The 131,448-nt window shown below is 45.4% G+C and overlaps 2 protein-coding genes, 1 long non-coding RNA gene and 2 pseudogenes across 25 annotated transcripts, besides 29 other annotated features; 2 read left to right on the top strand and 3 right to left on the bottom strand.

The window, feature by feature from the left end:
• Positions 34,091–34,180: an enhancer, noted in NCBI's record as "active region_7353". NCBI's record gives its function as "activates an Ori minimal core promoter by ATAC-STARR-seq in GM12878 lymphoblastoid cells {active_cell/tissue: GM12878}" and the evidence as "EXISTENCE:reporter gene assay evidence [ECO:0000049][PMID:35858748]".
• Positions 34,201–34,250: an enhancer, noted in NCBI's record as "active region_7352". NCBI's record gives its function as "activates an Ori minimal core promoter by ATAC-STARR-seq in GM12878 lymphoblastoid cells {active_cell/tissue: GM12878}" and the evidence as "EXISTENCE:reporter gene assay evidence [ECO:0000049][PMID:35858748]".
• Positions 35,131–35,400: an enhancer, noted in NCBI's record as "active region_7351". NCBI's record gives its function as "activates an Ori minimal core promoter by ATAC-STARR-seq in GM12878 lymphoblastoid cells {active_cell/tissue: GM12878}" and the evidence as "EXISTENCE:reporter gene assay evidence [ECO:0000049][PMID:35858748]".
• Positions 35,421–35,640: an enhancer, noted in NCBI's record as "active region_7350". NCBI's record gives its function as "activates an Ori minimal core promoter by ATAC-STARR-seq in GM12878 lymphoblastoid cells {active_cell/tissue: GM12878}" and the evidence as "EXISTENCE:reporter gene assay evidence [ECO:0000049][PMID:35858748]".
• Positions 36,153–36,447: a silencer, noted in NCBI's record as "tiled region #1775; HepG2 Repressive non-DNase unmatched - State 14:Gen5', and K562 Repressive DNase unmatched - State 5:Enh". NCBI's record gives its function as "represses a minimal TATA promoter and a strong SV40 promoter by Sharpr-MPRA in HepG2 and K562 cells {active_cell/tissue: HepG2 | K562}" and the evidence as "EXISTENCE:reporter gene assay evidence [ECO:0000049][PMID:27701403]".
• Positions 37,173–42,785, bottom strand: RAN (RAN, member RAS oncogene family). Of its 3 annotated transcripts, NM_006325.5 has the most exons (7): positions 42,725–42,785; positions 42,222–42,267; positions 41,931–42,015; positions 41,723–41,848; positions 40,118–40,305; positions 39,069–39,239; positions 37,173–38,969 (listed from the first exon to the last, which is right to left on the bottom strand). In NM_006325.5, exons 2-7 carry the CDS (start codon positions 42,255–42,257, stop codon positions 38,925–38,927), a joined length of 651 nt encoding a protein of 216 aa, NP_006316.1. In that variant the 5' UTR covers positions 42,258–42,267; positions 42,725–42,785; the 3' UTR covers positions 37,173–38,924. The 3 variants fall into 3 exon arrangements, with proteins under 3 accessions (NP_006316.1, NP_001287726.1, NP_001287725.1); NM_001300797.2 differs by lacking the exon at positions 42,222–42,267; NM_001300796.2 differs by lacking the exon at positions 42,222–42,267 and having other exon boundaries at positions 41,939–42,015.
• Positions 40,924–40,993: an enhancer, noted in NCBI's record as "active region_7349". NCBI's record gives its function as "activates an Ori minimal core promoter by ATAC-STARR-seq in GM12878 lymphoblastoid cells {active_cell/tissue: GM12878}" and the evidence as "EXISTENCE:reporter gene assay evidence [ECO:0000049][PMID:35858748]".
• Positions 42,222–42,983: an enhancer, noted in NCBI's record as "NANOG-H3K27ac-H3K4me1 hESC enhancer chr12:131356413-131357174 (GRCh37/hg19 assembly coordinates)". NCBI's record gives its function as "activates a minimal SCP1, AML or CMV promoter by ChIP-STARR-seq in naive H9 embryonic stem cells {active_cell/tissue: H9 hESC(naive)}" and the evidence as "EXISTENCE:reporter gene assay evidence [ECO:0000049][PMID:30033119]".
• Positions 42,222–43,745: a biological region, named in NCBI's record as "NANOG-H3K27ac-H3K4me1 hESC enhancers GRCh37_chr12:131355651-131356412 and GRCh37_chr12:131356413-131357174".
• Positions 42,271–42,480: a silencer, noted in NCBI's record as "silent region_5095". NCBI's record gives its function as "represses an Ori minimal core promoter by ATAC-STARR-seq in GM12878 lymphoblastoid cells {active_cell/tissue: GM12878}" and the evidence as "EXISTENCE:reporter gene assay evidence [ECO:0000049][PMID:35858748]".
• Positions 42,531–42,670: a silencer, noted in NCBI's record as "silent region_5094". NCBI's record gives its function as "represses an Ori minimal core promoter by ATAC-STARR-seq in GM12878 lymphoblastoid cells {active_cell/tissue: GM12878}" and the evidence as "EXISTENCE:reporter gene assay evidence [ECO:0000049][PMID:35858748]".
• Positions 42,741–43,200: a silencer, noted in NCBI's record as "silent region_5093". NCBI's record gives its function as "represses an Ori minimal core promoter by ATAC-STARR-seq in GM12878 lymphoblastoid cells {active_cell/tissue: GM12878}" and the evidence as "EXISTENCE:reporter gene assay evidence [ECO:0000049][PMID:35858748]".
• Positions 42,984–43,745: an enhancer, noted in NCBI's record as "NANOG-H3K27ac-H3K4me1 hESC enhancer chr12:131355651-131356412 (GRCh37/hg19 assembly coordinates)". NCBI's record gives its function as "activates a minimal SCP1, AML or CMV promoter by ChIP-STARR-seq in naive H9 embryonic stem cells {active_cell/tissue: H9 hESC(naive)}" and the evidence as "EXISTENCE:reporter gene assay evidence [ECO:0000049][PMID:30033119]".
• Positions 43,481–43,560: an enhancer, noted in NCBI's record as "active region_7348". NCBI's record gives its function as "activates an Ori minimal core promoter by ATAC-STARR-seq in GM12878 lymphoblastoid cells {active_cell/tissue: GM12878}" and the evidence as "EXISTENCE:reporter gene assay evidence [ECO:0000049][PMID:35858748]".
• Positions 45,014–45,091, top strand: RNU6-1077P (RNA, U6 small nuclear 1077, pseudogene; annotated as a pseudogene).
• Positions 58,250–61,899, bottom strand: LOC124903053 (uncharacterized). Its single transcript, XR_007063526.1, has 2 exons — positions 61,745–61,899; positions 58,250–58,481 (listed from the first exon to the last, which is right to left on the bottom strand). It is a non-coding gene; the product is annotated as an uncharacterized LOC124903053 (long non-coding RNA).
• Positions 59,204–59,953: an enhancer, noted in NCBI's record as "H3K27ac hESC enhancer chr12:131339443-131340192 (GRCh37/hg19 assembly coordinates)". NCBI's record gives its function as "activates a minimal SCP1, AML or CMV promoter by ChIP-STARR-seq in primed H9 embryonic stem cells {active_cell/tissue: H9 hESC(primed)}" and the evidence as "EXISTENCE:reporter gene assay evidence [ECO:0000049][PMID:30033119]".
• Positions 59,954–60,704: an enhancer, noted in NCBI's record as "H3K27ac hESC enhancer chr12:131338692-131339442 (GRCh37/hg19 assembly coordinates)". NCBI's record gives its function as "activates a minimal SCP1, AML or CMV promoter by ChIP-STARR-seq in primed H9 embryonic stem cells {active_cell/tissue: H9 hESC(primed)}" and the evidence as "EXISTENCE:reporter gene assay evidence [ECO:0000049][PMID:30033119]".
• Positions 60,705–61,455: an enhancer, noted in NCBI's record as "OCT4-NANOG-H3K27ac-H3K4me1 hESC enhancer chr12:131337941-131338691 (GRCh37/hg19 assembly coordinates)". NCBI's record gives its function as "activates a minimal SCP1, AML or CMV promoter by ChIP-STARR-seq in naive H9 embryonic stem cells {active_cell/tissue: H9 hESC(naive)}" and the evidence as "EXISTENCE:reporter gene assay evidence [ECO:0000049][PMID:30033119]".
• Positions 62,489–63,397: an enhancer, noted in NCBI's record as "H3K4me1 hESC enhancer chr12:131335999-131336907 (GRCh37/hg19 assembly coordinates)". NCBI's record gives its function as "activates a minimal SCP1, AML or CMV promoter by ChIP-STARR-seq in naive H9 embryonic stem cells {active_cell/tissue: H9 hESC(naive)}" and the evidence as "EXISTENCE:reporter gene assay evidence [ECO:0000049][PMID:30033119]".
• Positions 64,553–64,847: a silencer, noted in NCBI's record as "tiled region #8535; K562 Repressive non-DNase unmatched - State 8:EnhW". NCBI's record gives its function as "represses a minimal TATA promoter and a strong SV40 promoter by Sharpr-MPRA in K562 cells {active_cell/tissue: K562}" and the evidence as "EXISTENCE:reporter gene assay evidence [ECO:0000049][PMID:27701403]".
• Positions 75,398–75,907: a silencer, noted in NCBI's record as "silent region_5092". NCBI's record gives its function as "represses an Ori minimal core promoter by ATAC-STARR-seq in GM12878 lymphoblastoid cells {active_cell/tissue: GM12878}" and the evidence as "EXISTENCE:reporter gene assay evidence [ECO:0000049][PMID:35858748]".
• On the top strand, positions 75,601–125,251 carry STX2 (syntaxin 2). 21 transcript variants are annotated; one of them, NR_182217.1, is made up of 12 exons: positions 75,601–75,781; positions 87,584–87,658; positions 93,063–93,162; positions 101,820–101,894; positions 106,147–106,220; positions 107,761–107,869; positions 113,363–113,436; positions 113,561–113,698; positions 115,661–115,683; positions 116,216–116,326; positions 118,731–118,856; positions 122,874–125,251. NR_182217.1 is itself a non-coding variant. In NM_001413775.1 (11 exons), exons 1-10 carry the CDS (start codon positions 75,752–75,754, stop codon positions 118,809–118,811), a joined length of 867 nt encoding a protein of 288 aa, NP_001400704.1. In that variant the 5' UTR covers positions 75,601–75,751; the 3' UTR covers positions 118,812–118,856; positions 122,935–125,251. The 21 variants fall into 21 exon arrangements, 19 of the variants coding, with proteins under 19 accessions (NP_001400704.1, NP_919337.1, NP_001337980.1 ...); NR_182216.1 differs by lacking the exons at positions 115,661–115,683; positions 118,731–118,856 and adding an exon at positions 110,308–110,894 and having other exon boundaries at positions 122,935–125,251; NM_001413775.1 differs by lacking the exon at positions 115,661–115,683 and having other exon boundaries at positions 122,935–125,251.
• Positions 75,978–76,037: a silencer, noted in NCBI's record as "silent region_5091". NCBI's record gives its function as "represses an Ori minimal core promoter by ATAC-STARR-seq in GM12878 lymphoblastoid cells {active_cell/tissue: GM12878}" and the evidence as "EXISTENCE:reporter gene assay evidence [ECO:0000049][PMID:35858748]".
• Positions 95,561–95,800: a silencer, noted in NCBI's record as "silent region_5090". NCBI's record gives its function as "represses an Ori minimal core promoter by ATAC-STARR-seq in GM12878 lymphoblastoid cells {active_cell/tissue: GM12878}" and the evidence as "EXISTENCE:reporter gene assay evidence [ECO:0000049][PMID:35858748]".
• On the bottom strand, positions 99,401–99,498 carry LOC124903117 (uncharacterized; annotated as a pseudogene).
• Positions 100,743–100,982: an enhancer, noted in NCBI's record as "active region_7347". NCBI's record gives its function as "activates an Ori minimal core promoter by ATAC-STARR-seq in GM12878 lymphoblastoid cells {active_cell/tissue: GM12878}" and the evidence as "EXISTENCE:reporter gene assay evidence [ECO:0000049][PMID:35858748]".
• Positions 102,985–103,168: a silencer, noted in NCBI's record as "fragment chr12:131296228-131296411 (GRCh37/hg19 assembly coordinates)". NCBI's record gives its function as "represses an EF-1alpha promoter that drives an FKBP-Casp9 reporter gene in an ReSE screen in phorbol 12-myristate 13-acetate-treated (for megakaryocytic differentiation) K562 erythroleukemia cells {active_cell/tissue: K562(+PMA)}" and the evidence as "EXISTENCE:reporter gene assay evidence [ECO:0000049][PMID:32094911]".
• Positions 108,035–108,957: an enhancer, noted in NCBI's record as "H3K27ac-H3K4me1 hESC enhancer chr12:131290439-131291361 (GRCh37/hg19 assembly coordinates)". NCBI's record gives its function as "activates a minimal SCP1, AML or CMV promoter by ChIP-STARR-seq in primed H9 embryonic stem cells {active_cell/tissue: H9 hESC(primed)}" and the evidence as "EXISTENCE:reporter gene assay evidence [ECO:0000049][PMID:30033119]".
• Positions 117,534–117,703: an enhancer, noted in NCBI's record as "active region_7346". NCBI's record gives its function as "activates an Ori minimal core promoter by ATAC-STARR-seq in GM12878 lymphoblastoid cells {active_cell/tissue: GM12878}" and the evidence as "EXISTENCE:reporter gene assay evidence [ECO:0000049][PMID:35858748]".
• Positions 121,333–121,627: an enhancer, noted in NCBI's record as "tiled region #967; K562 Activating non-DNase unmatched - State 17:Gen3'". NCBI's record gives its function as "activates a minimal TATA promoter and a strong SV40 promoter by Sharpr-MPRA in K562 cells {active_cell/tissue: K562}" and the evidence as "EXISTENCE:reporter gene assay evidence [ECO:0000049][PMID:27701403]".
• Positions 126,304–127,025: an enhancer, noted in NCBI's record as "H3K27ac-H3K4me1 hESC enhancer chr12:131272371-131273092 (GRCh37/hg19 assembly coordinates)". NCBI's record gives its function as "activates a minimal SCP1, AML or CMV promoter by ChIP-STARR-seq in naive H9 embryonic stem cells {active_cell/tissue: H9 hESC(naive)}" and the evidence as "EXISTENCE:reporter gene assay evidence [ECO:0000049][PMID:30033119]".
• Positions 126,433–126,727: a silencer, noted in NCBI's record as "tiled region #786; K562 Repressive non-DNase unmatched - State 15:Elon". NCBI's record gives its function as "represses a minimal TATA promoter and a strong SV40 promoter by Sharpr-MPRA in K562 cells {active_cell/tissue: K562}" and the evidence as "EXISTENCE:reporter gene assay evidence [ECO:0000049][PMID:27701403]".
• Positions 127,026–127,747: an enhancer, noted in NCBI's record as "H3K27ac-H3K4me1 hESC enhancer chr12:131271649-131272370 (GRCh37/hg19 assembly coordinates)". NCBI's record gives its function as "activates a minimal SCP1, AML or CMV promoter by ChIP-STARR-seq in naive H9 embryonic stem cells {active_cell/tissue: H9 hESC(naive)}" and the evidence as "EXISTENCE:reporter gene assay evidence [ECO:0000049][PMID:30033119]".

Here is a 131,448-nt window from a genome sequence, read left to right as displayed (position 1 = left end):
GATAACTTTGTAGTAATTCTAAAGTCGGGTAATGTAAGTCTACCAACTGTACTGATCTTTTTCTAAGTTGTTTTGGTTCTTCTAGGTCCTTTGTACTACCATTTAAATTTTATAATCGCCATGTCAATTTCTTCAAAATCTGCTGAGATTTTTATTGGAATGGCATTGAATTGATAGATCAATTTGGGGAGAATTGACATCATAATAATACTGAAACTTTCAGACCAAGAGCACAGTCTATGGCCCATTCATTTAGACCTTCTTTCTCTTAGTAGTGGGTTGTAGTGCAGTGTCCTTTACATCTTTTGTGTCTACATCATTTTTATGCCTTTGTAAGTTATATTTCTATTTCAATTTCTGCTTGTTCATTATGATTACAGAAATTCAATACATGTTGTATATAGATTTTATATCCTTTTTTTTTTTTTTTTTTGAGACAGAGTCTTGCTCTGTCACCCAGGCTGGAATGCAGTGGTGCGATCTCAGCTCACTGCAACTTCTGCCTCCTGGGTTCCAATGATTCTCCTGCCTCAGCCTCCCCAGTATCTAGGATTACAGGTGCATGCCACCATACCCAGCTACTTTTTTGTATTTTAGCAGAGATAGGGTTTCACTGTGTTACCCAGGCTGGCCTTGAACTCCTGAGCTCAGGCAATCTGCCCACCTCGGCCTCCCAAAGTGCTGGGATTACAGGTGTGATCCACCGTGCCTGGCCCACTTTTCAATTATAGCAGCTTTTTTGTAGATCATATAGAATTTTCTACATATACAATATACCATCTGCAAATAAATAATGCCTTTACACTTTCCTTCCCAATCCAGTTCCCTTTTATTTCTTTTTCTTGCCTTATTGCAAGAGCAATTGCACATTGCACTGCACCTCCAGACAACATCGAGTAGACACAATGAGAACAGGCACTCACCCGTGCCTTGCCCTGATCATAGGAGAAAGTCTTTTTAGCTGCTTAAGTATAAATATATATTAACTGTAAATTTTCCATAGATTTCTTTCATTATGATGGGGAAGCTACCTTCTAATTATAGTTTGCAGACAGTTTTAATCAGAAATGGATGTTGAAGTCTGTCAAATGCTCACTAGGCTTCTATTGAGATGATCGTGTAATGTAGCTCCTGATATGTTTAATTATATTGATTAATTTTTAAATGTCAAGTTAATCTTACATTTCTGGGGTAATGCCTACTTGCTCATGATGTATTATCCTTTATATATATGTTAATTTGGATTTGCTAATATTTTAAGAATTTTACTCAAATATTGATGTTCAGTGCTATAACTTTCCCTCTAAGAATGTAATGCTATAAATTTCCCCCTAAAGCCACTTTAACTCATCTCATAAGTTTTGACATGCTGTGTTTTCATTCTCATTTACTTCAAAATGCTAATTTTTCTTTTGGTTCCTTTTTTGACTTATGGGTAGACATGTGTTATTGAGTTTCCAAATACTTAGAGATTTTGCTGAGTTTTTTTTATTGATTTCCAATTTTTCCAACTTTTTATTCCACATGACCAAAAAATATATTTTGTAAAAAAAAAAAAAAAAAAAAAAAAAAAAAAAAAAAAAAGGGGCCAGGTGCGGTGGCTCACAACTGTAATCCCAGCACTTTGGGAGGCCAAGGAGGGCGGATCACAAGGTCAGGAGTTTGAGACCCAGCCTGGCCGATATGGTGAAACCCTGTCTCTACTAAAAATACAAAAATTAGCCGGGCGTGGTTGCGGGCGCCTGTACTCCCAGCTACTTGGGATGCTGAGGCAAAATTGCTTGAACCCAGGAGGTGGGGGTTGCAGTGAGCCAAGAGCACACCACTGCTCTCCAGCCTGGGCAACGGAGAGAGACTCTGTCTCAAAAAAAAAAAAATATATATATATATATATATATATATATATATGTATATATATATGTATATATATATGTATATATATGTATATATATATGTATATATGTATATGTATATATATATGTATATATGTATGTGTATATATATATGTATATATGTATGTGTATATATATATGTATATATGTATGTGTATATATATGTGTATATGTATGTGTATATATATGTGTATATGTATGTGTATATATATATGTGTATATATATATGTATATATATATGTGTATGTATTTATGTATTTTGTGTGACTTGAAGTCTTTTAAATTTACTGGGACTTTTCTTATGGCCAGAATATGGTTTTCCTTGGTAAGCGTTCTGTGCGCACTTGAAAAGAACGTGTATTCTACCATTGTTGAGTAGATCGTTTTAAAAGTGTCAACTTGGATGATGATGTTCATGTTGTTCATGATGATGTTCATCTTTACTGAGTATTTGTCCACTTGGTCTATCAGTTGTTGAGTGAGGGTGTTAAAATCTCTGACAATATTTGTAGTTTTTCTACTTCTTGCACATCTATCAGTTTTTGCTGTGCATATTTTGATGCTCTTTTATTAGGTGCATGAATGTTTATGATAATTAAGATTTCTTGATGAATTTATCCCCTTTATAATTTTGTAATGATCCTCTTAATTCCTGGTTTTTCTGCTACAAAGTCTACTATCTCTAATGTTAATATAGTCAATAAGCTTCCTTGCTATTAGTATTAGCATACTGTAACTTTTTCTATTCTTTTACTTTTAACTTACTTGAGCCTTTAAATTTGAAGTGAGTTTCCTGTAGGCAGCATACTAGATTGTCCAATTTGGCATCTCTTTCTTTCAATTTGAGGTATTTATACCATTTACATTTAATGTGATTACTGGTATGGTTAGATCTAAATCTATTATCTTGCCATTTATTTTCTATTTATCCTATCTATTCTTTGTTCCTTCTTCTTTTTCTGCCTTCTATTAGATTAAATGTTTTAAATGATTCTATTGTATTTCCATGCTTTGCTTATTGGCTATAATTCTTTACTGTATTATTTTAGTAGCTGCATTAGAATGTACCACATTCATCTTACACCTACTGCACTCCACCTTGAGGTAACATTACATCACTTCATGTATGGTATAAAAGCCTTATAAAAATACACTTCCATTTCTCCCTTATTGGCCTTTGTACTATTACCATTATACATTTCACCTCTACATATGTCATAAACCTCATATGACATTGCTTTAAACAATCGATTATGATATGAAGAAATTTTAAAAGTAGGTAAAATGTTTATATACCCACAGAGTGACCATAACCAGTTTTTTTTCCCTTGTATAGATACAGGTTTCCATCTGTATCCTTTTGCATTTCTTGTAGTACAGGTCTCCTGGCAATTAATTCTTTCAGCATGTGTTGGTCTAAAACCTTCTTTCGCCTTTGTTTATGAAAGATATTTTTTCTGGCTGTAGAATTCTAAATTGGCATTTGGGGGGTTTATTTCATGATCAGTGCCTTAAAGATGCTGCTCCACTGTCTTTTCCATTAACATTGTTTCTGATGCAAAATCTGCTGTCTTCCTTATATTTTTTCCTCTCAACAAAATGTATCTTTCTTTCTCCCTTTCCTGCCATTCCTTGGCTGCTTTGCAGATTTTCTCTTGATTACTAGTTTTAAGCATTTTAATTATAATACACATTGCTGTGGTTTTATTCAGGTCTTTTATGTTTGGGGTTTATTGAGCTTCTTGGACCTGTGAGTTCATAGCTCTCATAAAATATAGAACTTTTTCAGCAATTATCTTCTCAAATGTTTTGTCTGTCTACCCCGCTCCTTTTATATCTACAGATGGTCCCTGACTTACAATGGTGGACTTAACATTTTTCAACTTTATGATGGGCTTGTTGGGACATAACCACATCATATATTGAGGTTATCTGGATTTAACAGTGGTTCAACTTATGACTTTTTGACTTTAAGATGGGTTTATTGTGATATTGAATGAATTTTCAACTTACAATATTTTTTACTTATGATGGGTTTATCAGGACGTGGCCCTATTGTAATTTGAGAAGCATCTGGACACTTGCAGTAATTCCACAGATTACCAATGCTATGATTATTTTTATTTTGTCCTTTTTATTTATTTCATTTTGAATATTTTGTATTGCTATGTCATCAAGTTCACTAATATTTTTTTCTGCCATTAATCCTATCAAATGTGTGTGTGTGTTTCTTTTAGAGACAAGGTCTCCCTCCATCACCCAGGTGGAGAACAGTGGCACAAACCCAGCTCACTGCAGCCTTGACCTCCTGGACTCAAGTGATTCTCCTGATTTAGCCTTTTAAGTAGCTGGGACCACAGGCATGTGCCAGCATACCCAGATAATTTTTTTTATCTTTTGAAGAGACAGGGTTTTACTATGTTTCCCAGGCTGGTATTGAACTCCTGGGCTCAAGGGATCCTGCAACCTTGGCCTCCCAAAGTTCTGGGATTACATGCATGAGCCACTACACCTGGCCTGTATTTTTTTAATTGAATTATAGTTTTCATCTTGAGACATTGTATGGGTCTTTATAATATTCTCTATATCACTGCTTACCACGATCAGTCTTTCCCCTAGCCTCTTGAACATGTAGAACATATTTACAATAACTGAATGTCCTTTACTACCAGTTCTATCATCTCTTGTCATTTCTGGACTCTTTTTTTTTTTTTTTGGTTGATTGATGTTTCTCCTTAACATGCATCACATGGCCAGGCATGGTGTCTCACGCCTGTAATCCCAGCACTTTGGGAGGTCAAGGAGGCGGATCACAAGGTCAGGAGATCGAGACCATCCTGGCCAACATGGTGAAACCCCATCTCTACTAAAAATACAAAAAATTAGCCAGGCGTGGTGGCACACATCTGTAGTCCCAGCTATTTGGGAGGCTGAGGCAGGAGAATTCCTTAAACCCAGGAGGTGGAGGTTGCAGTGAGCTGAGATTGCGCCAGTGCACTCCGGCTTGGGCGACAGAGCAAGACTCTGTCTCAAACAAACAAACAAATAAACAAAACAAAAACACAAAACAACAACAACAAAAAGCATCACATTTCCCATCTTCTTTGCATTCCTTGTATTGTTTTCATTGGTTGTCAAGCAGTGTAAATTTTACGTTGTTGGTGGCTGGATATTTGTGTATCCCTATAAATATTCTTGAGCTTTGTACTGGGATGTTATTTTGCCCTGGGATACAAGTTACTTGGAAACAATTTAATCCCTTTAGGTCTTGATTTTAAGGTTTGAGGCAAGGTGAGGGCAGCTTTTAGGTCTAAAGTCCAATTTTACAGCATTTCTAAGGTTTCAAAAAAAGCCTTCTGAGGACTTTACCTAATGCCCATAAATAGGAAGTTTTTCATGCTGGCAAGAACAGAAACTCTTCCCAGCCCTGTGTGTGCTCTAAGATTTGTCCTCCTTAATCCATTTGGGTGGTTCTTTCCCTGGCCTCAGATAATTTCCTCACATGCACTTATCAGTACTCCGGTAAAAAACACAAGGAGGGCCCTCTGCAGGTCTATGAAGTTCTCTCTGTGCAACTCCCTCCCTGTACCCTCCCTGAAAACTCAATTACCTCTCTTGACCCCCAAGTCTCAATTTGGGACGGCCGGGCTCCACCTGGGCCACCCACGCTGGGCCATGGCCTGAAAACCCTCTCCAGGCAGTAAGCTGGAGTATTTGAAGGGCTCATCCATGAGTTTTCCATCCCTCAGGGATCACTACTTTCATTGCTTAAAGTCCAGTCTTTGAAAACCATTGTTTTACCTATTCTGTCCATTTTTCACTTGTATCAGGTGAGAAAGTAAATCCAATCCCTTTTGCTCCCTTGTGGCTAGAAGCAAGTCTAGACTTTTCACTCTATGTAAATAAATACTCTTTTTTGTCTTTATGTGTGTATTTCTTTATTTCTATTGACTTGGTAGAGATGGGGTCCCACTATATTTCCCACACCGGTCTCAAACTCCTGGGCTCAAGTGATCTTTTACTTCAGCCTCCCAAAGTGCTTGGATTACAGGCATGAGCCACCACATCTGTCTAAAATACTTTTTTGTATTTAAGCCACATTAATTTAGATTTTCTGTCATGTGTAATTTAAAAAAAAAACCTGAAAAATACAGCCATCCAATCTGAACTATTTCATTTCACTTTATTAAAGTGTCATAAATTATGTCAATTAAACATGAATATAGGGGTGCCAAGAATCTTTCTTAAATGCCAATATTTCCATAGGAAATAGGAGCTAAGTGCTATCAATAGTTTCACCTACTCAGATGAATTTGTTTCTGGTTGCTTTCCTCATCATAGCTAGCTGAGATTGACCAAACTAAAAATGATAAGTTTAGCTGAGGGGAAAAAAAGAAAAATTCAAAAATTGGGGGAGGAGGTAGAGTAAGCTTTGGTAGAATCATATACTTGGGTGGGAAGTGGGAAGAGCTGTGTTCCAAGTGAGACTATTAGTGAGAGACATTTTGGCAAAGATCCAGGAAGATGCCAGATCATCAGGATCAAACATGGGAAACCGCCATGCTACAGCCTGAATATTGGCATTCCCCCCAAAATTCATCTGTTGAAATCCTGACCCCCAAGATGATGGTATCAGGAGGTGGAGTGTTTAGGAAGTGAGTAGGTCATAAGGGTGGAACTGTCACGAATGGAATTAGTGCCCTCATGAAAGGGACCCCACAGAGCTGCCTCACTCTGCCACCACCTGAGGACACAGCAAGAAGGCATCATCTATGAAGCAGGAAGTGGCCCCTCCCCAGACACTGAATCTGCCAGTGCCTTGTTCTTGAACTTCCCAGCCTCTAGAACTACGAGAAATAAATTTCTGTTGCTTATAAGCCACCCAGTTTAATGGTACTTATACCATTAAATTTATAGTAGCTCAGATAGACTAAGACATGCTATTTTGTAGATCAAAATATTAAAATATTGGTAATTTCATATAGTTTCATGAAATGCTGTTTTCACCATTTTGCAATGAGCTGGCTAACCCACTCAAAGCACCTTGCTTCCAGGGTGTACAACACTGGCTGGTATGCACCAGCCATCCTGTGAGTGGATTTGTTTATTCAACCATGATCCTGACATTAGGGATAAGGCAGTCAACAAGCCCAAAGGATTCTGGTGGAGCCCATGGCAATACTAAAGGGAGGGTGGCCAGTAAAAGGCATCTGAACAGAGAGCCGAACATTCAGCAGGAACCAGCCACTCAAAAACCTGGAGCAAAACCCTTCTAGGCAGATGGATTAAAAAATGTTAAGATACCAAGAAGGGTATGAGCCGGGCATATTTAAGAAATAGAATGGGCCGGGTGCGGTGGCTCACACCTGTAATCCCAGTGCTTTGGGAGGCCGAGGCGGGTGGATCACGAGGTCAGGAGATGGAGACCATCCTGGCTAACACAGTGAAACCCCGTCTCTACTAAAAATACAAAAAATTAGCCGGGCATGGTGGAGGGTGCCTGTAGTCACAGCTACTCAGGAAGCTGAGGCAGGAGAATCGCTTGAACCCGGGAGGCGAAGGTTGCAGTGAGCCAAGATCGTGCCACTGCACTCCAGCCTGGGTGACAGAACGAGACTCCGTCTCAAAAAAAAAAAAAAAAAAGGTAGACAGAATGAGGATGTGGCTGGAGCAATGTGGAGTCTGACAGGAAGAATCTGAAATGTTGAGATGGGTTTCTGTTTTATTCTAAGTGCTCTCAGATGCCATTAGGAGTGAAGAAGTGACATGATTTGGCCTACCTCTTTAAAAACTAACTCTACCCCCTGCTTCAATAATATATTCATGGACTCATCTAGGAACTTAATCCCCCACTTTTCACTTTCCTATTTAAACACACCCTTACATTTTAGGTTGTCTTAGGCCAGGCCTGGTGGCTCATGCTTGTAATCCTGGCACCTTAGAAGGCCCAGGCAGAAGGATTACTTGAAGTCAGGTCTTTTTTAAAATATATATATATTTAATATATTTTTAAGACTAGTCAAGTGCAGTAGTGAGAAGGAGGGAAGGGAAGAACGAGGACTTTGATCTGTAACTGACCTTGAACAATCAATTGAGATAACGCACTACTTTTGGACCAACCAAGGCCAGCAATTCAAGACCAGCTTGGGCAACATAGTGAGACCCTGTCTCTACCAAAAATTAATTTTTAAAAAATTAGCTAGGTCCAGTGGCCTGCACCTGTAGTCCCAGCTACTCAGGAGGCTGAGGCAGGAGGATTGTTTGAGCCCAGGAAGTTGAGGCTACAGTGAGCCAAGATCATGCCACTGCACTCCAGCCTGGATGACAGAGTGAGACCCTGTCTCAAAAAAAAAAGGAAAAAAAAAACTGTCTTAGTGTGAGACATTTTCAAAGCACAACTCTGCTCCCAAGGAGTTTATCTTTCTTCTCTTTCTTCACTAAAGAAAGAAATTTCTGGCATAAATTGTTATTTAACAACCCATCATTAAAAGGCCCACATTGAGAATGGGGTTTTCAAAGATGAGAGATATGGTGTGTCCAACGTTTTTGGGGAGAAGCTGAGAGCTTCAGAGAGGAACATGCAGCTACGTTACCACATTGAACCCTCACGCTCCTTGCTGACTTTTTCCGAGAGAAGGAAACAGCATTATTTTTCCTCCCCAACAAACTTCAGAACCTTGGAGATTTGCCCATCTGCTTAGAGAACATCAAAGACCAGACACTGATGACTTTTCTTCTGTGGGAACACTGAGTACAGACCTTTCTTTCCCATCATCTGCTGTTCTCATCATTTCAAGCCCACTTGATACAAATAGTTTATGCCTCAGGTACAAGGTTGAAGTCAGTAGATAAATTCCTTAAATAATTCCAGACTATAGAAAATACAGAATACAGACAGATCCTCATTTACTTTTTTTTTTTTTTGAGACAGTCTCGCTCTGTTGCCCAGGCTGGAGTGCAGTGACGCCATCTCAGCTCACTGCAACCTCTGTCTCCCGGGTTCAAGTGATTCTCCTGCCTCAGCCTCCTGAGTAACTGGGATTACAGGCCTGCACCACCACATCTGGCTAATTTTTGTATTTTTAGTAGAGACGGGGTATCACCATGTTGGCCAGACAGCTCTCAAACTCCTGACCTCAGGTAATCTGCCCACCTCGGCCTCCCACTGTGCTGGGCCCTCATTTCCTTTTAAAATGACAGGGCCACCAGGCCTGGTGACTCACACCTGTAATCTCAGCACTTTGGGAGGCCAAAGCAGGTGGATCGCTTGAGTCCAGGAGTTTGAGACTAACCTGGGCAACACAGTGAGACCCCATCTGTATTTTTGAAAACAGAAAAATTAGCCAGGCATGGTGGCACACGCCTGTGGCCCCAGCTACTCAGGAGGCTGAGGTGGAGGATCCCTTGAGCCCCTGAGTTCAAGTCTGCAATGAGCTATGATCACGACACTGCACTCCAGCCTGGGCGACAGAGCAAGACCCTGTCTCACACACACAAAAAAAAGGGCAAATTTTTCTAACATGTACTAGTGTTCTACACACCAGTCTTCTAACTTCCTTAATCCTCACAGAAGTCATGTGGAGGAAATGTTACCATATTCTCATTTTACAGGCAAAACAATCAAAGGAAGAGAGCAAGTGTCCTGGGCACACAGCTGGTAAGAGGCAGGGGGTGGGGCCGAACCCAAGCGGCCGGCTCCCAGAGCCCACGTGGATCAGCCCGTGCCCAGGCGGCCGGCTCCCAGAGCCCACGTGGATCAGCCCGTGCCCAGGCGGCCGGCTCCCAGATCCCGTGTGGTTCAGCCCGTGCCCAGGCGGCCGGCTCCCAGAGCCCATGTGGATCAGCCCGTGCCCAGGCGGCCGGCTCCCAGATCCCGGGTGGTTCAGCCCGTGCCCAGGCGGCCGGCTCCCAGAGCCCATGTGGATCAGCCCGTGCCCAGGCGGCCGGCTCCCAGATCCCGGGTGGTTCAGCCCGTGCCCAGGCGGCCGGCTCCCAGAGCCCGGGTGGTTCAGCCCGTGCCCAGGCGGCCGGCTCCCAGATCCCGGGTGGTTCAGCCCGTGCCCAGGCGGCCGGCTCCCAGATCCCGGGTGGTTCAGCCCGTGCCCAGGCGGCCGGCTCCCAGAGCCCGGGTGGTTCAGCCCGTGCCCAGGCGGCCGGCTCCCAGAGCCCATGTGGATCAGCCCGTGCCCAGGCGGCCGGCTCCCAGATCCCGTGTGGTTCAGCCCGTGCCCAGGTGGCCGGCTCCCAAAGCCTCTGTGGCTCAGCCTGTGTGATGCCACCGCGCCTGGGCTTTACACCAGAACCTGACAATGGTCATTGAAAACTAGAAAAGTGTGGATCAATCACCCATAGAAATACAGGCACAAAAATGAACAAAGAGAACAGAAATAAATCAGATAAACACTGTGACCAAGCATGAAACTGAAGCAGGGCTTTTTCTCAGAAATTCAAGAATGACTGATGTTCAGGAATCTGTCAACATTTAAAAGTTACATCAAATAACTAAGGAAGGGAGAACAAATTTCATAGGAAGAGATGCTGAAAAGGCAGTTGATAAAGTTGAGTAACTATTTCTAACAAAGTCTTTCTAAATAAATTTCTTAAAGGTTAAAAATTACCTGTCAAACCCCAAGAATACAGATAATTTAAAACAGCGAATACTGGCCAGGCACAGTGGCTCACATCTGTAATCCCAGCAGTTCAGGAGGCTGAGGCAGGAGGATCGTTTGAGCCTAGGAGTTTGACCCCAGCCTGGGCAACATAGTGAGACCCTATCTCTATCAAATAATTTTTTTAAAAAACAGTAAATACTAATACCTTTTCATTTATTATCAATTAGCAATTTCAGCATACTTAAGAATATGAGAAAATAAAATAATCAGTATAAACATTAGAAATGTGATAATATAATCTCTTTTGCTCTCTATGATTACATACCTTGAAAAAGCAAAATACCTGAAAAATAAACTAATGAACAAAAGAAACAAGAGTGTGTGAAGACACTTGGATTAAAGATAAATACAGTCTTTAAATTTTTTTCTGTAAGTTAGCAATAACCAGATAACACTTAAAAATGAAGAAAAATTGGCCAGGCACGGTGGCTCATGCCTGTAATCTCAGCACTTTGGGAGGCTGAGGCAGGCAGATCACGAGGTCACAAGATCGAGACCAGCCTGACCAACATGGCGAAACCTCATCTCTACTAAAAATACAAAAATTAGCTGGCATGGTGGCGTGTGCCTGTAGTCCCAGCTACTCGGGAGGCTGAGGCAGAAGAATTGCTTGAGCCCGGGAAGAGGAGGTTGCAGCGAGCCGAGATCGCGCCACTGCACTCCAGCCTGGTAACGAAGTGAGGCTCTGTCTCAAAAAAAAAAAAAGTTTCATTTGTCAAAATACAGTTTTTTAAGTTAAAATAACAGAATAAGATGAATTTTAAAACATAGTATCTTATTGGAGTATTGGAGGATGTGAAACAAGATCTACACAAATGGAAAAAGATACTGTATCCCTGGATGAAAAAACTAACTGTAGAAGACTGATTCTCCTCTCATTATTCTAAATATTTTTTAAGATTGTAATTGAATCACATTTTCAATTGGATAAAATGGTTTTAATACATACAGTATAAGAAATGTTCCACAGGTGCGATGGCTCATGCCTGTAATCCCAGAACTTTGGGAGGCCAGGGCAGGTGGATCACTTGAAGTCAGGAGTTTGAGACCAGCCTGGTCAACATGGTGAAACCCTGTCTCTACTAAAAATACAGAAAATGTTAGCCGGGCATGGTGGTGGTGCATGCCTGTAGTCCCAGCTACTTGAGTGGCTGGGGCAGGAGAATCTCTTGAACCCTGGAGGTAGAGGCTGCAGTGAGCCAAGACCACACCGCTGCACTCCAGCCTGAGCAACAGAGCAAGACTTGTCTAAAAAAAAAAAAAAAAAAAAAAAAAAAAAAAAAAAAAAAAAAAAAAAAAAAAAATTCAAGAATAGCCAAGGAAATGGTGGGAAATAAAGGGGGATTACACACCAGAGAGGACAACGGAGTCAAAATCCACTCAGAATCCTGGGGATCTAGGGCTGGAGAAGTTGAAGGTAGCACAGACGCTCAGAATGGAGCCCTGCTGCCTGAGGATTAGCACAGGGCACGGTTGTCACTGCCACGGGGGAGGTGGGCGGAGGGGCTACTTAATAAATGCCACTGCAGCAAACACGTCATCAGTATGGGAGAAGGAAAGACAAACCGGACCTGGATCTCTAGACACAGAATAATTTCCAGAAAGAGTAACACTTTCATGCAAACAAATAAAATTAAAATGCCAAAATCATTTACAAGACTATCCATACAACTTAGATTAGAGGAACCTATTCAGGGCCAACAGAAATCCAGAAACCATGATAGAAAGATAAAAAATATTCAGCCATAATTGTAATTGCATGACCAAAAAAATGTCAAAAATATCAGTAGACAAATGAAAAATTAAGAAAATATTAGACCAGGTGCAATGGCTCATGCCTGTAATCCCAGCACTTTGGGAGGCTGAGGCGGGTGGATCACCTGAGGTCAGGAGTTCGAGACCAGCCTGGCCAACATGGCGAAACCCCACCTCTACTAAAAAATACAAAAATTAGCCGGGCGTGGTGGTGGGTGCCTGTAATCCCAGCTACTTGGGAGGCTGAGGCAGGAGAATCGCTTGAACCCAGGAGGCGGAGGTTGCAGTGAGCTGAGATCATGCCACTGCACTCCAGCCTGGGTGACAGAACAAGACTCCGTCTCAAAAAAAAAAAAGGAAGAAAGAAAGAAAGAAAATATTTGCACAGCATACGAAATGCCAAACATTATCTTACAAATCAATACCAAATAATGACCAAAAGACAAACAACCTAATTTTTTTTTCTTTTTTCTCCTTTCAATTTTAGAGACGGGGTTTCGCCATGTTGCCCAGACTGGTCTCAAACTCCTGGGCTCAAGCTATCCTCCAACCTCAGCCTTCCAAAGTGCTGGGATTATAGGCATGAGCCACCATGCCCGGCCAAAAACCTACTTTTTTAAAGAATCAAAAAATACAAAGAAGAAACATACAAAGTAAAATGGTCTTTATACAAATGAAGGATGCTCCCACTTCCTTGGAGTCAGGGAAGGGCAAATTCAAATAATAATGAAATATCATTTTATACCCAGTAAATCTTCAAAATGTAAAAGAGTGATATTAGCTGGAAGGATGCAAGGAAGAAAGAAGGTGTTCTTAAACAAGCCTAGAAATGTGAGTTATCCATTTGGGAGAGCAACCTGGCAATATCTATTAAATTATTTCCATTCCATCTGGGAATCTATCTTACAGAAATAAAAGCATCAACACATAAGTAAGAATATATATTGCAGAAATATTTGTAGTTAGGAGGAAAGACTAGAAATGGAGTAACAAACTATCAGTTTAACAAACTGTAGTATTTTATAAAGGGCAAATATTATGCTCCCATTAAAAAGAATGGGTTTATGGAAATAGAAAGGAATAGATAGATATAGATAGAAAGATAGATAGATAGATGATAGATAGGTAGATAGATAGATAGATAGACAGACAGACAGATAGGGCCAGGCACGGTGGCTCACATCTGTAATCCCAGCACTTTGGGAGGCCAAGGTGGGTGAATCACCTGAGGTCAAGAGTTGAACACCAGCCTGGCCAACACGGTGAAACCCTGCCTCTACTAAAAATACAAAAATTAGCCCAACATAGTGGCGGGTGCCTGTAATCCCAGCTACTTGGGAGGCTGAGGCAGGAGAATCGCTTGAACCAGGGAGGCAGAGGTTGCAATGAGCAGAGACTGTGCCAGCCTGGGCAACAAGAATGAAACTCTGTCTCAAAAAAAAAAAAGATAGACAGACAGACAGACAGATAAATGAGTGACAAAACAAGCATAGTAAAATGTGAATGGTAGGTTCTAGGTGGTGGGTATATGAGAGTTGGGGGGAATTTGTTGACTTGAACAAATTGAAGGTAGTTCCACTATGTATTGCTAAGTAAAAAAAGTTCAGTGTGGGTGAGTAGATAAGTCCCATTTTTTGTAAAACAAACAATGGAAAGACACTACAAAGGCAAATTTAATGAACTTTCATATATACAAAGAAGTATCGCTTAAAAGGTATAAGAAAAAATGACTCTATATACTTAAAAAAGCATCCCACCAAAAAAAATTTAAAATACCTCAAAATAAGCTTAAGAACTCTACAAGAACTGAGTGAAGAAAACCCTTAATGTATTAATTTTTTAGTATGAAGAAATAGAAAGAAATATTATATTCTTGGAGAGAGGACTGAATTAGTTAGCTAGGACTGCCATAATAAAGTTCCCCAGACCTTTTGCCTTAAACAACAAAATGTGTAAAATGTATTCTCTCACAGTTCCGGAGCTTGCAGGTTCAAGGCCAAGGAGTCAGCAGGGCGAGTTTCTCCTGGGGGCTCTCTCCTTGGCTTGCAGACGGCTGCCTTCTTGCCCGTGTCCTCATAGGGTATTTTTCTCGGTGTTCGTCCATCCCTGGTATCTCCTTGCATGTCTGACTCTCCTCTTCTTACAAGGACATAAGTCAGATTAGAACAGGATCCACCCTAAGGGCCTCGTTTTAATTTAATCACCTTTTTAAAGACTATCTCCAAACACAATCACATTCTGAGGACCAGGGGTTAAGGCTTCAACACATGAGTTTCAGGGTGTGAAGGCACATAATTCAGCCCTGAACAAGGACTCAATATAATAAAGTGTCCTTGTCTCTATGTTAATTTATAAATATGAAGTGTTGCTAACACAAATACTATAACTAGATTCTTTGCTTGCATTGGGTTCTGTTTTGTTGGAACTAGGTTAAGAGGAAAAATAAACAAGCAAGAGTAACCAGAAAAAAAGTGTATATATATATAAAGTGTATATATATATATATATGTATATATATATATAAAGTGTATATATATATATAAAGTGTATATATATATAAAGTGTATATATATATATAAAGTGTATATATATATATATTTTCATATATATATGAAGAGGATGGATTATGAAGTTACAATAATTAACCCTGGTGGCCTTGGCACAAAAATAGATCATTGTAATGCTATCAAAAGCACAGGAACACGCCTCAGTACAAATGAGAATATAACATATGATAAGTTTGACATCTCAGAGAAATTATGGGTAACTCTTCAGTAATGGTGTTGAAACATAGGCATAACTATCTTGAAAAAGAAAATAAGGCCGGGCACAGTGGCTCAGGCCTGTCATCCCAGCACTTTGGGAGGCCAAGGCGGGTGGATCAGTTGAGGTCAGGAGTTTGAGACCAGCCTGGCCAACATGATGAAACCCCATCTCTACTAAAAATACAAAAATTAGCTGGGCATGGTGGAGTGCGCCTGTAACCCCAGCTACTCGGGAGGCTGAAGCACAAGAACCGGGAGGCGGAGATTGCAGTGAGCCGAGATCACGACACTGCACTCCAGCCTGGGGGACAGTGCAAGATTCTGTCTCAAAAAAAATTAAAATAAATAAAAATGCAAAAGCAAAAGGCAAATGATGAACTGGGAAAAAATGTTTGCATCTCATTACAAGGGATGTTCTTCATAATAAAGAGCTCCTAGAAATGCATTTTCAAAAAGGAGAGGCAACTAACAAAGAAAATAGAGAAAGGAAGGCTATGAGCATGCAATTTACAAAGAACTAGGAATAGCTGTTACACAAGTGAAGAGGTTAAATCTCACCTGTGATAAGATAAATGCAAATTAAAGCCACGCGGAATTACATTTTTCACTTATCAGAATGGCAGAGTTCCAAAAGTTTAATAACACAGGCTGGTATCAAAGCTACGGGAGAACGAGAGCGCTCCCACTCTGCTAATGGGAATGTGAGCAGCACAATAGTGCAGGCCGTTAAGCAGCAGCTAGCGACATTCATCTGTGACCCAACAATTCCACTTCTAGGGGTTGATCCTGCAGATGTATTTGCACATATGCAAAATAACAAGTGTGCAAGAATATATTCACAGTAGTGTTTGTAATAATATGATAACCAACCCAAATGTCCTCAATAGGGGGCTGGTTATTCAATTTTGATGCATCCATCCAGCCTCGATGGTATACAGCTACTTAGAGGGATCTCAATACTCACTGTGAAATTATCTCCAAGATATGCTCTTCTGTGAAAAAGCCAAACGCATATTGTCTAAACAAACTAGCTTTTGTTTGCTTTTATAACTGGTGGAAGAATAAAAGTCTATATTCTTATGTGTTTGAGCATAAACAAATTATGACAGGACATACAGGAAGCCAATACCAGCCAGTGTCTATCGGGGTGAGACAAAGATTGCATGGATGGGGAGAGACTTCCCACCAGTGTGCCTGTCAGCACTTCGTGGGCTGTGGATCATGTGAGTGTCTGCGTGTTCCCTGTTCAAATAATCAAAAGTATTGAAATTCATCTGTGATGGTAAATATTAGACGTCAACTTGTTTGGACTGAAGAGGCCTAGATGGCTGGTGAAGTATGGTTCTTGGGTGTGAGGATGTTGCCAGAGGAGATGGACATTTGAGTTGGTGGACTGGGAGAGGAAACATACCCTCGATGTGGGTGGGCACCATCCAGTGGGCTGCCAGCGCGGCTGGGACAAGGCAGGAGGAAGATGGGATGACCTGGCTTGCTGGGTCTCCCGGCTTCCTTCTTTCTCCTGTGCTGGATGCTTCCTCCCTCTCCTTCTGCCCTTGGACATCAGCCTCCAGGTTCTCCTGCCTTTGGACTCTGGGACTTGCATCTGTGGCTTCTGGAAGGTCTCAAGCCTTCTGCCACAGAGAGAAGGTGGCACTGTCGACTTTCTTGGTTTGAGGCTTTTGGACACGGACTGAGCCACTACCGGCTTCTCTCTTGCCCAGCTTGCAGACGGCCTATCCTGGGACCTCGTCTTGTGATCGTGTGAGCCAATTTTCCCTAATAAGATCCTTTCATGTATACATACATCCTGTTGGTTCTGTCCCTCTGGAGAACCCTAAGACACCATCAAATCTGTGCACACACACACACAACACACACAAGCACACACACACACTGTGACAACGGAGAAAGCATGGAAGGATAGACCACCAGGCTGTTACCTGGTGAGAGAAGATGGAAGGAAAATGAAACGACCGTGCTTTTTAAAAGTCTATGAGAAACCGGTCACAAACAATGACTTGTGCCATAACACACAGAAGCTTGTCTCAAAGTGCAGGACTGTGGATGGCTGTGCTATTTCTATATAGTGTCTGAATATTTTTATAATTAACATCCACTCGTGTAATAAAACAAAATGGTAATTTTCTTTTCCTAGCTGGGCGCAGTGGCTCACGCCTGTAATGCCAGCACTTTGGGAGGCCGAGGCAGGCAGATCACCTGAGGTCAGGAGTTTAACAACAGCCAGTATCATGAAACCCTGTCTCTACAAAAATACAAAAAGAAAGTGGCCAGACATGGTGGATCTCAGCCTCTCTAGTAGCTGGGATTACAGGTGCCCGCCACCACACCCGGCTAATTTTGTGTGTGTGTGTGTGTGTGTGTGTGTGTGTGTGTCTTTAGTGGAGACGGGGTTTCGCCATGTTGGCCAGGCTGGTCTTGAACTCCTGACCTCAGGTGATCTACCCGCCTTGGCCTCCCAAAGTGCTGGGATTATAGGCGGGAGCCACCGTGCCCGGCAAATAATAATAATTTAAGACTTTTTAAATATATGCATATGTTAACATTGTTGATTGACCTAAAAATATCCCTCTTTTCACAGTACCTACAGCAGCGCTGGGCCTAATGGTGTCACAGAGGCTCATAGGTACGGGGTGGATGACATCCTGTGTGTCCTGGCTGTGGGACCTTGGCTGGTTATCAGGATTATCATAAGAATCCAATGAAACACAACAGCTTCTCATTATCCAAATATCCTCATCGAGGTTGCAAGAGGAGGCGAAAGTCATCAACACCCGACGTTATTCACTATTGATCACTTACAAAATGGCTCCTCGACAACTCCCCCTGCCTCATGTTGGCACCTATCATCCAAGTCAGGGAGTCAAAATCCCTGGCCTTGGTCGTCCTGGCCCTCTCTGATGAACGGAATTGGAGTTAAACCAGTTAAAAGAGACATTGCAAATCCTGCAACAGAAGATCACCCGGGGCCAGGTGCGGTGGCACATGCCTGTAATCCCAGCATTTTGGGAGGCCAAGGCAGGTGGATTCCTTCAGCTCAGGAGTTCAAGACCAGCCTGGGCCACATGGCGAAATCCCACTTCTACAAAAACTACAGAAATTAGCCAGGTGTGGTGGCGAGCCCCTGTAATCCCAGCTACTTGGGAGGCTGAGGTGGGAGGATGGCTTGAGCCCAGGAGGCGGAGGTTGCAGTGAGGTGAGATTGCGCCACTGCACTCCAGCCTGGGCCTCAGAGTGAGACCCTGCCTCAAAAAAAGGAAAGAAAAAAACAGAAGGTCCCTTGGGAGAACTGTCCAAATGTCCCGAGGACAATCGATGTCCATAAGAGAATATTCTGAGGACAGAAGACAAAGGAAGGGCCTCCGGGAAGCTGATGAAGCCCTGAAGTATTTTCATAGAAATCTGTTCTTATGATTATGCTGTGAAAACCAAGTGCGAATTGAAGAATAAACTATAATTCTACCATACAAATGACGTTCCTCCCAAATGAACGCAGCTCGTTTTTTGCTTTGTTCCAAGAATCAGCATACAATTTCAATTATGAAATCCATAGCATCAAATCCAAAACTTGTCACACTGTCACTGTAAGATTCCTGTCCTTGTGTTAAGTAGACTCTTTTCAAGTGGTTACTTTTAATACCAATTATCTTCGGATAACAAGGCCTTCCTATGACATATATTAAAGAGTTTTATTAAACTAGAGCACTGTGAGGATTTAATAGGATTAAATATTGGGTGATTTAATCATAGGAGAATCCCAAGCCAGCACAATTTCCATCTTTCTCAACATCTCAGCAGTGATGTTGCCTCCGATGAGCACCGTCGGCCCTGCCCTCCTCAGCCCCTGCAGTAATCCTCGGTTGTTAGACACAAAATTCCAGGTGCCCTCAGCCTTCGAGGCCAGGCTGTAGACTCCACACACTCCCGCCTTTCCTTCTGTGCTGGCCTCATTAAGATGAAGGGCAAGTACTCCCACTATTTCAAATTCAACCCAATTTCTCTGCAATGAAAATAATTTATAAAATTCTGAGGAAGGCATTACAAATTTAACCATAGGTTGATTTCTTTTTTTTTTTTCTTTTTGAGACAGAGTCTCACTCTGTTGCCCAGGCCAAACTGCAGTGGTGCCATCACGGCTCACTGCAGCCTCGACCTCCAGGGCTCAAGCAATCCTCCCACCTCAGCCTCCTAAGTAGCTGGGATTACAGGTGAGTGCCACCATACCTGGCTAATTTTTGTATTTTTAGTAGAGACGTGGTTTCACCATGTTGCCCAGGCTGACAATTTCTATGTTATATAAACATGTTATAAAGCATGCTGAGCCCCCTCTATATTCACACATGTGGACACACATGCATGTACACACACACACATGCATGCACACACACACACACGTAAGCACCATTAGAGCAGAGACATGTGTGTCTCATTCACAGGTAAATGGCAAAGTCCAGCTTATAACAAGAACTCTGAAATTCAAATGCCTGTAAACTAGCACCTACACCAAGTGTGAGCAAGCAGGCCTGCATTTTCCAGAAGCCGGAGTCCTGGTGATCTGCTGAACTCTGTCCCTCCACACAGGAACGGGCATGGCCAGATCATCTCGTTTCTCGAGAGAAAATGGAAATCCATGCTTTCATGATAATTTTGTTTTGATTTTAGAGACGAGGCCTTGCTTTGTTGCCCAGGCCAGCCTGGAACTCCTGGCCTCAAGAGATTTTCCCAGCTCTGTCTCCCAAAGTGCTGGAATTATAGGCGTGAGTCATTCCATCTGGTCCTGAAAAGTTTTAAGTTGTATAAATTTTTTAAAATGACCTTGGCTAAAACAGAATACATTGCTGGTGGGAATGAAAATGGTTATGACCCCTAAAGGGAAGAAGTTGGCAGTATTTAGCCAAATTGAATATGCCTTTACCCTTTGACCCCAGTCTCACTTCTGCTACAAAGATGTTCTGGCACAACTATATGAAATTATAAGTACGCAAGACTTTGTATTCATCCGTTCTCATGCTGCTATGAAGAAATACCCAAGACCGGGTAATTTATAAAGAAACGAGGTTTAATTGACTCACAGTTCTGCATGGCTGGGAAGGCCTCAGGAAACTTACAATCATGACAGAAGACACCTCTTCACAGGGCGGCAGGAGAGAGAATGAGTGCCGAGCAAAGGAGGAAATGCCAGACACTTAGAAAACCATCAGATCTTGTGAGACTCACTCATTATCACGAGTACAGCATGGGGGAAACTGCCCTTGTGATTCAATTACGTCTACCTGGTCCGGCCCTTGACCCATAGGAATTATTATAAGTCAAGGTGAGATTTGGGTGGGGACACAGAGCTACACCATATCAACTTTCATTACAAAAGACTGGAAATCACCTACATGTTTTTCAAGAGGGTCTAATTGAACATATCCTGGAATACAATATGATGTGATGTAATACCTATGCTGTTGTAAAAGTGAATTCAAAAGATCCAGGGATTTATTAATATTTTTCCCTTTCAAAAAAAATTGTTTCCTAGTTGTGTCCCCAAAATAGTCGAGTAGCAATGACAAACTGGTAACAGCAAACATCTTGAGCCCCTAGACCCAGGTCTCTGCAGAGCATTTCTCGTTAACAAGACTCAGGGCTTGCTGGGGAAACTCTGATACTTAGTCTGGAGCCAGAAATATGTACGATCATCCCAGGACATTTTGTCATGACTGAAAGCAAAAACGTTATTAAACGGGAAAAGTGTCATACTGCAGTGATGCCAAAGATAGTGTAATTTGACCATCAAAAGAGAAAATAATGACCAGGCGTGGTGGCTCATGCCTGTAATCCCAGCACTTTGGGAGGCCAAGGAGGCAGGCGGATCACTTGAGGTCAGGAGTTCAAGACCAGCCTGGCCAACATGGTGAAACCCCATCTCCACTAAAAATACAAAAAAATTAGCTGGGTATGGTGGTGCAAGCCTGTAATTCCAGCTATTCGGGAAGCTGAGGCATGAGAATCACTTGAGCCCGGGAAATGGAAGTTGCAGTGAGCCGAGACCTTGCCACTGCACTCCAGCCTAGGCAAGAGAGTGAGACTCCATCTCAAAAAAAAAAGAAAGAAAGAAAGAAAAGAAAAAGAAAATAATGACTGCAATATGTGGAACCACACCAAATACATAAAAATCTACGCCCACGTGAGACTGCAAAGGGAAATACTATCAGCTACTTCTGCAAGTGACCAGGGCACCAAATCAGTATCCAGAAAATTGATAAGGAAAAAAATCAAGTATTAATTCTGTGTGTTCTACATGAACTGTATTTTAGGATAACCAAATTGTTGATGAAGAAAAGCCATTCTTTTTTCTTTTTTTTTTTTTTTTTTTGAGACAGAGTCTCGCTCTGTCACCCAGGCTGGAGTGCAGTGGCGCAATCTCGGCTCACTGCAAGCTCCGCCTCCTGGGTTCACGCCATTCTCCTGCCTCAGCCTCCCGAGTAGCTGGGACTACAGGCGCCCACCACCACGCCCAGCTAATTTTTTGTATTTTTAGTAGAGACGGGGTTTCACTGTGTTAGCCAGGATGGTCTCGATCTCCTGACCTCGTGATCCGCCTGCCTTTGCCTCCCAAAGTGCTGGGATTACAGGCGTGAGCCACCGCGCCCGGCCGAAGAAAAACCATTCTGCACAAGACAGTCACACCTGACAAATGCAGGTGTAATAGGATAAGCAAAGTAACGCATCACAATCATTGATTAATAGATGAAATAGTGGATCTATTAATCATCAATGATTGCAGTCATTGATAGATAAAAAGGTGGATAAAATAGATAAAAGTTTCAATGCTGTGAAACTTTTTCAATGAGTTTTTGTTGCTGTTTGTTTGTTTTGAGACAGGGTCTCACTCTGTCACTCAGGCTGGAGTGCAGTGGTGCAACTATAGCTCACTGCAACCTCTGCCTCCTGGGCTCAGGTGATCCTCCCACCTCAGCCTCCCAAGTAGCTGGGACTATAGGCACACACAACCACACCAAGCTAACTTTTGTATTTTTTGTAGAGACTGGGTCTCACCATGCTGCCCAGGCTGGTCAATGAGTTTTTTTATTACAGACGTTTTCTTACATACACCAAAGTAGACCTTTTAAAAACTTATTATCACACAAAAAATTAACAATTCCTTAGAATCATCAAATATAGAGTCCTCAAATTTATTTATCTAGCAAATATTTTTTTTCACTGTTAAAATCAAGATCCAAACTAGATCCAGAGATGGCCTTCAATTCACGAGGCTCTTAAGTCTCTTTTAAACTACAATTTTACAATTCCATCCCTTGGTCTTTGTTGTAGTTTTTCTAGGAAAATCACTGTTCTGTTGAGTTCCACACATTCTGGATTTTGCTGATTTTGTGTAGTGTAATTTAACCTAATCTTTTGCATCCTGTATTCCTATGAAACTGTAGTTTAAAAGCTGGATTCAACGTTTTGGAATGAAATTTTGCAGGTGGCATTTTCAGCACCAGCATCTTGGTAAGAAAGGCATAAAAAGGCAACAGGGCATCTGCAGTTCCTGAAAGCAGAATCCCAACAAGTCAACAAGCTTCTCCGCGGAGGCTAAGAGCAAAGTGGGAGGCTGCTGTGAGGAGTCCAGGGAGCGCTGCAGGTGCCGGGGCGTCTGTACCTCCGAGCAGCTGCTACGCACTGAATGTCTCTGTCACCAAGATTCCTATGCTGGAGCCTGAACTCCCAGTGTGGTTGTATTTGGAGTAAGGCAGGAATTAAGGTTCCATAAGGTCTAGGGGCGGGACTCAAATCCCTCATTTATTTTTATTTATTTATTTATTTTTCAAGACAAGGTCTGGCTCTATTGCCCAGGCTGGAGTGCGATGGCGCGATCTCGACTCACTGCAACCTCCGCCCTCCCAGGCTCATGCCATCCTCCCACCTCAGCCTCCCAAGTAGCTGGGACTACAGGCACCCACTACCATGCCTGGTTAATTTTTGTATTTTTTTGTAGAGACAGGCTTTTGCCATGTCACCCAGGCTGGTCTGGAACTTGTGAGCTCAAGTGATCCGCCCACATTGGCCTCCCAAAGTGATGGGATTACAGGCGTGAGCCACCACCCCCGACCATATTTTTATTTTTAGTAGAGGTGGGGTCTCCCTATGTTACCCAAGCTGGTCTCAAACTCCTGGCCTCAAGTGATCCTCCCACCTCAGCCTCCTGAGTTGCTGGGGTTACAGGTATTATCCACCGTGCCCAACTAAAATCAATCATTAAAAAAAAAAAACTGAAATACTTAACCTACCTAACTTCAAGGCTTAAAATTACATAAATCAAGGCCAAGTGTGGTGGCTCACACCTGTAATCCTAGCACTTTGGGAGGCCAAAAAATACAAAAATTAGCCAGGTGGGGTGGTACACGCCTGTAGTCCCAGCTACTTGGGAGGCTGATGTGGGACGATCATGTGAGCCTGGAAGATCAAGGCTGCAGTGAGCCAAGATTGCGCCACTGCACTCCAGCCTGGGAGACAAAGTGAGGCCCTATCTCAAACAAACAAACAAACAAACAACAATAACAAAACTACATAAATCAAAATACCTTGTCAGAAAAATAGTCACAGAGATCAATGACACAGAATCTGCAAGTTTAGGAACAGACCCACACATCTTTTGTCAATTGATTCAACAAGATGTCCAGGTAATTTAACACAGAAAGGAAATTCTTTTCAATGAATGGTGCTGTATCAACTGGATACTCACGCGGGGAAGAAAAATAACTCTTAACACCTCACGCCATATGCAAGTTTAATCCAAAATATGTCACAGAGGTATATGTAAAATTCCAAACGATGAGTCTCTAGAACAGGAAGAAAATCTTAGTGATATGGCATAGACCACAAGAGAAAAAAATTAACTAGACTTCATCAAAAGTAAAATATCTTGCTCTGGCTGGGCACAGTGGCTCACGCCTGTCATCCCAGCCCTTTGGGAGGCCAAGGCAGGAGGATCACTTGAGGTCGGGGGTTCGAGACCAGCCTGGCCAACATGGTGAAACCCTGTCTCTACTAAACATACAAAAATTAGCTGGACATGGTGGTGCTTGCCTGTGGTCCCAGCTACTCGGGAGGCTGAGGCACAAGAATTGCTTGAACCTGGATGGCAGAGATTGCAGTGAGCCGAGATCGTGCCACTGCACCCAGCCTAGGCAACAGAGCAAGACTCGGTCTCAAAAAATAAACAATAAAAATGAAATAGAATAAAATATCTTGCTCTTTGAAATAACCCATTTTTAAAAACAGAAAGGCAAGCCATCCATTGAAGAAAACATTTGCACCACACATGCCAGACAAAGGACTTACATCCAGAACTTACTCTTAAAAGCCAATAACCAGAAAACAAATAACCCACTTTTAAAAAAATAGGCAACAGACATTTCATAGAATAATATTTAAAATAACCAATAAGCACATGAAAAAATGTGCCCCATGCCAGGCGTGGTGGCTCACACCTGTAATCCCAGCACTTTGGGAGGCCAAGGCAGGCAGATCACCTGAGGTCAGGAGTTTGAGACCAGCCTGGCCAACATGGCGAAACCCCAGCTCTACTAAAAATACAAAAATTAGCCAGGCGTTGTGGTGTGCGCCAGTAATCCAGCTACTCGGGAGGTTGAGGCAGCAGAATCACTTGAACCCGGGAGGCGGAGGTTGCAGTGAGCCGAGATCCTACCACTGAACTCTAGCCCAGGTGACAGAGCAAGACTCGTCTCAAACAAAAAAAAAAAAAAGAAAAAAAGAAAAAAGAAAAAAAAGAAGAAAAAGAAGAAGGAAGAAGAAGAAATGTTCCCCTCCATCATCAGGGAAACACAAATGAAAACCACAAGGAGACACTGCCACACACTTGTAAACAACAGGCATTGTCTCACGCACTGCTGGTGGCGGTATAAGATGGGATAAATCCTAGAAAAAATAGGACTTTCTTTCTTGAAACAGTAAACATACACCACCATATGACCCAACCATTTCAGACTTGCTCCAGGGGAAAAAAAGTACATGCCCACATAAGCACTGGTATACAGATATCCTTCACAGCTGTATTTCCAATAGCCAAAAGCTGGAAACAACTGAAATACCCATGAAATGAAGTGGGCGGGCACTTCATGGACAAAGGAAGGGTGATGTATCCATACGGTGGGATGTTATTCAGCAATTAAAAAAGGAAGCTACTGACACAAGTGATAGCACAGTTGAACCTCAGAAGTACACAGCGTAAAAGAAGCCAAACAGAATCACGGCTGGGCGCGGCGGCTCACGCCTGTAATCCCAGCACTTTGGGAGGCCGAGGCGGGCGGATCGCCTGAGGTCGGGAGTTCAAGACCAGTCTGGGCAACATGGCAAAACCCTGTCTGTACTAAAAATAAAAAATTTAGCCGGTTGTGGTGGTGGGCACCTGTAATCCCAGCTACTCTGGAGGCTGAGGCAGGAGAATGGCTTGAACCTGGGAGGCAGAGGTTGCAGTGAGCCAAGATCATGCCACTGCATTTCAGCCTGGGTGACAGTGAGACTTCGTCTCAAAAAAAATAAATAAAAATAAAAAAGAAAGAAAAGAAAAGAAAAATAGAATATACTGTATAATTCTATTTGTCTGAATTTCTGGAACATGAAAACTAGCATATAATGACAGAAACCACATCCTGGGGATGGGGTGGAGGTAGGGATGGATATAGATGGGCACTAGAAACTTTTGGGGGTCATAGAAATAGCTGCTACCTTGAGTGTAATGGATGTGAAACTCCACATGCACCTCAAAAACAAAGGTTACACCATCAATATCTGTGTTTTAGTGTACTTCAATTATACCTCCATAAAGTTGAAATTAAAAATAAATGACAAGATGAAACCAATTCAAAATGAGGAATAAGTATAGAAGATCAGAAAAAAAGATCTAATATAAATTTAATAGGAGTTGCTGAAGAGGAAAACCAAGGCAGTAATACAAAATAATATTAAAACGTATATTTGGGCCTGGCGTGGTGGCTCACACCCGTAATCCCAGCACTTTGAGGGGCCAAGGCAGGTGGATCCCTTGAGGTCAGGAGTTCGAAACCAGACTGGCCAACATAGTGAAACCCCGTCTCTACTGAAACACACACACACAAATTAGCCAGGTGTGGTGGTGCGTGCCTGTAATCCCAGCTACTCGGGAGGCCGAGGCAGGAGAATCGCTTGAATCTGGGAGGCGGAGTTTGCAGTGAGCTGAGATCACCCCATTGCACTCCAGCCTGGGGACAGAGTGAGACTCTGTCTCAAAAAAAAAAGTATATTTTGAGAACTGTTTCCTGAAATCAAAAAAACCTTGAAATTAGGTATTGGAAGGGCACAATATCCAGGAAAATTAATCCCAAATGGCTAAGCCCATGTTGCTTCAGACCATCTAAATGACTGGAGAGACACCAGGGACTGCTGGTTAGCATGGAATATACATCTCCTTGCAGAATTAGGACGAATGCCTGTAGGGGAGAGAGTGATACCATGTCACAGCTATGTGTTCTGACAATGTTAATACCGTACATGTACATGTGCTGGGCACTGTGCTGTCAGGTGGGGGCAGGGAAAACAGAATGGCATGGTTCCAATGTGCACTAAGAGAAACATTAGCCAAACATGCTCTACAGATGTTCCCGTGGAAACAGACGGTACAACTTTCTCCTGTAACCCTCACGGTCAACTATTACATCAGACATATGTCATTGTCACGGTCATCTATTACCATCACGGTCACCTGTTACACCAGACCACATCACTGTCACCATCACCTATCACCATCATGGTCGACTATTACACCAGACACACATCACTCATAGTCACCCGTCACCCTCACGGTCACCTACTACGCCAGACACACGTCACTGTCACGGTCACCCGTCACCCTCACGGTCACCTACTACGCCAGACACACGTCACTGTCACGGTCACCCGTCACCCTCACGGTCACCTACTACGCCAGACACACGTCACTGTCACGGTCACCCGTCACCCTCACGGTCACCTACTACGCCAGACACACGTCACTGTCACGGTCACCCGTCACCCTCACGGTCACCTACTACGCCAGACACACGTCACTGTCACGGTCACCCGTCACCCTCACGGTCACCTACTACGCCAGACACACGTCACTGTCACGGTCACCCGTCACCCTCACGGTCACCTACTACGCCAGACACACGTCACTGTCACGGTCACCCGTCACCCTCACGGTCACCTACTACGCCAGACACACGTCACTGTCACGGTCACCCGTCACCCTCACGGTCACCTACTACGCCAGACACACGTCACTGTCACGGTCACACCAGATAGCAATACATTTTTTTTCTGATCCTCTGCTATAAATAGGACCAGTAAACTCAGAATAAAGGTTGCAGAGGCTTCTATTATAGTTCAGTAGTTTAATGCAGCAATTTCAATGTGCCTGAATTAGTGGCAGATATTTCAAGATGCAGCTGTATTTAAAGACATTACTTCCCTGGTTCTGTGCACAGAAATGCTGAAGTTATTAACGGTTTGCTCTCTACCCACGTGGCTTATTTCGGAGACTGGCAACTCCATTACTTGTTGCTGAGATGGCTTTAACCTGACCTCAAAAAAAAAGTTTTGTAAGTCACTTCACTTATAAATTGATCAACATAAAAATCTTGACTTTTATCCATTGATGGGTGTTCTCTATTTTATAACAGACTTATTTATACTAAAATCTTATTCTGTTGTTGCTTTACTTTAAATAGACTTTTTTAGAGCAGTTTTAGGTTCACAGCAAAATTGGGTGCAAAGTATAGAGGATTCTAGCACACCCCCTACTCCCCACATATGCACAGCCTCCCCCATATCAGCATCCCCCTAGAGTGGTCCATTTGTTACAACGGATGAACCTACAGTGACACACCATTATCGCCCACAGTTCACACTGGGGTTCAGTCTGCTGGTGCACATTTCGTGGGTTTTGACAAATGTGAAAGGACATGTATCCCTGTGATAACGTTATACACTGCCCTAAAAACCCTCCGCATGAAACCCACTCATCCTACCCACACCCTCACTACTGATCTTTATAGTGTCTCCGTGGTTTGGCTTTTCTGGAATGTCATATAGTTGGTATTGCGGCCTTTTCAGGTTATTTCACTTAGTAAAGTGCATTTTTCTCCCATGTCTTTCCATGGCTTGATGGTCGAGTTCTTTTCAGTGCTGAATAATATTCCATTTCTGGATGCACCACAGCTTATCCTTTCACCTGCTGGAGGACATCATGGGTGCTTCCAAGCTTTTTCTACACGGCCTCTAGTAGAATTTTGAAAAGTGTAACTACTTTTTATCATGAATATCTCTAAACATAACCAGCAGAAAACAGCACCTTCTATTGGAATGGTGAAAATTCAGGACACGGACAACACCAAAGGCTGGCGAGGTTGTGGAGCAACAGGAACGTTCCTTCATCGCTGGTGGGAATGCAAACGGTACAGCCACTTTGGAAGACAGTTTGGCAGTTTCTTACAAAACTAAACAGTATCTTACCATATGATTCCTCCATCCTGTTCCTTGGTATTTACCCAAATGAGCTGAAAGCTTAGGTCCTGACAAAACCTCCACCTGGATGTTTATAGCTGCTTTCTTCATAAATGCCAAAGCTTGGAAGCATTTTGGGAGGTCAAGGTGAGAGAATCACCTGAGGTCAGGAGTTCGAGACCAGCCTGACCAACAGAGTGAAACCCGTCTCTACTAAAAATACAAAAATTAGCTGGGCGTGGTGGTGCCCACCTGTAATCCCAGCTACTCAGGAGGCTGAGGCAGGAGAATCGCTTGAACCTGGGAGGTGGAGGTTGTAGTGAGCTGAGATCGCACCACTGCACTCCAGCCTGGGCGACAGAGCGGGACTCCATCTCAAAAAAATAAAAATAAAAATAAGAAATAAAACAAAATTATACTGGAGAAGTTGGGGTGCAGCTGGCATAAGAGACATTGCTGGTTTGATAAGTGTTTCAGGCACTGAGCTAGGAGCTCAAGACATAAAGGTGAGCCGGCCAAGTTCTTGCCTATATGTAGCTTAGTACAGCCAGTGAAAAGCAACTGGATGATGTTTGTCAAAAGTCTCTGTGTTCATACAGTCTTTGACCTGCAATTCAGCTCCTCAAAATTCATCCTAGGAAATATGTACACTTCCCAAAAATAGCTGTATATTCAGTGTGATTTCAATCAAAATTCCCAGTGTTTTTTGTGGAATTTTCATGGAAGCATCGAACATAGCCAAAACTCTTCTTAAGAACAGAGAGATAGGACTTGGTTTATCAAATATAAGCACTTACCAAACTACAGTAAATTTTTTTTTTTTTTTGAGACAGAGTTTCTTTCTTGTTGCCTAGCCTGGAGTGCAATGGCACAGTATTGGCTCACTGCAACCTCCGTCTCCCGGGTTCAAGTGATTCTTCTGCCTCAGCCTCCCAAGTAGCTGGGATTACAGGCATGTGCCACCATGCCCGGCTTGTTTTTGTATTTTTAGTAGAGACAGGGTTTCACCACATTGGCCAGGCTGGTCTCAAACTCCTGACCTCAAGTGATTCACCTACCTTGGCCTCCCAAAGTGCCGGGATTACAGGCGTGAGCCACTGAGCCCAGCCTATAGTAATTATTTAAGACAGTGTGATACTGGCCCAGGAAAAGGCATGCTGACCAATGGAAGAGAACAGGGAGGCCAGCAACACAGTCATATTATGGATGTGAGCATGGGATGGACGGCATGTCAGATCAGCACAGAAGGAACCATTCATTAGCTGGAACTGGAAAAACTGGTCATCCACAAAAAAAAAGACAAAATCAAACCCCTATCTACAGCTGGGCATGGTGGCTCACACCTGTAATCCCAGTACTTTGGGAGGCCGGGGTGAGCAGATCACTTGAGCCCAGCCTGACAACATGGTGAAACCCCATCTCTACCAAAAAAAAAAAAAAAAAAAAAAAAAAAAATTAGCCAGGCATGGTGGTGCACACCTGTAGTCCCAGCTACTTGGGAGACTGAGGCAGGAAGATTGCTTGAGACTGCAGGGGCAAGGCTGCAGTGAGCCTTGATCGTGCCACTGCACTCCAGCCTGGGTGACAGAGTGAAATTCTGTCTCAAAAAAAAAAAAAAAAAAAAGAAAGAAAGAAAAAGAAAAGAAAAGAAAAAGAAAATCCCTATCTTACACTATATGCAAAAAGCAACTCCTGATGGATCAAGGTTCATCTGTCAAAAACAAAACTTAAAAATTCCTAGTATAAAGTGTAAGTGAAAGGCTGGGCTCAGTGGCCCAGCCTATAATCCCAGCACTTTGGGAGGCCAAGGTGGGCGGATCACCTGAGTTTGGGAGTTCGAGACCAGCCTTGGCCAACATGGAGAAACCTCGTCTCTTCTAAAAATACAAAATTAGCCGGGTGTGGTAGTGCATGCCTGTAATCCCAGCTACTCGGGAGGCTGAGGCAGGAGAATTGCTTGAACCCAGGAGGCGGAGGTTGTGGTGAGCAGAGATCGGGCCATTGCACTCCAGCCTGAGCAACAGAGCGAAACTCCACCACAAAAAATAAAATAAAATAAAATGTAAGTGAATATCTTTTCAACTATGGGATAGGAAAGGATATTTTAAACATGAACTGAAAGAAGTATCAATAAGTTGAACCATATTAAAATTAACAACTTTTGTGAATCAGGAAGACTTTAAGTGAAAAGAGACGTTACAAACTGGGGAACATTTTGCAACATTCCTTTGGTGAGCATGTGTTGTAAATGTCTTTTTGATCCAGCCATTCAATTCTGTGTATGCGTGTGTGTGTCCAGCCAAGAGAAACTCTTGCACATGTACAACACGAGATGGAAAGGAGAATGTAGTAACACGCTTCTGGAGATCAAAAGCCTGGAGACACTTACTCACCACAGCTGTAGGTTCAACTGTGTCCCCCAAAAGGACATGTTCAAGTCCCAACCCCTTTAATCTCAAAATGTGACTTTATTTGGAAAGACGGTCATTGTAGATATAATTGGTTAAGACGAGGCCATACTGGAGTAGTGTGGTTCAGTTTTTTTGTTTTGTTTTGTTTTGTTTGAGACAGGGTCTTGCTTTGTCACCCAGGCGGGAGTGCAGTGGTGCAATCATGGCTCACTGAAGCCTTGACCTCCAGGGCTCAAGCGATCCTCCCACCTCAGCCTCCTGAGTAGCTGGGACTACAGGTGCAAGTCACCACACCTGGCTAATTTTTTTGTTTTTTGTAGAGAGGAGGTGTTGCCAGGTTGCCTAGGCTGGTCTCAAACTTCTGGCCTCAAGTGATCTGCCTGCCTTGGCCTCCCAAAGAGCTAGGATTACAGGCATGGAGCACCGTGCCGGCATGTGGGTGGGTATTCCTGGTGTTCTTATTAGAAGAGGAGAGGCGACACAGAGACAGACACGCAACATAGGGAGAGGGCCCTGTGATGACGGAGGCAGAGGTGGGAGTGATGCCTCTGCCAGCCGAGGGTCAGCAAGGGTTGTCGGCAACACCAGGACCTAAGAGAACACCATGGAACAGTTTCTCGCTGGATCCTTCACAGGGAGCACTGCCCTGCTGACACCCTGATTTCAGACGTGTGGCCTCCAGGAGGCTGAGGAATAAAATTGTTCTAAGCCACCCACTGTGTAGTAATTTATTACAGTGGCCCTAGGAAGCTATTCGCGGGGGTGAAAGGCAGTGGATTGATGCAATTTCTATACTTCAGCCAAAGCAACGCACAACAGGAAGACAGAAATGACGCGACACATCTCAGTGATGCAGACTACGTGGATCCACAGTGATGGAGGAGACGTTCTCAGGAGTACCTAGAGGTGACATCAGTGATGCGGGCTACGCAGATCCACAGTGACGGAGGAGGCGCTCTCTCTCGGGAATACCTAGAGGTAAGATCAGTGATGGAGACCACGCAGATCCACAGACGGAGGAGGAGTTCTCAGGAGTACCTAGAGGTGACATCAGTGATGCCGGCTACGCAGATCCACAGTGACGGAGGAGGCGCTCTCTCTCGGAAATACCTAGAGGTGAGATCAGTGATGGAGACCACGCAGATCCACAGACAGAGGAGGAGTTCTCAGGAGTACCTAGAGGTGAGATCAGTGATGCAGGCTACGCGGATCTGTGGTGATGGAGGAGGCACTCTCGGGAGTACCTAGAGGTGAGATCAGTGATGGAGACCACGCAGATCCACAGACGGAGGAGGAGTTCTCAGGAGTACCTAGAGGTGAGATCAGTGATGCAGGCTACGCGGATCTGTGGTGATGGAGGAGGCACTCTCGGGAGTACCTAGAGGTGAGATCAGTGATGGAGACCACGCAGATCCACAGACGGAGGAGGAGTTCTCAGGAGTACCTAGAGGTGAGATCAGTGATGCAGGCTACGCGGATCTGTGGTGATGGAGGAGGCACTCTCGGGAGTACCTAGAGGTGAGATCAGTGATGGAGACCACGCAGATCCACAGACGGAGGAGGAGTTCTCAGGAGTACCTAGAGGTGAGATCAGTGATGCAGGCTACGCGGATCTGTGGTGATAGAGGAGGCGCTCTCGGGAGTACCTAGAGGTGAGAAATCCGTATAAAAAGGAAAGCAAGAAAGACAGGTGTGGCAGTGCACACCTGTAGTCCCAGCTACTCGGGAGGCTGGAGGATGGCTTGAGCCCAGGAGGTCGAGGCTGCAGTGAGCTACGATCACGACGCCATGGCTCTCCAGCCTGGACGACGGAGTCAGACCCCATCTCTAATCAACTGATCTCTAATGTATTCTCATATTTGGGCCTCCTGGGATCTGGACCATTATGTGCTTTTTATTTTTGCAATTTAAGCTTTCAGTTTCCTCCTGTTATGACATTTTCCTTTGGTTAACACTATTTTTCCCCAGATTTTGTTCTTATAAGTCCAAATCCAACACCATCAATCAATATTTTCTGAGCTCCAAATTGGAGCATCACAGAATATGAATATGTGAGAAGGGATAAGAGCATATGCTGACCTTGCACATCTCTGAAAAATTAAGTGTGAATTTTTTTAATAAAAATATATATTTTTTACTTCTAAAAAATTAGAGATGGGGGGTCTCACTATGTTGCCCAGGCTGGTCTCAAACTCCTGGGTTTAAGTAATCCTCCTGCCTCAGCCTCCCAAAGTGCTGCTGGGAATACAGGCGTGAGCCACTGGGCATGGCCATAAATGTGAATTTATAGAATAAATCGCATGAAGGGAACCATGTAATAAAATGTGTGTAATTCAGTATGTGTTAGGACTTCCACCTCTCGCCCATGTCCAGTGCTGGGGATGCAAAGTGGAAGCTCACATGGCGAAAATCAACAAACACACACACACACTGACACGCACAGACACACACACACAGAGACACACAGACACACACAGAGACACACATGCAGACACACACACCCAGAGACGCACACACATTCACACACACACACCCAGAGACACACACACACACACACAGACATACCCAGAGACACACACACACACACCCAGAGACACAGACACACAGAGAGAGAGACACACACAGAGACAGATACACAAAGACACATGCACAAAGACACACACACAGACACACACACACACACACACCCAGAGAGTTTATTTTAAAAGTAAGTTTGGTTTTCCATCTATTCGGAGTTTATAAAGCAGGACACACCCTCATAAGTTTAAAGTAACAAACATGTGGCCAGCACAGTGGCTCACGTCTGTAATCCCAGCACTTTGGGAGACTGAGGTGGGAGGATTGCTTGAGCCCAGGAGTTCAAGACCAGCATGGGCAACGTGGTGAAACCCTGTCTCTACAAAAAAAATTTAAAATTAGCTGGGTGTGGTGGCACACACCTGTAGTCCCAGCTACTCCAGAGGCTGAGGTGGGAGGATGGCTTGAGGCTGGGAGGTTGAGGCTGCAGTGAGCCGAGATCCCACCACTGCACTCCAGCCTGGGTGACAGAGTGTGACTCTGACTCAAAAGAGAAAAAGAAAGTAACAAACACAACAGCCTGAGAAGCACGTGGAAGAAAGAGACCACGGATGGTCTACACAGCTGGAAATCAACTTCCCTGCAAGAGTTAAACCCACTCTGCCAAGCGGCATGCAGAGGAGTGGGACTACACAGCAACACAATCCGACAGGAACCACAGAGGCTGTCACACTAAATGACGACCTGGCTGCGCTCCGCATCACTAGATAATTATGAACAGGGCTGTAAAACTCACTGACAGAAAAGGCCGTCACACAAAGTGAAAAATGGTTAGGAAACTGCACGATAGTATAATCCCCTCTTTTTAGAAAACATTTGAAAGGATAGATGACAAAATGTCAGCAAGTTACCTCTAGTCGGGGGAACTGTGCCGACTGTGTCTGTTTTAACTGCTCCAATCCCCACACTGTCAATACCCAGCATGTATGACTTCTTCCCTTGGTAGGGGAAAAGGAGGTCAGACATGAGGGGAGGGAGGAAGCAAAAAGCAAATGCTTCTCCCCAAGACCTGCAGCTCTGCCCCACCCGGCTCCCCTGCCCGCCGGCTTCCAGCTGCCATTCCCTGCAATTTGGTTCCCATCCTTCATGCCTGGGGGGTGGTCACAGTGCTACCACCTTGTCACAGCCACTCGACCACCTGCCTGACCCATAGTTTTGTCACCGGAAACTGACCTTGACCGCGGGTATTGGTGGCTTTAGGCACTGCAGCTCACACCTCACACTTACTAACTACTGGAGAAGCCCCGAATCCTTTTCTCCTGCCTCATTAAGAAGCCCACTGCGTGGGTGGGGCTGGCACCTGGCATTCGCAGTGGCTACTCACTCAAGGGATGAGTCCGCTGAGGGGTTGGACGACGAGGCTTTGTGGTGGCCACGGTGCGACCCTCCCTTTCCTGGAGCACAGGCTTTGGGGGGGAAAGGCTGGGTGCCCCTGGACTCTGGGCACCCACTCCTGTTGCCAAAATCTTATGACGCTTGAGCCTTCTGTGGCTTCCCACTGTGTTCTAAATACCAAACCTGTAAAGCGGCTTATAAAAAACCCACACACCTGCTTGAGAGCCTCCACCTGCGCACTCCACCGTCCCTCCTGCTCTCCAGGGGCGCTTCCCCCTGAGGGTCTTTCCTGGACTCCACTGCCCTCCTTCTCAGGCCTCAGACCAGGCCCCTGCGATGCTCCCAAAGCCTCAGCTGTCCGTCCTCACACTCACTGTGGCGCTCAGCCTCATCCCAGGAACCTGACTGCCTGTCTCCCCAGGCGAAGGCTTCATGAGCAAAGCCACTGCAGCATCGCACGGTGTATCTCTGAGCACAGCTGACTTGACAGAAGGACTCAACTGTCCACATTACCGAAGACTGAGGTATACGGAATGGTTTCTGTTTTGCTTCTTCAAGGAGGGGAACTGAAACCCAACTAAATCCAAGGTGCCTCTTCCAACGCCTGTAACTAAACTTCAAGCATCACAGCCCCAACACCTGCTGATGGCACCATTTTAACTGAGGTCCATCCCGCAAGCTTCCCGACTGTCCACACTGGCTCTCTCTACTCCTGTGCACCAAAGAAACAAGCCAGAATAAATGGATAAAAGACAGTGTATGCGCATGCCTGTCCCAGCTACCCAGGAGGCTGAGGCATGAGAACCGCTTGAACCCGGGAGGCAGAGGTTGCAGTGAGCCGAGACGGCGCCACTGCACTCCAGCCTGGGAGACAGAGCGAGACTCTAAAAAATAAATAAATAAATTAAATAAATAAATAAATAAAATTAAAAAGATAGTGTAGGCTACAAACCTCAGGAAGAAAATACCAGCATGACTTCAGAATAGTCAGACCTAATGGTGTATAAAGTTCTCCCGGCTCCTCTCCACCCACCTCCATCAATCCCACCCTATCTCTAACCCCCAAGTTCTCTGTTCCTCGAGGTTCCCATAGAACATTTAATAAACACTAGGGACATGAGAGAGCAGCGACATGGCCCTCGCCCTCGTGGCAATTAGTCTAGGAAGGGAAAGTCGCTATCGCAAATTTGCCATGCTGACTAGGGCTGAAGGCAATCTTGTAATGTCTGTAGTCGGACATCCAACTCAAGGTAAAAAGCAGAGTGAACTCTAAAGGAACTAAAGCATTAACTGGTAGGACCGACTTCAGGAGAGGGAAGGGGGAGTTCTGGAAAGCAGCATGCACACAGATCTCAAGATGCACGTGTGACCAGAGCCTGCAAGACCTTGTAGGAAATGTGGAGCAGGCGAGATGCATCAGATGTTTTTTGAATAGGACTCTGACCCCTTAACTAAAGATAAGGTTTCCATGGTTAGGTGCCGTTTCTCCCCACCATGCCCTCGGCTTCAAGGGTAAAAGGTGCTGCAAGGAGTTAGGATAGGTGCTGTCCTAGTACAGGGTCTGCCTCATACAGGGAAAGCTTAGTCTCACGTAATCTTGCTGGGCAGGATAGCCCTGTACAGCCCGAGTGGCAGAAAACATCATACACGATGTCCGTCAGTTTGCTGGCAAGAAAAGCTGAATCCAACCCTCATCCCATTTGCTCAGCAGGTAATTTTTTGTGTTTCTGATCTGTTTTTGCAAAAGAAACCAGAAATTCTCTGTACTTGAGTTCCTTCAGGTGAACAGTTAGCCAGGAAACCAGTCCTCTTTGGAGGCTATTTTGGAGTCTCATCTTTTCTAGACATTTTATGATTGATACAATTTTTTAAAAAATCCCATTCTATGTGGTTTTTTAAAAAAACTGGCTCTCACACAAATTGAAACTACTAATTTACCAGTTTCACATTATATCCACACAAGACCTATGCACTAACTATGCTTTTTCTTAATGACTTTGCTCTAATAAGCTATTACTGGTTTGCAGTAACTTCATATAAAGCTTTCAAGGCTTCCCCCATTAGACACGAGATTTCAAAAAATGGAGAGCAGACTTTTCCCATTTGTACAATCTGGAGAGAACTGACCCCTTCCCCGCCGCCCCCCCAAAAGATAATAATCTCTGCTAACTCTTCAGCATTTCCTAAAGCAAATACTAGAGATGATTCAAAAAATCCAGGCAAAGTAGAAGCAATATATTTTGCAACAATTATTCTTTCAATAAAGGACTTGTAAATTCTCTCCCACACCACGTTAGACAGGTAAGTGACGTCACTTCCAAATTTCAACTGTTACATAGAAGATCCAGAATGTCAACACCACTTGCAATCTCCACAAGGTTACAAACAACACATACACCTTCAATTCAAAATACCTGAATGAAAGGTTTCATCCCAATTATGGGGAAAAAACTTCCCATCTCACAGGCTGGTTAGAAACTGGTTCTGAATACAGCGTAACATACACAGCAATTCAGATCTTAAGAAACTCAACTGTTGCCAGTTAATACAGTAAGTAGAACTTTATTCAGCTTCACCCTTATTTCATTTTTCCATATATTTAAGTGATCCTTTCTATACCTTTTAAGGTAAGCAATCATCTCAAGATTATCAGACATCTAAAGAAAACTTTGGTAAACTGGACTATAGTAATCGTATGAGAAAAAAATAGCTCAAGATTCCTAACTGCTACAAGAATAGTGTTGATGGGATCAAACTCCTAATTATCCTAATAGACCTAATTCATTTTTAAATGTGGAAAATATGCAAGATAAATTAAATGCTTAGTTAAAAAAAAAAAAAAGTTTCACCAACTGTTCTCCATTACTGAGAAGCCCCCACACTGCCCCACTGTGCATATTCCTAGTATTTCATCCATGTCCTGCTCTGCTGTGCTGCCCTACAAAAAAACCCTCCCGGGGGGGAAAAAAAAACAAAAAAACGGTGTAGTGTGAACTGCTGAAGAACTTAAATGTTCAAGACATCTTTAAAGTCTAGGAGTACCTGAAAACTGTGGGTAAACATGGACCATTTTCCTTGCGTATCAACTTCACACTAAGCATCTAACATTCAAACAAAAAAGTGCAAAATTTGTAATTATTTTTAACAGCAAGAATTCCCAACCTCCTGCCATCCACTGATGTTCCATCCTGTTTGAGGTTCTACATTAAAACATGATTACTTTTGCCATAAAAGAAAATATTACCCTTAAAATATCTATTTGATATGTACAAACCACATTTTTATTCTGACAGGTCACAGATTTTGAGCAAGTGCTTCCCTAGGTGACCCTACCTAGCCAATATGAAGGTGGAGCAAACACTGCTTTAGCTTAACTGCACTAATATTTACACCATGTAACCCTTCTAACCAAATAGAATACTGCTGACCTGTCATCATCAGTTTGTGTGACATGGCTCAAATGTACAAAAATAAACATAGGGAGAAATTAACCCAATAGATTTCAAATTAAGTGATAAAAGCAAGGCAATTCAAATATTAACATGGCATAAAACTTCCCTACTTTAGTGGTTTCCAAATGCTATTTATAAACAAGGGATGAGTTCACTTGCTTAGATATTTGAAATACAACTTTATTCTGATTCTAAACGAAAAGGAATGGGAATGACAGTAACAAACAAGATTTCACCACTGAATATTGTGATGTGACTGCAGCAGTCTTATATATGAAACTCAAGGAATCAACTGCGTTCCAAAACAGCTAAATATGCAGGTCCAAACAATGAAGTTATTTTTTAAACTGCCACATTCACTCCGAAGCCCACTCATCTCCTTCAGCATCCCACAGATGAAGCACATGTTCCGCTTAGCTAGATAATAATGAGGTGGCACACACGCTGCACCGCTGACATCACAGGACAGCTGCCTATAAAACTAGACTTCTGACGCTGGGCTCCAGCTTCATTCTCACAGGTCATCATCCTCATCCGGGAGAGCAGTTGTCTGAGCAACCTAGACGAAGAGATGGAAAAACGTTAACACTCCAGATCAAAACTGCCAGGAATAAACAAGCCAAACCGAACAATCTGAACAGCAAAGTGGCCACAATACCTCTAAGTCGTGCTCATACTGTGCTGCCAAAGCTGGGTCCATGACAACTTCTGGTGGGGCGAGAGCAGGCATGGCAACAAATTCCAAGTTAGGGTCTCCAATGAGCTTCCTAGCAAGCCAGAGGAAGGGCTTTTCAAAGTTGTAGTTACTTTTGGCAGAAATGTCGTAGTACTGTTTAAAAGAAAGGTAAAATTACTTTTTAAAATTCATTATTAAGATGACGATTTTTCTAGGACATTGCAAGATAAGAAAATGTTAAGATTCTTGGCAAGGCATGGTGGCTCATGCCTGTAATCCCAGCACTTTCGGGGGCTGAGGTGGGATTGCCTGAGGCCAATAGTACACGATCAGGCCTGGGCAACAGAGCAAGACCCCAACTCCACAAAAAAACAAATTAGGTGGGCATGGTGGTGAGTGCCTGTGAGCCCAGCTACTCAGAAGGCTGAGGTGGGAGGATTGCTTGAGCCCAGGAGTTCAGGGCTACAGTGAGCTATGTTCATGCCACTGCACTCCTGCCTGGGCAACAGAGCAAGACCCTGTCTCGAACAACAAATATATAAATACACAAACATTTCAGCTGACCAACCGGGCCAACAGTGAAACCCAATCTCTATCATTCTTTAAAAACAGTAGTATAAAAAAGACAAAATTATTTCCGGCCGGGCACAGTGGCTCATGCCTGTAATCCCAGCCCTTTAGGAGGCCAAGGCAAGTGGATCACTTGAGGTCAGGAGTTGGAGATCAGCCTGACCAACATGGTGGAAACCCCGTCTCTACTAGAAAAAAAAGTACAAAAATTAGCCAGGCGTGGTGGTACACACCTGTAATCCAGCTACTAGGGGAGCTGAGACAAAACTGCTTGAACCCGGGAGGCGGAGGTCGCAGTGAGCCAAGATTGCGACACTGCACTCCAGCATGGGGGACAGAGGAAGACTCCGTCTTGGGGAAAAAAAAATCATTTCCATATATAATAGACACTGGTTAATTTCATGGTCTTACATATAATCTCCGCTAAGAGAAATAACTCAGGAAGTTTTAATTTTACACACCTGAAGATTCTTCTTTCGGTGGAAGACAATGGATTTCGCCTTCACTTTCCTGTCCTTAATATCCACTTTGTTGCCACACAACACAATGGGGATGTTTTCACACACTCGTACCAGATCTCTATGCCAGTTAGGCACATTCTTGTAAGTAACTCTCGATGTTACATCAAACATTATGATGGCACACTGGGCTGAAGAAACATTTGTGGGAATTAGTACACTCAGTTTACTGCACAAGTGAAGAATGCTAAGAACCAGAGACTAGGATTCAACTAGTTATAGTCTTAGACCTCAACGAGTCACCTGTATCTCTCCCCTCACTTTCAAGGTCTCTGTCAATTCTAAAAATGTTAATACACAATTCCTCCTAAGAGAGATGAGCTGACCCTATCAAATCTCCCTGATATACTTCACCATTAATACTCCCCTCATCCCAAAAAAGTATCTGAAGTAATTAATGCTAAATGAGATTCTGGATAACCAAGCTGCCATATTCTGAGGGTAGGGCCTGGAAACACATTCTTCAGAAGGTCTTTAAATGGCTGGCTATACTGGAAAACATTATTCCTGTCTTAAAAAATCCAGATAGGCCAAGCAATGTGGCTCACGTCTGTAATCCCAGCACTTTGAGAGGCTGAGGTGGGTGGATCACCTGAGCTCATGAGTTCCAGACCAGCATGGGCAACATGGTGAATCCCCATCTCTACAAAAAAATACAAAAATTAGTCAGGCATAGTGGCACGTGCCTATAGTCCAAGCTACTCAGGATGCTGAGGTAAGAGGATGGCTTGAGCTTAGGAGGCGGAAGCTGCACTCCAGGTTGGGCAACAGAGCGAAACCCTGTCTCAAAAAAAAATTAAATAAATAAATAACCCAGATAAAGCCTATATATTCACCTGCAGGAATAACTATGGTACAGTTAGCAAGGCAAGAAACCACAACTTTTTGGTTAAAGGATTCTTTTGGGGGAAATTCTTGTGTTTATTTGTACATGCTCAAGGAAAGCAAAAGGCATGGAATGATTCCAGATAATGTGTTATCGGCAACGTGAGGTTCCAAGAGAGATGAGTATTTTCTTGATTCCTCTTTTTGGTACAATGAACATTTTCCTTGCAATTTTTAAATCAAACTATTTGAGAAAAATACTCTGCACAACTTAGTACAAACAATTTAACAAGAAATCAGCTAGTCTTGTATAACACTTGTTAAGATCTCCTATCTCCTCTGGTCTAGTATCTGGTGTTTATTGTTTTCTAATACAGTAAAAACATTCATTGATCACCACACCAAAATACATACATGAACCTAAGTTTCCAAATACTGAAACTGCTGTTAACAGCCTATTATTGTTTTAAATATGACTTATAAGTCCCAGTGTAAGTCATAGTTTTTTCTAAAGCATGCCTAGCATGACACAGCATGCAAATGACACAACTTTAATAAAATTTTCTCTGCCACCAAAATGGTGGTCAACTCCCCGAAGTCCACTTGTCTTTTTTTAACCCAAAAATGACACTATTTGTTGGAACAGACCTGATTTTCTATAACCTTGAAGACTGAAGTACACAAAACCTCTCAAAAACCGTTCAGCAAGTTACAAATGCCTACCTTGGATATAATAGCCATCTCTCAGTCCACCGAATTTCTCCTGGCCGGCTGTGTCCCATACATTGAACTTAATAGGTCCTCTGTTGGTGTGGAACACTAGGGGATGAACCTCAACACCCAAGGTGGCTGAAACGGAAACGATGCGATTGAGTGGATGAACTTACCCATTTCTCACATATTTCCACAAGCAAGGTTTTCCAGCACATACCTACATACTTCTTCTCAAATTCACCAGTCAAATGACGTTTCACGAAGGTCGTTTTTCCAGTACCACCATCACCAACCAATACAAGCTGTTGAAAAACACATTTTGGAAGTAAACCCTAAACACTTCACCTCTCAAGATCCCAGAGTCACGGAACTTTAACCACCACAGGCTCACTTAAAACAAAGAATGTGGATGCGGGGCCCCATTACAGCCATCGTGGCCCCAGGAGGAGGGACCCGCGAGTCGCACGCGGTCGGGCTCGGCCGCCTCCCGCCCCGCAGGGTTACCTACTTTGAACTGGACCTGGGGCTCTCCCTGCGCAGCCATCGCGGCGTTCCTGCGGAGGCAGAGGACGGAGGCGAGCGCTCGCGCGGCCCCGCAGCCCATGGCGGCCCCGCTCCCGCGCCCCCAGCGCCCCACGTGCCCGCCCCACAAAGGCCTCCCGCCCGCGGCGCCATGGCGGCCAGGCCTGGGAGCGGGAAGGCGGCGGGCGGGGCCGGCATCCGGGGCGGCGGGGCCCGGGGAACGGCGGCCGGAGGTGTAGGGATGGGAACGGGACTGGGACCGGGACGGGGATGAGAGCGGAGGATGAAACGGGGGTTCGCGGGGGCTAGCGCCGACCCCACGCCCGTCTCCTGCCCCGGCCCGGCCGGGCCCGCACCACCCACCTACTCAGCCGCCCGCTGCCCCTGGGTCCGCCACCCGCCCCGGCCCTGGCCCCGGCTCCGACCCCTATCCCGCCGCCGCCACCCCTGTCCCCGCCCGGCCGTGCCGGGCCCGCCGGGTCGCGATACCTTCCAGAAGCGTCTCCGCGCCCGTCCGACTGAGGCTGGAAAGATGGCGGAAGCGCAATTCAAACGCCGGAGACGCAGCCGACGCCGGCGCGAGAGCAGGGGCGGGGCCGGCGCGGGGCGGGGTTGCAAGGGGCGGGGCAACGGCGCGGCGCCCGCCCACGTGGCCCGCGCGTGCGCGCACGCACGCAACGCGGTTCGGTCGGCCGCTCGGGCGGTCGCTGCGCTTAGGGTGGGGCGGGAGGCGCGGTGGACCGCGTGGGAGGGCGAGCCGGGAGCGCGTACGCAAGCCGGCCGGTGGGGACCGCGTGCGCCGACGCCCCGGGCGGGCTCCCGGGCGCGCATGCGCTGAAAGCGAGGCGGCGCGCCCCTGAGCGGGAGACGTTGGGCGCGGCCCGACGGTCGCGGCTCTCCTGCCTCCCGGGTGGGAGGCGGTACTCGCTCGGGCAGACGTGGTCAGGCACGCGGCTTCCAGGCGCTGGCCAGCCTGTCCTTGTCTGTGCCCCGTGGGGTGGGGGTTCTTGAGGTCCTGGGGCTTAGGGTGGCTCGCGTGCGCGCAGGACGGGTGGGTGACAGAACGAATGAATGAATGAATGGGGTCTAGGCCCGTCCTCCAGAGGCAGCCCGCTGTTCTGTCTCTCCAGATCGTAGCCTTCACGCCCCCAGGACCAGGGCCAGTTGGAGAGCGAGGAACCAGAGAGGGATGCACCCACCCAGAAAAACGGCTACTTATTTTTTTTAAGAGACGGAGTCTCGCTACGTTGCCCAGGCTGGTCTCGAACTCTCAGGCTCGGGCGATCCTCCCGCCTCAGCCTCCCGAGTAGCTGGGACTACAGGCGCGCACCACATCAGGGGTAATTTTTTAAAAATTTTTTTGAGAGACAGAATCTAACTATGTCTCCCAGGCTGGCCTCAGGGGATCCACCCGCCTCGGCCTCCCAAAGCGTCCGGCTTCTCAAAGCGTTTCATAGGTTGGCAGCTTTGGCCGCTGCATGCTACAGACAAAATGATGAAATACTGTTTGCAGTCTGGACGCGTCTACCAGCCCTAGTTACCAACGGGGACGGAATGAGTAAGTGCTCAGCTTCCCAGCCCCCTGTTGGCCTGAAGCTGTAAGAGCCCAAACAAGCTTGAGCTAGAGGGACCCGACTTCCTGGGCGCCCCTGCCGACATGCAGACAGATAAAGGCCCAAATCAGCGCAGTCAAGCGCCTCAGAAGAGTCCACCATGGGGAGAGAGCCGCAGTGACCGAAGAGTCCTCCCTGCAGTCCTGAGCACACTTGCAGGCGAGTCCGCTAGGAACCCCAGTGACGCAAATTAGGCACAAAGCAGGCGACAACCGGCCTGCTGGGAACGCAAGTCCGAGCTCCCCCAGAACCCTCAGGGGAACCCCAAGCACCTCTCAGACGCTGCTGGCGGGAGAGCAGAATCTAACAGTAAAACGGGAATGCCCATTGCTTGTGACCCCGGATTTCCATTTCTAGGGAGAGGCCCCAGAGTTAAACTCATGCCTCACGCATGTGCACAACATTTAATACTGTATAACATTTAAAAGGAATGACGGTCATCTGTTTCAACAGGGTTAGATAGATGTCAAAAGGATAGTGTTGAGAAAAGAAGAAAGAGGTGATAACAGCTTTATAAAGTCTAGGCCACCTGTAATCCCAGCACTTTGGGAGTCCGAGGTAGGAGGATCCCTTAAACCCAGGAGTTACAGGCTGCAATGGGCAATGATCTCACCATTGCACTCCAGCCTGGGAGACAGAGCAAGACCCTGTTTTCAAAAATTAATACATAAAACCTAACACTATATGTAACTTTATCTAGAGGGATTATATATATAGTATAATGTCATTTATGTATATTTTTTACAAATACACATAAAACAAAAGCATATTGGCTATTGGATATATGTATTTTGTTGTTTTTTTTAATTGACTGCAAGGATCTATATACCATATCCTGATGGTTATTGCTTCAAGAAAGGGTAGAAAGGAGTGTGATGGAACTGAGAAGAGGAGTCAAAGAAGACTTTAACTTTACCTGCAATGTTCTATTTCCTTTTTTTTTTTTTTTTGAGACAGCCTCACTCTCGCTCAGGCTGGAGTGCAGTGGTGCGATCTCGGCTCATTGCAACTTCCGCCTCCCAGGTTCAAGTGATTCTCCTGCCTCAGCCTCCTGAGTAGCTGGGATTACAGGCATGCGCCACAACACCCAGCTATTTTTTTTATTTTTATCTTATTTTTATTTTTAGTAGAAACAGGGTTTCATTATATTGGAATAGGTAATCGAGTGGTCACTTTGGCAGCACGTATACCAAAATTGGAATGATACGGAGAAGATTAGCATGGCCCCTGCGCAAGGATGACAATTTTTTTTCTTCTTCTTTTTTTTTTTTTTTTTTTTTTGAGACAGATTCTCGCTCTTGTCACCCAGGAACTGCGGAGAGAGGTCATAGAAGAGTTTAACCTTACCTGCAATGTTCCATTTCTTTTTTAAAAAATGGTAATCAGGGCCGGGCACGGTGGCTCACGCCTGTAATCCCAGCACTTTGGGAGGCCAAGGCGGGCAGATCACGAGGTCAGGAGATCGAGACCATCCTGGCTAAACCGGTGAAACCCCGTCTCTACTAAAAATACAAAAAATTAGCTGGGCGTGGTGGCGGGTGCCTGTAGTCCCAGCTACTCGGGAGGCTGAGGCAGGAGAATGGCGTGAACCCGGGAGGTGGAGCTTACAGTGAGCAGAGATCGCACCACTGCACTCCAGCGTGGGCGACAGAGCAAAACTCCATCTAATCAGGCTGGGTGCAGTGACTCACGCCTGTAATCCGAGCACTTTGGGAGGCCAAGGCAGATGGATCACTTGAGCTCAGGAGTTTAGGACCAGCCTGGGCAACATGGTGAAACCCATGTCTCTAAAAAAAAAACAAGAAAGAAAATTAATTTTAAAAATGGTAATCAAAGCAAGGTGACAATATATTAACCATTTGTATAATTCTGGGTGATGAGAACATCAGTGTTTATACCTTTTGGCGTTTTTTCCCCTACAAGAATCCAGTCGAGGATTGCATGTTACGCTTTTAACTTGTTTCTCAGGCCTCCTTAGTCTCTAGTTTTTTTTTTAGAGACAGGGTCTCTGTCACACAGGCTGGAGCATAGTGGCTTACTGCAGCCTGGAACTCCTGGGCTCAAGTGATCCTCCCACCTCAGCCTGCTTAGTAGCTGGGACTACAGGCATGTGCCACCAGGCCCAGCTAATTTTTTATTTATTTTATTGTAGCAATGGGGTCTCACTATGTTGCCCCAGCTGATCTCACCTATATACCTATATGTGATTTTATAAAGACGTAATTAGGTGTGTGTGTATATATATGACTTTTTTTCTCTGAAATGTTTGAGGTAAGTGGCAAACAGGATGCCCTTTGATGTGCAGTTCTTAAAACCAAGGACATTCTGTTACATAACCACTGTACACTTATCAAAATCAGGCAGTTAACATTGCTCTAATTTGATTATCTAATCTCGACCCTTAACTGTCAGATGTCTCACTAACACCATTTGCCTGGTTTAGGATCCAGTCCGGGATTGCATGGAACGTTTGCTTGTCAGCCTCCTTAGTCTATTTCCATCTACAAGTCCTTCAGCCTTTCTTTATCTTTCATGACCTTGACACTTTTTGCAGAGTTTTTTTTTGGTTTTTTTGAGACAGAATCTCTCTCTGTTGCCAGGCTGGAGTGCACTGGCATGATCTTGGCTCACTGCAATCTCCACCTCCCGAGTTCTGGCATTCTCCTGCTTCAGCCTCCTGAGTAGCTGGGACTACAGGCGCACGCCACCATACCCACCTAATTTTTGAATTTTTAGTAGAGGCGGGGTTTCACGATGTACCATGTTGGTCAGGATGGTCTCGGTCTCTTGACCTCGTGATCTGCCTGCCTCGGCCTCCCAAAGCGCTGGGATTATAGGCATGAGCCACCGCGCCCGGCTGAGTATTTTTTTTCCCCCAAGACAGAGTCTTGCTCTGTCGCCCAGGTTGGAGTGCAGTGGTGCGATCTCAGCTCACTGCAACCTCTGCCTCCCGGGTTCAAGTGATTCTCCTGCTTCAGCCTCCTGTGTAGCTGGGATTACAGGTGCCTGCTACCACACCTGGCTAATTTTTGTATTTTTTGTAGAGATGGGTTTTCACCATGTTAGCCAGGCTGGTCTCAAACTCCTGACCTCAGGGGATCCACCCACCTGGGCCCCCTAAAGTGCTGGGATTACAGGCGTGAGCCACCACGCCTGGCCTTGCAGAGTATTTTAGAGGCCAGGTATTTTGTAGACTGTCCTTTCATTTGGATTTCTCTGATACTAGCTCATGATTAGATACAGGTTATGCAGTTTGGGTAGGAAAACCACAAAAGTGATGTTGTGTCCTTCTTAGTGTCTCAGATCAGGAGGCACAGGGTGGATTTTGTTTTGTAGTGACAGGGTATTTCTCTGTCACCAGGGTTGGAGTGCAGTGGCGAGATCATGACTCACTGCAACCTTGAGCTCCTGGGGTCAAATGATCCACTCACCTCAGCCCCCCGAGTAGCTGGGAATACAGGCAGGCACCACCACACCCAGCAATTTATTTTCTTTTTTGTAGAGATGGGGTCTTGCTACATTGCCCAGGCTTATCTCAAACTTCTGGCCACAAACAATTTTCCTGCCTTAACTTCTCAAAGTATTGAGATAACAGGCATGAGCCACTGCATGTGACCCAGAGTGATCTTTTAAAACCATATCAGAGGCAGGGTGTGGTGGCTCACACCTGTAATCCCAGCACTTTGGGAGGCCGAGGTTGGCGGATCATGAGGTCAGGAGATCAAGACCATCCTGGCTAACATGGTGAAACCCCGTCTCTACTAAAAATACAAAAAATTAGCCGGGCATGGTGGTGGGTGACTGTAGTCCCAGTTACTCGGGAGGCTGAGGCAGGAGAATGGCGTGAACCCGGGAGGCGAAGCTTGCAGTGAGCCGAGATTGCGCCACTACACTCCAGCCTGGGTGACAGAGCGAGACTCTGTCAAAAAAAAAAAAAATCAGATCATCCTCCTCCACTGGTAAAACCTGCAGTAGTTTTCTATCTGTCTCACTTAGATCCATGAAATCTGTAGCCAGGGAGGTACTATGGGCTCTAGCTCATGCCTACCTCTCCCACCTCGTCTCCTGCCTCTCTCCCTGTAACCTCACAAGACTTTCTGTATCTTACCCCAGCCAAATTTATTCCTGCCACAGGGCCTTTGCACTTACTGGTCCCTCTGTTTAAAAGTATCTTCCCTTGGCTGGGCACGGTGGCTCATGCCTGTAATGCCAGCACTTTGGGAGGCCAAGGCGGGCAGATCACTTGAGGTTAGGAGTTCAAACCAGCCTGGCCAATATGGTGAAACCCCGTCTCTACTAAAAATACAAAAATTAGCCACGTGTAGTGGCACATGCCTGTAATCCCAGCTACTTGGGAGGCTGAGGCAGGAGAATCATTTCAGCCTGAGAGTTGGAGGCTGCAGTGAGCCATAATCGAGCCACTGCCCTCCAGCCTGGGCAACAAAGCAAGACCCTGTCTCAAATAAACAAATAAACAAGATGCTCTTCTCCACATATCTTAGCCTGGCTGGCTCCTTCTCACCTTTCAGTCCCCTGACCACCCCTAGGCTTTCTCCACTTCAGCACCCACTTTCTTTTCTTCAGAGCACATTATTGAGAACATATTGCTTAATTATTTACGTGCTCGTTTTTCAATCTTTCTTTTCTTCACTAAAATAAGTGGCATACCATGTCATGACATTCAAAGTATCTAGCGCAGAGCCTGTCACATAACGTATGCTTAAACAATATTTATTGAAATATTGAATAAATTACTCTTTTTTTGTTTTGTTTTTTAGAGACACAGTCTTGCTCTGTTGCCCGGGCTGGAGTACAGTGGCATGATCATAGCTCACTGCAGCCTCGAACTCCTGGGCTCAAATGAACCTCTTCTCTTAGCTTCCCAAGTAGCTTGGATTACAGGTGTGTGCCTTCTAGGTGAATGAATGACTCTTGACCCCTTCTGAATACAGAAAGAGGAATGAGACACAGCAGCATTATATTCTAATGAAAATAATAGGCCAGGCATGGTGGCTCACGCCTGTAATCCTAGCACTTTGGGAGGCTGAGGCAGGTGGACTACCTGAGGCCAGAGGTTCGAGACCAGCCTGGCCAACAAGGCGAAACCCCATCTCTACCAAAAATACAAAAAATTAGCCAGGCATGGTGGCGGGTGCCTGTAATCCCAGTTACTCGGGAGGCTGAGGCAGGAGAATTGCTTGAACCCATGAGACACCCGGGAGGCGGAGGTTGCAGTGAGCTGAGATTGAGCCACTGCACTCCAGCCTCGCAACAGAGCAAGACTCTTATCAAAAAAAAATAATAATAATAATAAATATGCAGGCCTATTGAATGTTAATAATGGTACTTCATGGCAAAGACTAATCTTTGCATACACTGCACTCCAGCCTGGGTGACAGAGCGTGACCCTGACTCAAAATTTTTTTTTAATTTAAAAATAAAGGCTGGACACAGTGGCTTATGCCTGTAATCCCAGCACTTTGGGAGGCTGAGGTGGGAGGATCACTTGAATCCAGGAGGTCAAGACCAGCTTGGGCAACATAGTGAGACCTCGTCTCTATAATTTTTTAAGGTTTTTTTTTGAGATGGAGTCTCGTTCTGTTGCCCAGGCTGGAGTGCAATAGTGCGATCTGGGCTCACTGCAAGCCCTGCCTCCCAGGTTCACGCCATTCTCCTGCCTCAGCCTCCCGTGTAGCTGGGACTACAGGTGCCCACCACCACACCCGGCTAATTTTTTTGTATTTTTAGTAGAGACAGGGTTTCACCGTGTTAGCCAGGATGGTCTCGATCTCCTGACCTCATGATCCGCCCGCCTCAGCCTCCCAAAGTGCTGGGATTACGGGTGTGAGCCACCTTGCCCGGCCCTTAAGGTTTTAATAAAATGTTTAAATAGAATTGTTTAAAATCTTTTAAAATTTTATTTTATCTTTTTTTTTTTTAGACAGAGTCTCACTCTGTCACCCAGGCTGGTGTATAGTGGCATGATCTCAGCTCAGCTCACTGCAACCTCTGCCTCCTGGGTTCAAGCGATTCTCCTGCCTCAGCCTCTGGAATAGTTAGGACTACAGGCATGTGCCACCATGCCTGGCTAATTTTTGTATTTTTAGTAGAGACGGGGTTTCACCATGTTGGCCAGGCTGGTCTTGAACTCCTGACCTCAGGTGATCCACCCACCTCAGCCTCCCAAAGTGCTGGGATTACAGGCATGAGTCACCGTGTCCAGCCTGTATTTTTTTTTTTAATTTAAAAAATAAAAAAAAAATTTAAATAAATATTTAAAAAATAAAAAATAAATAAAGATGAAAATAGTGCTGAGTGTACTCTTTGGTGGCCCATACGAAACAGAACCTTCAAGGGCGTCATCTGACCTGTGCTGGGGTGAGTAACAACATGCTTTCCATCTGAACTCATTGACAGCGTTTTAAGATTGGATGGTTTTATGTCTGGAAATTCTTTGATCCCCCTCCATTGAAAAGGTTGATTCTAATTAATGTCTCCTTGAGTGTGGGCTGGACTTAGCAACTTATTTATAACAAGTGGAATATGTCATAATTGACAGTGTGTTACTTTGGAAAGTAGGTCACAGGGGCTCTGTGGCTAGAATCACTCACTCTGTGTGGACCTGGTCACCGTATTGTGAGGACAAACACAGCCCTATGGACAGGTTCTTGTGACAAAAATCTGAAGTCCACTGCAAAGAGCCCATATAAACCCGCCAGCCAGCCAGGTGCGGTGGCTCATCCCTGTAACCCCAGCACTTTGGGAGGCCAAAGCAGGAGAATTACTTGAACCCAGGAGTTTGAGTCCAGCCAGGGCAACATAGTGAGACCCTGTCTCTACAAAAAATAAAAATAAAAAAATTTAGCTAAGCGTGATGGTCTGCGCCTGTAGTCCCAGCTACTCAGGAGGCTGAGGCCAGAGTATTGCTTGGGCCCAGGACATCAAGGCTGCAGTGAGCTATGATCCTGCCACTGCCCTCCAGCCTGAGCAACAGAGAGAGACCTGGTCTCAAAAAAACAAAGCAAAACACTGGAAAACCTGCCAGCCACATGAGCGCGCCATCCTGAAATAAAATCTTCCAGCGCTGGTCCAGCCTTCAGGTGACTGTAGCCTTAGCTGACATTTTACCTGCAAATTTCATGAGACCTGGATCCAGTTAAGTCACATAGAAACTGTGTGAGATAAAAAGGGTTGATTGTTGTTTCAAGCCATTAACTTTGTTAATGTACTTTGTTAATGTACTGAGTACTTTGTTACACAGTAATAGATAACTAATATGAAAGAAAAGGATATTTCACATAAAATCCAGGTATCTGGATTCCTTTGAAAATCATAATAAGATTGGAAGGCATTGAGCCTCCTTTCTTGTGTGGCTACAACCTTCTGGAGGTATATAGCCACTGCCCCCTACAGACGGGGCAAATGCTGCCAGCTGCCATTGCCCCTAGCCCGCCATTCCCTGTTAAATCTCAGACGCAGGCCTCAAGCCATTTGCCCCTTGTCATCTGGTGCTCAGCCTGTTCTGCATGTTTGCTTACCTGCCTGAGCCCTGAACTGTTTGAGTTGCGAAACTCTACTGAGTCTAAGAGGGATGAAAAATGCACAGATGTATTAGTTCACCCACCTAATATTTATTGAGCATCTGCTGTGTACCAGGCACTCTCCAGGGACTGGGACATTCAGTAAAACAGACAGAAAACGAACCTGAGAATTAAGTAACATCTATGAAATAGTGATAATTACTAAGGTGAAAAATAAAGTAGTTAAAGAAAATACAGGCCGGTCTCACAACTGTAATCCCAGCACTTTGGGAAGCTCAGGTGGGTGGATCACTTGAGGCCAGGAGTTTATGACCAGCCTGGGCTGGTGACACTCCATCTTTACAGTATATACAAAAATTAGCTGGGCATGGTGGTGTGTACCTGTAGTCCTGATTACTCGGGAGGCTGAGACAGGAAAGCTGCTTGAGCCTGCAAGGCAGAGGTTGCAGTGAACTGAGATCCCGCCACTGCACTCTAGCCTGGGTGACAGAGAGTGAGACTCTGTGTAAAAAAGAACATACAGGCCGGGCGCCGTGGCTCACCCCTGTAATCCAGCACTTTGGGAGGCCGAGGCGGGTGGATAATCTGAGGTCAGGAGTTCAAGACCAGCCTGGCCAACATGGTGGAACCCCATCTCTACTAAAAATACAAAAATTACCCAGGTGTGGTGGCGAGCACCTGTAATCCCAGCTACTCAGGAGGCTGAGGCAGGAGAATTGCTTGAATCCAGGAGGCGGAGGTTGCAGTGAGCCGAGATTGCACCACTGCACTCCAGCCTGGGCAACAGAGGGAGACTCCATCTCAAAACAAACAAACAAACAAACAAAAAACATACAGACGGTCGAAGGAAGGAGGTGGTTGTGCAGGTCGGGTGCCCAAGAGACCTTCCCTAAGATGGTAATGTTTGAGCAGAGACCCACAGAAGGTGAAGGAAGGAGCCATGCAGATATTTGGAGGAAGAGAATTCCAGCAAAAGGGAGGGGCAAGTGCAAAGGCCCCAAGGCGGGAGACTGCCTGGAGCTGTCCTGGGACAGCAAGGAACCCAGCTGGCTGAGGCAGGTGAGCACAGGAGAGAAGGAGGAGGGCTCAGCCAGGTGCAGAGAGGCGAACATGCTGGCTTTGTTATTGTGGAAGCTCGGGGTTAGGGTGAGGGCAAGGAGCCTCTGCTGTGGTCTGAATGTTTCCTCCCCCAAAACTCATCTGTTCTGATCCTAACCCTGAAGGTGATGGTATTAGGAGGTGGGGCCTTTGAAAGGTGATTAGGTCAAGAGGGTGGGGCCCTCACGAATAGGATTAGTGCCTTTAACAAAGGGACACCAGGGAGCTCCCTCACCCATTCCACCACCTGAGTTCAAGACCAGCCTGGGCAATATGGCAAAACGCTGCCAATGAATGAATGTTAAAAATTCTTAATTTTGGCTGGGCACAGTGGCTCACGCCTGTAATCCCAGCACTTTGGGAGGCTGCGGTGGGCAGATCACAAGGTCAAGAGATCGAGACCATCTTGGCCAACATGGTAAAAACCCGTCTCTACTAAAAATACAAAAATTAGCTGGGTGAGGTGGTGCATGGCTGTAGTCCTAGCTACTTGGGAGGCTGAGGCAGGGGAATCACTTGAACCCGGGAGGTGAAGGTTGTAGTTAGCCGAGATTACACCACTGCACTCCAGCCTGGGTGACAGAGCAAGACTCTGTCTCAAAAAAAAAAAAAAAAAAATTCTTAATTTTGTGCATGGCACAATATAATTTACAACTTTGTGTGTTTTCATTGCTAGTACTTTTATTTCTGTATATGTTGTTGTTAAATGAACTCTATTATTAATTCACTTATTGGGTGTATTTTTCTGGGTTCTTTGACTATTTCCACATATCGCTGTTTTTGGTAATCTTTTAAAGTATATTTAACAATACATTTATGAATTATATAATCTATAATTCACTTTTTTCAATTTATCAAATCCAATGGAGACTATAGCAGTGAAAAGTCTATGAACCAGAAGGCACCATCTTTGAACAAGACAGTGGGTCCTCAGCAGACACCCTATGTGCTGGTGCCTTGATCTTGGACTTCCCAGCCTCCAGAACTATGAGAAAGGAGTTTCTATTGTTTATAAGCCACTCAATGTATGGTATTCTGTTATAACAGCCTAAATGGAATAAGACAACTGCCCCCGTTAGGGCCAACAGTAATGTGTTTTTTATTTTTTATTTTGAGATGGAGTATCGCTTTGTTACCCAGGCTGGAGTGCAGTGGCACAATCTCAGTTCACTGCAACCTCCCCATCCTGGGTTCAAGCGATTTACTTGCCTCAGCCTCCTGAGTAGCTGGGATTACAGGTATCCTACCATGCTTGGCTAATTTTTGTATTTTTAGTAGAGATGGGGTTTCACCATGTTGGCCAGGCTGATCTCGAACTCCTAACCTCAGGTAATTCGACCTCCTCAGCCTCCCAAAGTGCTGGGATTACAGGCGTGAGCCATGGCACCCAGCCAGTAACATCTTTCATTCAGTGTTACCTGTCACTTTAGGAGAATCTAGTCTAATTAAGGAGGACAGAAAAAAATGTAGGAAAGCATAAGAATATAACAGAACTTCTCAAAGGTTGAGAGATGCCTGGGGCACTTCACAGACATAGAGTTTCAAAATGTACCTATTACATCTTCCACTATATAGTTAAATTTTCAGTATTATTTTTAGGGTTTCAAAAATTGTGGACCATTTTGAATTCTTGCTTTTACTGACTCTTCTAAGACATACCAACACCCAGTGCCACATAACTGTGCTATTCATAAGATAATTATAGGGTACCATCAGCTTCCCAGGGCTGCCATAACAAAACACCACACACCAGTAACTTACAATAACAGAAATTTATTCTTTCACAGTTCAGGAGGGTAGAAGCCTGAAATTGAGGTGTGGGCAGGGCCGTGGCCCTCTGGCGTCTCGAGGGGAGACTCCGTCCTGTGCCTTTCTCTTAGCCTCTGGCATTGCGGGCAACCCTTGGTTCTCCTTGGCTTGTAGACATATCACTCCAGTCACGTGGCAGTCTTTTCCCTGAGTGTCTCCCTGTCGCCTGTGAATGTGAGGCGTCTCTGTCTCTGTGTATCTCCGTCTCTGTCTTTCCTTAGAAGGACTCCAGTCACCAGATTAGGGCCCACCCTGATGACCTCATCTTAACTCCATTACCTCTGTAAAGACCCTATTTCCAAAACAGGCCACATTCATGGGTACAGGGGAGAAGAACTTCAACACATCTTTGAGAGACACAATTCAACCCACAGCACAGGTTTTAGAAATATGTGTATACTGGCCAGGCACATGGTGGCTCACGCCTGTAATCCCAGCACTTTGGGAGGCCGAGGCGGGTGGATCACTTGAGGTCAGGAGTTCGAGACCATCCTGGCCAACATGGCGAAACCCCGTCTGTACTAAAATATAAAAATTAGCTGGGTGTGATGGTGCGCGCCTGTAATCCCAGCTACTCGCGAGGCTGAGTCAGGAGAATTGCTTGAGAATGGGAAGCAGAGGTTGCAGTGACCCAAGGTTGCACCACTGCACTCCAGCCTGGGCAACAGAGCGAGACCCCACCTCAAAAAAATAAAAATAAATAAATAAACACTTGTATATTGGTCGGGCACAGTGGATCACACTTGTAATCACAGCAGTTTGGGAGGCCTAGGTGGGCAGACCACCTGAGGTCAGGAGTTTGAGACCAGCCTGGCCAACATGGTGAAACTCCATCTCTACTAAAAATACAAAAATTAGCCAGATGTTGTGGCATGTTCCTGTAGTCCCAGCTACTCAGGAGGCTGAGGCAAGAGAATCGTTTGAACCCAGGAGGAGGAGGTTGCAGTGAGCCGAGATTGTGCCACTGCACTCTGGCCTGGGTGATAGAGGGAGACTCCACCTCAAAAAACAAAACAAAATGAAATACATATATGTGTATTTACATACACATGTAAATATATTATATTTGCTTATATATAAATTCAGAATATACTTTGGTAGAATAGTTCAGAACCAGGGCACGAGTTGAAGGCTAGCCGGGTGGCCGCTTTCCCCTGTGGGTCCCCACAGTGTGTTTCAGGAGCCTGGTACATGACCTCACCTGGGTGGAGGTGGGGCAGCCGCAGCACTGCTGGCTCATCTGATATGACTCTCTGCTGTACACAAGAGTCACTGCATTGCTGAAGCCCAAGTTATTCAGACCTTCCACTACCAATAGACCTTCAGGCTTTTCTAGCTCGCTTTCCCACGAAAACAATGCAGCAGTTAATAGCCTTAAACATATGTGCTTGCACACTGGGGCTTTTATTTTATGGATCTTTAGATTCCTAAAAGGGAATTGCTAGGCCAAAGAGGTGTGTATTTTTTTTTTTTTTTTGTAAGATGTAGTCTAGCTCTGTCACCCAGGCTAGAGTGCAGTGGTGCAATCTTGGCTCACTGCAACCTCTGCCTCCTGGGTTCAAGCAATTCTCCTGCCTCAGCCTCCCAAGTAGCTGGGATTACAGGCACCCACCACCATGCCTGGCTAATCTTTTTGTATTTTTAATAGAGACAGGGTTTTGCCATGTTGGCCAGGCTGGTCTTGAACTCCTGACCTCAAGTGATCCTCTTGCCTTGGCCTCCCAAAGTGCTGGGATTACAGGCGTGAGCCACAGTGCCTGGCCTTTTTTTCTTTTTTTTTAATAGAGATCGGGTCTCACTATGTTGCCCAGGTGTCCCTGAAACTACTGGGACCAGGGGACCCTCCCACCTCAGACTCCTGAGTAGCTGGAATTACAGGCATGAGTCACCATGCCCAACTGAAAGTGTGTGTTTTCTATTTCTGTTTTCACTAGAAGTTGGGAAAATGGTGTCACACCGTGGTTTCAATTTTTAAATTCTATTTAAAATAAATAGAAAATATTTGATTGGTTAATGTGGAAAGTCCCTGGGTGTGGTGGCTCACGCGTGTAATCCCAGTACTTTGGGAGGCCAAGGTGGGAGGATCACTTGAGCCCAGGAGTTCGAGACCAGCCTCTATAAATAAGTAAGTAAATAAATAAACAAGTTAAACAAAAGTCAAGATGTGTGAAGAAGTTCATGCTGTTTCCTTCTCATTCACATAAACTGATACATGAAATAATTCTCTGAAAACTGTGGTAGCCAATAATGGCCACAAGGAGGTCCCTGCCCTGGTCGCTGGAAAGTGTCAATGTCCCCTTCCATGGCGAGAGAGAATTTGTATTTGCATGAAAGGTACAGATTTTCAGATGGGGAGATGATCCTGGATTGTGCAACTCTACTCTGTCTAATCAGTTGACTCCTCAAAAGTGGAGCCTATTTCTGATGGTGGTCAGAGAAAAAGATGCATGGAGAAGGGTCAGAGCGGTGCCACGTTGCTGGCACTGAAGATGGAGGATGGGTCAGGAGCTAGGACATGTGGGTACCTCTGGAGGCCAGGAAAGGCGAGGAAATGGATTCTTCTTGGGAGCTGGCAGAAAGCAGCCCCCGTCACTCCACGGATGCCTGCACCTGATGTCTGATCCCCACAACTGCAAGATGGCAAATCTGTGTTGCTTTAGGCCACTAACTTTACAGCAATTTCTGACAGCAGGCATATGAACCTGATACAGCAAGTGACATCGTATTTTGAAAGCTATTTCCAGATAACATATTCGGCCTCATCTTTAAAAAGGATAGCTTATTTCTTTTTTTGAGATGGAGTCTTACTTTGTTGCCCAGGCTGGAGTGCAATGGTGCAATCTCTGCTCACTGCAACCTCTGCCACTTGGGTTCAAGCAATTCTCCTGCCTCAGCCTCCCGAGTAGCTGGGATTACAGGCACCTGCCACCGCACCCGGCTAATTTTTGTATTTTTAGTAGAGACGGGGTTTCACCATCTTGGCCAGGCTGGTCTTGAACTCCTGACCTCGTGATCCACCCGACTTGGCCTCCCAAAGTGCTGGGATTACAGGTGTGAGCCACTGCGCCCAGCCTAGGATAGCTTATTTCTAAACTTAAACTTTGCATAATTGTTAGAAATAAATTTTTGGTGCTGCAAAAGAAATAGCACTCGAGCATAAATTTTCTCAGCAAGGCAATTTACTACTATAGAAGGGTGTGTCTCACGGATGGAGCAATGGTGAAAGCACACCTGGACAAGGGAGGGGAAGGAGTTCTTATCCCTGACACAGGTAGCCCCTACTGCTGTGTGGTTCTCCTGTTGGCTAGGGTTGGACTGCACAGTCTAAGCTAATTCTGATTGGCTATTTTAAAGACAGCAGGGGTACGAGTCGGAGTGGCAGGGGAGTAGTTTGGTGAGAAGGATGGTTACAGAACAGGTGACTCAGGATGACTAAGAACAGAGCAGGTCACCAAGGATGACTAAGGTCAGAGCAGGGGACAAGGGTGACTAAGGTCAGAGCAGGTGATAGAGGCTAGGAGGGGGTTGTTTATTGAAACTAGGGGCAAGCAGATGAAGAGAACGAGGAAGTTAAACTTTAAAATGAAGAACAAAGAACGAGGGAGCTGAACATACGGATACATTGGTTCTTTGGAGAGGATCTCAGAACTCATTGTACTAAACAATGTACAGGCTAAAACCTTTAAAGAGGAATTTATTATATTCTACAATAATGATAAGCAAGGCGATTGGATTTTCAGATATCATTAAAGCTTCATACCCACTTAAATTTACATTCTGTATCCAGGATGAGGAGAAGACACAATGAATTCTAAGCCAGCCTTGAACTTACAAGCAGAAGAAACACTGCTATGGTTGACTGATATTGTCAATTCTTTAGGACTGTAAATGGGGGAATGGGGATGAATTTTAAATTTTCCCTATTATTTCATAAGTCCAGAAAAATGCAATACTTTGAAATCACAGAATTTTATTTATTTATTTTTAACTAAAAACATTTTTGTAGACACAGGGGTTTCTCCATGTTGCCCAGGCTGGTCTTGAACTCCTGTCCTCAAGAGATCCTTCCAATTCAGACTCCAAAGTGCTGGGATTGCAGGCACGAGCCGCTACTCTCAGCCAGGATTTTAAAATAGGAACCTTGCTGGGTTTGTATCCAAATTGCTGCTGAACAGAAGCCTCCTCCTAGGGGTGACAGGAGATTGAATGGGTTAGAATGCTGTATAGAGAAACTGCCTTTGCAGAATTATAAACAACAAGAGAAACCTAACATGACGGACTCCATCTTGCTTCTAACCTCACAGGCTAAATATTTTTTATTTCTTATTCTAGCACAGAGGCCATGATAACTATGAAAGGGATTTAGTTTATGAAACTTGGAGGCAAGGGAAACTGACACCCTCTTGTCCGGAGATTGAAGCCTCATTCATGAGGCAAAGTTAAAAATTATGGTAGTGGCTTGGACTTTGCTAAAGAATAGGCACAGTTGGCTGGGTGTGGTGGCTCATGCCTGTAATCCCAGCACTTTGGGAGGCCGAGGCGGGTAGATCACGAGGTCAGGAGCTCGAGACCATCCTGGCTAACACGGTGAAACCCCGTCTCTACTAAAAATACAAAACATTAGCTGGGTGTGGTGGCAGTCGCCTGTAGTCCCAGCTACTTGGGAGGCTGAGGCAGGAGAATGGTGTGAACCTGGGAGGCGGAGCTTGCAGTGAGCTGAGATCACACCACTGCACTCCAGACTGGGAGAGAGAGCAAGACTTTGTCTCAAAAAAAAAAAAAAAAAAAGAATAGGCAGAGTTAAAGGATGACCTCCGACTGCTTGACGTCTTTTCCTAGAAGTTGCTGACTGCCCTGGTCACATAACTGGGGGTGGGGTGTCACAAAATTTGTAACTTCCCCAACTGCTCCTATAGATAACAGCACTATTGTGAATCCTAAAGAACTGGTCTTTGAGGCCGGATGCGGTGGCTCATGCCTGTAATTCCAGCACTTTGGGAGGCTGAGGCAGAAGGATCTCTTGAGCTCAGGAGTTTGAGACCAGCCTGGGCAACAGAGTGAGATCCCCATCTCTATAAACAACAAAATTAGCCAGGTGTAGTGGCATGCGCCTGTAGTCCCAGCTACTTGGGAGGCTGATGGGGGAGGACCACTTGAGCCCAGGAGGTAGAGACTGCAGTGAGCCATGATTGCACCACTCCACTCCAGCCTGGGTAACAGAGTGAGAACATATCTTTAAAAAAAAAGAAAAGAAAAGAAAAAGAAAAAAGACAGCCAGGTGCAGTGGCTCACGCCTGTAATCCCAGCACTTTGGGAGGCTGAGGTGGGCGGATCACCTGAGGTCAGGAGTTTGAGACTAGCCTGGCCAACACGGTGAAACCCCATCTCTACTAAAAATACAAAAAATTAGCTGGGCGTGATGGTGGGTGCCTATAATTCCAGCTACTTGGGAGGCTGAGACAGGAGAATTGTTTGAACCCAGGAGGCAGAGGTTGCAGTGAGCCGAGATCATGCCACTGCACTCCAGCCTGGGCCACAGACCAAGACTCTGTCTCAAAAAAAAAAAAAAAAAAAAAAGAGAATTGGTCTTCGAGATCGTTTTCAGATTTTGCATTTTGGTAGACCAAGAGATGCCACCTAGTCCTGAGAATCCCCTTCCCCTCCTGGGAACGGACTCACCTGTGCAAACACACTCCTGGGATTTCATACCCAGCCAGTCAGTTGTTCCAGTTCCCCAGACCCCTGCCTGTCAAAGTATCTTTTAAAAATCTGAGCCTCCAAGTCGCAGGGAGAGGAGCTTGAGAAGTTTCTCCCAGTTCCCCTTGTGTGGCTGGCCCTCTGATGATTAACTCGTTCTTTGCTGTGGCACCTGCTGTTCTCATTGGCTCCTCCAGGACAGCAGGCAAGAAGAATCCGCAGCCTGTGATACCCACACAGGGTGAGCGCTTATTAAATTAAGCCACGAATGTGATCGGAACCAAAGTATTCACTCTGCAAATGAAGGCTGTGAAGTTCACAAACTTGTAATTTGCCATAACTCACCCACCACATTTACTCACCCATTTACTTTTGAATGGATAAACGTACTAAGCAAATTTTGCAGTGTAACCTTTTTCTTTATTCATTCACTCAGCAAATATTAAAAACCTCATGTGTGTCGGGTATGGTGGCTCACACCTGTAATCTCAGCACTTTGGGAGGCTGTGTGTGGCTCACCTGAAGTCAGGAGTTCAAGACCAGCCTGGGCAACATGGCGGAACCGTGTCTCTACTAAAAATACAAAAATCAGCCTGTGTGGTGGCGGGCGCCTGTAATCCTAGCTACTCAGGAGGCTGAAGCAGGAGAAACACTTGAACTTGGGAGGCAGAGGTTGCAGTGAGCCAAGATCGTGCACCACCGCACTCCAGTCTGGGTGACAGAGTGATACTTTGTCAAAAACAAACAAACAAAAAACAAACAAACAAAAAACCAGAAAACAAAAAACAGACAAACAAAAAACCTTAAGTGTGCCAGGCACCATTCTAGGTATGGAAGATAATTTGTGAACAAAGCAGACAAAAATCCCTGCCCGTAGGTTTTTGAGGAGGAAGGCAGGTAAGAAACAGCAGACGTCCATGTGTTGAGCAGAGCCTGAGGAGGCTGCAGGTGCAGCGGGAAAAGCGCACAGGGGAGGGGATGGTGAGGGTCTCCCAGGTGGGCAATAACGTGCCTTCGGTCTTCCTCTGGGTTCCCAAAACAGGGCTTCTGAAATCCTTGGAATTTCCAAGTGATGGGGCAATAGCGGCTTTTGTTATTCAGAACAGGCCCTTTCACCCGTTCTAGTGTTTATGCTAATGAGGTGACTCCTGGAGGGTCCCAGGTTGCCCCTAGATGGGGACTGGTTGCCAGGGGAACCAACCTTGGGATTAGAGGGTTGGGACTTTCAGCTCCACCCTCGATCTCTGGTGGTTGCAGATTGCATTAATCACCACTGGCCAATGACAGCAATCATGTCTCCCGAATGGGCTCTCCATAAAACCCTGAATGACGGGGCTCTGCGAGCTTCTGGGTTGGTGAACGCCAGGAGGCAGTGAGAGGAGCAGCTGGTAGGGAGAAGGCCTGGACAATGCATTGTTGCCTGGGCAACACAGTGAGACCCCATCTCTACAGAAAAACAAAATTAGCTAGGGCTGGTGGCATGAGCCTGTAGTCCCAGCTACCTGGGAGGCTGAGGTGGGAGGATCGCTTGAGCCCAGGAGGTTGAGGCTGCAGTGAACCACGATTGCACCACTGCACTCCAGCCTGGGTGACAGAATGAGACCTTGTCACACACACACACACACACACACACACACACACACACACAAGGATTCATCTTCAAGATCATTTTCAGATTTAGCATTTCAGTAGGCCAAGAGGTGCTGCCTAGTCTGGTCCTGAGACCCCCTGCACGCCCCTCCCATCCTTACCTGGCCCTGTGCACCTCTTCTTTGTGGCTGTTCCTGAGTTGAAGCCTTTGTAATAAAGTAGTAATAGTAAGTAAAGCACTTCCCTGTGTTCTGTGACGCATTCTAGCAAATTATCAAACTTGAGGAGGGAGGGGCTGTAGGAGCCTTCTATTAATGGCCAGTCAGTCAGACGCACTGGAGGCCCCGATCTGTGATTGGCATCTGAAGTGCGGGGCCGTCTTGTGGGCTGAGTCCCTGACCTGTGGGGTCTGGACCAATTCCAGGTAGTTCAGGGCAGAATGGAATGGAACCGTTGGACACTCTGCTGGGGTCTGGAGAGCTGGAGACTGGGTTGCTGGGGTAGAAAAGCCTGCGAGTCTCTTGTCTGAAGTGCTGTGCATAGAGCAGTTCAAAGGGGGTGGCAATTTTTAACCGGATGGGTCTGAAGAAGCCTCACAGAAACGTCATGGAACCAAAACCCCGAAGAAGGCACGGGACAGAGCTGGTCCCTGTGGGGACAGAGCAATTCCTGCAGAGGATGCCAGGGTAGCAGGGATGAGGCCTGAGAGGCGCTGGCTGAGCTCGGAGTGCGCAGGCCCCGCTGCTGCTGTCAGGGTTTTGTTGTTTTTTGTTTTTTTTGTTTTGTTTTTTTTTTGAGACGGAGTCTCGCTATGTCGCCCAGGCTGGAGTGCAGGGGCGCGATCTCGGCTCACTGCAAGCTCCGCCTCCCGGGTTCACGCCATTCTCCTGCCTCGGCCTCCCGAGTAGCTGGGACTACAGGCGGCCGCCACCACGCCCGGCTAATTTTTTGTATTTTTGCTAGAGACGGGGTTTCACCGTGTTAGCCAGGATGGTCTCGATCTCCTGACCTCGTGATCCACCCGCCTCGGCCTCCCAAAGTGCTGGGATTACAGGTGTGAGCCACCGCGCCCGGCCGCTGTCAGGGTTTTGCTTGGAGGTTGGCGCGGAGGAGCCACCTAACCCTCTGCGGGCTCCCTGAGCCCTCTGCTCCGCCCTTGCCCTTCTCCGTTCTCCCTGCGTGGAAAGCATGGCTAGTCTCCTTCCCCCATTCCCATCTGTCTTGGGTCCAGTTCCTGGGAAACAGGAAGTTATTGGGAGGGTTGACACTCAGGGAGGAGAGAAGAAAGTGGGATTGGGAAGTGGGTTTGACCACCAAGGCCTCACTGAGGTGCTCCTGCCCTGAGCTCTGACATCCGCGCTGCCGCTGGAGTTCTCCCACTTCACAGCAGTGGGCATCGCGGCATGCAGCCACCCCCAGGAAGCAGTGCTTAGCCAGGGACTCAGGTGAACGCCGTGGCTCCGGCAACACGCGGAGCAGTGAGCAGGGAGTCCCTGAGGCCCCAGAAGGATCTGGGAGGCCCACAGTGGCATCTCCATGGCATCATCTCAGTGATGCTTTTCCCAGTCGACCTGCCTGAAACTGCACCTGCCCCGACACCCTCTGTCCCCTTTTCCTGCGTCATTTTTCTCTGGAGCACTTCACACCCAGAACTTATTATATGTTTTGTTTTTTTGTTTGTTTGTTTTGTTTTGTTTTGTTTTGTTTTTTTGGGAGATGGGTCCTTGCTCTGTTGTCCAGGCTGGAGTGCAGTGATGTGATCAGATCTCAGTACAGCCTCCTGGACTCCTGGGCTTAAGCAATACTCCTGCCTCAGCCTCCTGAGTAGCTGGGACTACAGGCACATGCCACCGCACCTGGCTAATTTAAAAAGTTTTTTTTGTTTTTTTTTTTTTTTTTGGACAGAGTCTTGCTCTGTCGCCCAGGCTGGAGTGCAGTGGCGCGATCTTGGCTCACTGAAAGCTCCGCCTCCCGGGTTCACGCCATTCTCCTGCCTCAGCCTCCCAAGTAGCTGGGACTGCAGGTGCCCGCCACCACGCCAGGCTAATTTTTTGTATTTTTGGTAGAGACGGGGTTTCACCGTGTTAGCCAGGATGGTCTCGATCTCCTGACCTCGTGATCCGCCGGCCTCGGCCTCCCAAAGTGCTGGGATTACGGGCGTGAGCCACCGCGCCCAGCCTAAAAAGATTTTTTGTAGATCCCAGCTATGTTGCTCAGGCTGGCCTGGAACACCTGGCCTCAAGTGATCCTCCCACCTTGGCCTCCCAAAACACAGCAGTTACAGGTGTAGCCACAGTGCCTGGCCTTTCTCTTTTATCTTGTTTGTTTCTTACACACACACACACACACATGCGTGCACACACATATGCACACACACAAATGCACACACATGCTCACACACACGCACATGAATACACGCACACTTCCACCCTTGAATAGAAGCACACACACACGTGCACACACACGTGTGCACACGCAAATGCACACACATTCTCACACACACGCACATGAATACACACACACTTCCACCCTTGAATAGAAGCTCTGTGAAGGCACGGATTTTATATTCTATATGCTATACAATTCTATATTCCTAGAGCATAGAACGGTATATGGCACATACTGATGTGAACCCAAAAGTCTCTGAGACACAGATCTCAATCAGTTTAGAAAGTTTATTTTGCTGAGCTTAAGAATGCACCCATGACAGCCTCAGGAGGTCCTGATGACTTATGCCCAAGGTGGTTGTGGCACAGCTTGCTTTTATACATTTTTGGGAGACATAAGGCATCAATCAATACATGTAAGAGTTACGTCGCTTCGATCTGGAAGGGTGGGACAACTTGAAGTGGTGGAGGGGGAGGCTTCTAGGTCCTATGTAGATTTAAGACTTTTTTGATTGGCAATTGGTTGAAAGAGTTACTGTCCATAGAAAGAAATGTCTGTGTTACAATAAGCGGTTGTGGAGACCAAAGTTTATTATGCAGATGAAGCCTCCAAGTAGCAGACTTCAGAGAGAATAGATTGTAAATGTTTCAACAGACCTAAGGTCTGTGTTGATGTTAATGCTGTTCCGCTTTTCCTGAATTCCAAAGGGAGGAGGGCATCATGAGGCATGTCCAACCCCACTTCCCATCATGGCCTGAACTGGTTTTTCAGGTTACTTTGGAATGCCCTTGGCTGAGAAGAGGGGTCCATTCAGATGGTTGGGGGGCTTAGAATTTTATTTTTGGTTTACAGTGGGTACTAAATACACATTTCTACATAAATGAACAAGATTCTCTTTAATTATTTGCTCCAGTTATCTACTGCATAATCGACTACCCCAAAACTTAATGGCATAATACAACAATGATTTATAATTTCTCATGATTCTGTGAAGGAAAAATAAATACTCGGACCCCAATTCACTCTGCCAAAAGAAAAACATTAAGCTGAAAGCTGAGTCATGAATGAAACTGTCTTTCCTTTTGTTCTGAAGCAGACAGCTACAGATCAAAGGTTAAACACCTCCTCAGGTTGCTACTCTGCATTCACCTTATCTACATAAAGTGCAGTGGCTCACACCTGTAATCCTAACACCTTGGGAGGCCAAGGTGGGCAGATGCCTTGAGCTCAGGAGTTCGAGACCAGCCCGGGCAACATGGCAAAAACCCCGTCTCTCCTAAAAATACAAAAATTAGCTGGGTGTGGTGGTGGGTGCCTATGATTCCAGCTACTTGGGAGGCTGAGGCAAGAGAATCACTTGAACCTGGAGGGCGGAGGTTGCAGTGAGCTGAGTTCACACCACTGCACTCTAGCCTGGGTGATGGAGTGAGACCCTGCCTAAAATATATATACAAAAATAAAAAATAAAGTGCTGATTTACTGGGCACTAGATGAATACATAATTGATGATTCCCCTACCTGCTCCTTTTCTCTCGCAGCATGTGGATGACCACACCCTCCCTTTTCGCCTGAAGCCTGCTTTTCCCCTTTAAACACTGAAGCCCTCAAAATCATCTTTGGAGAAAGGCAGAGGCCACAGATGATTGCTTCTGTGAGTCTGTGTTTATTTTTTCCAGGCATGTCCTTAACCTACATTGATTGAGACCTGTCTCAGATACTTTTTGGTTTACAATTCTGAGGGTCACGAATATGGGCAGGGCTCAGCTTGTTGGTTCTTCTGCTCCAGGTGGTGTTGGTTGGGGTCCACTCACTTGCTACATTAAGCTGGCAGCTGGGTTGCAGTAGAATGCCCAAAATGGCTTCACTCACCAGTGCTTTTGTTTTTTATTTTAATTTTATTTATTTATTTATTTATTTATTTATTTATTTATTTTTTGAGATGGAGTCTTGCTCTGTCACCCAGGCTGGAGTGCAGTAGCATGATCTCAGCTCACTGCAACCTCTGCCTCACCAGTTCAAGCAATTCTCCTGCCTCAGCCTCCTGAGTAGCTGGAAGTACAGGTACCCACCACCATACCTGGCTGATTTTTTTTTATTTTATTTAGTAGAGATGGGGTTTCACCATGTTGGCCAGGCTGGTCTTGAACTCCTAACCTCAAGTGATTTGCCTGCCTTAGCCTCCCAAAGTGCTGGGATTACAGGCATGAGCCACCATGCCCAGCCTGTTTTTCTTTTTGAGATGGAGTCTCACTCTGTCACCCAGGCTGGAGTGCAGTAGTGCGGTCTCAGCTCACTGCAACCTCTGCCTCCTGCGTTCAAACAATTCTCCTCCCTCAGTCTCCTGAGTAGCTGGGACTACAGGCTCGTTTTTTTGTATTTTTAGTAGAGATGGGGATTTACCGTGTTAGCCAGGACGGTCTCAAGCTCCTGACCTCATGATCCACCCGCCTCAGCCTCCCAAAGTGCTGGGATTATAGGTGTGAGCCTCTGTGCCTGGCCCTGTTTTTTGTTTTTAATAGAGACAGGGCCTCACTCTGTTGCCCAGGGTGGAATGCAGTGTCACAATCACAGCTCACTGCAGCCTTGACCTCTTGGGCTCAAGCGATCCTCCCACTTCAGTCTCCCAAGTACCTGGGCCCACAGGTCTGCACCACCACGCCTTGCTAATTTTTTATTTTTTATAGAGACAGGGTCTTGCTATGTTGCTCAGGCTGGTCTTGAACTCCTGGACTTAAGCGATCCTCCCACCTCTGCCTCCCAAAGTGCTGGGATTACAGGTGTAAGCCACCATGCTGGCCTCCCTTGCTCAGTGTTTATTAACTTTCTCAGATTTCCTGTAGGAAGCAGTAAAGAGTATTTTTAAATCTTTTCTTCATTTTATGAAGCAAATTTGTCATCATCTTTTATAAGGCAACATCATTCCTTATAATGAAGGGCTTATGTTCTTAAGGTTTCAGTGCTTTTAAAACAACAGGCCAGGGGTCACGCATGGTGGCTCATGCCTGTAATCCCAGCACTTTGGGAGGCTGAGGAGGGTGGATCACTTCAGCCCAGGAATTCAGGACCAGCCTAGGCAACATAGGGAGACCCTGTCTGCAGAAAAAATAAACAAAATTAGTGGGTCGTGGTGACACACAACCGTAGTCCCAGCTACCTGGGAGGCTGAGATGGGAGGATTGCTTGAGCCAGGGAGGTAGAGGCTACAGTGAGGTGAGATGGGGCCACTGCATCCAGCCTGGGCCACAGAGTGAGACCCTGCCTCAAAACAAAAACAAAAACAAAAACACGATGCTAAGCCCCCCTGTTCCCCCATCTCCCTTTCTGCCGGCTTCTCTGCCTATTTGCTGGAAACCTTATTCTGTATAGTCGAGGTGTTCAGCCAGGCTTGTACACCGAGGAACACAAACACTACGAATATGAATCTAAGAATCCCATACATCTGCAGGCCATGTTGCCAATGTGCTCTAATCTTTAGAGTGTGGGCTCAAACTTCAGTGTGCTTATGAATCACGGCTATAAAAAAAGAACGAGATCATGTCCTTTGCAGCAACGTGGGTGGAACTGGAGGCCACTGTCCTTAGCAAAGGAACGCAGGAACAGACACCAAATAACCACGTGTTCTCTCTTAGAAGTAGGAGCTAAATGGTGAGAACACATGGACACATAGAGGGAAACAACACACACTGTGGCCTTTTGGAGGGTAGAGGGTAGGAGGAGGGAGAGGATCAGGAAAAATAACTAATGGCTACTAGGCTTAGTACCTTGGTAATGTACTAATCTGTACAACAACCCCCCATGACACAAGTTTACCTATATAACAAACTGGCACGTGCACCCCTGAACTTAAAAGTAAAAAAAAAAAAATTTCATTTCTTTTCTTTTCTTTTTTTCTTTGAAACAGAGTCTTGCTCTGTCCAGGTTGGAGTGCAGTGGTGTGATCCCAGCTCACCACAACCTCCAAGTCCTGGGTTCAAGCTATTCTCCTGTCTCAGACTCCCAAGTCGCTGGGATTACAGGCACCCGCCACCATGCCCGGCTAATTTTTGTATTTTTAGTAGAGACGGGGTTTCATCATGTTGCTCAGGCTGGTCTCGAACTCCTGACCTCAACTGATCAGCTGGCCTCCCAAAGTACTGGCATTACAGGCATGAACCACTGGCCAACAACCATTTCTGATGGGTGAGTCAAGTAGGAGAAATAAAACCAATGGTGCAGAGGAAAACCCTAGACTGTACAGAGAAAAGCTGGGGTATGTTAGACTGAATAGAAGATGTGTATATTGCCCATGAGTCTGCAGCCTGTAAACTCTCACATCTGTTTCCTATTGTGATTTCAGAATGCATTCAGCTCTGTTCTAACTCTATATATGCCCTTCTCATTCCCTGGGGACTAACTGAATATTTGATTTATTCAGTTCATGTCCACCAGAAACATAGCTGTGTGGGGTAGGGAAGGCTACCAAGATCAATAAATCACCTTCCTTGCCCTGTTCATTCATTCACTTGTAACATTTCTTGACAAGGGGTACATAATATATTATCTATCCTCCAGCCTATATTCCCTATTCTTCAGGAGCTAAATACCTAATTTTACTAAATGACTGCTAGTTTTCTGTTGCTGCTGTAACAATGATAAAGATGTAGCAACTCTAGGGCCAGGCACAATGGCTCATGTCTGTAATCTCAGCACTTTGGGAGGCCAGGCAGGCGGGTCACTTGAAGTCAGGAGCTCGAGGTCAGCGTGGCCAACATGGTGAAACCCCATCTTTACTTAAAATACAAAAATTAGCCGGGCATGATGGTGGGCGCCTGTAATCCCAGCTACTCAGGAGGCTGAGGCAGGAGAATCAGAGAATCGCTTGAACCTGGGAGACAGAGGTTGCAGTGAGCAAAGATCATGCCACTGCACTCCAGCCTGGGCAACAAAGCCAGACTCTGTCTCATACAAAATGAAACAAAACAAAAAAAGACGTAGCAACTTTAAATAAGGCACATTTGTTAGCTCCCAATTCAGTAGGTCAGAAGCCTGAGTGGGCTCCACTGGCTCTCTACTCTGGGTTTCACAAGGCTGAAATCAAGGTGCAGCCCCTGGGCTCTTGTTGGGAGGCACAAGGGAGAATTCACTTCCAAGCCCACTCCTATTGCTGGCAGAATGCAGTTCTTCACAGCTCAAGAACTGAGGTTCCCATTTCTTTGCTGGCTGTGTACTGAGGTCCATCCATAGCTCCTAGAGGTCTCTCTTGGGCCCTTGCATGGGGCCCCTACATTTCAGAGCTAGCAAGAGTACATCAAATCCTTACACTTGGGGTCTGACTTCCCCCTCTGCTACATCTTTTATTCCAGCTGGGGAAAGTGCTCTGCTTTTGAGGGCTTGTGTGATTAGACTGAGCTAACTCCCAATACTCCAGGAAAGTCTATGACCTGTGATTATAGACTTTGCCATCTAAGGTGACATAGTACAAATTCTGAGGATTAGGGTGTACTTCTGTTGGGGTCCATTCTTCAGCCTGTTACAGGTAGACAGGCATGAGTGGGGCAGGAGAGGGCTCTCCCCTGACCCACCAGGAATGTCAGGAGACCATCAGGTGCTGGTTCAACAATGATCACACTGCCTCTCTCAAAATGATAATTCAGCAGCTGGCGCCAGCGAGAGACAATCTCCTGATGGTCTGCAGCGGTTATATTAGAGTGTTAATTGAAGGCAAGTGCCAGGAGAAGCAGAAAGGGATTCTAATAAAATCTCAGGTATTGGGCAAGGGAGTCTGAGCATTTGCATTAAGAGACAAAATGGCGGAGTATGACCTCCTGTGGGGCTCTCTGCTAGGAAAGGGAAGAAAGTCTCAGATGGGCATGCGTACAGCTTGCTAAACATACTGCACATGCTCACTTCCCCAGCATGAAGAAAGCACTACACATGCGGGCAGGCCACCCTAAGGGAAGAATCATGGGAAAGTGGTGCAAGATGCCAGAGTTGGGCCAGCATAGAAAGTCCTAGAATCACAGTTAAACGGAGCACTTGACCCGTTATACATACATATATAGTATATACATATTATACATACAGAATATACATACTATATGTATATGCTGGGCATGGTGGCATGTGCCTGTAAGCTACTCAGGAGGCTGAGGCAGGAGGATTGCTTGAGCCCAGGAGGTCAAGGCTGAAGTGAGCTGTGATTGTGCCACTGCACTCCAGCCTAGGCAACAGAGACCCTGGCTAAAAAAAACATACATATATACACACACACATGCACACACACATGCACACTATACATATATAGTATATACATACTATACACACATATAGTATATACATACTATACACACATATAGTATATACATACTATACACACATATAGTATATACATACTATACACAAATATAGTATATACATATGATAAATAGCATGTATATACTGTATTATAGTATATACATACAATAAATAGCATGTATACACTGTATTATAGTATATACATACGATAAATAGCATGTATACACTGTATTATAGTATATACATACGATAAATAGCATGTACATACTGTATTATAGAATATACAGTATATAGTATATACAGTATATATACATATATAGTATATACTGTATATATACATATACAGTACATACTGTGTGTATATATATACATATACAGTATATACTGTGTATATACATATAAAATATATGCTGTGTATACACATATATGTATATATTGTGTATATACATATATGTATATATTCTGTATATACATATATAGTATATATTGTATATGTACTATATACAGTAGTATATACACAACATATACCATATATACAGTAGTATATACACAATATATACTATATATACGTAGCATATATAAGATATATACGTAGCATATATACGATATATACTATATATACATAGTATATATATGATATATACGATATATACTATATATACATAGTATATATATGATATATACGACATATACTATATATACGTAGTATACATACAATATATACTATATATACGTAGTATACATACAATATATACTATATATACGTAGTATACATACAATATATACTATATATACGTAGTATATATACAATATATACTATATATACATATATACATACATACATATGTGTATATATACTACATGTATATACTATATACATATGTGTGTATATACTATATACTATGTAGCATATACATACTATATAGTATATACTATATATGTGTATATGTAGCACGTACTATATGAGTATATATAGCATGTATATCCTATATGTGTGTGTATACCACTTGTATGTACTATATGGGTGTATATAGCTTATATGTACTATATGTGTGTATATAGCATGTATATACTATATGTGTGCATATAGTATGTATATACTATATATTTACAGTGGATGTGTGTGTATATATATATTATATATATTATATATATAATGTATATATAATATATAATATATATATATAAATTATATATATTATATATATAATGTATATATAATATATATAATATATATATAAATTATATATATATGTAATATATATTATATATATATTTAGACAGGGTCTCATTCTGTTGCCCAGGCTGGAGTGCAGTGGCACAATCACAGCTCACTTCAGCCTTGACCTCCTGGGCTCAAGCAATCCTCCTGCGTCAGCCTCCTGAGTAACCTACAGGCACATGCCACCATGCCCAGCTAATTTTTAAAAATTTTTTGCAGAGACAGTGTTTTGCTATGTTGCCCAGGCTCCAGTCAGATTTTCTCGGGAATGTAACTTAGCCCTTTGTTTCTCTTTTCTTTCTTTCTTTCTTTCTTTCTTTCTTTCTTTCTTTCTTTCTTTCTTTCTTTCTTTCTTTCTTCCTTCCTTCCTTCCTTCCTTCTTCTTTCTTTCTTTCTTCCATATTTCCTTTCTCCTTCCTTCCTTCCTTTCTTTTTCCTTTTTTCTCCTTCCTTCCTTTTTTCTTTCTTCCTTCTTTTTTCCTTCTTCCTCTCTTTTTTCCTTCTTCCTCTTCCTCTGCCTCTTTCGCGTTTTCTTCTTTAAGTTTTTTAAACATTTATTTATTTATTTATTTATTTTTTAGAAACAGGGTCTTGCTCTGTGGACCCGGCTGGAGAGCAGTTGCATGATCACAGCTTACTGCAGCCTCCAACTCCTGGGCTCAAGCAATCCTCCCACCTCAGCCTCCATGTAGATTTCATTCAATTTTAGTGTTTGGCTGTTATGATGGTGTTTTGAACGCACTGTTGTGATCTGGTTGATGTTTTGACCCCAAAAACACCTTGACTGCATATGTATGTATGTAATATGAACAAAAATGATAAATTACACATTATTATTTATCAGGGGAAATTCAGCCAGATATTGGGCAAAATTCATCCCCAATATTTCACGTAGGTTATTTTCTATTTCCCCTAAGTGTTGGCCGGTCTGAGAAATAAAGGGACAGAGTACAAAAGAGAGAAATTTTAAAGCTGGGTGTCTGGGGGAGACATCACATGTCGGCAGGTTCCGTGATGCCCCCTGAGCCATAAAACTAGCAAGTTTTTATAAGCGATTTTCAAAAGGGGAGGGAGTGTACAAATAGGGTGTGGGTCACAGAGATCACATGCTTCACAAGGTAATAGAATATCACAAGGTAAATGGAGGCAGGGCGAGATCACAGGACCACAGGACCGGGGAGAAATTAGAATTGCTAATGAAGTTTCGGGCAGGCACTGTCATTGATAACATCTTATCAGGAAACAGGGTTTGAGAGCAGACAACTGGTCTGACCAAAATTTATTAGGCGGGAATTTCCTCGTCCTAATAAGCCTGGGAGGGCTACAGGAGACTGGGGCTTATTTCATCCCTACAGCTGCGATCTGTATATACATATAGCTTGTATGTACTATATGTGTGTATATAGCATGTATACACTATATGTGTGTGTATAGTATGTATATACTATATATTTATAGTGCATGTGTGTATGTGTATATATATATTTTTTTAGACAGGGTCTCACTCTGTTGCCCAGGCTGGAGTGCAGTGGCACAGTCACAGCTCACTTCAGCCTTAACCTCCTGGGCTCAAGCAATCCTCCTGCCTCAGCCTCCTGAGTAGTCTACAGGCACATGCCACCATGCCCAGCCACCCCCAAAGCGGCCATTTCAGAGGCCTACCCTCAGGGATGCTTTCTCTTTCTCAGGGATGTTCCTTGCTGAGAAAAAGAATTCAGCAATATTTCTCCCATTTGCTTTTGAAAGAAGAGAAATACGGCTCTGTTCCGCCTGGCTCACCGGCAGTCAGAGTTTAAGGTTATCTCTCTTGTTCCCTGAACATTGCTGTTATCCTGTTCTTTTTTCTAGGTGCCCAGATTTCATATTGTTCAAACACACATGCTCTACAAACAATTTGTGCAGTTAACAAAATCATCACAGGGTCCTGAGGCGACATACATCCTCCTCAGCTTACGAAGATGATGGGATTAAGAGATTAAAGTAAAGACAGGCCTAGGAAATCACAAGGGTATTGACTGGGGAAGTGATAAGTGTCCATGAAATCTTCACAATTTATGTTCAGAGATTACAGTAAAGACAGGCATAAGAAATTATAAAAGTATTAATTTGGGGAACTAATAAATGTCCATGAAATCTTCATAATTTATGTTCTTCTTCCATGGCTTCAGCCGGTCCCTCCATTCAGGGTCCCTGAATTCCCACAACGATTATTCACAACTTCATTTTTTTTCTCTGGCAGGATAAGGAAAGTTTTGAGGTTGGGCATGGTGGGCTCATGTCTGTGGTCCCTGTGCTTTTGGAGGCTGAGGTGGGAGGATTACTTGAGCCCAGGAGTTCAAGGCGGCAGTGGACTATGACCATGCCACTGCACTCCAGTCTGGGAGACAGAATAAGACTCTGTCTCAAACAAACAAACAAACAAACAAAAAGTTTTGGTTGCCAATTCAACACCATCCAGCTGCTGCCAATATTATCATATGTTTTTGAAAAATCCACTGGGAGAGAGGGAGAAACGAGGGAGGGCCCAGTATTTACCAGAGAGGGAGAATTAAAATGGTGGTGGCAGAGGCAAGAAGGCCGAAAGAAAAGCACTTGCCTGTTGCGGGGTCCAGGAGGCATTCTGGTGGGGAAGTTCAGGATATGGAGAGAAAAAACATATCTTTTTTTTTTTTTTGGAGACGGAGTCTCGCTTTACTGTCCAGGCTGGAGTGCAGTGGTGCGATCTTGGCTCACTGCAAGCTCCACCTCCCGGGTTCAAGCAATTCTCATGCATCAGCCTCCTGAGTAGCTGGGATTACAGGTGCCCGCCACCACACTCACCTGGACAACTGGCTGTCAAGACCTTCCATCGGGTAACAGAACCACATCACACCTAGAACCAAGTCCAAAACGTCCTGTTTTTTAATGTGTAGCCTGTTGCTCTCAAGCAGATTTCTTAGCGCTGCCTTCTGGTCAGACCAAAGCCACCTCCTCCAGGAGGCAGTAAAGACTTTAACCTTGTTTAAAAACAAATCTGGCCTTGCCTTCTCCTCCTGGAAGGCAATCTTTGTTTGCCTGGGAGTCTTCGGCTAGCCAGAGAGTAACAGTGTGATTTATGGTGGGGGCTTAGGGTTACATGGATATCACTTAACCAAGAGGCTGAGATCAAGCATGAAAGCAATCAAACAATCAATCAATCATGCACATGCAATGGAGCCCAGTAAACGTTCTGCACACTGTGGCTCAAGTGAGCTTCCCTGGCTGGCAGTACTTCGTGTGTAAGGCCACACATCAGTGCAGGGCAAGTAATGAGGCCTGACTACACAGGGAGAGGACCACGGGAGGACCTTGAAGCTGCACGCCGTAATCCCCAGACTCCCCCTCTGCCCTTCTTCCTTGGCTGATGTTAATCCGTATCATTTTCCTGCTAAGAAACCATAGTTGTGAGTACAGTAGTTTTTAGTGTATTCTGTGATTCCTTCTAGCAAATTATGGAACTTGAAGGTGGTTTTGGAAACCGCCAGAATTTGCCGTTGGTGTCAGAGGTGATAATGGTCTTGGGGACTGTTCCCCCAACCTGGGTAGTTCACCTAAGCTCCTGCACCTTCATGACGACCTCTCTGCCAGTTCCGTGCCCATGCCCTTACTTTCTTTTCTCATCTATCATTTATTTGTCTGTGTCTGTATTGCCTGTTTCTCCTGCCAGAATGGTATCCCAGGGCTGGGCCTGCGGACGCTCTTCCCGTTACCGCCCCCTGCCGTGTTATGCTCCGTAAGCATCATGTGTGGTACACGATCTCTTCTCCTTCATTCACACCCGAGGCTGCGCGTGGACCCTTAAAGAGAAGGTTCGGCATATGTATTACCCAAAGCTGCACCCAGCACATTCCGGGAGCTTTGCTCTTTTGTCACTATTCGTTGAATGCTCTATATTTTGATAAATAAAACAATGAGTGTGAAAGCATAAAAGCAGATCAAGGGACAAACAGCACGTGTAGCGGAACTGCCAGCCTGGGGCTCGGCCGGACCCCGCCCCTCCCCGCCTAGGCCCCGCCCCCAGGCCCCGCCCCTCCGGGCTCCCGCTGGAAAGCGCTGCCGCCGTGTGGGTGGGTGCGGGGCGCGGCGCGGGCCGGGCATGCGCAGAGCGCGCGGGGCGCGGTTGCCGTGGCAGCGCCGGCTCCAGGGAGGGCTGCTGGCGCCGGGCCGGGACCGCGGGGCCTGAGGCGGAGACCGGAGAGCCCGAGGCCCGGCCGGAGGCAGCTCGGGACAGGCTTGAGCGGCGGGGCGCGCTGCCCGGCCGGCGGGGATGCGGGACCGGCTGCCAGACCTGACGGCGGTGAGCGGCAGCCGCGGGTAGCGGTTCAGGCCCGGCCGGGGCGGCGTCTGGAGGGCGGGCGGGGGCTCGGGGCGTCTTGGGCGGGGCTCCGGGAGGGTCCCCAGGGCGGGGATCTCCGGCGTTCTGGGGCGGGGGCTGCGGGCAGGGTCTCAGGGAGTCCTGAGCGGGGACTGCTGGTGGGGTCCCCAGGGCGGGGGTCCCGGGAGTCCTAGGGTGGGGGCTCCGGGCGGGGTCCCCAGGGCTTCCTGGGCGGAGTCCTCAGGGCGGGTTGGGGCAGGAGGAGGGAGCGGGGAAGGTCCCGGCCTCGACCCCCTCTTCGAGCGTGGCTCCCTGTCCGTCACTCCGCTTGGCGGATTGTATCTGGCGCTTACCCAGCCGGAGCCCACTGGCCTAACTGTGGTCCGCCCCACGGGGTCCCCGCAGCTGGCGTCAGCCCCGGGGAGCAGGCCGGGTCCTCTTGGTCGCTGCTTTATCCCTGGGGCTTCACAAAGGACTGTGCACCAAGCGGGAGGCAACAGATGGGTGTGAAATGTGGGCACCTTAGAGTGCTGGGTGCTTGGGGTGGGGCGAGCGCGAACAGCAGCTTGTGTCTGATCTCCCAGTAGTTTGCTTTGGAAACTGGGACCGTGTGTTGACTCTGAACGCACCTTACGCGCCCAGCAGCCGGGCACACAGCAAGTTACTGTTTACTTTAGCAAGGGAAAAGCAGGTCACTAAAAATTTTGGAAGGATTTCGATGCATTCTACACGTGTAAAGGTGACAGGACTGTGCATGGTGCAGTGACAGCGGAATGATAGTGATGGTCGTGCACTTTCCAAGCTTGTCTAACCCAGGACGGCTTAGGCCAGCAGAAGTAGTTATGACTTTTTCCCTTTACAATACAGGTACTAATTCATGCTACGTGTGTGCACAGATAGAGCCTCTGGTCTCTAAATTGTTGGCAGCCTCAGAACAGGGGTGCTAAGGCCCACAGCCCTACGACACCCACTGCATGTAATGAATTATTCTCTCTCCTCTGCTGCTAGAATGGAGCTGTTATGTACCCCCGAGTGGGAGAATAGAGAAAAGAGCCACTTAAATCATTATCTGTGTTCTGTGGTTCAGATGAGGAGCTCTGGTTGAGAAAGGCAATGATTTCATCCTTAGGATCATGGAAATTATGCTTTATATTCATTCCAAGGAAGTTTCTTCACGGTGATTTTTCCTTTTTTATTAATGGACAAATATTCCCTGTGTTCCGCAGATCAATATCATCTTAAACACAGCAAATTATAGTTGTGTTGTCTTGCCCGATGGATTATCTTTCAGTGCCGTGTAGTAGGAGCTCAGGTATTTATTTAATGAAGAAAAGCTGTGGCTCACTCCTGTAATCCCAGCAGTCTGGGAGATCAGGGTGGGGGCATCACTTGAGCCCAGGTATTGGAGACCAGCTTGGGCAACACAGGGAGACACTGTTTCTCGAAAAAAATTAAAAAATTAGCAGGAGGCCAGTCGCAGTGGCTCATGCCTGTAATCCCAGCACTTTGGGAGGCCGAGTTGGGTGGACCACTTGAGGTCAGGAGTTGGAGACTAGCCTGGCCAACATGGCAAAACCCCGTTTCTACTAAAATAGCCGGATGTCATGGCGCACACCTGTAGTCCCAGCTACTCTGGAGGCTGCGGCAGGAGCATCGCTTGAATCCAGGAGGCGGAGGTTGCAGAAAGCCGAGATTGTGCCACTGTACTCCAGTCTGGGCAACAGAAAGAGACTCTGTTTCAGAAAAACCAACAAAACAAAGCACGCACAAAAAAACTATCCAGGTGTGACTCGCACCTGTAGTCCTTGGTACTCAGGAGGCTAAGCTAGGAGGATTCCTTGAGCCCAGGAGATAGAGGCTGCAGTGAGCCATGATTGTGCCATGCCACTGCACTCCCGCCTGGGTGACAGAGTGAGACATTGTCTCATAAAAAAAAAAAAAAAAAGCTCAATGTCATTGAACGTGAGAGCTGTGACTATTTTGGCAAAATACAGCCAAATTTATATGTTGGGGAATCGTGAGAAAGTACGTTTTCTTGGCTTGAATAGCAAAAAGCAAATAAGGCAATTATTTGTCACTCAGTTTCTATATATCCAAACCCTTCCTGAAACAGTAGAACATGTCAATCAGTTTTGTTCTAGAACGGCAGAGCTAGAAGTCAGCTCATCTACTTCAATACCATCCTGCTTTAGACACAGCAGCTGAGCAGTCAGAGAGTATATCCGTGGAAGTTTCCACTCATGGAGTTTCTCATCTTGGGCAAATAATTTTTAAATCTCTCAAAACTTTTTCTTGTACGTGAAATGGGGACAGTGGTATCTCTCTTGTCCACCTCATAGAGGGAGTTATGAAGCATAAAATTATCTAATGTGTGAAGCTCTGGGAGAAGGTGGGAGGGAGCAAGTGCTATGTAATTATAAGTGTGATTAATGTTTACCAGATTTTTTGTTTTTAGGGAGTTATAAAAAGCAGCCTTCTGGCTGGGCACAGTGGCTTTCACTTGTAGTCCCAGCACTTTGGGAGGCTGAGGTGGGCAGATCATTTGAGCTCAGGAGTTCAAGACCAGCCTGGGCAACATGGCAAAACCCTGTCTTTACAAAAAACATACAAAAACTCAGCCAGGTGTAGTGGTGCATGCCTGTGGTTCCAGCTACTCAGGAGGCTGAGGTGGGAAGATTGCTTGAGTCCAGGAGGCGGAGGTTGCAGTGAGCCAAGATTTTGCCACTGCCCTCCAGCCTGGGCAACAGACAGATTGAGACCCTGTCTCAAAAAAAGAGAAAAGAACAACCTTCTCCCTAGTATAAAATAGTAAGTTAAAACTGAATTTGAAGTTTAATAACTTTTAATATTTAAAAACCCATCTTAAAGTTACCAGATACAAGTTTAATTCCCCTCCCCCGCCCCGCCCCAGGAAATGTGTCCTTTCCCAGTAGTTCTTAGAGTAGTTGAATGTGTACTCACAACCGTGCTTGTAAATGGCTGGTGTTTTTTTCTAGGTAAAGTTGAATATTTTGTTGGTTAAAATGCCTCATCAACAATGTCTGATTAACAAAGTATTTGTGATGCTTCCATGAAGTTTCTTTTCTTAGCTGCTGATGCTTGTTCCTGTGAAGAACGTGCCTCTGACAGTTACGTGGACAGGGCTTAAAGAGTAATCTGCTCAATACAATCTGTACTGACAGATGTAGTTTCTAACCAGTGATGCTGTTTTTGAGCAACCAGTCATTTGGGCATAGAAAGTTTGCGTGACTTGGTCCAGATCTCTGACACTCTAAATCCAGAAAGATATTTCTGATTTACAGAAAGTAAAAGACTCGCCCATCCAGCAGGTACTTGAATGTCAGGCCTCTAGCAGATCATGTGCTGGGTGCAGAGAGACACAGCAGTGAACTGAGCGTGGGTGGGGATGCATGCAGCCTGGGAAGGAAGAGTGACCGAGGTGTAATGAAATTCACTGTAGGACGTAAGCAAAATGGAATAGCTATTCTATAAGATAACCACCCCAAACGTATTTTGATTACTTTTTAAAAAAAGTTTATGAACATTGATGTATTTATATTTGATACATATATATGATATATCTATTTATTATAGTGAAGAATAGAGAAACCACACATTTCATCTGTGGGAATTGTTTGCATGATAATAAACAATAAATACACAGTAGCTGTGTGGTGTTCTTAGTAGACCTAAAAGAAATGAGAACGTTATTTTTCATCCTGGTTTCAAGGTGATGAATTGCAAATCTCTTTTTTTTTTCTTTGAGACAGGATCTCACTGTGTCGCCCAGGCTGGAGTGCAGGGGCACGATCATTACTCATTGCACCCTTGACCTCCCAGGCGCAAGCCATCCTCCCGCCTCAGCTTCCTGAGTAGCTAGGACCACAGGCGCGTGCCGCTGCACCCAGCAAACTTCTGTATTTTTTATAGAGATGGGGTTGCGCTGTGTTGCCCAGGCTGGTCTTCAACTCTTGAGCTCAAGCAATCTGCCCACCTTAGGCTCCCAAAGTGCTGGGATTTCAGGCGTGAGCCACCGTGCCTGGCCTGCAAATATAATTTCTTAAAGGGCGGAAAACACTGCTCAGATATTTTTAAAAGTTATTTTTTGACAGCTCATGTTTGTCCACGTAGTGCAGAATGTTGTATAGTGAAGATGCAGGTTCCAATTCATAAAATAAGAAGATTAAAAAACTTCACTGGAACTTAAAATACTAAGAGTTTAATATATGAACATAATTTTATATATGCATATATTTATAGTTTAGAATGTCATAACTTATGCAATCCTGCCAAATTTTTATATTTTGTGTGTTCTCATACAAACAGTTCCTACAGTTGGAGTCTATAGTTTCTCTATTCTTAATTATAATAGGTTTACTCATTTGTATATCTAAACATGTCCTTTAGTTTGAAGAGCAAAATCTATATGTTTTTACAGATTAATCACTTCTTGTTTTTAACTTGAGGTCTATTCTGAATTTAAGGAGTAGCAACTGTAAGAAATAACTGATCCATAGAAGAGCTCCCTAGGAGCCCAGATCTATCGCCTTGTGGTGGCAGGATTTGCTCCTGCCTCCGGACTGATACGCCCCTCCTCCCTGCCCTTGCAGGTGCTGCTCCCTTTGTCTGAACCACTGGACTTCTCCCTCTGCGCCTTCTCTCTTGCCTTGTACCTTTTTTTTTTTTTTTTTTTTTGAGACAGAGTGTCGCTTTCTTGCCCAGGGTGGAGTGCAATGGTGCAATCTCAGTTCACTGCATCCTCCGCCTCTAGGGTTCAAGGAATTCTCCCGCCTCAGCCTCCCATGACACCCAGCTGATTTTTGTATTTTTAGTAGAAGTGGAGTTTCACCACATTGGCCAGGCTGGTCTCGAACTCCCGACCTCAGGTGATCCACCCGCCTCGGCCTCCCAAAGTGCTGGGATTACAGGCGTGAGCCACCACATGTAGCCTTGCACCTTTTTTAGTCTCAGGTTAGGCATCACTGGGAAGCCTTCCTGCCTCCCTTTCCTCGCATGTTCCCACAGATGGCCCATCTTGTCTTGGGGCATTCTGGACACAGATGCAGTCCTGTTTTTTCCTGCACCCTTCCCCCAGTGCTTCAGCCTTTTCAGGACAGATGCATACTGTCATTTGTGCTCTGAAGCCTCAGTATTCTGCATGGTGCCTGATCCAGAGCACCTGCCAGGTATTTATTGAATCAGTCTGTTTCCATTTGAAAATGCCCATGGTAAGAAAAATGTAGATGCCACTGGAATCTGTTGTCTTCAAGGCCTTTTGGTTAAAAGGGACAGAAACCCATCAGCTAAAGCAGAAAAGGGAGATTTATTAAAAGGCAGAATGGGCTGGGTGGGGTGGCTCACGCCTGTAATCCCACTACTTTGGGAGTCCAAGGTGGAAGGATCACTTGAGGTCAGGAGTTCTAGATCAGCCTGGCCAACAGGGGGAAACCTCGTCTCTACTAAAGATGCAAAAATTAATTGGGGGTGGTGGTAGGTGCCTGTAATCTCTGCTATTTGGGAAGCTGAGGTGAGAGAATAGCTGGAACCTGGGAAGTGGAGGTTGCAGTAAGCCAAGATCCTGCCACTGCACTCTAGCCTGGCTAACAGAGTGGGAATCCATCTCAAAAAAAAAAAAAAAAAAGGTAGAGTGATTTCTCCCAGGCTTTGAGGGCACGTAGTACCATCAGCCCTCATGAGGGATGGAGTTAGGACGGAGCGAGCCACTGAGGTCCTTCCTGTCCTTGTGTCGTGGCCGTTTTGTGCTTGCGGGGTCTTAGTCTGTGTGTGTGTCTCTGTTTCCGTTTGTTGACGTTTGTCATTTGTGTGTACTTTCCCACTCTCCTCCCCCTTGTCTGTGTCTGCCCTTCTCTTGCTCTTCATTCATTCATTCACTCGTTTGTTGACCTGGTCATCACTGACTGGCGGCTGGGTGCCAGGCACTGCTGTGGGCAGAATGCCTGGGTTGTGAAAAGACAGAAGTCCTTGCTCTTGTGGAACCTGCAGCTGGGAGATAGACAGCAGCTGAGCAGATGAATCAAGTGTCTTTCGCAATCCTTGCTGTGAAGGAATAAGCAGGGCGAGGGTGTGGGTGTGGCTGCCTTGGCCGGGTGGGTCAGGGGGCCACCCCGTGAGCTGAGCTGTGGATAAGAAAGCGGCTGTGGACAGGGCTGGGGGAGGGTGCCCTGGGTAGAAGGCACAGCAAGTCCAGAGGCCCAGAGTTGGGAACGAAGTCATGCAAGGGACAGAAAGATGCTGTCGGTAGTGAGTGGATGGTCAGCAGTGGGCGGAGGTGAGACGTGAGTGAGCTGAGGAGGTTGGCTGGAGCGAGATCCTGAGGGTTTCTCTTCGTCTCCACGGCCTGGTGTAAGGGGCTGCCCCCGCCCCCAAGTTTAAATGCTCTCTAGTTCACGCTCTCTAGGCTTCATCATGTCAGTTCTGATCCTCATTCCTGGGGCGAGATCATGTGGTGGGCCCTTGGTAGCTCAAGATTAGCCTGGCAGTGTCTCATGTCCATGTGCCATGCTGGGGGCATCCAATTTATTGCAAGTGCTTTGGAGAGCAATTTGGCATTGTTTAGTGAAGCTGAAGACGCTTAAACCCCATGGCTCGGTGGTCCTCTCTCTGCATGTGTGTGTATGTTCCAGAAAACCATCCTGACATGCATGTGCAGCCTTGTAACTGTGGTTCGTTATATTGTTGGTAATGGAAAAATATTAGGCACAATAGGAGCCTGGATGGCTACCTCATGGCTGTTTATATAATGGAGTGTATGCAGCAGTAAGATGAATGTATGAGGTTGAACCATATGGTGTGGTTTCACCTAACACTAGAGCAATATATGCTGAGTGGAGAAATATGAATGTATAGCTGAGAGGAAAAAAAAAAATGATTAAATTGCAGAGGCAGGCCGGGTGTAGTCGCTCATGCCTGTAATACCAGCACGTGGGGAGACCAAGGTGGGAGGATTGGTTGGGCCAAGAAGTTCAAGGCCAGCCTGGGCCACATGGCCAGACCTCATCTCTAAAAAAATATGTGTGCCTGTAGTCCCAGTTACTCAGGAGGCTGAGGCAAAGGGATCACCTGAGCCCAGGAGGTTGAAGCTGTTGTGAACTGTGATCACGCTACTGCACTCCAGCCTGGGTGACAGAGCAAGACCCTGATTCCAAAAAAAAAAAAAAAAAAAAATTGCAGAAGTGTAATACTATTTACATAAAGTCTAAATGCCTGTTAAAAAGTATTTATATAATAATAATGGAAACAAGTGTTAGTAAAAATACAAAAAAATAAAAAAGTATAACATTTTATTATAGGTATAAAAGTGTAATTCACCATACAAAATATGAGAAAGTAGGTTACGTTTAGCACCATATTTACAAACTGGCCCAGAGTCAGCATTTACATATTTATTTATTTGTTTTTTGAGACAAAGTCCCTCTCTATCGCCAGGCTGGAGTGGCACCATCACTGCTCACTACAGCCTCAGTCTCCTGGCTCAAGGGATCCTCACAAGTGTGAGCCACCACGCCTGGCTAATTTTTGTATTTTTTGTACCAAAAATGGGGTATCACCATGTTGCCCAGGCTGGTCTCAAACTCTGGAGCTTAAGTGATCCTCCCAGTTAAGCCTCCCAAAGTGCTGGGATTACAGGCATGAGCTGCCGCACCCGGCCAGCTTTTACCTATGTTTAATTACAAGTATTCTTTTCTTTTTTTACCCAAGTGATTTAATTGTGAAAAGTAAGTCAAAGTATTCTAGCAACAAAGTACTAAAACCACTGTGTATATGTCAAGGTTTATAATTTATTTGCCCACAATTATTATTTGTATGGAAGGTCCTTAGCATGTGTGTGTGAACAACAGGCAGAAGAAAGCCAGGATTCTGTCCAGCTTTGGATTCTGCCATTTGTGGTAGTTCAGCTTCTATTGAATTATAAATGATGATCGTTCCAATGGCAAATTACTCTTCTCTGTTAAATAGTCTCTAAACCAGGAAGCTACCTGCTACCTGTTTCTGACAATAGTATTCACACAGGGAGAGTTGTGATTTTACTATAATGCTACTTTTAAGGAGACTTCTGTTAACATTTAACCGAAATGGAATGTTGATATTTAAATGTTTATCCTGTACTTCGACACTTGGGAAATCAAGTATGTCATATAGAGAGTATTCCCTGGCTTTTAGTAAATGTTTGCCACTAGCAGTTTGGTTATTTACAATAAATACCCTCTCATAATCATGGCTGTTGTACAGCTGTTGCACTATCTCAGCCTGAAAGACTGAACATGGACATTCATTGAAGACAAGAATAATGTAGCTTAGGGATAAAGCCAAAAAGATTGCTTTGGTCATTTTGTTTTGTTTTGTTTTTTTGAATGGAAAAGCAAAGACAGTATTATTGGGTCTGTTTCCTGTTATCTAATCAGTTTTGAGACTTCCAGGTAGAAATAAGACATATAAGTCAAGGCTTAAGAATAAGAAATAAGACAATAGAGGAAACATATTCCAGTCATGTGGATCTTTCCTGGTCTACAGGGAGAGAAACAAATTGTTTACCAGCAAGCGAATGACTTGGAACAAAAATCCGCCCGTGCCGTGGGTTCAGAGTGGAGGAGGATTGACGCCACGCCACTGTGGGGGGTGCATCGCGCAGCATGGGACGGTCACCATGGGAGAGGAGGGTTGAGCCTCTGGTTGTTTACGCCACGCCACTGTGGGGGGTGCATCACACAGCATGGGACGGTCACCATGGGAAAGCAGCTTGCTTTCACAGGGAAGCGTGGCGCTGGGGAGCATTGAGATGGGTGCAGCCTCTTTCCTGGAGCTGCAGGTGCAGCCTCCACAGTAGCATCTGCCTCATGGGATTTGCCTCACGATGGTCTTGTGGTGTGGGGGGTAGGAAGTAGTGGGAAGTGGTGGGTGTCCACCTGAAACAAGACAGGCTGTGGCTTGACCATTGTTGAGCCTGGGTGATGGCGACACTGAGGGCTCACCATAGTATTCCTTCTACTTTTGTATATGTTTACAGTTTCCCAAACAAACAAAAATGAGGTGACTTTGAATCTAGAACCTAAAGTTCCTGGCAGAGCAGGGAGGTGTGAGATGCCCTGAGAGCCATGTGGCACCTCCAGGGTGGGGTGAAGCACTTTTATGGCCCGGGGCTCAGGGCCACAAGGGCCGTCTGCAGCTCACTTTCAGCTCTCCACCCCTCCTCCCCACCCCCTCCATGGGTATTTGGGTGAATGCACAGTCAGTCAATGACTTAAAGCGGTGATGCTTCACTCCATCATTCCTGGCCCTGCGCCTCTGAGACCGCACAGCTGAGAAGACAAGGCAGATAGCCATAGGGAAGCAGTGAGACCCCGTGCCCAGCTAGTGGGATTTAATGCCCAAGTGAGCACTTGGAGACAGGGAGGGAGCAGGCTGTGGGCCCGAGAGGCGGGGCTGGCACGCACAGGGGAGTAGATCCTCTTTCTAAGAGAGGGGGTCCCCCGCAAGGGGAGTCTGTGGGACCTGGCCACCTGGCCTGCATGGCTGGTGGGGCTCCGCAGCACAGCTCCTCCCCGCATCCCATCTTCCCCCAGGGTAGAGTGTGCTTGTTAGAGCAGGGTGTGTGGAATCACAGTCACAGGCCGTTTTCTGCTCTGCCGTCCCTGCGAGTGATCCCTGCACTGTGTTTCAGCCTCCTCACTGGCAACATGGGGACCATAAAATTAATGAGAACATGTGTGTAGAGTATTTCAAATTGCCAACTCTTGTGAGCTGGAAGTAAAGGACGGCTCTTACTCTTTTTAAGAGGGTCAACATGGTAATAGTACAGTTGTTAAGATGGGAAGTTTTGTAAAGTCAGACCTGGCGTCAGCTACTGGTTCGGCACCGCTTAGCTCTGAGACCATAACCATTGAGCATGTGTTCTACTCTGAAATAGCGATGCCAGCACCTGCCTCATGGTGGGGACTAGGGGGTGTGGTACCAGGAAGATTGACAGATAACGCACCTGGTCTGACTCCTGCAGACCCTGGGAACCGACACTCAATATCCTTCAGCCATTCTGTTTTGGTTTTTGGAGTGGTGTGGGATCCTGGAGAAGAGTGTTAAACTATGTGGGTCTATCTTAATGTTAGTTTCTGCTGCTTGTCGGTTGATTGCCATTTTGTCTTTTCTTTTCTTTTCTTTTTTTTTTTTTTGAGACAGAGTCTTGCTCTGTCACCCAGGCTGGAGTGCAGTGGCGCGATCTCGGCTCACTGCAAGCTCCACCTCCCGGGTTCATGCCATTTTCCTGCCTCAGCCTCCCGAGTAGCTGGGACTACAGGTGCCCACTACTGCGCCCGGCTAATTTTTTTTGTATTTTTAGTAGAGACAGGGTTTCACCGTGTTAGCCAGGATGGTCTCAATCTCCTGATCTCGTGATCCACCCGCCTCGGCCTCCCAAAGTTCTGGGATTACAGGTGTGAGCCACCGCGCCCGGCCCATTTTGTCTTGAAGTGCTGCTTTGCTTAGAATTACGAGTGTACAGGCTGGGCGAAGTGGCTCATGCCTGTAATCCCAGCAATTTGGGAGGGTGAGGCGGGCGGATTGCATGAGCTCAGGAGTTCGAAACCAGCCTGGCCAACATGGTGAAATCCTGTCTCTACTAAAAATACAAAAAAAAAAAAAAAAAAAAGCCGGGTGTGGTGGCAGGTGCATGTAATCCTAGCTATTCAGGAGGTTGGGGCATAAGCATTACTTGAACCCAGAAGGCGGAGGTTGCAGTGAGCCGAGATCCTGCCACTGCACACTCCACACTCCAGCCTGGGCGACAGAGTGAGACTTTGTTTCCAAAAAAAAAGAGTAGGGACTAGAAATAATTTTATTAATAGAAGCCTTTATTGGTTTATATATTAATATTACCCATGAAAGTAGTGTTACCTTATAAAACACTGATAAATATCTTATCCTTAGGGTCTTCTGATGGAGATGGGACAATACTATCTCTATTTCATGGACAAGAGGCAGAGACTGAGACAAGCTAATGGGCTGCTGGGGAGGAGGCTGGAGCCCAGGTCTTCAGCTCCTGATCAATGGTCGTTCTTCTGGGTGGTGCTGGGGTTTGCTTTGTTTTGTTTTGTTTTTAGAGACAGGGTCACTGCAGCCCCAACCTGCCAGGTTCAGGTAGTCCTCCCACCTCAGCCTCCTAAGTAGCTGGGACCACAGGCATGGGCCACTAGGCCCAGCTAAACCTGCCAGGTTCAGGTAGTCCTCCCACCTCAGCCTCCTAAGTAGCTGGGACCACAGGCATGGGCCACTAGGCCCAGCTAATTTTTTGTAGAGACAGGTTTTCACCATGTTGCCCAGGCCGGTCTTGAATTCCTGGACTTAAGCATTCTGCCCCCCTCAGCCTCCTAAAGTGCTGGGATTACAGGCGTGAGCCACTGCGGCTGGCCAGTGTTTTTACTGTTTATGGAAAATATGCAACACCAGCAGTTTCACTTCTTGAGGGTAAAACTGGCCTGTGTTATATTGACTTACATAGTGAGAACTAAATGATTCTAAGCAGCTTAGTTCTGAGAAAGCCACCCCTTGTTTCTCTCCAGGTCTTCCACCTTCTGGCTGCTTCAGCCAGGATCTGTTGTGTTGAAAATGTTGCGGAGTTCAGTTGGAGTAGATAGTGGTGGCTGCTAGTCTGTTACAATTTGGTGCTGTAGTGAGTTGAGATCTTGTGGGTATTGAACTGTTTTTGTATTTCAGTTCGCTATTTGTGCCTACATAAAAATTTTAAAAAACTGAATTTTCCATTTTTCATTGTAGTGTAGGAAGAATGATGATGGAGACACAGTTGTTGTGGTTGAGAAAGATCATTTCATGGATGATTTCTTCCATCAGGTAAGAGCGTTTAATGAAACCCAATCATAGCCTGCCTACCTGTCCTCCCTCCCTCCCCCCACCCCTCCCTCCTTTCTTCCCTCCCTCTCCCTTTCCTCCCCTCCCCTCCCCACCCCTCCCTCCCTCCCTTCCTTTCTTCCTCCCTTCTTTCTTTTTCTTTTTCCTTTTCTTTTTCTTGTTTTTGGAGACAGAGTCTTGCTCTGTTGCCCAGGCTGGAGTGCAGTGGCACAATCTCGGCTCACTGCAACCTCTGCCTCCCAGGTTCAAGTGATTCTCTTGCGTCAGCCTCCCAAGTAGCTGGGACCACAGGTGTGTGCCACCACACCCAGCTAATTCTTTTTTTTTTGCACTTTTAGTAGAGACGGGGTTTCACCATGTTGCCTAGGCTGGTTTCAAACTCCTGAGCTCAGGCAATCCGCCCGCCTCAGCTTCCCAAAGTGCTAGGATGACAGGTGTGAGCCCTTGTGCCTGGTGGCTTTCTTCTTTAAAGATTTATATCAATATGATTGTGCATTTATCATATTTGAAATAATACTTAAGCTAATATTTTTAAAAGTTGTTGTTTGAATTACGTAAGTTCTCTGGAATTTTTAGTATGATCACAATGTTAATAATGAGAAAAATGCAAATCATCGTTCTAATGCAGTCCGGGAGGGAACTGGGTGTGGATGGTGGAGCTGTGCACGTGGCCTCCGCGTGGGTTGGGGCCGGGCCTGCAGCGCCCTCTGCTGGTGGGCGGCCACTTCTCCCACCCGGTGCTGGCTGCTGCAGGAGCACCGCCTCCTTGCAGGCTGCCTTTTGGAGGTCCTGCGGCGCCCCTTAAGAGAGTTTTACAAAGGCCTTCCTGCAAGACTGGCAGTGTCTCAGAACGAGGCCTCCTTGGTTCTTCAGGAAGTGGTGGTTCCGGCAGCAGAGGTGGCGCCTGGCTGTGGGGGCAGGGGTCAGGTGTGCGTGGCTCCCACCAGCACTGCCATCCGTCCACTGGTGGGTGTGAGTCCTGAGGCAAGTGCCTAGAGCAGAGGGCTCAGGGTCTGAAATCGGTGACAGATCAGCTGTATATGAGCTCAGGTAGAAGACTCAGAGGAAAGTCACAGGTGACCCAGTGGCTGATATTTTAAAATGTGGCGGCCTGGCGGTGCTGGGATCCTATCTGAGGTGTGAGGCCTCCCCCTCCTGCTTATCTCCCCAGCTCAGCTCTTGGGCTTAGGCCCTGCTGAAATTCTCAAACCTAAGAATTATCTGATCTAATGTTGCTTAATTTCAAATTTTTGAAATTGAGTCACAGAACAAATATATTGACCTTGTAAAACATGAAGAAACGAAAACACACGTCCAGTGGGTTTTTTAATGACGGAACCTTCATTGCAGGACTCGTCTTGATTATGCTGAGTCTCATGGGATAGTTTCACTCAGCAGCCTCATCTGGCCTAGCAGTGCCTGGATTTGAACATTTTAATAGGTTTATAAAAGCATATGGAAAGTTACTAGTTTTTCAGATTCAGCCAGAATTTCTTGAATATCTCACGTAAGCCTAGTCACTGGTTTTCTAGTATTTGTTAGTTGCTACTGTTATTTAAAGGAAAAAACCATGAGATTAAATTGTTAGCTACAAGGAACTTCCTTTAAGGTATGAAGGAGTTAAGATGCTGGGATTTCCTGATTTCACTTCTTGGAAATGAGACTTTTTAAATTGTCTTTAGCCTTCCTGCCCCCTTTGTCAAATTACTATTTTTCTGATTTTATTCCTTTTACTTGGTTGCTTAACTCTTCCATGTAAGTTCTTTGTAAAAATGTATTTATTTTAAAGAATCTCCTGCCATTAAGTGTTGCATTTAATAGAAAAGTCACATAGTGCAGGCCGGGCCCAGTGGCTCATGCCTGTGCTCCCAGCACTTTGGGAGTCCGAGGTGGGTGGATCACCTGAGGTCAGGAGTTCCAGACCAGCCAGGCCAATGTGCCAAAACCCTGTCTCTACTAAAAATACAAAAATTAGCCAGGCATGATGGCAAGTGCCTGTAATCCCAGCTGCTTGGGAGGCTGTGGTGGGAGAATCGCTGGAACCTGGGAGGCGGAGGTTGCAGTGAGCTGAGATTGTGCCACTGCACCCCGGCTTGGGGCAACAGCTTGGGCGACAAAAAAAAAAAAAAAAAAGAACAGAAAAGTTACATTGTGCAATTCACTGAGTGCCATTAAGCTGTGGTCTTTGTCTATCTGGTGCCAGTCTGTCTTTGCTGCTGGCGTCTCAGGGGCATGTGGGAAACAGGTTACTCGTACTTTAGGAAGGCTTGCCCGGTGCTTGCCTCATTGGGTTCTAACTTAAGCTCAAGCTTTCATTTGTTAAATAGTCAATTTATTTTGCACTTAATTTCTGTGAAATGACTTCCTAGACAAATACAGAAGCAAATAATGTTTGGTAATATAAACTCATTCTGATCTTCAATATCACATAGAAGTTTGCAAGAGAAATGAATTTCACATGGTGAGTGTTTGGTTAACACTAAAACAGTGCTCTGAAGGGTGGCCAGGGAGTCTTGTTTCTGTGAAGATGATTTATAATGGAGCCAAAGGACCCCTGTGCTATGTTATTCCCGGACATAAAATGGTAGCTGGCACCATTCTCTCTCAGTGCCTGTCTAGGTACAGGGTGTATAGCCCTGCGGTCTCCTGTTCCTCTGGAGCCATACGGGGGCTTGGAGTTAGCAGCGGTGTATATTGCAGAACTCTCCAAGAGTTAAAATAATGTTTTTTTCTTTTACTTTCTAACATATGTGTATTACTTTAGAAATGGTAATTTTTCTTTCTTTTTTTGAGACGGAGCCTCGCTCTGTCACCCAGGGTAGAGTGCAGTGGTGTGATCTTGGCTCACTGCAGCCTCCTCCTTCTGGGTTCAAGCAATTCTCTTGTCAGCCTCCTGAGTAGCTGGTGCTACAGGCACACCACCACGCCCGGCTAATTTTGTATTTTTAGTAGAGACGGCATTTTGCCACGCTGGCCAGGCTGGTTTTGAACTTTTGACCTCAAGTGATCTGCCCGCCTTGGCCTCCCAAAATGCTGGGATTACAGGGGTGAGCCACTGCTCCTGGCCTGCATGATTCTTTAATACTTAGACTTTTCAAATCTGGTCCGGGGCTTGGGTTAGGAGTCCCTGGGGTCCCTAAGACCCTTTCAAGAGGATTCTGTGGTCAAAGCTCTTTTCAAAGTAATACTAAGATGATCATTGCCATTTTCATTGTCTTATGACTGCACAATGATGGAGTTTCTCAGAGCCAACACACCAAACCCAGAAATATCTGTGATGATCAGGGTGCTGTCTATTAAGCTGGACATTAGATTTACAAAAAGTGCAAATCACTGCCTCTGTTTCCACCGATTTTTTGGAGATCTATTTTTCACAGAAATGTGTTATTTATGTTGATCCGTGTGTCAGTTTCCTGCTGCTGCTGTAACAAAATCACCGCAATCACTGTGCTTCAACAACACGTTTATCACCTCCTCCTAGTTCCAGGGCCTGGAGAAGCTCAGATGCTGGCAGGGCAGAGCCGCAAGCCTCCTGGAGCTGCCTTCCTCTCCATCTTCCGCAGGCGGCCTGTGTTCTTGGGTTTCCTCCCTCTTGAAAGCCATCACTCCAGCTGCTGTTTTCACAATCAAGTGTCCTTCTTCCAACGTTGGCTCCCTTGCCTCGTCTTATAAGGAATCCTGTGGTTACGTTGGGCCCACCCAGATAATCCAGGGTAGTCTCCCATCTCAAGACTCAATTTGATCACATCTGCAAAGTTCCCTTTGCTATGCAAGGTGACATATTCACAGGCTCTGGGATTAGGGTGTGGATTGTGCCACAACATGTAATGGTTAATAATTACTTCTTCCTTTTTTTGTTTTTAAGAGCAGGGTCTTGCTCTGTTGCCCAGGCTGTAGTGTAGTGGTGCAGTCACAGCTCACTACAGCCTCAACTTCCTGGGCCCAAGTGATCTTCCTGCCTCAGCCTCCTGAGTGGCTGGGACTGCAGGCATGCACCATTGTGCCCGGCTAATTTTCTTTTTTTTTAAAGTTTTTGTAGAGATGGGGGTCTCTCTATGTTGCCCAGGCTAGTCTTGAACTCTTGGCCACAAGTGATCCTTCTGCCTTGGCTCCCAAAGTGCTGGGATTACAGGCATGAGCCACTGTGCCTGGCCTATAATTACTATTTTAAAATGAGGAAGGAGGTAGGAGCTGGCAGCAGAGCATCTTGCTCCAGGGCTCACCTTGCTGCTTCTGTAGCTGGATCTCCATCTACTGCTGTCTTCTAAGAACACTTGCGACTTTAACCCATTTATGCGTAGTGTTCCATTATTGGAACGCTAAGCTTTTGCGAGTTATTTATATCCTACTGCTCAGGGTCATCACCAAGGTCTGATTTTTCACACACACACATTGCAGCCTCTGGCATAAATGGGTTAATGAGGACCAAACTGGAGAATTCAGGATCATTTCCCGTCTCCAGATCCTTAGTTTCGTCACATCTGCAAAGTATCTTTTGCCCTATAAGGTAACTCCCAGGCCCAGGGATCAGGACCTGAACATCTTTGGGGTCATTATTCAGCCTGCCGTAGAGGTTTTTGAAGATAATGTTATGACTCCATCTAGATAAATCTTGCTAATGATATGTTACATTTTGAAACAAATATTGAATTTAAACATTTAGAGGTCAAAGATAATAATTATGAAGCCTTGGCTGTATGAGCTATAGATACCTCCTCCCATAAGAGTATTATTATTATTATTTTCTTCTTTTTTTTTTGAGACAGAGTCTTGCTCTGTTGCCCACGCTGGAGTGCAGTGGTGTGATCTTGGTTCACTGCAACCTCTGCCTCCCGATTCAAGCGATTCTTGAGCCTCAGCTTCCTGAGTAGCTGGGATCACAGGTGTGTGCCACCTCACTTGGCTAATTTTTGTACGTTTAGTAGAGAAGAGGTTTCTCTATGTTGGCCAGGCTGGTCCTGAACTCCTGGCCTCAAGTGATCCGCCTGCCTTGGCCTCCCACAGTGCTGGGATTACAGGTGTGAGCCACTGTGCCTGCATGTTTTATGGGCTTACTTCCTGGTTATACTGAGAATGGGTATTAGTAGTAGTATGCTTCTAATTGGCCCCATCTGTGTCATGCTTGGGACTTGACTAGAAATTTTTACAACCTGATAGGTTTTCCCGGTGAATGTTGATTGGTACTGCTTTAGGTATGAAGGTAGAAATATTCATAGGATATATCTTTATTTTTTAAATTTAACGATACCAGTGTGAGAATGGGAGAGGCTTTTATTTCTTATGTGGTAATTATTTATTTCCCTCCTTTATTCTTCCCCTTTTAGGGGATGAAAAGTGGTCACAGATTTGAGTTTGCCATGCTGTAATGACTCTCTCTCTCTCCTAGGTGGAGGAGATTAGAAACAGTATTGATAAAATAACTCAATATGTTGAAGAAGTAAAGAAAAACCACAGCATCATTCTTTCTGCACCAAACCCGGAAGGAAGTAAGTTGTTGGTTTTCACAACAAAACGTTTGTCTGTCTGTGTGTCCCTCTGGCTGTCTGCGGCACAGGCCTCAACTCTGGCCTCACGGGAGATTCAGGGGAGTTTGTATGAAATGCTGACACCCTAGAGAGTCTGAGGCGTTTGGCCTGGGGCGAGCCAGGGCATCTGTATGTTTTTTTTTTCTTAAAGCTGCCTGTATGATTCTAGTGGTCAGCCAGGGTGAGGCCCACTGATGGATCATGTCCTAAAGAATACACGAAAGTGGCTTCACAGAACTTAGGGGCCAAGATTAGACCACAGTTCAGCAAGACAGCATTTTCTGTTCAGAGGGCAGTGAATCAGGGATTGATTTGGAAAACAGTACTTGTAAGAGCAGAGTGAAATAGGAAGACGCACTGAGGCGACTCTGAAAGTCTTGAGGAGCTTTTGTATGGACTGTGCTGCGCTCAGTGGCTGTGGGGGATGGCACGGAAGAAACGGTTTTCTTTCTTTACCTGTTTATCCAAATTCTCCCTGCCTCACATTTGCTTCCTTTTGAATCTGAGGCACACAGGAGAGTGAAAGGAGCTCAGTGGAAGCAGCTGGAGAACCTGGATTTTTGTCTCAATTTGCTTCCCCGTGGTATTTGCATCTCCTCATTGGGAGAAAAGACATGATTTTAAATTAACTCAGCGTTAGGGGCGTGGGAGCTATAGAGAAGAGAGTTTCATTGCTCTGGAATGATAAATATTGAAAGCTTTACAGGGGACATGGATCTGAGCAAGCCAGAGATTACAAATAGGAGTCCACACATCATGGTGGGGGGAGTTACTATGTTAACAACGTTGAGTCTTTGAATCCATGAAAATGGCCCCTACCTCCACGACACAGGCCGCCTTTAATGCCGGTCTGTGCGGTGCTGTGGGTTCCGAGGAGGGTCGCGCACATCTTTCGTTGTATTTATTCCTAGGTAGTCAATGTTTTGATGTTAATGCAAGTCGTATGTACTTTATTTTTTATTTATCTATTTTTTTTTTTATTTTGAGACGGAGTCTCACTCTGTCACACAGGCTGGAGTGCAGTGGCACAGTCTCGGCTCACTGCAACTTCCGCCTCCCGGGTTCAAGCGATTCTTCTGCCTTGGCCTCCTGAGTAGCTGAGACTACAGGTGCCCACCACCACGCCCAGCTAATTTTTGTATTTTTAGTAGACATGGGATTTCACCATATTGGCCAGGCTGGTCTTGAACTCTTGACTTTTGTGATCCACCTGCCTCGGCCTCCCAAAGTGCTGGGATTTCAGGCATGAGCCACCGTGCCCAGCCGTATCTACTTTAAATGTCATTTTCTCTGTTTGTTGTTGGTATATAGAAATACAATGATTTTTGCATATTGGCCTTGTACCCCTTGCCTAATCAGTTATTAATTCTGATATTCTCTGTAGCTTATGTTGGATTGTCTCTGTACCCAGTCATGTAATTGTGAATAAATAGTGACCGTTTTTTCCTTGCAGCTCTTATGCTTGTTAGTTTTAACTGATTTATTTAGCTGACCTCCAGTACAGTATTGAATAGAAGTGGTGATGGGGGCACATGTATTCTTGGTCTTGGAGGAAAGTTGCCAGCAAATACATTTTTTGTTGGAATATTACTTAGTGTAGCCGTACGTTGAAAAAATAAGAAAGTAGTATTAAATTGAAAAAGTGCATTTTAAAATTTTATGTATCTTGTAAAATAATATTCTGAGCCTCTGTTTATGCCCTCTCAGTGACTCAGAAGTGTGTTTCCCAAAATGTTTCTGGAGCCGCCGTCTCATGAGCTAGTCCGTGCAGCCAGGGTGCTGCCTGCGGCCAGATCTTTCCGGGGACCTCTTCGTGCCGTCGCCCAGCCCCTCTTGGGAAGTTGCAGTACCCGTAGAATAATCAAGGCTCTGAGAAGGCTTCCTAGAAGGAAGCCTGTTTAGCTTTGTTTAGTGTTTCACACATTTATTTGCCCGTAGGACCTTTTATGTAACATCTGTTAACATCATGCTTAATGCTTAGGGAAATTATATTTGAATAAGTATCCGCATTTTTTTTTGAATAATTTACCTCCAAAACATTTTTGCTGCCAAGTCATAGCAGAGAGAACTATTTTTTGAGTAAATTTAGAACTGTTACTGTTTCATGATAGTCCCTTTTGGGCTCTAAAGAAAACCATTGCTTTTTTGTGTTTTGTTTTGTGACAGAGTGTGAACCAAAATGTAGGCAGCAGCCTCCAGCCGCTTCCTTGGTCAGTCTTTAAAAAGCAAAATGCAGTGATTCCTCTCTCCCAGTGATGGGCCCGGGGTAACGCAGAGAGGGACAGGCTCTTGGCCTTCCCGCCTTGTTCCTAAAGGAAGAGGGGAGGGTGGGAGGGAGGAAGGGGGACTACTGTGCTCCGCCTCCCGCGTGTCTCCCTATTCTCGGGCAGGCGCTCTGCTTAGGTCCCGGTGAGCAGGGCGATCCCCGGGCTGCTGCCCTCCCGGAGGTCCCCCGTCAACCTCAGGACCCGGGGCAGGGCTGGGCACGGCGGCCGCCAGGTGGCGCCAGAGGCAGCCGGTCCTGGGCGGGTCCCCGGTCCCAGCACCGCCCGCGCCGCGCCACCTGCAGCCGCGGATCCCAGGGCAGAGAGGTGGACGAAGGACCTTTTACCTGCATTTTTCTTTTTTCACTTTCTACTTTTGTATTATTTCTTTTTTCTTTTGTATTAAAAGAGCGTCTTTGCAAAACGTAGAAATTTCAGGCCCTCCAAGACGCGGATCCAGCCCTGCAGGAGCATGAAGTGTGTGTGATTCTGGTTTGGGTTTTAGTGACGACGAGGCTGGGATTCCCCCTGCAGGACGGCGGGGATTTGATTCGCTCCTGCAGTCAGCCGTCAGCCTGGCTTGCACCCTGTGTTCGGGTGCGGTCGTCCTTGCGGCTGCGCACGCTCCCGTTTTCTCTGCTTCCTGTTCCCTCAGCCGTTCCCTGGGGCTCCGCTCCGAATGCGCTGGGGCAGCGTCTGCACCGTCTGCACCGTCTCCATCGTCTCCATCTCCAGCGCCGCCTGCTCCCGTGCATTCTGTGCTTTTCCGCGGGAAATCAGACTCATGGAGACCCGGCTCCTTGTGCGGAGGCCCCTGAGGCCCTGGAGGAAGCCGCGCCTCTGTGGCTCTGGATTCAGATCCTGTCCCACCGGTTATCCCTGTGTGGCCTTGGACGCATCACTTAACCTCTCCCGGGGCAGTTCCCACACGTGTGAAATGAGCTAGTGGTGGCATCTGCCTTCCAGTGCTGTTGTGATTCTTCCTCCCCCGCCCTCTCCCCCCCACCCTCCAGAGGAGTCTCCCTGTGTCGACCAGGCGAGAGTGCAGCTGCGTGATCTCAGCCCACTGCCACTGCAGGCTCAGCCTCCTGGGCTCAGACAGTCCTCCCACTGCAGCCTCCCGAGTAGCTGGGATTACAGGTTTATGCCACCACGCCCAGATAATTTTATATATATATATATATATATATATATATATATTTTTTTTTTTTTTTTGTAGAAACAGCGTTTCTCACTGTGTTACCCCTCTCCTGTCCCCTCCCCTGCAGGGCATGGGGACAGCTCACGGGGCCTTCTCCCTTCAGAAACGAAGCCGCGCGTACTCCCCGTAAGGAGCTGCGTGGCCAGGCTCCGGCATCCCCTCCCACTGCAGGGCCTTCCTGGGGAGTCTTGGCTCCGGGACCCCTGCCCTGCTTCAGCCCAGCTGCCCCCACCACAGGCTGGGACCACCCCACCCGAGGCCTTCCTGCCCTTGCGGTTCCTCTCCCCTTCCTTCTTACCTCCTTCAGTGAAGATTCGCTATTATCTGAAATTATCCTCAGTTTAGTATTATTCTCGAAGGATATTTTCACTGAGTAGAAGATTCTAGTTTAGAAGTTGTTTTCTTTCACCACTCTGAAGATTTAAAACATATTTTTCCAGTGTCTTTTGGCTTTACTTTTTTTTTTTGTCAGCTAATTAGAGCTTTTAAGATATTTGGTTTTTGGTCTTTGGTTTTAGCAGTTTTACTGTGAAGTTTTGAGATGTGGTTTTCGTTTTCTTTTTCCCTCTTCTTATAAGGCTTCTTGAGTCTTTGGACTGACGTTTTCTGGCTGTGTTTTTGAAAAACTTTGGCCATTACTTCTTCAAGTAGCATCCTTGCTCCGTTTTCTGTCATCTCTCTTTGCGGCTGGAATTGTATGTCTTTAGAGCGTTTCAGTGTATCCTTTCTGTCTCTCCTCTTTTGTTCTCTATTTTTCATCATTTTTTCTCTATATATTTTATTTTGAAAATGTTTTCCCTGACTTATCGTTTGATTTCTCTTCAGCGATTGTCTTTCAGGTCAGGGAATCTTTCTTCATCTATGGAATTATTTTTGGATTGGTTTTAACTCCTAGAATTCCACTTGGTTCCTTTTAATACTGTCCTATTCTCTGACAAAATTTATGATCTTACATTTTATCTCTTTGAATGTAATTGTTTTAACGTCTGTGTCTTGTAACTTTATTAGCTGGTGCCTCTGTGGATGGGTTAGTGTTGTCTCTTTTTGTTGGGTTTTCATTCATGTGTTTTTTTTTTTCTTTGTTTGCCTGGTTATTTTTGATTGAGTTTTGAGCTTTGTATTGGAATTATTTGCAGTAATAATTTGAGTCCTGAATGGTATTTTCTTTTTAAAGAGATGATTTATTTTTATTTCTGGCAGATGGCTAGAAGCACCAGCAATTCTGGATCTAATTTTAGGGATTGAGATGATTTAGACTGAGGCTTCAGCCCCTGCGAGGGCCAGCTTCCCACCTGACTGTTCCTCCTAGGGCATTGTCTCTCCAAGTCAGCACAGTTTTCTCAGCTTCTCTGCAGCTCAGCTGCCTTTTATGGAGTTGGCACATGCCCCCAGGTAAAAGTGGCTGCAAAAGTGGGGCCCATGTCTTTGGGTTTTCTTCTTCTGAGTCTTCTTTCCTGCCTTGTTAGGTTTCTTTTGTTTTTATTTCTTTTTTTAATTATTTTATTTTATTTATTTTCGCACCTTGTTAGGTTTCTAATGGCTTTACACAGATTTAGAAAGAGTATTGTGTCTACCCTTTCTAATTGTTCTCAGCAGCAGGATTGAGCTGAATCACCTAGGCCGCTGGAAGAGGAGGTTCCTGATCCCCGTCTGGTCTCTGATTTGAAATACCACCTTTATCAAATGTGACCTTATGGCCTGCGTCTGCAGCTTGCAGGATCAGACAGGCAGTGCCTCTTTTGTTTTGCTGATGAGTTGCTCAAGCCCCGTGGGCCTGTAGTGGCAGCAAGTTCACTCCGTCATGAGTGCCCCCCACCCCTGCTGTGTAACGGCCAAGGGCTTTCTTTCCCCAGGGGAGTGAGTCCTGCTGTGGCCCGCCAGCTCAAGAGGGAGACTCTCATCCACTGGCAGGCCCAGCTCTCAGATCTTGTGGTTTCTGTGGCTGCGCGGTGGCTCAAGACCGTCTCCCGAGTCTAGTCGTCCTCAGCTGTGCTCAGGCGCTGGCTGGGCCGGACCCCTGCACAAATGCCCTTGCTGTGTGTACGTTTTAGCTTCGACTCCTACACTCAGCCCTCATTCCCCAGGCACAGTGGCCAGGCCTTGGGGGTGTTTGCATCAGCCTCACGCACCACAGGAGCCAGCACCCCTGCCACAAACTATGGACCTGCCACCCTCTTTATTCATAGCAAGTCTCTCTAATTCCTGTCAAATGCCCCATTTTATAAGGCATTTTGTGTTCCCTTTACTATTCTAAAATGAAGTTCATAGATGATATAGCCTACCTACCTCCATGATTTTAAAAAAACATATAATATCCAAACTAATATGAAGGAGACATAAAATGGAAGTAACTTACATATTGAAGTACAAATTGTATTGTGCAGGCTCAGGCACAACACCAGAAAACAAAATTCAGGCGCTTGCCCCCCTACAAACAAGTGCTGTGACTGTCACAGCCAAGGCTGCAAGCTGATGAGGTGCTGTGATTCAGCTGCCGTTAGCAGGCTTCCCTGTGCTTTTCCTGAGGCAGTAGGTGTCACTGAAATAGACTGAAGTACAGCTTTCTCGCCATGCAGAGCGGTGACACGGCAGTTGCATTCCTGAAAATCCACTGGATATTGAAACGATGCAGATGAAAACAGGGCTTATTTGTAAGCTGGAGTCAGGTTCTGGGCTCAGGAAAACAGGTCTTTTCTCCTGCCTGAGTGAGCAGCGTGCATCTGGCAGTTATGCAGGCCAGTGGGTGATGTGCTGATGTAATGAGGTTCGAGGGTGGCACATCTCACACGCGCACGAACACCCCGTCGTCACGCTCAGGAACTACAGGAGGATGGAGGCCAGTTCTTTGTTGTGTGGTGCTGGCTGGTGCCATTCCTGGCTTATGTCTTCTGGATGCCAGTGGCTCTCCCTTTTTTATGATGACTGGAAATACCCCACAAATTTCAGAATACCCCTTGGGGTGGTAGAAAGATTCCCCTGAGAATCTCCCTTTAGAAACATGTTCACAGAGGAGAATCACGAAATGACCCCTTTGTGTCTAGTTTCTCTTTTTTTCTAGTTTCATCCATTATCAGAATAATTTTTCTTTGTTTTTTCTTTTTCTTTCCTTTTTTAAATAGAGATGGCATGTTGCTAGTTGCCCAGGTTGGCCTTAAAGTCCTAGGCTTAAGTGATCCTCCTGCCTCAGCCTCTGAAGTAGCTGGGACTACAGGTGCACGCCACTGTGCCTTGCTTAAAAATAATCTTTTTAGGCTGGATGCAGTGGCTCACGCCTGTAATCCCAGCACTTTGGGAGGCTGAGGTGGGCGGATCTCGAGGTCAGGAGCTCAAGACCAGCCTGGCCAATATGGCGAAACCCCATCTCTACTAAAAATACAAAAATTAGCTGGGTGTGGTGGCGGAGGCCTGTAATCCCAGCTACTTGGGAGGCTGAGGCAGGAGAATCGCTTGAACCCAGGAGGCGGAAGTTGCAACGAGTCGAGATTGTGCCACTGCACTCCAGCCTGGGTGACAAGAGCAAGACTCTGTCTCAAAAAAAAAAAAAAAAAAAAAAAAAAGTCTTTCTAATGCATCTTTGCTGATGCCTTTCTTTGCTGAGAAACCTTCAGTGCTGACTGGTGCCCTCAGTAAAAGCCCCAAACTCAGCTGGGCCTGCACACTCCTGCCCAGGCAGCCTGTAGTTGGCCTCCTCCCACGCCAGTCACTACAGCCCACCGTCCCGCTGCTCTGTGCCATAGACCCTTCTTCTGCCTGGAATGGAAGCCACCAGTCTCTCCACTCCCAGGTCAGATGTCCCCTCCTGTGGGACAGCTGCAGCAGACGCTTCTCCTCCTCGCTGCCCATGGCATTTTGTGAACCCTGTCTCGTCCGTTGTTAGTCTCTGCGTGGCATTGGCGCTTCCTGGGTTTGTCTTGTCTGTTTTTACCGAGTTGTTAGGTCCCTGGCGGTCTTGTTAGCCTCCTTAGATGACACGGGCCTGCACACAGAAAGTACTCAGTAGGTGTCACTGGTGCGTGACCTGTCACCTCTGGAGATCACTCAGTCTCTGATCTGGCTCTGAAACCCTGGACGAGCCAGGCTGCGTCTGATGACTGTAGCTGAGCATGGAAAGAAGACTTAGCACACGCTTGTGTGCAGTGGGTACTCGGGGCACCCTGCGTATGCTCAGCTGAGGGGGTGTCAGGAAGAGAGTGGGCATCTCTGAAAGCTTTCATTCTTGGCCAAGTTGTCTACGGCAGAAACGTTTGCCTTTTCCCCGGCTGATGCGTGTGAGATTGAGTGAGAGAGGCAAGTGCAGGACTCTCTAAAACGACAACAGGACTCCAGAGACGGGGCGGGGGCCTTCCTGTTTCAGCAACTTCTGCCCAAAGGAGAGAGAAACCCCCTTCCCTTCTGGTCACTTCAGCCACTGGACTGGCAAATGTGAGTGTGCGGCATGGAGCAGACATCCTGCCACCCTCCCTGGGCTCTGGGGCAGCTAGGCATGAAAGCAGAGGCTGCTATGACGCCCTGGGTGGCCTTAGGTCTCAGCACTGCCCTGGAGTGTCAGCTCCTGCTCTGCTGGCCTCCCTCCGTGTTAGGAGGCCGGCCCCTGCCTCCATCGCCCCCTGCTTGCAGCCCTGAGTGTCTGAGAAGCCAGGCCAGGGCGACCGGCCCAGCAGCCCTGAAGTGGTGGCTGTGATTATTCGGGCGTTTTGGGGAGACAGCTGACAGCACAAGAGAAAAGCACACACACGGGAGACTTTGTTGAGATCATCGTTACGTCTCCGTTTTCCTTTCCCAGGTCTAGGTGTTAGCAGTGGATTTAGGCAGCAGTTTCATTCATGGGTATAGAGCAGCAAGTCTCAAACTTGTGTCACCTGGAGGGTTTGCTAACTCAGATTGCTGGGCCACTGTCCCCACCTCAGTTTCTGAGTAGGTCCAGGGTGGGCCCCAGGGATTTGTGTTTCTACTAAGCTGCCACCTGATATTTATGAAAGCTGCTGTCTAGGGACCCACCTTGAGAACCACTGGTATAAGCGGTAGTTTTTCTTACAGAAAAAAAGTGAATATTTACTAAGGATACTGTTTCACTTAAATTTATTGGATATCATTTATGTTGGATATTATAGCTCAGATGCTGTATTTTATTTTTTAATTTTAAATTTTTATAGAAATAAAAGAAGAGCTTGAAGATCTGAACAAAGAAATCAAGAAAACTGCGAATAAAATTCGAGCCAAGTTAAAGGGTAAGTTTGAAGTTTTATGTTTAATTATTGATGTTGGGAGTATGGGTATTTGTTATTTTTTTCTTTATTGGTTTTTGTTCTTTTACATTTTTAAAAATTAAAATAGTGACTGCTTTAAAATAAATTATTTGTATGTAATTCAGAGTACTAATTAATATTCAAAAAGGTTATGTGTTTGCTTATAAACTGTTATACTGTTACATTTTTGATGACATTTCAGGCTAAGTTGCAGATGTTTGGGAAGGTGAGTTGCCAGGCTCTTCTTGAATGGACCCTTTAATTGCTCATTTCTTTCAAACTTTCTGTAGAATTTATTCGATGATGTTTGGCATTCCACTTTAGCAGCAGTAGTTTTTTGGGAGGCTTATAGCTTTGTCATGTAAAACAGGGGACTTAAACAGAGGTTGCTTTTTCTCGATTTGGTAGAAAACATGTTGTATTTGATTTTTGCAGAATGGCATCAAGATCAAAAACAATCTCTGTGCAGATGATAAAATACTTTTATTACGGCAGGTTTCAGATGTGTGCAGAAGCAGAGAGAGGCGACCACAAGCCGACCCCCCAGCTCCACAGTTCTCCATGAGCTCCCACCCGCACCCGCTCCCAGACTATTCTGAAGCCCATCCCAGGCATCTGAGATTTCATCAGTGTGTATTTCAAAAACAGAAGCTTCCCCAAAAGCACAACCACAATTATATCTAAACCCAAATTCATTATAATTACTTAATAGTACAGAATATCCAGGCAGAATTTCCCCAGTGGTCTTACGATTTTTTTTTTTTAAACAGTTTGCTTGAATTGAGTCCCAAATAAGGACCAAACCCTGGCTTTTAAAAATGAGATTCTCCCTTCATGATTTTTCTCTCTGCACTTTTTCCTTTGGTTGGTGAAACCAGGTCATTTGTCCTACAGAATCTGCCATGCTGCAGATTTTGCTGATTTTACCTCTGCAGCACATTTAATAGGCTCTGCCGTCCTCTGAATTTGCTGTAGGTTGGTAGTTAAATTCTCCAAGCTTTATCTGATTCAGGTGTTTTTTGTGGGTTTTTAAAATGTAAAGATGCAGCATCTGATTACAGATTTTATGTCCTCATGGTTACGTTAAGATGTTAATGGTGGCCTGGCACGGTGGCTCACGCCTATAATCCCAGCACTTTGGGAGGCCGAGGCGGGTGGATCACAAGGTCAGGAGATCGAGACTTATCCTGGCTAACACGGTGAAACCCCGTCTCTACTAAAAATACAAAAAATTAGCTGGGCGCAGTGGCGGGTGCCTGTAGTCCCAGCTACTCAGGAGGCTGAGGCAGGAGAATGGCGTGAACCCAGGAGGCAGAGCTTGCAGTGAGCCGAGATCACGCCACTGCACTCCAGCCTGGGCGACAGAGCAAGATTCCATCTCAAAAAAAAAAAAAAAAAAAAAGATGTTAATGGTGACATTAACATTTTTTCTTGGCTCTAAGTAAGTTCAGTAAAATTTTAAATAAGATATAACATTCTTTTCTATTCTGTGATATTGTCAAAAATGGATGATTATTTCCAAGATCCATAATTCATTAGAAGTTGCAAGCAGTAATATCCTGATTTTTTTTTTTTTTTTTTGAGACAGAGTCTCACTCTGTCACCCAGGTTGAAGTGCAGTGGCACAATCTCGGCTCACTGCAACCTCCACCTCCTGGACTCAAGCGACTCTCCTGCCTCAGCCTCCTGAGTAGCTGGGACTACAGGCGCCCGCCACCACGCCTGGCTAATTTTTGTATTTTTAGTAGAGATGGGGTTTCGCCATGTTGGCCAGGCTGGTCTCAAACTCCTGACCTCAAATGATCCGCCAGTCTCAGCCTCCCAAAGTGCTGGGATTACAAGCATGAATATCCTGATTTTATTCTTCCTTCTTTGTTTAGTTGCTGGAATAGTTAAAAAGAAACCTTTCCCCTTCAACTCTTGAATTGGGTAGTTTGGAGAATTTAACTATGAGCCCACAGTAAATACAGAGGACAGCAGAGCTTACTGAATGTGTTGCAGGGTGAAATCAGCAAAATGTGCAGTGTGGCAGGTTCTGTAGGACGAATGACCTGGCTTCTCCAACCAAGGGAGCCAAAGCACATTCTGGGTCACAGATCATGGAGGACAGAGAGGATCAGCGTTGGACTCTCTCTCTCTCTGGTATAATTTTCATAGGTCAGTTCCCTGGGGTCCTCCAGAGATGACCAGGGAGAGTCTCTGTTGCTGCTTGTCGTCCATCATCGTGAACACATGGATTTAAACACATCTGATGTTTTCATTGCTGCATTATCCTTAATGCTCAGATGGTCTCTTTGGCTAGTAGGGTGGACTCTTGAGTCCTTTTGGTAGGCCCCTCATTGTCTGTGACAGCCTTTCCACTTTTTGCTGTGACAAAAGTCCCCATGCTCATTTCACCCCTTTCCTCCCTGGGCCTGGCATCAGCCATTTCCCCAGGAAGCCCTGCTCCTGTGTCTGAAGAATGTGATCTAGACACCGAGGTCAGCATGCTGGGGAATGTATTGCTATACATGACGATGACCTGACCATTCTTTCCTAGGCTTTTTCAGTGGACTGGGCTAAGATTTTTTTAAAAGATAAAATGAATCATGATTTGTTACTGAGAATCCAAATTAAATTAAGAATAAAGGAAGGACTAAAAATTTTTTTGAAAGGATTTTTACTTAATAAGGGCAATATTACATCTTTATTTCCTTTCAACTATGCCCCAAATTCTGGTTCTCACTGACACATAATTATTCACTTGCTATTCATAGTACACACACAACAGACTCAAAATAATTATGCCAGCATCTACTGTCAAGAGTATGATTACTTAAAGGTTTATTTTTTATTTTTTGTGTCATTCTTTTTGTCTATAGGTATATCCCACTGGGCTAGATAATCAAATTACTTTTTGTTGTTGTTGTTGTTGTTTGACCTGGGGTCTTGCTGTGCTGGCCAGGCTGGAGTGCAGTGACTGTTCACCAGTGTGATCATAGCGCACTACAGCCTCGAACTCCTAGGCTGAAGTGATCCCCCGAGCACTTGTGACTACAGGTACACGCCACTGTGTCCAGCTACAAATTACTGGGTTTTAAAGTTGCTTTGAATAGTTTTTCCTCTGTGTGTTTATTTTTTTGAGATGGAGTTTCGCTCTTGTCGCCTAGGCTGGAGTGCAATGGCACTATCTCGGCTCACTGCAACCTCCGCCTCCTGAGTTCAAGCAATTCTCCTGCCTCAGCCTCCCGAGTAGCTGGGATTACAGGCACCCGCCACCACACCCAGCTAATTTTTGTATTTGTAGTAGAGACAGGGTTTCACCATGTTGGCCACGCTGGTCTCGAACCCCTGGCCTCAAGTGATCCGCCTGCCTTAGCCTCCCAAAGTGCTAGGATTACAGGCGTGAGCCACTGCACCCGGCTCCTCTGTATGTTTATATCATTAACTTGACTTACTGTTAGGTTTGCTTTATTTTTTCTTTGAAGTTTAGGGATTAATTTTTTTAAATTTAATTTTGCATTAAGTTTTGTGAAGTATTTATGTCATTCTGACGTCAAATATATAAAACATATTCGGAGTCTAGCTTCTTTCTTCATCGTCCCCTTGTTTCTCCTTTCCCTTTAGTGGTACCCAGTTTTAAAGTTTGTTGGTTATGTTTCCATTTTTTTGTATGTGTGTTTTCCATGTATTTGTATATATGTGTGTATATATATCTGTGTGTATCTGTGTATATATGTGTGTATGTATATATATCTGTGTGTATCTACATATACATGTTTCCTCTTGATGGGGTTGGGCGCAGTGGCTCGCACCTGTAATGCCAGCACTTTGGGATGCCAAGGCAGGCGGATCAGTTGAGCTCATGAGTTCGAGACCAGCCTGGGCAACATGGCAAAATCCCGTCTGTACAAAACATACAAAAATTAGCTGGATGTGGTGGCACACGCCTGTAATTCCAGCTACTCGGGAGGCTGCGGTGGGAGGACTGCTTGAGCCTGGGAGGCAGAGGTTGCAGTGAGACGAGATTGTGCCCCTGCACTGCAGCCCGGGTGATAGAGCCAGACCTTGTCTCAGAAAATAATTTCCTATTGAGGGATTGTCTTTTTAGTAGATTGTTTTAGAAGGTCACTTGTTCATTAGCTTTAGTTTTATAAAGATACTTCAAAGATAAGAAATAAAAGGAATTTGAAGTCAGGCTTGGAACATTTTCATTTTTAAATTTGGAAGGTAATTATTTCCTATTTGTTCCTAGCTATTGAACAAAGTTTTGATCAGGATGAGAGTGGGAACCGGACTTCAGTGGATCTTCGGATACGAAGAACCCAGGTTTGCTATCAGCCTCGTTTAGATTAAAGTAATGTCGCAGAATAAGTGTTTTTACTTTCTTCTTGCAGACTCTGAATAATTTCATCTTTACTGTCATGCTTATCCTCATAGTATTTCTGCACAAAAATAATATAGTATTGTAAAACAAAAGTATCTGAGACAGAGGTTTATTTTGCCAAAGTTGAGGACACACTTGGAGAAAAGAAATACAAATTAGAGTAGGATCTGTGGTTTGTGCCTTTCCTGAAGAGGGTTTTGAGGACTTCAGTATTTAAAGGGGAAAGAGCGGGCAGGAGAGGAAGGAGGAAAGGGGAAAAAAAAGAGAAAAAGTGGGGGTAGGCAGCGGGGTGGCCACACTGCTGTGAGGCTTTGCTCAGGGCTCACTGCGTTCACATTTCACATGTGGGAAGAGAGGAGTGGGGGTCGATTCTGCACTCCTCCCGTGCCCAGATCCGCCTCTTACGTGGGCCAGTGTGAGCCTGAGGTGAGGGAGGAGCTATACATGCATTTCTCAGGGTGGGCCGAGGGTGACTTCTAGTCTTGTCTTTGTCCTGTACCTGTGAAGGTAAGCGGCTAATGTACATTGTCAGGGTGAGATTCTGCAGAACTCTGTTTTAGAGTTAGTTTTTGGTGGGGGGGATATGGATTCTGAAAGATTCTGGGACCTACGAGGAATTTCCTTGTGAGCACTTTGTGCAGGAGGCTGCTGGGGCGATGTGCGGCCTTCTGTCACTGCAGCCATCTGTTTGAGAAGAGGAGGGAGGGCAGTGTTTTGCATGACTCAGTTCCCAAGCTTAACTGTCCCTTTGGGATAGTGAGTGTGAGGTCCTGCGATTTTATTTTCCTTTCACAGTATTTATAGAAATCTCTTTATTGTGAAGAAAAATCTATTCGGTCCATCAACAGAGTTCTATTCCAAAGAGTAGGGAATTATCCAAATGATTTTAGTGTTTGTGGTAAGGCCGCCACGTTTTAGTGGTTTGTGGTACTGCCCAGAGGAAGACAGAGCCCTGAGGCCTCGAGGGCACGAGGCGATGAAGCACGCGGGCTCTGGGGTCCGCCTGCCTGGGTCCCCTCATGGGCACAAGGCGATGAAGCACGCAGGCTCTGGGGTCCGCCTGCCTGGGTCCCCTCATGGGCACAAGGCGATGAAGCACGCGGGCTCTGGGGTCCGCTTGCCTGGGTCCCCTCATGGGCACAAGGCGATGAAGCACGCGGGCTCTGGGGTCCACCTGCCTGGGTCCCAGTGCTGATCTGTGTTTATCAGAAAAGCCTGTGACCTTGGGCTAATGACCTCAAAGTCATGGTTTTCTTTAAGTAGGGTTGTGACCGGCATAGTAGGGGTCTTGTAAAAATTAGGTAAGATCATGCATGCAAAGTTCTTAGCACAGATGCTGCCATGGGGACTTTGCCATTGTCATTTTCCATTTGCAGGAGCAGAATAACATGTAGTTTGAGTTTCCAAAATGCATGTCTTGCATGTCACTTTCAGTAGAAGGCATGGCCCTCAGATACGAATGTAGTTTTCCTGTGTTGTTAGCATTCGGTGCTGTCTCGGAAGTTTGTGGAAGCCATGGCGGAGTACAATGAGGCACAGACTCTGTTTCGGGAGCGGAGCAAAGGCCGCATCCAGCGCCAGCTGGAGATAAGTGAGTAATGGAGACTCCGTCTTTGTTAAAATCATGTTTTTCTCCCTTAAGGTCTCACTTCAAATGACTTTAACTTCAGAAAAGGAAATCCATGTCTATTTTCACCAATAGTGTAAAACCCAAAGACCACTCGTAGCTTCCTATGCCGTGAGTCAGGCAAACCTGTTCTTCCTGTCTTCAGGAAGTCCTAAGCGGTGGGGTTTACCTTGCTCATTGCTGTTGCTTTTAGAGTTTCAGGGAGATTGGGAGAGTGCTCAGTCATTTCCTCTTTGAGTGTTTCTGTGTCCTCAGTCCCGCCCTGCCCTGGTTCGGGGGCATCTTCATGGCTCCTCACATCTCTCCTTGTCTGTGAGCAGAGGCAGCGGCCCTATTGCCCCAGACTCTTTTCAGGGGTGTCTATGGGGACAGTTGGCTGTGGCAGTGGAGATGGCGCCTTCTTCGGGGACAGACGGGTCTGTTTCAGGGATAAAGGTTGGTCAGGTTTGTAGACTCCCCATTGTGAAAGATTGGGGTTCCCAAGCTCGGGTCCTTCAGCTGTGACACAAACCCACTGTGAGGACGTCCCACTGCAGCTGCTCTGCCTCTCCCCATGAGACTGGGGGCCGTGGACAGCTGCTCATGAGCCTCAGGTTGCCTGCTGTGCTGTGAGTAGGAAATCCCTTTGTCCCTGACCTGGGGCCTTGGACCTTCTGCCGGCCCCCACGGAGCCCTGGCAGGCCAGCGTGTCAGCTCGCAGGTCAGATGAAGCCTCAGGCCCATCCCGGCTCCCAACGCCGCACATCCCCCTCAGAGAATGTTGTCATATGCCCGCCAGGCCGCTTGACCTTGTCCCACAGCTCAGCGAGGCTCCTCATGTTTTAGATACTCTTTTCCAGTGTGTTTGGTTTTGGTCAGTTTCTCTTGCTTGTCTGATCTGCCTTTAACCTCCTCTGGTGTATGTTTCATCGGAGACACTGGTTTCTGTTGCTAGTTCTGCTGGGTGTTTTACATGTCTGCTGTGTTGCTCCCCACTGTACAACTGGGACGCACTTGTAGTAACTTGAACCGTCTTTGTCTGCCAACTCCAGTGTCCTGTCTGCTCTGGTTGGTTGATTTCCTTCCTTTCTGTGGCTTGTGTTTTCCTGCTTCTTTGCGAGCCTGGTAAGTTTCGAGTGTGTGCCAGACATTGTGAACGTTACTTTGTTGGGTGCTGAGTATTTCTGTATTTTGAGTATTTTTGTAAATCTCCTTGGGCTTTGTTTTAGAATGTAGTTAAATCACATGAGCATGGTTTAGCCTTTGGGATCTTGCATTTAGAGGGAGCAGAGCAGCTTTATTTGAGGGCCTGTCATTCCTCACTCCTGAGGTAAGACCCTTCTGAGCACCTGCTCTGATGGCCGTGAACCTCATGGCACCCTCGTCTGCCTGGCAGCGTGTTCCCTCTGGCATGCTGGTCAGCACTCCAGTGAGCATGCGGGGTCTGTGCAGCTCGCTCTCTGCATCTCTCTCATCTCTCATACTCCATCTTGCAAATCCAGTTGCCTTGGTCTCCCCTGAGCTCTGTGCCTTTGCCTTAGGACTTCCCCTGGGCTCCACCTGGGCCCTTTCTGCTCTGTGGCTGACACGAGAGTTCCGTCTGAGGGCAGCAGCAGGCTCACCTGGCTTGTTTCCATCTGTTGGGAATCAGTGTGTGGCCTGATGCTCAGTGTCTTGGAAATCGTTTTGTAGATTTTGGTGGGTTTGTGGTTATTTCAAGTGGCAGGGAAAATACGGTCCCTGTTGCTCCATCCTGGCAGAAATGCTCAATCATGATGTCGACTAGACTGCTTTTCTATGAAAAAGTTTTTACAAACCACTTTGACTTCAGGGATCTGTTAGTACTTTTTAAAGTGAAAGTCATCATTACAGGCAGCCGGTTGCACTGTGAGGATTTATGCTCTGGGACTCTGTGGTGAGCGCTTTTCTAGCACAGAGTTCCCCAGCCTGGGCTTGAAGGCCCCGCACCATCTCTCCTGCAGGTCCATCCTGTCTTCACTCCCCATGTGAATCCGGTGGCGTGATCAGATCGCCTAAGTCTCTTCTCTCTTTCCCACATTATTCTATCTCAGCCCACAGAATTCATTTCCAGTTTCTTCTCTTGCAATCATACTCTATCGAATGCAGTACTGTTTGTGAAAGTGTCTTATAAGCAATGAAGTATCATATACGTGTTGGGAGTTTTTTTTAGTAATTCCTTTAAGTCTGTTAAATTCTAAACCCTCCATGTGGCTATTCCGAAGTGAGCAGGTCTATGCAAACTCACCCCCAAAGGCTGAGCGAGCTGAGACGCCAAAGAAAGAGGCTAACAAATCCAGTTTCTCGAAGGAAACATTGGCTAGGGACGTACGAACAGAAGCCCCCGAGAGACAGAGACGGTGGACCCCACAGCCGCCTGCCCTCAGAAAGTGTTCTTTATACAGCAGGCTTTCAGGGTAGAACGTGTGCAGCCGGCCCTGTCTTCTGACTTGCTTGACAACACTTGGGACCACTGGTCAGGCTGGATGAGCATCTTGATGAGAGGTTGCCTGTGCCGGAGGCATCGTCTTCAGACCTCATTGCAGAACAGCTTGGCATGCACGAGTCGAGCATCGGTCATCACGGTGGTTTTGCTTCAGGATGGCGTCACTCTGGCCACACAGCGGGCTGTCTTCATACAGTGGTCTTCTCCAAATCCTTGCACCTAAAACCATTTTGTCCCCTTTCTTTCTTCCTTCCGTCAGCCCTGTCATCAGGCAGGTTTCTTACCTTGTATCACAGGATATCTTTTCCTGTGCTGTATGCTTTGTTTCTTCAAATGGCAAGTGAGTTTCTTCTTGGACCAGGGCATGTTACATAGGTCCACAGTGCTTTCTCTGGAATGGTTGGGGCTGTATGTGTTTCAGAGTTCAGAATTTTTCAGATTTTAGGAAGATAGTACAATGTATAAGAGGTGTATTATGTAATCCCCAGGTGGGGTCTAGGACTGCACCCTGTAATCAGGCACATTCACACAGCTCTCCAGTGAAATGTGAGTATTCACAGTAAGGGGGAGGAGTTAAGATTATAAATAGCCATGACTCAGTTTAGGTCAGATTTTGCCGCTCATTGAATTTTGACATCGAGCTTAAGGAAAACCCAGTTTTCATAATGTTGTGGATTTCAGCATTCTGGATAAGGAATTACGAATGTATACTGCATTTCACATTCTGTAACCCCAGGCTGTTTCTTAGACTTAGCAGTTAGCCGGTGGGAAGACCTTTGTGAACGTGAGACATGAACTGTAACTTTTAGTTTGTTTTTTTTTTTTTTTTTTTTTTTGAGAGAGAGCCTCACGCTGTCACCCAGGCTGGAGTGCAGTGTTGTGATAACCACTTATTGTGGCCTTGAACTCCTGGATCCAAGGGATCCTCCCACCTCAGCCTCTCGAGTAGCTGGGACCACAGAAGCACACCACCATACCTGGCTAATTTTATTTTTTGTAGAGACGAGGTTTTCACTATGTTGCCCAAGCTGAAATTTCTAGTTTTGATGATTATATTTTACATTATTTAGAACAAGTTTCATGTTTTTAAAAAAGCAAAGCAAAACTCAGAGAATCTCCTTATTGAGCTATTTTGAATAGATTTTTAAGTTTTATTTTATTTTTTGTAGAGATAGGGTCTTGCTGTGTTGCCCAGGCTAGTCTCAAACTCCTAGCCTCAAGCAATCCTTCCACCTTGGTCTCCCAAAGCACTGGGATTATACATGTAAACCACCATGTGTGCTCTCAAATAGATTTTTAAATGATTGAGAATTACCTCCCAAAAAATAGTGTAAGTAAACAAATTTTGCAATTTACTAACTTTAAAACTTTTTTCATTAAATGACATCTCAACAACTTTATTGAGAAGTAAATCTCTTAATATGTGAATGATATTTGGAGCATACAATTAATTCAGTGGTTTTTGGTGTATTTCCACACACAATCAATTTAAAACACTTTTATCAACCCAAAAAGAAACTTCACACCCACCACCAGTCATTCCCCATTTCCTCTCCTAGCCCAAGACAACTGCATTCTACTTTTTACTCCTGTACATTTTCCCATTTTGGATGTTTCATATAAATGGAATTATACACTATGTGTTCTGTGACTGACTTCTTTCCTGTAACACAGTTTTTCCAAGGTTTCACCATGGGGTGGGCAGGGTGTGGTGGCTCACATGTATACTAATCCCAGCGTGTTGGTTGGGAAGCCAAGGTGGAAGGATCGCTTGAGGCCAGGAGTTCAAGACCAGCTTGACAACATAGCAAAACCCCATCTCTGTAAAAAAAAATAAAAATAAACCAGGCATGGGTGTGTGCCTATAATCACAGTCACTTGGGAGGCTGGAGCAGGAGGATTGCTTGAGCCTAGGAGGTCAAAGCGGCAGTGAGCTGAGATTGCACCACTACACTCCAGTCTGGGTGACAGAGTGAGACCGTATCTTTGTTAAAAAAATAAAAAGGGCTGGGTACGGTGGCTCACACCTGCAATCCGAGCACTTTGGGAGGCTGAGGTGGGCAGATCACTTGAGGTCAGGAGTTCGAGACCAGCCTGGCCAAAATGGTGAAACCCCACCTCTACTAAAAATACAAAAATTAGCCGGGCGTGGTGACGCACGCGTGTAGTCCCCACCACTCAGGGGTCAGAGGCATGAGAATTGCTTGAACCCGGGAGGAAGAGGTTGCAGTGAGCTGCGACGGTGCCCCTGCACTCCAGGCTGGGCGACAGAGTGAGACCCTGTCTCAAAAAACAAAGCGACAAAAACCAAAAGCGTCCTTTGTTTTTGTGGCTGAGTCGTATGTCAGTGTGCAGCTAGACCGCAGTTAGCTCCTTCAGGCATCGGGGGACGGACGTTTGCGTTGTTTCCACTTTTTGGCAATTATGAATAATGCTGCTTATTAGATGACATTTGAATTATGACATTTATTCATTTACTTTTGTCTTCTGTGGCACAAACTATGAAAAATAGTAATTAACAATTAGGTTTCCAAAACCTGTGTACATGTTTCTTCGAAGTCATTACACATTTAACTCAAAAGGAAAGCATTAACTTCCAAACATGGAAAGTGTTCAGGCATCTGACTCTCATTACGTGGACTTTATTGATCCTCATTTAATACATGCTACATTCAGCTCAACCCCCTTTTACATGAGGCGGAGTTAAACTCTTAGGGAAACCAGTGTGCCGAGACATTGTTTACCGATTTCCTTTCTGCAGTTGTTTCTCACTAATATTAAAATGAAATTTTATTGTTTATAACATTTACAAAGTTTCTCGGAGTATTTTTATTTCTTCTTGCTCCTCAATCTTAGGTTCACTTCTCATTGTCAATATCTGCTTAAGAAAAGGTTAAAAAAATTACTGAAAAATGCTAACAACTATGATTGTAGTTGCTAACTTATGGTTGCAAATGGCTTTGTTTTTAAATTGTGCTGCATTCTGAGTGGGGCTGTGGTTGCGGGTCTTTCAGCTGGGAGAACCACCACAGACGACGAGCTAGAAGAGATGCTGGAGAGCGGGAAGCCATCCATCTTCACTTCCGACGTGAGTGGGGGTGCGGCCCTGTGGCTCCATGTCCTCTTCTGTAGACAGAGCTTTTTAAAAACCCTTTAACTTCCAAACCCATCATAAGTTTATTAATATTATCTTTTATTTTTGTTTTTCCAAGATTATATCAGATTCACAAATTACTAGACAAGCTCTCAATGAAATCGAGTCACGTCACAAGGACATCATGAAGCTGGAGACCAGCATCCGAGAGTTGCATGAGATGTTCATGGACATGGCTATGTTTGTGGAGACTCAGGTAGTTACAGACTCTTGCATTCTCCAAGAGAGATATCAGTCATGTGTAAAATCTTACTGCATCCCACTCTGTCTAGTGGATGTATCTAGGAAAGCTGTTATTTTGGATCCACCAAATTCAGGTTAATTGCAGTGTTATATGTGATGCTGAAATGCTGGAAGCAGCTTTAACAGTTGAACTGTTAACAGGAAGGGACTGGTTCAGTTGATTAAATTATGGAGTGTTCATAGGTCAGCCTTTTAGGCAACCATAGGCAACCTAAACTTTGTTCATGGAGAATTCTTACTGAAATATGCAGATGTTTGTGCTAGAATTAAGAGAAAAGGGAGATACAAAGATCTTCTGTGTATGCCCGTACATATGTATGAGTACATAAACACAAACACATGGCACGAGCTTGGCTCCATAAAACAGTATCCACAGAAGGAAAGGCGTATATCAAACAGTGTAATGGCAGTGAGACTATGGGAATTTTAATCTTCTCTAAAAGTATTTATTTTCAGATTTTCTATAAGAAGCATATATTACAGTAATAACTAGGAGAAATGTCTGAAAGAATCAACCCCAAGTGGGGATACAATCTATGACACAGATGCAAGCTTGTGCCTGTTACACGGGGTTTCCCATCTGCCCAGTAACACAGATAGGGAGTGAAAGCAGGTGTGGAAAGGCCCTTCTGAGTGAACCGAAGAGTTAATGCAATTCTTAATAAATAGAAAACTCCTCTGGGAGGCTGAGGTGGGAGGATTGTTTATGCCCATGAGTTCAAGGCTGTGGTGAGCTATGATCATGCCACTACACTCCAGCCTGGGTGACAGAGTGAGACCCTGTCTCCAAAAAAAAAAAAAAAAAATACACACATATATATGTATGTATGTATATATTGAACTCTCCATGTAAAGTACGGGATGGATCACAGATCACATGCTCTGTGATGTGCATGGGTATGTTCACACTCGCTCTTTGTCTTTGAATAAGGTCTTCTCGTTATTTTTCAAATACCATGGAGATAAGACTCTGTTGCTGGTTAGGATTCAGCTGACCACCAGGTGAAGCGGAAGCATTTATATCAAACCATCCTAAGTAAATGGTTTCCTCACTTGTCCTGAGCCTGGTTTCGGATCTGTTTTGGCTGGAGTCATCCCCTAAGTAGGTTCACATCTGATGGGCTTATTTTCTGAGACTGCCTGGATTGTGTAAGGATAGGAATCCATCCACACACAGGATTGTTCCTGCCTGCTTCAGCAACCTTGTTAAGAAACACTGTATTTTGAAGAACTTTATAATGAGAATGTGTGTGAAAAACTCAGGCACCATGCCTATTTTTTTTTTTTTTTTTGAGACAGGGTCTTGCTCTGTTGCCCAGGTTGGAGTGCAGTGGTACAATCTTGGCTCACTGCAACCTCTGCCTCCTGGGCTCAAGCAGTTCTCCTACCTCAGCCTCCCGAGTAGCTGGGACCACAGGTTTGCACCACTACGCCCGGCTAATGTTTGTATGTATAAGCATTTGCTAGAGGAAACCAACAGCTACACAGAGGGCAGGGATGGGACGATCTTACTCCTTTTTGATTTTGGGGGCCCCGTTGCCATTCATTATATGGTAAGTGGAGTGTGGGGAGTCTGATTACCATTGGTTACTTATTTCCAGGAAGCATTCCAAAGGAAACCAGCTGGACAGAAAGAACGAGAGATGATTTCTGTAATTACTAAAGCTTTTGTAGTACCTTAGACTTCAATTGTAATTGCTCTATACCAAATGCATTGCATTAAGCTCCGTTAGAAAAATGGCTGCATCCCTGGCTTTGTTTCACTGTTTCCTTTTAGAAGTCTGTTGGTATTGCATTATATTGACTCATCTAATGCAAATGTGTGCATAGTCAGAGATTACTAGTAAGTTGAAGTTTGTGACTGAGTGAGTTAACTCTCCGTCATTCTTCAATGCTTTACGATTCACTGCTGCAGGTTGTGTCTGGACAGACAACCAGGTAATACGTTACCTCCCTCACACTTTGCTGAATTCACCTCTGTTTACATTTTGCTCATTAATGTAGTCAGCTGAGTGTCAGATGTGAGCTATGCTCAGTTTACTGATTTAAAGAAGTAGTTACAATTTTCTACTTTGTGGAAAAGATGTCATTCTTTGTATATTGTCTGTCTGTGCATAATGGTAAAATACTAGTTCAACCAAAAGCTGGCTGCCTCCCTTCACCCTGCCCATCTGTCGAAAGTGTCTGCGTGTTAAAGGTATCTCAGAATTGACTTGAGGTGCCTTTAATTATCAACATGGTGGCCCATTCCTTTTCATTCTTTTTAAAATATAAATTGAGTTTTGATTGCTTTGCACTGGCACATGTATAATGGCCTCATCTTTTATCTTTCTGTAAATGTGAAAAAAACCCTCAGTATCCATTACATGCACATCGTGTTTATATAAAACCTTTGTTCTATGGTTGTCTTAAAGATACATGATTAAGCCATTTGAAAATGTCTTCTAAGTTTGAAACTTTTTGTTTTAAGGGTGAAATGATCAACAACATAGAAAGAAATGTTATGAATGCCACAGACTATGTAGAACACGCTAAAGAAGAAACAAAAAAAGCTATCAAATATCAGAGCAAGGCAAGAAGGGTGAGTTTGGCTTCGAAGAATTAAGCTGCGTTTTTCTCTTCATTTGGTTTCAAGTTGTAATACATTGATGTAAGCCTGCCTAAAAGGTATTCCAAGAAATAATTAATTAATAAATGTTTTATTTTAAAATGGAAATAATTTTTTTTGCTAAAAATTTAAAAGGTTTATTAGATGAATTATTTGTAGTTCATCTTTTGTGTTCTAAGTAATTGAAACCCTAGGGCTGGGTGTGGTGGCACGCCTGTAATCCCAGCACTTTTTTTTTTTTTTTTTTGAATTGGAGTTTCGCTCTTGTTGCCCAGGCTAGTAGAGTGCAATGGAGTGATCTTGGCTCACTGCAACCTCCACCTCCCGGGTTCAAGTGATTCTCCTGCCTCAGTCTCCTGAGTAGCAGGGATTACAGGCACCCGCCACCATGCCAGGCTAATTTTGTATTTTCAGTAGAGAGAGGGTTTCACCATGTTGGCCAGGCTGGTCTTGAACTCGTGACCTCAAGTGATCCGCCCATCTCGGCCTTCCAAAGTGCTGGGATTACAGGCGTGAGGCACGGTGCCTGGCACCAAATTGTTGGCTACACATTTGATGCAGTGAACATTTATTTTTAATTTAGGTTATTCGTGACTTCTTGGTTTGGAGGAAAGAAGAGAATTATTTGAGACCGTGGACCTGCAGTCTTAGGTAGCACCCACTTAAAGGGATCCTCAAAAGAAGGGAACCCCTTTCACTCAAGATGCACAGACTTTGCATTAAAAAGGGTTCAGGGAACCCTGTGTGATTTTTTTGTTACGGGGCAAAAATTTAAAACTTACTCTCCTAACTTAGGCATTTTATGATAGTGCCCCTGACACTGGAGAGATTATGGGTTTTTCACATTGTCACCTCCTTGTGCTAATACACAGAGATGCTGATTTTCACCGTGTTAGGAAAAAATGGAGTGAGACGGTGTGTGTGGATGCACCTCCAGGCGATGGCCCTGAGACGCACCCCCGGGCTGCAGGCTCAGCCGCCAGGGCACACCCTCACTCACACCCCCGGGCTGCAGGCTCAGCCGCCAGGGCACACCCTCCGCTTTTCCTGGGTATGTCTAAGTATGCTCGTCATCTCTGAAATGCCAGACATGGTTTCTCATGTTATTTCATTTATTGCTTTGAAAAAATTGGCCCCTAATGTAAACTGAGGTGAAGAGATACCTGTATAAAGTGCTTAACTTAGTTCCAGGCCTAAGTCAGCTTTCATTAAAAACAGGCAGTCCTGTTCCTTTTCTCCATGACCTGAACACGTCAGTCTGGTGAAAACGATAGTGAAAGTTCGTTGGTTTTACAAAGGGGGAAGGTGGTGGGTGTGATACGTTTTCATTCTCCTCTGTGGATGAGCAAGCCTGGCTCTGTGAGGTGCTTGGGGTCTGTGCGGTAGCTGGCGTATAAACTCGTCAGAGACGTGATGCCTGTTTCAGAAATGACACTGTCTTTTTGATGAGATGCCTGCTAATGGAACCCTCCTGGCTTGTCTCCCTGTCCCCTTGCCGCTCAAATGCTTTGCTGCTGCCCCTGGCTCAGGTGTGGGTCGTCCCCACTCCTAGTGTCCTGCATTTATTCCCGCGGAGCCATGTGGCCCTCAGAGGGAGGCCAGGCAACGTTTGTAGAAGGGTTTTTTTTTTCTGTGTGCTATGTCAGGAGCAGTGAAGAAGTAACTGCCAAGAACATAAAAGAAGGAGCGAAAGGCCAAGTACTGAGTGTGTCGGGGCTTCATGACGAGGCAGTGGGGCTCTCCGTCACTGAGCTAGCAGGCCCGCACCTCTGTACATGCGGAAAACTAACTGCATGTCTCAGTCATCAGAAATGTGGCAAAATGACTTGGTCGTGCTGTCCCCATGGATGAAACCTGAAATAACAGTTACATAGCAGCTTATCGCCAAGTAGTCTGACCTTATTAAGTCACTCTCTCAAGAAGTCGCCCAACAGTATTAAGCAGTGTCCTGTAACTTAGCTTCTAAAGTGAGTTCTGATGGGTTGTTTTGCTTTATTTTATTTTATTTTTTTGAGATGGAGTCTTGCTCTGTTGCCCAGGCTGGAGTGCAGTGACACGATCCTGGCTCTCTGCAACCTCTGCCTCCTGGGTTCAAGTGATTCTCCTGCCACAGCCTCCTGAGTAGCTGGGATTGCAGACCCACGCCCGGCTGGTTTTTGTATTTTTAGTAGAGACAGGGTTTCGCCATGTTGGCCAGGCTGGTCTCAAACTCCTGACCTCAGGTGATCCATCCGCCTCGGACTCCCAAAGTGCTGAGATTACAGGCGTGAGCCACCACACCTGGCCAGGTCGTTTTATTTTAAATGAAGGATGTCTTTTAATGTGGCAATATGAAATTAACCATGCATGATATAATCAGCTTGCTTTTCTTTGACAGAAAAAGTGGATAATTATTGCTGTGTCAGTGGTTCTGGTTGCCATAATCGCTCTAATTATTGGCTTGTCAGTTGGCAAATGATGGTGTGGATAACGTCAGTGTGCATGCCTCTCTGCCAGGGTGGGAGTAAGTAACTCATCAACTAATTTACTTATTAACTTTTGCAATTAACCAATAATAGTATTTGCTTAATTGTAATAGACATAAAACTAATAAAAGCTTGCCAGCCACGCAGTACAGATAATGCCATCTAGTGATACATCTGCCTGTGTGCTGATTCGAGTGCCCAGCCACTGTGTTTACTGAGAACAAGCACAGGCTGGGCGGTAACTCATTTTTAAACCAAGGTCACCTTCTTATCCCGTTTTTAAAAGTGTTTTTGAGACAGGGTCTAGCTGTGTCACCCAGGCTGGAATGCAGTGGCGTGATCATGGCTCACTGCAGCCTCGACCTCCTGGGCTAAAACTGTCCTCCTACCTCAGCCTCCCGAGTAGCTGGGACTACAGACGTGCACCAGCACACTCGGCTAATTTTTAAAAAAATTATTTTTAGTAGAGACGAGAACTCTCTGTATTGCCCAGGCTGGTCTCGAATTCCTGGCCCTCAGCCTCCCAAAGTGCTGGGATTATACATAGACATGAGCCACTGTACTCAGCCTGAATCTTTTGTTTTTGATCTAAGACCATTAGCTCTTTACATGTAGTGGATCCTTCATTAAATGTCATAGAAATTCAGTGAAGATTAATTCTCAGTTGTAATGTTTTGTCTCCTGAGTTTTAGCTTTTAGAGTAATTGCAACACTGAAAGGTACTTTATAAAATACACTAACGCATCATTTTACTATGGAATCGAGGGCATGGATGAACGCTGAGAAAAACATTGACTGAAAGGAACATCCTTCGACCTTTCTATAGGCAGCATCTATTTTATTTAAAAATATTTCCTTTAATATTAAAAGGAAAATTACGTATTATATTTAGTTAGCATGCCTGTTAATTCTTAAAGAATTCTGAATATAAAAGGTATCAGTTTATTTAAAGAATCAAGGTGTGAGTGTCACCTTTCCTAAACTTCAGCAGGCTTTGTGGTTTCCCCCTGGTTTTCTTCTGCATTGGGAGCCATCCTTGCACTGGCCCTGAAGTGGCAATGCTGTCGGTGTGTTACAGGTGGACACAGCAGTGATTTCTCTGTAAATGTTTGGCACAATTCTTGTATTAGACAGTTGTGAACTGTTCCCAGGTGTCTAGAGTGTGGCAAGTCATCCCCAATGAATTTATTCTTGGGTTATGGAAGTGACTGCAGACTTGATAGTCACCCAAGGCTTTTTAAAAAGTTAACATACAGCAGAAAGGAATCACGAGCATGGTTAAGTCTCACTATTGCTTTGTAATCTTTAAGATTTATTCCTTCAACATGGCAACACCCTGTCTCTACAGAAAAAAAAAAATCCAAAAACTAATTGGGCATGGTGGCACACGTGCCTATAGTCCCAGCTACGCCAGAGGCCGAGGCAGGAGGATCACCTGAGCCTGGGGAGGTCGAGGCTAGAGTGAGTCTAGATCGCACCACGGCACTCCAGCCTGGGTGACAGAGCGAGACCATCTCAAAACAAGAGATTGATATCTTAATGTGAGCATCTGTTACGCTCACCATGCAGTTACCAGATGAGAAGTTTTCCAGTTAGTCTTCTGACATTTATGCAAAAGCCACAAAATTACACCTGAAATTACTCTGTAAGGAGCTCTGGGATGCTGCGTGTGTTAACATTCCATTATTTGGCAGTCAGAACTCTCTTACCGTCTATTTTTATTAGGCAGGATGTTTGTGTAGGATGTTTATTAGGCAAGATGTTCTATTTTTTTCTTCTTAGCTTTGCTGAAAATATTGTACGTGATTTTTCTTCATTGTTATAGTAGTATTTTTCAATATTTTCATGATTCTAACATGTACTTTCTGAGTTTTTTCCTAGTAGCTATAATATGGTTAGTTTAATGTGGTTACACTAAAGATAAAATTACAATTTGTAGCGCGGACACAGTGAAATGCGCGACTTTTCATGGGCACTACTTGGCATTAAGGTTGACTAAAAGAAGGCTCCTCTCAGTGTGACCCCTGGGGAGTGGGGCTTGAAGTCCTGTGCCCCGGGCCTGGCTGGCCATTTCACCCTAGTGTCTGTAAATAAGAATGAACATAGAAGGATCCTCATTCATAAAAAGCAGACCAAAATGAATACCAGCAGTTATCTTTGCATAGGAAGGCAGTGGTTAATGTCCTTAACTTCACTTTTAAAATATTAACATAGCCTTTCATCCTTTAGCAATTGGCCTTCCTGGGGCTGGCTGCTGCCCCTCCCTGCAGGGTGTGCCAGGTGCAGGCCTGTCACCCCGGAGCATGGGTGGGATGGGCTGCTTTAAGGAGACAGGTGGAGTCTTACAGGTATTCGGTGAGAGGGCCCTGGCCCAGACCTGGAGCTGGACTCCCCAGGGTGTACCCTTTCCACTCTCGCTGTCACCAGGAGATTAGATGACTCCTGAGTCCTGTACCCTAGACTCCATGTAGTTGACAGTCATCCTGAAAGCCAGATGTGGCAGGAAAGTGCACACACATCGAGCACCCAGACACGTGGCAGGCAGCACAACAGCAGCAGGAGATGAGAGCACGCTGCGTGGAGCTGACTCCAGGTGGCCCAGCTGCCAGCACACTCACTTGCTGAGCGGGAGGGCGCGCGCCTCCCTCTGGAGGGAGGGAAGGCATCACAGAGAAAAGGAAGAAGAGGTTTCTCTAGGAAGGTGCTGAGAGTGGGGCGTAGGAGCGCATATAGAGGATGAGAGAGTGGCTGGGGCTTTGCAGGAAATGTGCGTGATGTTAACAGGGAACCAGAGTTTGAGGGAGGGGCCCTCCTGCAGGCAGCTCTCCCCGGTCCTGAGGAGTCACTGGGAGGCTCACCGGGGCCTGCCATGCGCCTCTTGATAACCCTGTATAACTGACTGAGCCGGCAGTCTTGGAACTGTCCAGGCTCAGCAAACAGGATTTCTTAGGTAAAAGCACTCGTACATTTGGAACTGTAATTAAAATGATGGATCTCTGCTGTTCAAAAAGAGAACTCAAAGTCCTACAGCGCGGTGCCTCCTGTTGTGTCTTCCTTTCCTTCCCTCAGACAAGCTTCCTGGAGGAGACTCCATTTATTAAGCCAAAGGTGGTCTCGCTTTGCCTTGTGTGAGGATACTTGTTAATTTTAAAAAAGTTAAATGCTGTGTCGCACCCTGCTTCCAGACCATCAGTGCAGTAGAAGAATGAATGAATGTCTTGTTGATTTCTTACACATTTGTCATATTTAAATGTAAAAAATGGATAAGGCCAGGTGCAGTGGCTCATGCCTGTAATCCCAACACTTCGGAAGGCCAAGGCAGGAAGATCGCTTGAGCCCAAGAATTCGAGACTAGTCTGGGCAACATAGCAAGACCCCATCTCTTAAAAACATATTTTTTAATTAGCTGGGCATGGTGGTGCATGCCTGTCATCCTAGCTCCTTGGGACACTGAGGTGGGAGGATTGCTTGAGTCCAGGAGGATGTGTTTGCAGTGAGCCATGTCTGCACCACTGCTCTCCAGCCTGGGCGACAGAGTGACACCTCCTTTCAGAAAAGAAAGAAAAAATAGGATTTTTCAGCCAACAAGAAATTCGTTTAAAGTTTTACAAATATGTGTAATTCATCCAATTAAAAGCAATCCTGGAGTTTTATTATGATTAAAAGAAAGTGTCGGCCGGGCCTGGTGCCTCACGCCTGTAATCCCAGCATTTTGGGAGGCTGAGGCGGGTGGATCACGAAGTCAAGAGATCGAGACTATCCTGGCCAACATGCTGAAACCCCGTGTCTACTAAAAATACAAAAATTAGCTGGGCGTGGTGGCGGGTTCCTGTAGTCCCAGCTACTCGGGAGGCTGAGGCAGGAGAATCACTTGAACCCGGAAGGCAGAGGTTGCTGTGAGCCAAGATCACATTCTTTTCTATGACATGGAGGAGTCCTTTCTTGATAATGGATGTATTTTTTAAACTATCCCAAATCCCAGAAGGATTAGTTAGCAAATGCCATTGTTGATTTCTTTGATACATTGCAAATTAATGTTTTTCTTTATCTTGCAGAAATTGATGTTCATTATTATTTGTGTAATTGTTTTGCTTGTGATCCTTGGAATTATCCTAGCAACAACATTGTCCTAGCAACCATATCCCAAGAGCCATTTATCCTTGAGACTCAGACCACATCTGCAACCAAATCAGCATCCTGTCATTTCGTGAATGAATCTCAGACGCTGTAACCCGGCATCGAGTGCTGACCTTGTAATGTATGAGTTCACGGAAGAAGCACAACCGAACGTCTTGTTCAGTGACAGCGCCGTAAGCACAGTGGGTGTGATGCGTGACCCTGAATGACACACTACAGAATGTGAGCAGTGTGAGACTTCTCTCACTGGCCTTGAAATAAGAAAATATTGAACATTTTAATATTAAAAATATTTCAGTGTTAACAAATGTGCATGAAGTTTAATTAGGAAGGAATGCTTTATGTTATGAAGGCTTTTTTTTTTTTTTTTGAGACGGAGTCTCGCTTTGTCATCCAGGCTGGAGTGCAGTGGTGCGATCTCAGCTCACTGCAACCTCGGCCTCCCGGGTTCAAGCAATTCTCCTGCCTCAGCCTCCCGAGTAGCTGGGATTACAGGCATGGGCCACCACACCCAGCTAATTTTTTGTGTTTTCTTTTTAGTAGAGACGGGGTTTTACCATGCTGGCCAGGCTGGCCTCAAACTCCTGACCTTGTGATCCACCCACCTCAGCCTCCCAAAGTGCTGGGATTACAGGCGTGAGTCACCGGGCAGGCTGTTCTGAAGCTTTTAGATCTCAGGTCTAAGGCTTCCTTTCCCTCCCTCTCCCAGCTAGTTTGTGCTAATTAAGAGACCTTTTATACTGTTTTATTGCCTGTTTGAAGAAATAATTTTTATCACGTTTTTGTAAGATATCTATAATTTTAAATGTTTATAAATTGTTTAATTTATTAGCATCTTAATGTACCCCATTTTTATATACTGAATGTGGCCTTTTGAGTGAAATAGGAAGCTTCATGGTGTTGGAGCCACCTTTGTACAGTTGTTTAAAGTTTCCCATTGTCACGGAAAACATTGGCTGCAAAGCCCCTCAAAGCCCTCAAGTGCCTTCTGTGAGTTTAAATGTGCTGGTGCCCTCCAGAAAAGCCTCGGCCTCAGCTCCGTTTCCGCCTGTTCCCTCCCCCAGGATAATGAATGGTTACTGCACTGTAAAGACCGTGGTCTCTTTTCACTAAATAGGAGATTCGAGTTTCCCAGTTTACATGAATGAAGTCTGAATTTAAGACGGTGATGAAACTGAGGTTCAGTACTCTCGGGACTCGAGGAAATTATTCCTGAGACATGGAGTAATTCTTACAAATTTAAACTATTGTACAGATCCACATACATGTTGTTAAGTACCTAATGTTTTGCTGAACTTTTAAAAGTTAATTTCCAAAATGTATAGGGATTCATGATAATTAAACCTTTTTATTGCTCATTTTTTTAGTAGAAGAATATCACTTATTTTTAGACTTGTAAAATGTATGAACTGGTGAGCGGACATCTGTTAAGAGAGTCACTAGTCAGAATGTTAAAGGAGTGCATGCAGGATGCCCCAAATGTCGTGAACTCTTGTTACTCCTGTATGTAGTAGTGTAAGCATGTGACTTTTAACACCATTTGGTTTGAAACTAATGTAGAGATGCCTGATTCCAAACAGGTGTGGAGAATATTGAATGGCTCAGAAGCCGCGTCCCTTACTTAACACAATTCCGAATCTCCCTCATCCATGATGCGTCCATTGGATCACTCGCTGGTGGTCACTGTGTGGCAGTTACTAGGGGAATTCTGCCTCTGACTGTTCTTTTTCTTTTGGTCTTTAAACACCCTGTCGTGGGATGTGCTCACTGATTTGTGGCTATGTTGAAGGTATCACTTGTCTTGAGGGTTTTCAATATTTCAGGATCATGCTGGTGGCAAAAGGACTCCACGCCTCTGTGGAATCATGTCCACAGGGGGACCTGCCTCCCGTGATGTCCCACCTTTCCTTCAAGGTCTGTCATATGAGTCCTCCCCTTTTACAACACTTATTATGGTATTTTTCAAGTTATTCTTCTTAGATTTGCAGTACCTACTGAAATTTGTGTTTTTATAGTTGAAGTTAGGAAAATGCTATTTGATTTGTATTTAGATATTTAAGTCACTTGTCCAATGATGTGTATGTCTAAGCCTCATGTACCGATTTGAAGTCAGACTTAAAAATGTATTTACAGATTCACTTGAGACTTTTTAATCGGTTCTTCAAATATTTCATGTTTACATTAAAAATTTCCAGAGAAGCATAAAAGTATTCACTTTCCTGCCTTGTCATTTCTGGAAAGATTTTGGGGAGATATTTTATTGCATATTAATTAATAAATTGTTCTACTAGGAAAATTGCTCTTGTGGCTGTTACTGTGTGTCATGATGTAATTTTTGGAGTATTTGGTGATTTGTTGATGATTAGTGTATATTACAAGCTTCTGTGGTTCACGGCTCAGTTGTCAGTACCATGTATTAAGGGACTTGCTGGAATTCTTGCTGTTTCTAACAGATACCAAGTCAGTGAATTTGGGCTCTATCTCAAAGTCACTCTGTTTGAATTCTTTTGTCAATTTGACACATTCCATTTGTTAATGGGGGGATCTCCCCGCCCCCCACTATGTTCTGAGTTATCCTCTATACTTAATCCTCATTCAGAGTTTTTCTTATTAAGTAGAATTTCTTTACTTCCTCAACTGAATTCTGATCATATTGGAAAGTGACAGTTGAAAACCACTATTGAAAAAAAAGAGAAGATAGAACTGGAGAAAACTAATTCATGGAGACAGAGCCCTAGATGTTAATTTTAATCTATTTCTCTATTTCTCCCAGAATGAATTTCCTTCCAAATCAGTCTTGACGTGTACAGTCAATAATTTATTTATACTTTTTAAAGACACTGTAATCCTATAGTATTTATTGCCTAAATGACTTTTTATGAATGTCTTCAGCAAATCTACACTCACATCCTTTCATGAGTTTAAAAAGTGGATTAAACCGAGGTGGAATTCAAACTGGAAAGGTTGCATGTCCACTAGAGTAGCAGAAAAACCTGGAAAAACTGCTGGCCTCGTGGCGAGTCCCACTCAGCCCCGGGAAGGGGTAGGGCTGGGTCCCCCACACCGTGGCCAGTGCGCAGACCCCTCCTCCCGCCCCTGCCCGCGCTCCCTGACTCCTGCGCTCTGCTAATGCAAACGCGAGTGCCCCAGGCGTGGGTCTGTGGCCGGTGCCTGCACCTGCGGAGTTGCCGAGGTTTTCCTCCCTAGGAGCACTGGCCGGCTCCTTATTTTAGTTGCCACAACAACACTCACTGTTAAAAGCGAGCCCTAAAGGAAAGAACAGACCATACAGGGGCGCACACAGCTTCTCAAATGAATAGAAACCAGGCCCTCGGCGCAGCTGAGGAAGAGCCTAATGCGGATCTTCCTAGTTGGTTTCACATGGAACCAAATGGACCTGGTACCACGCAACCTTTTGTTAAGTTCTGCTTTGAAGATTTTGTTAAAATTCGTATGTGTGCGGTGTGGGAGGGGTGGAGCGTCACACCGGGTTTAAGGCAAGAACATTTAGACATCCAGAGGCAGGAGCCCTCCGGAGACGGGTCTGATTGTCCTGGCGTCAGAGGAGCTATGGAAATGCGCGCCAGGCTCTAAATGACTGGCAGGTGGCAGGCTGTGATGTGGACAGCCCTGTTTCATTGTTTTCCATTTGAGCAGTAAGAGAAATTCAAGGCGGCACTTGGCCCTCCTCTTCTGACTCACAGTCTTTGAACAAGAGAGTGCAGATTCCTAAGCCTGAGAAAACAGGGCCTCTGGCTTCTTGGCAGGGAGAGGTTCCAGAGAGTGCAGGGGAGGCCCTGCCTCCTTGGGTGGGGTGACCTGGGCCTCCTGGGACCTCAGTTCCCTGCCTGTGAAAAAGACGGACGGAGGTAGAGAATCCCAGGGTGCCTTTCCAGGACTAAAGACGGTGCCTTCTTTATGTAAATTCCATCCTTCGCAAGTTCACTGTGGAGCGCTCTCCCGGGGCCCAGTCTCTAGGCGCAGAACACCCAGCCAGGTGGTAGCTCTCCTTTGCAAATTGTACTTTTTAATGTGTCGTTGAGTTTGCTAAAGCAGGTTGCCCTGTGAGTAGAGTACAAGGCTGGTCGTCAGGCGGGGAGAGTGACAATGTTTTGAAATTGTTGAATTTCCTGAGCATGCACCAGGCTCAGTGTCTTGGAGCAGTGCGGGAAGGCTGGTGTTGCGGCGGCCTGAAGAAGCACAGCTGCAGATGCTAACGCAGGCCTGGTGAGCAGGAAGCCGGGGCGTGGCTCAGGCGGAGGGGAGAGGCCGGGGCAGGTCTGGCCCGGCCATGGGGGCCGGGCTCTGAGCTGGAGAGCAAGGTAAGGTCCTAAGCGTCATGTCCGGAGGAGTGGGCAGACAGCGAGGGTTGCACTGAAGTGGCGGGAGACTGGAGCTCTGTGACGGCCTGGGGGTGAGGCCGTGGAGCCCGGGGTGGTGTGGGCAGCGGACTCTCCAGCTGCTTCCTTTCCCCCTGTGTGGCGTGGGCAGCTGGGTCTCTTAGGACTCAAAGCCCCCCCAAAAGCTCATGTCTACAAGCTGGTGTGGCCTCGGGTCAAGTAGGGCCAGGTCCCATGGGACCAAGACATGGCCCATGCAGCTCCCAACATTCCCTGTGTCCTTCCGTGCTCCCACTAGGAATTAGGACCCAGACGCGGAAACACTCAAGTGTAGATCCCTGCCCTGGGCGCGGGTGGCCGGCCCAGTGTGGGGAGGGAGGGCCTCTTTCTCTGGCAGGCCAGCAGCAGGCCTGGAGGGAAGTATTGTCTGCCATTCCTTCGTCGTGTTTGAAAAAGTGCTTTACTGAGGTATAATCTACCATACATTCATCCATCATAACTGTGTAATTATATGATTTTAGTAATTAATAGAATTGTGTAACCACAACCCTCTTTTTTGGGAACATTTCCATCACCCCAAAACTACCGTTACGCCCATTTGCTGTTAATCCCAGCTCCCACCCCGGCGCTAGGCCACCCCCGGCGATGCTTTCTCTCCATCAGTTTGTCTTTTGGACGTTTCATGAAAGTAGGGTCAGGTATGAGAGTCTTCTGCATCTGGCTTCTTTCACTCGCAGCGTCACCGAGGCTGTCCCTTTGAAGCATGCGTGGGTAGTCGGTCCCCTTTTGCTGCTGAGCGTCCTTTATTGTAGGGGGACACTTTGTCCCTTTGCCACCTCACGGACATGGAACTGTTGCCTTTTATTTTATTTTATTTTATTTTATTTTGAGACGGAGTCTCGCTCTGTCGCCCAGGCTGGAGTACAGTGGCGTGATCTCGGCTCACTGCAAGCTCCACCTCCCAGGTTCACACCATTCTCCTGCCTCAGCCTCCCAAGTACCTGGGACCACGCCAGGCTATTTTTTTGTATTTTTGGTAGAGACGGGGTTTCACCGTGTTAGCCAGGATGGTCTTGATCTTCTGACCTCGTGATCCGCCCGCCTCGGACTTCCAAAGTGCTGGGATTACAGGCGTGAGCCACCGCGCCTGGCCGCCAGTTTTACTATGATGAATAATGCTACTATGAACATCTGTGTACATATATTTATATGGACTTATGTTTTCATTTTCCTTAGTAGCTTTCTGGGAATAGAAATACTGGGTCATATGTAAATTTATGTTTAACATTTTAAGGAACAACTGAACTTTCCAAATGCTGTGTCATTTTACTTCCAAGTAAAAGGGAATGTATAAGGATTCCAGTTTCTCCACATCCTCACCAACTCTTGGTATTGTGTTATGTTTTTAAACCTATCTGTGCTAGTGGGTGTGGAGTGGTGTCTCACTTTGGTTTTCATTTGCATTTTCCTACTGATGAACAATGTTGACATCTTTTCATGTGTTTATTAGCCATTCATAGATCTTTTAAAGTAAGATATTAACTCAAATCTTTTGCACATTTTAAATTTGGCTGTCTTATTTTTGAGTTTTATTTAATTTTTTTTTTTTTTTTTTTTTTTTGAGACAGGGTCCTGCTGTGTTACCCAGGCTGGAGTGTAGTGGCACAGTCATGGCTCACTGCAACCTCGACCTTCTGGGCTCAAGCGATCCTCCCACCTCAGCCTCCTGAGTAGTTGGGACTACAGGTGCGTGGCACCATGTCTGGCTATTTTTAAATTTTTTTGTAGAGATAGGGTCTCACTATGTTGCCCAGGCTGTCTTGAACTCCAGGGCTCAAGTGATCCTCCTACCCCAGCCTCCTAAAGTGTTGGGATAATAGGTGTAAGCCACTGTACCTGGCTTATTTTTGAATTTTAAGAGTTCTTTATATATTCTGGATAAAGTTATTGTCTTATGCAATCTTATATCTTTTAAAGAAGTTAAGAAAATAAAGGAGAACGTATATTTGCAGAGTGTTTTATGTTAACATAGTGACCATTTCTGGTGCTCTTCATTTCTACCTGCAGGCTTGGATCACTCTCTAGAGTAGTTTTCTTCCAGCCTCAAGGACTTCCTTTGGTATCTCTTGTAAAGCAAGTCTGTTAGCAACGCATTCTCTGTCTTTTTTTCATCTGGGAATTTCTCAATTTCACCTTCAGTTCGGAAGGATAGTTTTGCTGGATATTGAATTCTTGGTTTACAGTTTTTTTTTTCTTTCAGCCCTTGAGGATCTTATACTACCACTCTCCAGCCTCCTCTGTCTCATGCATGAATTTGGCTGTTAATCATATTGATGCTCCTTTATATGTGATCAGTCATTTTTCTCTTGCTGCTGTCAAGATTTTGTCTTGTCTTTTAGAAGTTTAGGTGTAGATATCTGCATATTCTGTTTTTCATCACATTTTGGAAGCTCTGGGCCACTATTTGCTGAAATGCTTTTTCTGCGTCTTTGTTTTCTTTCCTCCTGCCACTCCCACTGTGTGTATTCTGGGATGTTGGATGCTGGCCTATATGTCTCTGAGGTTCTGTTTGTTTTTCTTCAGTGTTTTTTCTGTCTTTTCTTAATAATGGGTAACCTGTGCTGATCTAACTTCGAGTTCACAGATTCATTCCTGTACCTTCTTGGGTCTACTGTTGAACTCTTTTAGTGAGTGTTTTCATTTTGGTGATTACTTTTCAACTCTAGAATTTTAGTTTGGCTCCTTTTAAAAAATAATTTCTGCATAGTTGAGAATCTCTATTTGTTGATTTATTATTATTTTAATTATGTAAATATAGTTTTCTTTAGTTCTTTGTATTTTAATTTTTTTACCTGCTACCTTAAACTATTAAGCGTTATTAGTTCTTTTTAAAATTAAGTTTCTTTTTGTTTCCAAGACAAGGTCGCACTCTGTTACCCAGGCTGGAGTACAGTGGCCCAATCACTCTCACTGCAGCCTCAACCTCCCTGGGCTCAGATGATCCCCACTCCCCCAACCTTAGCCTTCCAAGTAGCTGGGACCACAGGTGCATGCCACCATGCCTGGCTATTTTTAAAATGCTTTTTGTAGAGACAGAGTTTTGCCATGTTGCCCAGGCTAGTCTCGAACTCCTGGGCTCATGTGATCCTCCCGCTTCAGCCTCCCAAAGTGGTGGGATTACAGGCATGAGCCATCATTTTAAAAATGTTTTTTAGAGATGGGGTCTTGTTATGTTACCTAGGCTGGCCTCCAACTCCTGGGCTCAAGTGACTTTCCTACCTTGGTCTCCCGAAATGTTGTGAGTACAAGCGTGAGCCACCACACCTGGTCTTCTTTAGTTCTTTGATCCTGTTTATAACAGCTGCTTTGAAGTCTTTGCTAAATCAGAAACCTGGAGACACGGAGAGAGAGTTTCTATTCGCTGCTTTTTTATGCTTTCATGGATGAGTTCCACTTTCATGTTTCTTTGCATGTATCATTTGTTTAAAGCTGGATGTTTTTAGTAATGTAGTAATTTTGGAATTGGATCCGCGAAGATGATTGTTGTTGCTGCGTTTTTGATTGTTCATTTTTAATTCCTTTCTTCGTTGGTAACTTGCCCAGGCTCAACCTGTGAAACCTGTCTCTGGTACGTAGGCGTTGATGTCCCTCATCAGTTTTTAAATTTATTGTTTCTATTTTACGTCTGCTTCCCAGGGGTTGTCCCCTTGTCTACATATGTCAGCGGTCAGCCAATAGCTGACAGAGGTTGAGCTGCATGCCCTTGAGCCTCTGCTGATGCACCTGTGTGAGGGTGGGGAGCGTCTTCAGAGGGGAGCCTGTTTTTGAGTCCGCCTAGGCCCTTACTTTCTCCTGTACCCCCATGGTCGATGAGGGAGTAGGCGTGAGCCTGTTCTTCTCTATCTGTATCCCCTTTCCCGCCACCCTCAGCCTCCTCTTGCTTTGTGCCCAGGTGCCAGGCCTGAGGGCCGCATCCACCCCTCATCTGCGCTCGGATTCCTGAGGCTCTGCGGTGGGAAGAACAAGCAGCAGGAGGGGCGGAGGGCGCGCCTTCACTGCCAGCTTGCTTTGGACCCACGCCCCGGGCTTGGTCACTGCCTGACCACAGTTCCCACCAGGAAGAGACCCACCTTCCCTGGCCTCCGAATATTCT

Source organism: Homo sapiens, chromosome 12, assembly GCF_000001405.40.
Source record: "Homo sapiens chromosome 12, GRCh38.p14 Primary Assembly".
Taxonomy (NCBI): Eukaryota; Metazoa; Chordata; class Mammalia; order Primates; family Hominidae; genus Homo; species Homo sapiens.
This window is presented reverse-complemented; position numbering and strand designations above follow the sequence as displayed.

Coding starts and splice junctions, on each gene's coding strand:
- RAN (NM_006325.5), bottom strand. CDS start 42,257: ATGGCTGCGCAGGGAGAGCCCCAGGTCCAGTTCAAA. Junction 41,849..41,930: donor ATTTGAGAAGAAGTATGTAG/GTATGTGCTGGA, acceptor TTTCCGTTTCAG/CCACCTTGGGTGTTGAGGTT. Junction 38,970..39,068: donor AGTATGAGCACGACTTAGAG/GTATTGTGGCCA, acceptor CTCTTCGTCTAG/GTTGCTCAGACAACTGCTCT.
- STX2 (XM_047428491.1), top strand. CDS start 80,860: ATGCAGTCCTGTTTTTTCCTGCACCCTTCCCCCAGTGCTTCAGCCTTT. Junction 93,163..101,819: donor TGCACCAAACCCGGAAGGAA/GTAAGTTGTTGG, acceptor AAATTTTTATAG/AAATAAAAGAAGAGCTTGAA. Junction 113,699..116,215: donor CTATGTTTGTGGAGACTCAG/GTAGTTACAGAC, acceptor TTTTGTTTTAAG/GGTGAAATGATCAACAACAT.